This window comes from Oryza brachyantha, chromosome 7, assembly GCF_000231095.2.
Source record: "Oryza brachyantha chromosome 7, ObraRS2, whole genome shotgun sequence".
Classification (NCBI taxonomy): Eukaryota; Viridiplantae; Streptophyta; class Magnoliopsida; order Poales; family Poaceae; genus Oryza; species Oryza brachyantha.
The window spans coordinates 11,806,060-11,949,141 of record NC_023169.2 but is presented as its reverse complement, the minus strand read 5'-3'; the positions used below and the strand labels follow the sequence as shown (position 1 = coordinate 11,949,141).

General features: G+C 42.6%; 10 protein-coding genes and 1 pseudogene across 11 annotated transcripts; 5 read left to right on the top strand and 6 right to left on the bottom strand.

The window, feature by feature from the left end:
• Positions 1 to 16,081: 16,081 nt before the first annotated feature.
• Positions 16,082 to 23,896, bottom strand: LOC102700814 (DNA repair protein RAD16). The gene is made up of 15 exons (XM_040526444.1): positions 23,777 to 23,896; positions 22,534 to 23,696; positions 21,375 to 21,497; positions 21,229 to 21,302; positions 20,850 to 20,910; positions 20,605 to 20,751; positions 20,440 to 20,525; positions 19,944 to 20,013; positions 19,672 to 19,797; positions 19,337 to 19,564; positions 17,288 to 17,392; positions 17,048 to 17,200; positions 16,843 to 16,931; positions 16,640 to 16,720; positions 16,082 to 16,545 (listed from the first exon to the last, which is right to left on the bottom strand). Exons 1-15 carry the CDS (start codon positions 23,799 to 23,801, stop codon positions 16,473 to 16,475), a joined length of 2,604 nt encoding a protein of 867 aa, XP_040382378.1. The 5' UTR covers positions 23,802 to 23,896; the 3' UTR covers positions 16,082 to 16,472.
• Positions 23,897 to 42,629: 18,733 nt separating this feature from the next.
• Positions 42,630 to 46,752, bottom strand: LOC102709757 (rab3 GTPase-activating protein catalytic subunit). Its single transcript, XM_006658540.2, has 13 exons — positions 46,528 to 46,752; positions 46,332 to 46,420; positions 45,667 to 45,788; positions 45,256 to 45,443; positions 44,985 to 45,163; positions 44,459 to 44,800; positions 44,303 to 44,367; positions 44,043 to 44,091; positions 43,819 to 43,963; positions 43,659 to 43,746; positions 43,510 to 43,579; positions 43,243 to 43,383; positions 42,630 to 43,156 (listed from the first exon to the last, which is right to left on the bottom strand). Exons 1-13 carry the CDS (start codon positions 46,649 to 46,651, stop codon positions 42,794 to 42,796), a joined length of 1,965 nt encoding a protein of 654 aa, XP_006658603.1. The 5' UTR covers positions 46,652 to 46,752; the 3' UTR covers positions 42,630 to 42,793.
• A 1,697-nt stretch (positions 46,753 to 48,449) lies between these two features.
• Positions 48,450 to 59,654, bottom strand: LOC102700255 (L-ascorbate oxidase homolog). The gene is made up of 8 exons (XM_006657687.3): positions 59,236 to 59,654; positions 59,025 to 59,134; positions 51,730 to 52,000; positions 51,541 to 51,643; positions 50,598 to 50,943; positions 50,147 to 50,518; positions 49,986 to 50,064; positions 48,450 to 49,017 (listed from the first exon to the last, which is right to left on the bottom strand). The coding sequence occupies exons 1-8, from the start codon at positions 59,395 to 59,397 to the stop codon at positions 48,805 to 48,807; spliced, it is 1,656 nt and encodes a 551-aa protein (XP_006657750.1). The 5' UTR covers positions 59,398 to 59,654; the 3' UTR covers positions 48,450 to 48,804.
• Positions 59,655 to 76,180: 16,526 nt separating this feature from the next.
• On the top strand, positions 76,181 to 77,921 carry LOC102699974 (anthocyanidin 3-O-glucosyltransferase 2-like). The gene has a single exon (XM_006657686.3). It carries the CDS (start codon positions 76,213 to 76,215, stop codon positions 77,731 to 77,733), a length of 1,521 nt encoding a protein of 506 aa, XP_006657749.1. The 5' UTR covers positions 76,181 to 76,212; the 3' UTR covers positions 77,734 to 77,921.
• A 6,308-nt stretch (positions 77,922 to 84,229) lies between these two features.
• LOC107304680 lies at positions 84,230 to 89,046 on the top strand (annotated as a pseudogene).
• Positions 89,047 to 90,677: 1,631 nt separating this feature from the next.
• On the bottom strand, positions 90,678 to 96,879 carry LOC102699700 (glucan endo-1,3-beta-glucosidase 1-like). Its single transcript, XM_006657685.3, has 4 exons — positions 96,409 to 96,879; positions 94,881 to 96,197; positions 91,475 to 91,502; positions 90,678 to 91,034 (listed from the first exon to the last, which is right to left on the bottom strand). The coding sequence occupies exons 1-4, from the start codon at positions 96,479 to 96,481 to the stop codon at positions 90,848 to 90,850; spliced, it is 1,605 nt and encodes a 534-aa protein (XP_006657748.2). The 5' UTR covers positions 96,482 to 96,879; the 3' UTR covers positions 90,678 to 90,847.
• A 2,363-nt stretch (positions 96,880 to 99,242) lies between these two features.
• LOC102699420 (methionine aminopeptidase 1B, chloroplastic) lies at positions 99,243 to 109,030 on the bottom strand. 2 transcript variants are annotated; one of them, XR_005812234.1, is made up of 11 exons: positions 108,915 to 109,030; positions 108,215 to 108,296; positions 107,817 to 108,051; positions 107,552 to 107,713; positions 107,429 to 107,470; positions 107,248 to 107,319; positions 106,900 to 106,979; positions 106,269 to 106,366; positions 105,741 to 105,788; positions 99,675 to 99,930; positions 99,243 to 99,584 (listed from the first exon to the last, which is right to left on the bottom strand). XR_005812234.1 is itself a non-coding variant. In XM_015839162.2 (10 exons), the coding sequence occupies exons 1-10, from the start codon at positions 109,021 to 109,023 to the stop codon at positions 99,785 to 99,787; spliced, it is 1,074 nt and encodes a 357-aa protein (XP_015694648.2). In that variant the 5' UTR covers positions 109,024 to 109,030; the 3' UTR covers positions 99,591 to 99,784. The 2 variants fall into 2 exon arrangements, 1 of the variants encoding a protein (XP_015694648.2); XM_015839162.2 differs by lacking the exon at positions 99,243 to 99,584 and having other exon boundaries at positions 99,591 to 99,930.
• Positions 109,031 to 115,872: 6,842 nt separating this feature from the next.
• Positions 115,873 to 119,433, top strand: LOC102709478 (probable 5'-adenylylsulfate reductase 1, chloroplastic). Its single transcript, XM_040525873.1, has 3 exons — positions 115,873 to 116,037; positions 116,349 to 116,658; positions 118,031 to 119,433. Exons 1-3 carry the CDS (start codon positions 115,980 to 115,982, stop codon positions 119,085 to 119,087), a joined length of 1,425 nt encoding a protein of 474 aa, XP_040381807.1. The 5' UTR covers positions 115,873 to 115,979; the 3' UTR covers positions 119,088 to 119,433.
• A 4,529-nt stretch (positions 119,434 to 123,962) lies between these two features.
• Positions 123,963 to 125,430, top strand: LOC107304608 (lon protease-like). Its single transcript, XM_015839530.2, has one exon. The coding sequence runs from the start codon at positions 124,198 to 124,200 to the stop codon at positions 125,056 to 125,058; it is 861 nt and encodes a 286-aa protein (XP_015695016.2). The 5' UTR covers positions 123,963 to 124,197; the 3' UTR covers positions 125,059 to 125,430.
• A 515-nt stretch (positions 125,431 to 125,945) lies between these two features.
• Positions 125,946 to 127,861, bottom strand: LOC102709192 (ribosomal RNA small subunit methyltransferase, mitochondrial-like). The gene is made up of 2 exons (XM_006658538.3): positions 127,398 to 127,861; positions 125,946 to 127,290 (listed from the first exon to the last, which is right to left on the bottom strand). Exons 1-2 carry the CDS (start codon positions 127,764 to 127,766, stop codon positions 126,559 to 126,561), a joined length of 1,101 nt encoding a protein of 366 aa, XP_006658601.2. The 5' UTR covers positions 127,767 to 127,861; the 3' UTR covers positions 125,946 to 126,558.
• A 2,408-nt stretch (positions 127,862 to 130,269) lies between these two features.
• On the top strand, positions 130,270 to 137,513 carry LOC102708913 (probable potassium transporter 14). Its single transcript, XM_040526210.1, has 10 exons — positions 130,270 to 130,617; positions 132,894 to 133,122; positions 133,228 to 133,476; positions 133,628 to 133,678; positions 133,793 to 134,053; positions 134,254 to 134,306; positions 134,380 to 134,494; positions 134,624 to 134,878; positions 135,128 to 135,650; positions 136,515 to 137,513. Exons 1-10 carry the CDS (start codon positions 130,339 to 130,341, stop codon positions 137,044 to 137,046), a joined length of 2,547 nt encoding a protein of 848 aa, XP_040382144.1. The 5' UTR covers positions 130,270 to 130,338; the 3' UTR covers positions 137,047 to 137,513.
• Positions 137,514 to 143,082: the final 5,569 nt, after the last annotated feature.

Here is a 143,082-nt window from a genome sequence, read left to right as displayed (position 1 = left end):
ATAAGTTTAGTATTTTAAGGCGATGTAACAAAAAGACCCAATTCACTCTGGGTCATCTTTTATTATCGATATTTCATTTCGAACTACCCTTTAACTAATGTTTTTTATTTTAGATCGAGTAATTTTATCTTTATTGCACTTTTAGATCATCCTAGCTCCCTTTGAAGCATATAAGAGCAACACTAATAATATAGCCAACAAGCTGGCTATAAAACTCTTTGGAGCCTTCTCTTAGTCCACTCATATAGTAGTTAGCTCTTTATTATTAATGTAGGACCCACATATCTCTATCACATAATTTTTTGGTTTTTATGTTCAAGCTGACTATAAGATTACATCCCACTACTTCTTTCTCTCCTCCTCTCTCTGCTTCACATAAGCATTTAGTCAGCTTGTAGCCTACTATTATACTTGCTCTAAAGGATCCTACATATGTATTCTACTTATCAATGAACTCCAGATTATTTCTTTGATATACGAAATGTTAGGTGTAGATGGACAAAAGAGCTAAGGATGGTTCAAAGTGACAAAACAGTAAATTTATTCGATCTAAAGCGCAAACATTCATTAAAAGGTCTCCAAAGTGTCATGACGGTAAATTTACCTGGTCTAAACTGAAAACATTGATAAGGTTGACCCAAAACAAAATGTTGGTAATAAAAAGGTAGTTCAATTGAAATTTATTTAATAAAGAAAATAATTAAGAGTAAGGCCCTACATTATTTTGTACGGATAAATGGACCGAATGAGGATGCTTGCTGAGCTCTTAAACAATGTGATATTTTAATAATATAAATATATATATATATATATGCATTTCTTATTATACTGTTTTAGGTCCATATTCGAACTTCGTAATTGTTAATCTATTTATTTGTAACCTCGCACAATTATTTTCGTTAAATTATTCAAGCATTTAGCACAGAAGATCAACATATGTGGTTGCATATATGGTTACGGTTTTTCAACGAAAAAGTCAAATGTCATATTTACAAATAAAAAATAATTTGTAAGTGAACTTTTGTAACGTCAAGATCTAAAAGTTAAGGCCGAAAAATAAACTATTACGAAAAATCTCGAAATCAGCTCAAATTTAAGATAAAAAATTCATATTTTAGCTTATAAATATAAGTACAAACGAAAATACACGTTGTTATTCTTTGCGTTGTAAATGATGTACCTATTGATAATGAGGTATCCATGGTGACTTATCATAAATCATAAGAAATAGCGGCAATGTGCTCCTAAAGTAGAGTGTATGTGCAGTCGTTGCATGCTGACTTTGTTCATCTCAAGATATGCTATCCAGTTTTCGAATGTACTTGGATTTGAATGGATATGCAATCATAACAAGGGTTAGTGTGTGCATGTTATGGGCGCTTGCATTTGTATTGAGCTGAGAAGATGTGTGCAGTGTGGGAGGCTTGGGACGACTTTGACCAAGGTCTGACCGAAAGGAAAGGTGGATGTAGATTAGTAATTGTATAGGAGATATAGAATAGATTTACCATATATAAATATATAGAAAATATCACCCAGGTTGTACCATAGCTAAAACACACCTCTCGACTTTCCCACATTATAAATTGATCTAGAATAATTTGTGTACTAAAAGTACAGAATTAGGGGTACAGTAAATTTTATGTCACATCAATATTTTGTGAGTTATTTATTTACTAATATTACTGAGTAATTTATTTACTAAGAGAATAGAAAACCACGTATGTGGGAGGAACACACGGTGAACAAAATAACCACGAGGACACACTTATGAAACGTGCGCTCTACTAAAACACGTACATTACGTGATTTAGCTTATCCATATATTTTTGGGTTATTTTAACCCAAAAATGTCAAGATTAATTATGATCAATACTTCTGCTTTAGTTGATGTGACGTTGAGTTTCTCGTATAAGAGTAGATACAACAGTAGACTATAAGCCAGTTTTAAACACATCTCGAGTAGATAAATGAGGAGAGAATGGCATCGGGCTACTGATTTTATAGCCAGCTGCAGCACAGACTTTAAGACACTTGTGTGTATGATAGATGAGACCGGATATTAATTGTGTACTCCCTCTGTCCCACAAAAAACCAATTCTTTGGTTTCTGTATCTAGCATTTGACTATTCGTTTTATTTGAAAAAATTTCAAGAAATTATAAAAAAATTAGTCACACGTAAAGTACTATTTAGTATTCACGATTTATCATCTAATAAAAATAAAATATTAATCGTATTTTTCAAATAAGATGAAAAGTCAAATATTATAGATAAAAGGTGAAATATTGATTTATTTTAGAAGAGTAGTATATAGCTAATTATTTATTATATGAATTAACCGTTAAGCTTACTACTGACAATTTGCAACCACCACCCGGCTATACTATCAAACTTGCTCTAGGAAAGCCAGGAACAAGTACGTACATGACACAACCAAGTTTGAGTAAACGTAACTGTGTGCTAAAGTATCTTTCGTGCCAAAACGATTTGACTGCTTGCTTTGTGCCAAGTTTCAATGAAGCCCGGAGAGAGTTGCTTCATCATTAACATCGTTGACCGTAGCCAGATTACACCACATACAGTAATATGTTGGTCTGGTTTGATGTAATAGCAACAACAAATTTAATAAGAGTATAGTATTACTTAGAGCATCTTCAAGAGAATGATCATATCACTTGTCATATTTAATTCGGTAATTTTGCACAAAAAATGCCCTCCAAGAGAGTGGCTATTTGATTTGCCATGTCATTTGAACGGCTAAATTTGAGTACTCAATGGTCAAATCTAGCAACTTATTCCCTACTAGCACAATTGCTATCCATGGGTCTTACGTGGGTGGGATCCTCTTGTCATCCTCCCTTTGCCAAGATTTAGAAAGTGCGGATGAATAGCCTCTTGAAAATGCTATTAGATTTAAGTTACCAAAACTAAAATAAAATGACTAAATTTTGATTTCTCTTCGAGATGCTGTTAGTCCTTAGTCGTAGCTTCAGTAGTCAAGTAGCCTCATTAACTGTTCGCGGTTAGAATCACCGCACTAGCGTTGAATTCCGTTGGGCTGATTTGATGTAATAGCAACAGCAAATTTAAAAGTATTAGCTAGTTTCCAAAATTGACACGTTATGCATAGTTAATGTAATTAGCATATTCATATAATACATCGTTAATTATTAATACATTATCCATTCCTCACACACAGCCATTTTTTTCTCTCGTCTCTTTTCTCCTCTCAATAAGCAAAAATCTGGTGTAGGAATTTTTAAATGTCCTACTTACTGTACTCTTTTCTAATTATCCTATGCAATTCAACACTGGTATATTTGCGTATTTTATCAGCGAGTGTACATATTTTCTGAGGCTCTATTTGGAACATACTAAATTTTTCCACTCACGACGAATTAAACGGTCAAAATTCCAGCGTTCCTAACAGGACTTGGAAAACATGCGTACGAAGACATGTTTTCCATACCGTGTGATAAATAGCATTTTATAATGAATAATGATCCAACGAGATCACCCATTCACTTGAGGAATAGGAAATAGATGGTGATTTTTCTTTCTTAAAAAAGTAACTAATGTGAGTTGCCCCCAACCAACTTTAAGGCTTGGGTTGAGATAGCTGAACTTGATGATCTGATATTTTTTATTCGCTATGTAAGGGTAAAAACGATGAACTCTTAAAAACTTGAAAATTTGTAATATTTTATTTGCACAAAACATGTTATTTAAAACCTTGAAAACCTACAAATAAAAAGATACAAAATTTAGAATCAGAAAAGAATAGAAACTTTTTTTAGAACATATGATAACACAAACGCTCACAACATACGCACACTCCCCCTTAAGAACGCATGCACGCAAACCCTATGCCTATGAGCTAATACGAAGCCAGGTCGGCAGGGTACGACGTCTATCACTGAAAGAACAAAGCCGTTAGAATACTGAAATATTCGTTCCTTTAAGTGCTACTAGGATCCTTGTAACCACTAGGTTATATACCCTTTCACGAAAAGAACAGAAACCTAATACTCGTAGGTGTGCACGCGCGTATGAAGAGAGTGTCAAACCGTCAACAAAATTTCTTCAAATTCACTTCATAGATTGACGAACAAAACGTGCACATCACAGCTGGGAAAAAAAATCTCCCAGTTCCAGTGAACACATGAAGCACAGAGAAGAGAAGGGGGGCAAGCAGGAGGGAACAGAACGGAAGGAACAGTACACTGCTCTTTGAGCCAGCCATTTGCCCATTTGCACACCTGTGCTTAGCAGAGCTGAACCCTGAATGATCCTCTCATTCTTGGCAGCAGGCGAAACGGCCGAACTCACACTCAGTACTTTTTCACCTCCTGTCCTGTTGCAGAACGGAGGGAAATCCGGAAATGGCAAATTTTTCGGCTGCGTTTCTTTCGTGGATAAAAGGTTAACTAGAAAAGATTATCTATTTTTAGCTATAAACGACGAGATTAGCGACTACAAAACTGAAAATCTATATTCGAAAGGTGAGATAATAATTTTCTATAAAATAATATTTTTATAAAAATATAATATTTAATAGTTCAGGAAGTGTGTCCGTAAAAGTTCTAGCAATAGAATTCTTTGTATTTCCTTCGTTCCATGTGTTCAGTCCAGCCCGGACGGGGATTCAGTGACGTTCCATCGTGATATTCTCGGTGACATTCTGTCACTGACATGCGGGCTCCGCGTGGGTCCAGGCACATGCAGGGTCCATATGTTAGTGACAGAATATCACCGAGAATGTCTCGAAACAATGTCACTTAATCTGAATCCATCCAGCCCAGTCACGGGTTGAGGCAGGAGTAGGGCACAGCAGAGTTGGCCAAAATGAAGCTGATGCAGTGTACAAACACCTTCAAATTATGTCACAGGGAAATAGATTTGGGGCCGAATATTAAGCTCAACAGTAAGCAGTATCATCATGGATCTCCAAACCAAATACTCATATTTCTTAGCCTATATACTAGGCCTGAACAATATGGCCCTGTCTGATTCTTACGATATTTTGAGACTTTCTGGATTATTTAATTATATGATAGTTACTAAAGTGTTTAGATGAATGAAATAATTATTATAAAGTTAAATTACTTTATAAATGTATTGCAAGGAACTTTTATATTGAGTTTTTCTTTGAAGAAACAGACCTTTCATGAGCTTAATTAGGTGGTGTATCAGCAATAAACAAAATCTAGGATAAGAAAAAGAACGTGGCCCATGCTATATAAAAACACATCGTTCTGAATATGTTTCATGCCAAGCTTTTAAAACTTTGGGTATTGATATCTCTTTTATATTTAGACCATGCGTATTAAAATTTGCCTCGAAAATAATTTTCACAATATTACAATTTGAGTCATTTTACGATCCTTAAAAAGTACCTTAAGATAAAAAAAACTTAGTATAAAGTTTGGTACCTTGAGATGCTAAATTTTTACATAAAAAATGTTGTAAGTTTTAGGACGCCAAGTACATTTGGCTTCAAAATTTAGATAGTACTAGTACTCCATATAAATATAAATTTATGTGTAGATCATTTGTCCGCACGGTGGTTTTGCAGTGTGATTGATGATTGCCTTGGAGAGAGAGAAGAGCCGAGCAACATGGGAACTGGCATCACTCACAATTGAATGCCAATTATCAACTTGCAACGACTGATGCCGGGGGAGTCATTTAGAGACTGCAGATGCAGTGTATGTAGGGCATGCCTTTTACTGCCCCCAGCTGATTAGAGTGCAAATTAAGTGATGTTTTGGACAGAGATAAAAGTCACCAGGATGTTTTTTCTTTTAAAAAAATTAATTAGTAGTATAAAACCTATAGGAAATATGGCAAAATTTTAGTGTATTGAAACTATTTTTTGAAAAGACAAGCCTAATTATGCCAATTTTGAAAGTTGAATGGAATAGTTTAAACAAAAACTGATGACAAAAAATTCAAACATGTTTGCTGCCCACATTTTAAAGTACTATCATTAAACTTGTGATGAAAGGAGTACTACCGCTTATGGATTGATGAATGTAATGCTAGTAGCACTTCATGTAATTATATGGTTGGCCACTTAGCCAGTTCATTTTTTGCTACTCCATTCAAAGGGCACGTTTTATCCGATGTTAATACCCGATTAATCTCAAGTAAAACGAGAAATATAATACAACTAAGGTTACGTACTTAATTTCTAAATAAATTTATCATCCTTATTAATTTCGAGAAAATGTTAATACGTCTTATATCATACAATAAAATATTCAATTCATACATGGTTCAAACCCTTTTGATCCATAATTATGCAATTTTACACTACCTCCGTCTCTAAATGTTTAACGTCGTTGACTTTTTTATGTATGTTTGACTATTCGTCTTATTAAAAAAATTTACATAATTATTAGTTATTTTTATATCATTTAATTTATTGATAAATATATTATTATGTATTTATATAGCTTTATATGTTTTATAAATTTTTTTAATAAGATGAATAGTCAAACGTATATAAAAAAATCAACGGTGTCAAATATTTAGGGTTGAAGGGAGTAAATAGCAAACATGAAGACCCCGGTATAAGAAAACGATATGGATAACCTCAAACAATGTTCTAAAACTGAATTTTTGTACACACATATGGTTTTTCATGGGAGTGATGCGGCAAAAAAGAACTATTTCTACTTCTAGGCCCCCGAGAAAAATGTCATCTTGTGGGCAGGTTTTTGGTGTAATTTGTCATGACATGCCAACTGTGGGCCTGGTTGTGTATATGACCTGTCAGGTTCCTTACTGTTGGCCCTATTTGGCCTTGCAACTATTGCTTGCGTACTGCACGTGCTAGAGGCCATAGGCCCACAGCCCACGGGATGCTAAATATTTTTTTATGGATTTACTTCATGAGTAAAAAATTCTCCCATTATATATATATATATATATACTCTACAAAATATATGTGACATGTATATTGTCAGCGTGAATACGAAGTTGTATATTTTATGAAGGATAGTTTTGCAGGGCAGTTGTAATTTGATGGATGCATTTCTTGTTTCCATCATACAAACCATCTTTTGTTACAATTCGGCCTCCTCTAATTAATGCAGGCATCTGAATGAACACTTATTAAAAACAATAACCATTTTTTTTGTCTTTCTATATACATATTATCAGTTTTATATTATAAGACATTTTGGCAAAATCTCTAGAAAAAATATAGCAACATTTTCAACGTAAATTAAATATACTCTCGTTGTATATTCACTGGTATTTTGATAAAGCTAATTAGTGTTATAGATGTTGCTATCTTTTTTATAAATTTAACCAAACTTTAACCAATTTGATTTTAGTAACTGTCAAAATGGTAGAATAAAGGAGTGCTAATTCTGAAACATTGATACTCGACAAATCAATCAGTGCTTAGCAGGTACCTAACCTTAGCCATCTCTAAGTAATTAAATTAATCTTGTAACACCATTTAATCACTTCTACTCCCTCCATCCCAAAATAAACCAATCTTTTAGTTTTTACATACAATGTTTGACTCTACGTCTTATTCAAAACAAGTTATGATTAACTTTTTGTTTTTATTAGATGATAAATCATAAATAGTACTTTACGTGTGACTATTTTTTTTAATTTCTTAAAAAAATTTAAATAAAATGGGTGGTCAAAAGTTGAACAACCAAAAGATTGTCTTATTACCACTTGCATTATAGTAGTATTGGAGATGCCCTAGCTAGATTGGTGGGAATAAACTGTGGATGTCATGGTCATACACCAATCCTACAAATTAAACTCCATCCAGTGGCAGCATCTGCTCTGGTGTCTGGAGTATCTGGACCAATCCAGCCAGAAGCCCAGAACCAGCTATGTACCACACACTCCAGTTCAGTTTGGATCATCCATATATAGGTTTCCCTTTCTGCTTTATTATTATTTTTCCTTTGCTGAACACGGTAGAGAAGCCAAAGGAGACGTAAGCACTTTTCAGGAAAGTGCACTACGTAGATTAATTAATCCCCGGTTTAATAATTCTTATTATTTTCGTGAATGAAATGTTTCTCTAAGGCCGCGTTCGATAGGGACATACATAAGTTAACTAACCTGGCATGGAAAACGTAGTAATAGATTAGTATATGATTAATTATTTATTAATTATTAAAAAATATAAAATAGATTAATATGATTTTTTAAAACAACTTTCATATAGAAAATTTTTTAAAAAATACACCGTTTAGCAGTTCGGGAAGCGTGCGCGTGGAAAACGAGAGAGATAAGTTAACTTATCACCCCATTCGAACGCGGCCTAAATGTATGAACAATTATGATTTTGTATTAAAATATATAACAAATAAATGAATATTGACTTTTATTAAAAGCATCTTTATGACTCATCTATATGAGTTTTATTTACCATTCTTGATAAGTATCCTAAGTTACCAAAAAATTTTAGTGTAAAATTCTGGTATCTTAAGATATATTATATCTCAAGGAAATAATTGTTTACACTGAAAAATATGGTACCCTAATGTACTTTACCATTCCTGAGATGTATATTTAAGTTACCAAAAATTTTAATGTAAAACTCAGGTGCTTTAAGGTATATTATTTCTCAATGTACTAATTTTTTTACATCGAATAACATGGTGTCTCTCAAGGTATTTTTTTAAGAATGTAAAAAAAGCTCCATCTATATAAATTGGTGGTAATATTTACAAACTAAATATTTTTAAAGTTATTACAGGTAAAGTTTTAAATATTTTAAAGCACCCTTATTTAAAACGATAAGAAGTATGAAAACGAGGGATTAGCAATCATCATGTTGGGGCCGGTAATTAACGAGCTTAATTTGGAAGAAAATGACGTGCTCTAGTCTCCCCGTCACTCATAATTAATTGGCGAGAGATGATGAGATGATGTGATTGATTAATTAATGGGGTGACAGGAGAACGTACGTTATATTACGGGGTATATTTAGGGCTCCAGAACGTAAAATCAGTACTAATCTTGCACGATTGATCGCTCGATTGCTGCGTATCTTCGTTCCATCGTGGCTACCGGGCTCCTGGGAATGGAAATGTTTAGTGCAAAATTGTCGAACAAAATGATCCTAAAGGATTCTACAATCATGGGACACGACCTTTTCGTAAAACTCGGACTCTGTTTTATCGCTTATAGAACAATGTATCGTCAATAAGTCAAAAACATTTCAAACAATTACACCACTGTCTAAAACTAGCAGAAACATTTTCCTCTCATACGTGAAGCATAAAAAATATATTGGTTGAAACATTAAAATCCATAAAAAATATACATTTCAAACAAATGTAACACCGGTCTAGTATGAGCTCGAACATTTTTCTATCACGTGACACATCGACGTATTGGTTGGAAATCGAAAAAAAAAAAATCACAGAATGTAAATATCTACATCTAGCTTCTTCCTCCTCTCCAGTGGCCAGCACCCCATTCTTTTCGCTTTTGCTTATGTTTATAAGTTAAAATTTAAATTTTTAACTTTTAAAACTGGAGTTGATTTTAATTTTTGACACCAAATTAAACATTTTAAGGCCGTAGTTGGAATCTTTTTCGTGAATTGCTAGTTGGAAATAGATATCCAACACCACTCTCGAGAGAATCTAATTTCTCTTTTGATTTTATTTCAAACATTCGTGTACGTTAAGTACAAAAGCAGGCGACTTTACTTAGATTTTGTTCGATATTGTAGCTATTGGATTTTGCAGGTGTCCTTTTTTCGATGTCAGGACCAGTAATTTGTTGTCACTAATAATGACATGCATAAGCAAAGATATCGTGGTGTCAACCATGCAGGCAGTTTGGCACCAGTGATGAATGTGTTGGGGGTTCATCTACTGCATCCCAATCTTTTTCTGTTAGTCGTGGGAATCCAAAATTTGACCGAGTTACGTTGGTAATTTTTTAAAATCTGGATGTTGACTAGCTTACGAGACTCATACGAGAGGAAAACAAGTTCTAAGACAACTGAAGCACACGAGGTGTGTATTGCACATGGAAAAACCATGTCATATTTTTAGAAAGAGATGTAGAATTGTAGGGCTGGTAGTGGGTATTTGTTATTACCTATACCCATATCCATACCAACACTATTTGGATAGGGTACAGATAAATGATAATTATGCATTTGAATTTTTTGTGTTATCTGTTTTACTCACTTTATCCATACTTATTTATCATGTATAAATTTAGATCTAAAATTTTTGAACTCGCCTTCATATTATAAAAATATTAAATTTGATTGAAAATCTACAAATTTGGAGGGATAATTTATTACGTTGAAGAACAAAATTCTACAAATTTTCGTTCATTTCTATATGTGGAGCCCATGTATATTATTTTCTTACTCGTTGGATTAACTATACCTATCTAGGTTGAGTAGTTTAGACCATTTTGAAAGTTTAAGTGGGTGAGAGTCTAAGTCTTAGTGCTTCAACCATAGTATCATTGGGTTAACCCTTTTACATATGTGGGTCCGCTGTAGAGCAGACTAATATAGATTTTGGAGACAGAGTGTTACATATTATGCGTAAAATACAATTATATATATATATATATATATAATAGTAGAGATATATGAAAACATATATGAAGAGGCTAAGGTTGTGATATGAAGGCATAAGGCGGGCCTATCAATCGGCTTATAAGATTTAGGTGGTTGTTAAAGAGAACATCGTATTTTTAGCCAAGCATGTTGGAAGATCGTCTCCGGTATTATAAAGAATGTCAAGACCGCTAGAAGTTTGGCGCAATACAACGTGCACCAATATCAGCTATGAATCCTGTTATCAAACCTTGTTCGTTTAGGGGATAGGGAATAGACATAATCAGCCAAATTAGTTTACCATCAAGCAACATACACAAATTTATATTAGCTCCAACTTATTATTTCACCGTGGGTGGAAGCTATTCGATTGAGAAATGTCACTTCCCAGGATGCGATCAGCTTCCTAAAAGAACATATAGTTTACCGATTTGGAATACCTCAGACGATCACAATCAATCGAGGATCTATCTTTGTGTCCGATCAGTTCCAGCAGTTCGTGACCAGTATGGATATTAAGTTACTGAATTCGTCACCTTAGTATGCTCAAGCTCATGAATAAATAGAGATATCGAACAAAAATTTGATCAAGCAGAAGGTAGCCGATCAGCTGGGGCCCGGTCCCGATCGACACCTCCAAGTATAGATGACCATAAGGCCCGCCCGACCTATATTGACGTCAAAAATTGACCCGATGACATATCACAGATGAAGGACTGAGAGTCGCTTCTTAGAATGCTTCAGTGAAGTACATAAATTCTTAGAATGCTTCAGTGAAGTACATAAATTCTTAGAATGCTCCAGTGAAGGACATAAATTCTTAGATGTGTGGGTGTGCCAGTCAGTTTGATCCTACAACTAACAAGATAAACAGTGAAACAAGCTGATCGGCTATCGAGCTGATAAGTAACTGAAAATTCAGCCGATCGGACGTTGATGTAGCAGCACTTAGCCGTAGGCTGAACAATCGGATTGTTGAAAGCTTGGATCAGCTAGAAACCCAATACATGTATACTTGAATAGTTAAATAAACAATGAATCTTTTGTTATGATCGACTAAAACTAACTTGCATGTAATACTCATAAGTTGATGCAACATAAATAACTACCAATCTAAATAAATCAAGCCGATTAGTGTAAATACAATGTAGTAAAACAATCGGTTACTCTGTTGATGTAAATATAATGAACATGTAGATCGACAAACATCATCGGCTATAAACGACTAACAGTAGAATAATATTTATAAAATATATAGCACTAGCTTACTAGGAATAAGATCCGCCTAGCAATGTCAGGCGAGATACTAAACAAATCTAGATCGCTATCAAGCCGATGAGCCAATGACTAATGACTTATCGGCTGGTACTACGATAAAACAATGAGCAATATATATCAATATGATATAAACTATTTGATAAACGTAATCTAATAGATCGGATTGAACCGCGACAATACGAGATTGAATATGTCAAATAGCAAATATCAGTTCGACATAAATTACTCAAAGTGGTCGACCAGATCAACTCAAGATACAAAAGTTAACTAAGCTAAAACTGATACGGTAACTAGCAACTGTACAAGTAGATCAGAAGATCAGACCAAACCGAGACAGTTCTGATCTAGCCGATACGATCACCGTGGCCGACGAAACGTAAGACTTACCTCTCCGCCGAAGATCAAGACGATGCAGCCCCGCATCAGGTGCCAAGTTCTGCCGGTGATAAACCTTGGTGAGGAGGGTGGCGATGCGCCGAGAGTAATTGATCTATATTATATGGATATAGATGATTTACAATAACTTTGGGTATACATATTTATATCCATGGGCGGATACGAGTCCATATCGGACACAACACATGATTTCTAATAGATAAAAGGAAATAACAAACTCTATCTCTAATTACTATTGAATACAACATAAGTTTCCTAATAGATAAAAGAAATAACAAGTCCCGATCGGACTCTAACTCTCATAAAGATAAAGAAAAAAATACTAAACTAACTCTAACTAATAGATAAAATTACGCCGCCATGCCTTAGTCTTCATGATTTCTTCTTGAATTCGGAATCTTCCGGATAAAATTTTTATCTGCTGATTGCGTCTTTCCTTAACCAAATCCACTAAGAAATTTTACCAAATTTTGGTGTTAACAGCACGGCCGGGCTCGTGCCTACTCTCGTTAGGCCGGCACAACCCAATAACCACACCGAGCAGTGCCGTGTCGGCCCACGGGCTACACCGACCGCCCATGCACGACCCAATAAGTCTCGAGCCATGTCGGGCCAACCCAAAAGCACGAATAAGTCTATATTTCCTCCCTCACCTCTCTGGGCTACGCAAATAAGTCTATTTTTCCTTCATCTTCTTTGGGTTGTGTCTTTTATGGCTAAAATAAGCCTATTTTACATACATATTATTTTAGGCTAAGCTTTATATAGCTAAATTAAGTCTATTTTAGGTTCTTTAATTTTTTTCATCTACCAGGCCAGCCCACGTGCCAAGGCATCGACCTAGATACGGTCCAACAGTCGGGCTGGGCCGACATGGGCCTGATCCCCGTCGTGCCTGTCTCAGGCCGTCGGGCGTCGAGCCTTATGGTCATCTATGCCTCCAACGCGGGCAAAATCTCTCTCTAGGAAAAGGAATATCGATTTTAGAGGGCGCGTCACATCGGCATCAAGCTGCTTTGCCCATGCACGTACGCTCGCCGCGTCAGAGCAGCCAGCTAGTATTGGCGTATTGGCGCGTGGAGATATCGCTTTGCCCCAAAGCAAGCAAGCACGCAGCCGCGCGAGAGCGATTGGTTGGGAGTAATGCTCCAAAGAATTTGATAAACCCACCCCTAAATGCCATCAGGTATAAATGCCATTGATCGTACTGGCTCTGTCTATGCTTACATGTGCGATTTACTTTAATCACGTGAGTCAGACTGGCGTCCAGTGAGTGCGTCCTTGACGGGGCCCGTCCCTGTCGCGGTCTGATTGATATTAATTAGTGCTCTCTCTCTCCTCTTAATAATATTTATAGGTTAGAATAAAATTTAGTCAAACTTCTAAAATTTTGACAACTAATTATTTTATTAAAGTAAATTTATAAATTAAATAAGTTTATTATATCATGATAATACCTTTTTTTGCTTTAAACAAGTGTTTAAGAAAATTGATAATCAAAACCTTATAAATTTAACAAATATTATCATAAATAAAAAATATTTTTGACCGGAGAGAGTAATTTATTAGGATGTGTTGGTTATCAGTCAAGATGAGATAAAACATGATCATTCATATTTTAGGATACGATGATCCAATTTTACGTTTGGTTGGATGGATAGGATGTTTGATTGGGTGGACGAGGGTGGATGATATTGACTTATTGAAATACTAATAAATAATAATATAAATTAATAATCATAGATCTTATTGGAAGTAGTACAAATTAACACCAAAATATATCTATTATCCCTAATTAATACTAATTTAATTTTTTAATAACTAATAAATGCCAACATATGTTATCACTTAGTAAAGGTGGATGAAATTATCTAGCCAATTTGCCTGGATGTACTCATCCAATATTTTTATGAAATATTTCCTTTCCTGGTTGTCTTATAAGCAAACACATAAAAAATTGGATGACCATATCCCATCTAAAGATATTCACCCAACCAAACACACCATTATTCTCTACTACTTACGGCCCCCCTCTCCCTCATGCGCTCTCTGTCTTTGAGAAATCTGAAATATACCAATCTCTCCTCTCTAAGAGCATGTCCAACAACTTATCTATCTCATACTCTATTTATATAAATAGAGGATATACGGTGAAGAAAATCTGGTTCAACCATTCTTCTAACCTATCCTCCATTTTTACCCATCATCCATATGGGGATGGAGAGAGACTCCAAATTTAGAGTTTCTCCCTCCTTACTCTAGATGAGGATGTAAGACTATTTCTAAAGTAAGTAGTATATGCTTAAAAGAAAATGGGTAGTTGATGTATATTAATAAACTATAGCTAGGCGTGATACGGATGATGTAATATGGATGATCTGCTGAAATTAGGGGGCGAAATCAGGTTGAGTACGGTCAGATCATGATATTCTTATATCCTAACCCATGTTTTCTTTTGAATTCAGAACCAGGTATGGGTAGTGCCAGATAATATATCACTTGTCCCGTGTCCTAACCCATATTTTTTCTCTGAATCAAATTTAAAAATAAGTATTTATTTGTACCTCTACTCCACACACACACACACATATATATATACATATAATCTAGGAAGGTAATTAGAATTTGAAATAATACTTTAAGGAAAATATACAATCCTACTTTGAGCTCATAAAATGGTGATTAACTATTTTTTTGTCATGTTTGTACGTGACTCATAATAAATTTTATTACATATTTGATAATATGTGATATATGGGCGGATATAGCTCTTCATATATCTTAACCCATATTTTTTTAGCGAATTCGGGTTCAAACTTGGATAATATCGGATATCTTTTTTTCTTTCCCATATTCTTCCCATGAGCCTCGGGTTGGACGGACGGACAAGAATACCTATCCCATTTTCACTCATAGCTGAAGCACAAACAGATATAGAATAGGAATCTTTTTTAGATGATCAATCAAATAAAAATATGGATGACCAAATTTGCACATGTTGTTAAGCATGGTCTAAGAAAACTAAAAACTAACCTCTTCTCCCAGCATCACGTTAGAATGAAAAACAAAATAAATACAATTTTTGTTTTCTAGTTTATTTATCTATTGGGTCAATTCCCAATGATAACATAAAATAATTAATACTTTATACTTAATGTCCTTGAACTATATATTGGGCTCAATCCCAACAAGCACATAAAACATTCAATACTATAACTCAATATACCGTTACAAAACATAATTCAATGTACCGTTACAGAACACGAGTAATTACCATGTAGGACATGTAATAATAGGGTAGGGTAGGAGTATTAACAACAAGCATGCATCATGCTTAACAAAAGGTAGCTCTCTCAACTGCTGAACAGGTTTATACGGATTTAACCATATGATTAACACGGTACTTACATTTATGACCAATCACGTCATCTTTGGGACCAATCACTTCATCTATGGTGATTTCATCGATCTCAAAACATGTTAGTCAAATATTAAGAGGTTCTTATGGAGTATGGGCTTGTATGTACTCTAGGCTTATACGCTGGCGTTATGTCATTCAGTCTTAGATTTATTTATTTATGTTTATAGGGTGGTCTAATATGCGTTTGCATGATGTTTCAAAAACAAAGAAACTATTTAACTCCAGGCTAGACGTAATGGGCAGTACGTTTTCCTGTCGTGCGTGCGGGAAAGGCGGACTATTGTTTTTCCGTCCAAGCGATCTGTTCCAGGCTTTGCAGCTCCAGCAACTACTCTAGTAGGCATTTGCGTAGTTAGCAGCTGACGATTTACCCTTCTGCATGAGACATGACGTTCCACGATTAGATTAGGCCTGGACGCTTTGGGTACCTAAACTACCTCGACTTGGTGCGAGTAACCTCGGCTTTGCTCCAAGACAGATCCTGAGATGTGCCCATCAGATATTTACACTGATATAAAGGTAGGAGCTATGGCAAATTGGCAATGCCCTCGAGGCTGGAGTGAAGCAACCAAGCAAGTTGCCAGGGATCGCAGCCCAAGAGACCTATAGAAACGCAAGAACAATTGGACCAGACAGTCACCTGACAGCAATTTTCCTACAAAAATTCGACAAGGATGCCCGGGTTCACCACTTGGCCAGCCATGCGACCACTCGAGCACCTTACAACTGGCGCGCTGTCATGGTCATGGCTCCTAGATGTCAGTCCACTAGAATCCTACGCTCCACCCATTGGGGAGGATCAATTCTGGAACAAGAACTTGAGATCAGCCTCTGTAAGCTTGGACATAGCCTCCGGCGAATCGCCAACGGTGCTGCAAAGAGGACGGGGGGGACGGTATCAGGAGACATCCACCAGAAGACGGTTATCAGACAAGCACTGGAGTAAGGTGGAAAAGAGATTGTTACCCTTCAAACACCAGCCGCTTCTTCTCTTGCAATTGCAGGATGCGCTCTTCAACGGTGTCCTTGATCACAAACCTTGTGCTTCTGCATAACGAAGTTAAAATGTAGGCAATGTCAGACAAAAAGTTGGTCAGGTTCGGGAGAGGGGGGCCATCTACGTCATATGAGCATAGCAAGGTAAGGCAAGTGTCACACTGCTATTGAACCTGATTGGCTTGAACTGCCCAATTCTGTGGATTCGATCCTGCGCTTGATTCTCAACTGCAGGATTCCACCAAGGGTCCATCAAGAAAACCTACACAGCATGTAATCTTATCAGCAGTATACAACAGTTTTATTACTTGTTTTTAATGGTCAGGAAGTTCAGGACTGGTTGCTGTACATTAAAGAGGGATGTTGCACTAAGCTTACATGAGATGCTACAGTGAGGTTGAGAGCTACTCCTCCAGCTTTCAAGCTCATCAGAAAAATCCTGCAGTCTGGATCATTGGTGAAGGTATCTATAGCCTTCCCCTTCTCAGCAATGTTCATTTTCCCATTAAGTTGCACACACTTGATACCAGACTGTCAAAACATCTTGCACTATTACAATTGTCTAAAAATAGGGCTGATAAACCTAATAGCACCAATATATGTTTCCCAGTGCATTACCTTCTGTAGGGAGAATTCAATCAAATCCAAGAATGATGTGAATTGGCTGAACACAATCCCTTTGGCGGAACCATCATGCTCAACCATGTTTCTTATTTCTTCTCTCTGTATAACGCAAAGAAAGTTATGGATGACAAAAAAAAAAAGAACAGGTATTAAATTACTTCTAAATAGGTTCGCTCTTGAGGCAATACACAAAAGCTGTTCCAGTACAGCATTATGGTCTTATGGAGCTTTTGAGCTTTAGTGGTGCATGATCTAGGAAGTTGAAAAAGGGTTTGTAACCTTCAATGACCAGTCTCTACTTGCAAAAGTCTACCCACGAGGTTAACGAAAGTAGTGTATCATTAACATCACTATGTAACTCAATCATCAAAATATGCAGCCAAAAATGTTATAAAAGTGACCAGTAACAGGATCCACCAAAAAACCCCTGCTATAGTTCCTAACCCAAATGCAATGTTTTAGTTCAAAAGGAATGCGTTCCCAGTGAATAGAGAAGGTTGGGCATGGTTTGTTGGTAAGCAGCTTATCCTGGCAGAAGTAGGTCGGAGGTTTGAGCACCTGAAGATGCCCTTTTTTGAATATTCTTTTCTTTTTTTACATAAAAATTAAATTTAATTGAAAGATCACTGGAAATTCTAGTGGGTTTGGAAACTTTTGAAAACAATATATCAAGAAAAAAAAGTCTAGATCACCCCCTGAGGTTTGGCACCCTGGCTAATGCACCCCCTGAGCTTTAAAACCGTCTAAAAAACAAAAACCTAAACTTTACAAAACCGTTTAGAAAAACACATGGCCTGTTTTGGGGGCGGTTTAATTTATCCATGGGTGGTTTTTTGGGGTGGTTTTGTTCAGACGGCTATCGGGTGAGAGGGCGCCCACAAAAATCCTCCATTTGTCAGCCCTCACTAGTGCATAGCTACATAAACTAAACACAAGTCGTGACACAAAAGTGAAAAGAATAGTTCACAAGATGGAAACATAAAAGCAGACAAGAAAAAAAGCCTGAAAATTATGAAGCAACCTAAAATTGAAAACTACTAGAAGAGCCCCTTCCCCTCTTTCTTTAATTTTTAACTCTTACTAGCATAAAAGATACATGATCTTGAAATTGACAACTCTTCTTTAACCAAAATATAGAAAAATGATGATCCCGGTCCTAATAGTGAAAGGCAAGGAAAAAAACCAAACAAAATATCCACAAACACATCACTTCTGTAATTTTTAACGGAGATGAATAAAACACATGCATACTACAGATTTATGGCAGTGGCATGGAACCAAGCACTAAACGAAATTCGTAAAGAACTAATCCCAATACAAAAACTATGACCAAGTTCACCATGTATGTTCTACAACGCATGTTTTGGAAAATTCTTAAGCTACTGCCAACATAATTAAAACTAAGAAAGAGGTGTTTTCACAGTACTCAGAAAGGTCGGCATAGAGTGTGAGATGGAGGGGATTTTTTTGGCTGAGCAAAACCGCCCCAGAACCGCCCAGGGGGTTTTTTAAACGGTTTTGTAAAGTTTAGGGTGTTGTTCAGACGGTTTTAAAGCTCACGGGATGGATAACCAGGGTGCCAAACCTTAGGGGGTGATCTAGACTTTTTCCATATATCAATCCCCAGTATCAACATAAAAACTGTTAAATCACAAAATTATGATATGGATATTGGACAAGCTAAGTGAAAGTGATTTTTTTGGCACTACAATGGTCAATAGGTATATAATTTCCTGGCTAATAGGTGAATTGAAGATTTTATATATATTTCCATGAGCTCTAAGTTTAAACATACGCATATAAGCCTTGTACCATGAGACTTCACTTAACTACCTAGTTCCCTCAATTGATTTACTCTAATAAGCATAAGAATCATGTAAATCCCACGTGGCTACTTTCCATTTGAACTTCATGTGTTGCATGCTTTCCCTAGGTGACTTCCAGAAAATCCTTTTAGCAGAATATATTTTCAATTTTCGGTTTCTTCCTTTAGACACACATAGAAAGCACAGTAACTTATGTTGACTAAGTTGTGCAACTTACCAAGGCATCGATTTTTGTGCTTGTCTTGAAAGCTGCAAGGTTTTGTAGTCTGCCTAATATTCCTGAGCGTTTGCCACCCTTCACATTTGCAGTGACCTTATCTCCAGAATTGTGTGTTGTTAAGTCCACGGTGAGGGGTATTGAACAAGATGGGCATGAAACATTCCCCAAAGTTGCAGCGTAGTCTATCAAACAATTCTTGCAGAATACATGTTCACAAGAGGTAACCTTAACAAGAAATTTAACACATGAAAATCAGATTGTAATAAATGTCAAAGAAAGCACATAGGCTTTGTTTGTTTTTTTATATTGGTTTGGAGTGGCAATCTACTAACCACAGCATCTTCTGCCAAATCATGGCATATACCACACTGGCTTTTCATGTTCTCATTTCCTTCACTTTTACCTCTGTCACCATCTGCTGTCTTAGAAAATGCCACGAGATATGGATGATCAACAGCCTACCAATTGATAGGAAAAGCATATGTTACTTCTGGAAGAACTATAATTGTAATTAAGAGGAAATCAATGCTATGTCATGCATGTGACAAATTCTGAGAACCAAAAAAAATTGGGAACCAACAATTGTTCTTATCAAAGATCCCACCTGTCTCAACCTTGTTAGTAGGTCAAAGATATGAGCATAGTTGTTCATCAGCGTACCAGCAACAACATATCTGGAGAAAACAGTATATGCATAAAAAGCCTTAAATGCTATAACTGTCAAATTTGAAAGGAGTGTTTGGTACCGAACAAATGCAATCCATTGTAGATAACAAAAGTACTTGCTACATTACAAATTGTCTGAGTGAAACTAACATTGGAATTTCTTTATAGCATATCATATCATTATGAAAACATTGGTGGTACTGGTGCAAATTAAATCCAGAATTAATAATTAATAGGTGAAATGCAAACTATAACAACAGTTCTTTTCACTAATGATTCCAAATATTTTTGAGCTGTTAGGAGGTAGTAGAAACTAGAAAGTGTTTGTTGCTAAAAACAAATGGGTTATCCAGCGCTTGCAGCACCATATCACATAGCAAACACACAAGGTATAATGAACAGTTTCTATGCATAAGTAGGAAAGAACAACTCACGAATCAAATTGTGTGCGACTCTGAGTATATAAAGCTTCATAGAATTCCATTTCATTTCTATCAAAAGAGTCCCGCCTCAAGGACACCTATCATGAAAAATTGAATTGAAAAACAGGCATTGCAGATTTTTCATGTATATACATGTTTAAAGATATGCAAACTCACTATCTTTGGCGGGAGGGCAAGATCCGCAGCTCTTCCTTTTTTCGTGCGCCTTAACACTATGCCCTTCAGAACCTTTTCCTTTAGAAGAATCATGGCTCTTCGGCCCTCATCACTTGCTGATCCAAATTGTATTGGTGTTGATATATTCTATTAGAGATATGCATTCTGTCAGAAAGCCAATTGCATTAACCAAACAAAAGGAAAAGAAATGGACTATGGTGGCATAACAAAAAACCTTAACTGACCTTGTTCCACCAGCAAAAGTGCCTGACAGATGAGTGACCGCATTCACATTGTTTCTTCAATCTGTAAGAGGTTTGAGGTAGGGTCAGGTCCTCAATCCAAATGAAAAACCAAAAAACCAATGAGATTCACTGGATCAGTAGCAATTCATAACATCCACCGTGCAACCACAAGAGTGCAATACAAGCTTTGCTTTTACACTCCTATTAATATTAATTGGCTGTTGAAAGTTGCAACCTATTCTCAAATATGCTATCTTAAGATGAAAACCAGCTATTCTTGTAGTGTAACACAATCTTTTCCCAGGTTGTATTGCATTGCATCAAGCAGAAACTAATATGACTGCAGGAAAGAACTATGTCGGTAGTATTGTTGTCTTACAGGGTATCTAGTATCTCACAGTTGCATTCCTTGCAGAAATAGTTTGAGTAGGGGAAGATTTGCAAGAAACGGACCTGAGAAAACAAAGGTCAGCACACATAAGTATAAAGAAAATAGGTAAGGTATTTCAATTGTTTGTTGCAGACCAGCGAGTAGAGTTCTCCAACACGATTCTGCAAAGGTGTACCACTCAGAGCCCACTTGTATTCTGATTCTAATGCAAAAACAGCCCTGGCAGTATTGCAGCGTCTGTCTTTTATGAAGTGTGCCTAGAGGATATGATGGAAAGATCGAATCGTTAGGAAAAAAAAGGATAACCCATAAAAGATAAAGATTATCATCTAAAAAAATTAATATGCTAAGTCATCAAGAAAATATATAAACTAGTTTTAAATATTCAAATATCGCATTAAAACATGAATAACTAAAAGCATTAAACTAATACTCCCTTCGTTTCATAATGTAAGATGTTTGACTTTTTTGCTTACAATGTTTGACCATTCGTTTTATTCAAAAAATTATGAAAATATTATTTATTTTTCTTGTGACTTACTTTATTATCAAAAGAACTTTAAGCACGACTTGTCATTTTTTATATTTGTACTAAATTTTTGAATAGGACGAATGGTCAAACGTTGTAACAAACGGAGGTAGTAGCAATCTAGAAAAAAAAAATATCAGTTTGATGTAACTTACATCTCTCTGATTACCAATGCATGCCGCCAAGTGAAAAACAATGCTTAAAAGATTGTTGGCAAAGCTTTCTTGAGGTTAATAAGAAGCTACCGCACCACTGTCAAGTATTATTGCATCTTGTACCAGAGAAAAGTCCTTATTATATCATAAGGTCAAAACTAAAAGAACTTGTAGTTTATAATCTAAGTAGTAGAATGTGAATTTAACATTGTAGGGACAAGTTATAACACCTTTTTTGTAACATATAATGCTAACTTTGCCGGACTAACAGGGCAGCTATTTCAAATTAGATAGTATATAAGCCTAACCTAATTGTCACATGCCCAACTAATCAATAATCTTTATACAGTAAATTAAAGATAAAACTCTTCATCACAGGGTTCCCGTGATCTGAGTTTATGTTAATTTGGATCATAGAAACTGGGATCCAGGGTTACACCCCTAGCTCAGACAAGTAACTCTTATACAGTGAGTACAAGAGTCAAGAGGACTAATACGCCTTGTTTTTCATTCATAATGGGGCTGCTAAATATCAACAAAGGTTGTCTGAGAATGTAGAACTACATGAACTTATATATGGCAGAAAAAGGTTTCTGGACAAAGAATCACCTCATCCAAAATAATACGCTCCCAACGCACTGAGTGCAGAGGTGACTGACCCCTTGATTGGCTCCCCGACCCACCATCACATTCTACAAAATCTTCACCATCACTACCATTTTTCTTCTTCTGTGCGCTACTCTTCCATGTCCCCTTTTCGTTATCCCATTTCTTGCTCTCCTGTTTGGCCTGATTCTCGGTTCTTTGAGCATCAGGGCCACAGTAATACCTCAAATGCACCTTCAGCTTGTCGGGGTAAAACAATTTATCACAGTACTCGCACCGGACCTTGGCTGGCATGATGTGCTTTCGGTAGTCTGCCTCGATGGTGGAGTAGGTGGTGATCACGAAGTCGTATTCGTTGAAATCACGCTTCTGAGCCGCTCGCCGGCCTCCATGGTACAGCAGCACACGCACGCTGTCTTTGGCCGTGTGTCGGTCAATCTCCTGCGCCCACTGTATGACGGCCACCACGGGGCAGACGACTAGCGTGCATCCCACCCACCGCTTCGACTGGCCCAGCCGCAGAGATGACGAGGAGGCATGTTGGTGGGGCGGAGGCGGGGTAGGGGGCCTGAGGCGGCGCGCGGTGAGGACAAGCGAGATACCCTGGATGGTCTTCCCCATCCCCATCTCGTCGGCGAGGATGCCGCCGCGCGAGACGGAGGCCTCCTGCGCGAGCGCCCAGGCGAGCCACTCCTTCTGGAAGCGCAGCAACGGGAGCAGCACCTCCGGGGCCGGCTCCGCCGCGGGCATCGCCGCCACGGCTGGCTCCGAGGGCTCCCGCTTGTCCGCCATAGCCTCCCACTCGTCGAGCCACTTCTCGTTGGCCTCCTCCCACACCTCCCACGGCAGGGGGGGCTTCCCGTCGTCACCGGCCACCTTCTTCTTACCCCTACCCCTCCTCGCTCGCCGCCGGATCAGCCGCCGCGGGTACCGCGGCGGCGGAGGCGGCGGGGCCACCGCAGGAGCAGCTGCCGCGGCCGCTGGCACCGCGCCATCCCCATCGGACGCGTAGTCGTCGTCGTCGTAGTCCGCCGCCTCTTCCTCCTCCGTGCCGGCCAGGAAGTCGGAGTCGGCCGAGTCATCGGAGGGGACACCCCCCACCACCTCGTCGTCCTCCTCCTCCTCGTCCTCGTTGCGGGGGCGGCGCCGGCCGCGGCTGGTGGAGCCTGCGATGGAGGGTTAGGGTTCCGGAGATCAATCAATAGAGATGGGGAGCGGTGGGGGGAAGGGCTCCGGGATCGCTTACCGGAGGAGGCGTTGCGGCGAGGCATGTCGTCTCGAGGCGGCCGAGGCGGCGGCGGCGCGAAGGGGAGGAAAACAAAGTGGGCGGTTGGGTGTTTTGGGAAACGGAAGGGGTTTTCGGGGAGGGGAGGGAATGGGGAGAGGGAGATGGATTAGTTTGTGATGATCTGATTTATTTATAATAGTAGTGGGGAATCGCTCGAGGGTGTGGGTGGGGGATCGATTGGGACGAAGAAATGGCGGGAACTTGCAGGGGGAAGGGAAGGAAGCGTGCTCCGGAAGGAGCCGCGCCGCCGGAGAGCGCACCGCATGGGCCCGCCTCAGGCCTGAGGGCCCGACCGCCTAGGGGCCCACCCGGGTGGGATCCAGTCAAATTATATTTATATACTCATGCAGTTTAATTTTTGCAGCTAATTTTCCTTAAAAAATAATACTCACTCCGTTTCATAATATAAAAAGTTTTAGTTATACTTAGATTCATCTATTAACCAATGTATATTGTTTATATATATGTCTAGATTCATTGATATCTATATGAATTTAGGATACGCTAGAAAATCTTATATTATAAAACGGAAGTAGTAGATCGTTAGTTAAAATAATTGACGACAGTAACTTATTAGTTAAGTCCAGAAGCTCTATCATTTATACGTTGGTTTTATTTGTCGTAGTGTAAATTTGAATTTTGAAACATAATATAAAAGTCAATTTTGAGGTGTTCTCGCCGTAGTTTGTATTGTCTTTTAAATAGCTAATAATATAAATAAAAAATTATAATTATAATTTTAATTGATTTGGTTCATTTTTATTCATTTCTTTATCTTAGTTTTCAATTTAGTGTCAATATTATTTATAAAAATTGAGAAGTGAGACTATATTTTAAGTTAACTCTTCAGAGTTAATACATGGTTTATCAGGTGAGTGATGTTAATTTATGTCACTTTAGAGAATAAATAATTATATAATACATTACAAGTAAAATATATTTAGCCAAAAGACCATGTGGCGCTGAGTTCGCATAAGGTCCCTCGAAATTATAGAATCTGCCTTGGCACCGCATCTCTCCCTACAGCGGTCTTGTTCTTTTTGCGTGGACATCTTTTTCAAGCTGCTAAACCGAGTGTCATGTACAAAATTAAATTCCTATATAAAACTTTTTTATTTCTAGCATCATATTTTAGCTTTTAGCAAGCATAAGCAAAACGACTTATTAATAATTAAAAAATATTTTATGCATATAACTTTTTGCATATGTGTTCTTAATGATCTAAAAGCAAAGACTAGAAAATAAACTACGATGAAAAAAAACTCAAAATTAACTTCAAATTAAAGTTCTATAATTCAATTTTTGGTTTATGAGCATAAGCACGAAAATATGAGATTTGGTCTATCTAAAGTAAGATTTTTCACTTTTTAGTTAATTCTGTTTTTTATAGCCATATATCCTTGATTAATTGAACTGTTTGTATCCTCAAATTGATATTTTCAAAACATCAGATAATGTTTCAATTCCTCATTCTCGATTGTATACACTACAAGAGAGTAATCGGTCTTAGATGCACCCTAAGCAACACATGGAACAATGAAAACATCAAACCATCCTCTTTTCTCTCAAACAAGACTAGGGCTCTTTTTTAGGAGCTTAAGATTTGACAAACGATTAATGAAAATATGGAAAAGTTGAGTTTTAGATTTTGTCTTCTAGTTCATTTTCTATAGTTTACCAATATAGATTCTCACAATATGAGTGTTGTTTAGTGAGTTTCTAGTTGTTGCAACTTCTGTGAAGGCCTAGGTGTATATATGATCGATCGATGTTTTATCTGTCAAATAGAAGTACTGTTGGGGTAGAATATGATGTGACCATGCCTTGTGTGGAACCAATGCTTATATCATATGTGAACAGGAAGACCGAGAGATCAAGTTCCTGAAGTTTTGAAATATTGTTCGGTCTCTAGAAACCATTTTGACTTCAAATGACTATTGAGTTTACATACGACCTCTTTTTTGGGTCCATGGGTATTTGACGCAAAGCTCTTAGAGTGAACTGATCTAATCTCATATCAAAGTTCTATCCGATCAACCATAATTAGAGAAACAAGGTACTACACCATCTATCTTAGGCATATGGGTTTGTAACTTCAACTGAGACCCTGTCTCAAGTGGTGCCCGTGTGGTGGGCATCTTAACCAGGTGGAGCACGACCCTAGGACCCACTGGGTCAGGATCCCACCTCTATAAATAGGTGCATAGCCATTTATGGTTTCTTGGGTTTTTCATAGATTAAAGCTTATCCTTTGCTACTTTAATAGGTATATGTGTGTGTCAGCTATACCGCTTAGTTACTTGTCTTTGGAACCCCACCTTATCGAGTGTTTCAATATATCATGTGGTTTAATTCTAGTTTGCAAATCAGATTGCTTTTATCTAGTTCGTGCTTGTTTTACTATTTGCTTCCAAGAATAAGGTTGATCTGCTAGCACAACCAACATCTCATATGGTTGAAGTCGGGTCGATAACTTCTCTCCCAAATCATGGTTGTCGAAGGAAAATTACTCGTGTAGGAGGTCGGTGGAACCCCTTTTTTGTGTTCAGCCTAGGGAGCGCAGGAAAGTCGTGGCTGCTGAAGCTATGGCTTGAGAGACGGGGAAGAAGGATGATGCACAAAGAAATCCCATGAACAAGACGACTATATTGGTTCGGGCCGCGTGGAGGCGTAATGCCCTACTCCTATGGTGTTCGTATGAGATTTTGGTGGAACACGTGTAAAAGGAAACTCAAGCTAGAGCTCTCATTTTTCTCTTTTTTTTGGTTTATGGATGTTCCTTTTTGTCTATTCGCGGAGCCCCCTCCTCTGTAAGCATGGTCCTCCTTTCATAATCTCAAAGGGTACCACATTGTCTCGAATGTCATTGCTACATAAGACTAATTTATATGAGTAGGAGCTAGTTGGTGGCTACATACCATAAAGAGGGAGATGTTGTGGACGAGACTAATGGGAATGGGCAATGGTGTCCATTTTTTTATGGAGATGTCAATGGTTTTTATCATTGTCTTTAATGCACAATGTAGTAAAATGGTGTGTCACACACCATCAATGTTTGACCTGATGTGCATGCAATATTTAATGTGGTTAATGTAACATTATTCGATGGGTGGAGCACCTACGAGAGGACCCTCTCTACTAGGACCTGAGAATACACCACACTGGCCTATTGGATGCTTGTTGTCTTTTGGGGGGATGGGGTAGCCCGACTCCTCCTAAAGAGACATATCCCGACAACTTGTTTGCTAGATCCAAAAGTCAAAAGACGTCAAATAAAAAAACATAAAGTCCATTGCAATAATACGACCCTATTACATAAAGCCCAAATGCGGGAGCATGACTGTGTTGGGCTTGACTTCTCTTTGGTTTGTGGAACTAATTTTGGACCCTATCATGTTGCAGCTTTTGATGCTTTCATGGTCATTCTTTCTTTCTCTTTTTAAAAAATAACTATACAACGTTTAACACAATTATATATTGAATATATCATATAACATAAGTGTAACTACATTATAAATATAATTATAAATATGATATAATTACAATATAACTTATGCCTACTATTACTTACCTATACTATTACTATTATCTTTGTCTCTACTACTTTAAAAGGGAATTTCGTTCGTTCGTCATCCCACAGAGAAGAAAACTTCCCATGTCGCCGCACAGGAAAAAAATGGGGGAAAAACCGTAATGCACCCACACAAAAAGAAAACGAAAACAAAAAACACACGCACTAAAAAAGGAAAATGAAACAATGTACGTTGGCCTAACGCACACACGCGACAGAAACAAAAGAAAAGAAGGAGAAATGACACACGCACATGACGCCTGTCACAGCCGCTCGCCCTGGCCACACGCCTGCTTGCCCCCGCCATCGTCGCTTGCCCCCGTGACACACACACACGCATGCCCTCACCGCCATTGATCGTCCCGCTTGCCCTGCTCCGACGCCGCCGGTGCCACTTGCCCATGCTCCAACTCATCCAGGAGCAAGACTAGGGGGAGGACGAAGAGGATTCAACAAGGTAATACCTGAATATTCAATTTGAACATTGGATTTGGCACCGAAATCAAGATGGATTTGAAATCATTTTTTGAGTGCACGCTGATTTCTTGGGGATCTCTTCGCTCTATGGCGATTGTTTGGGAGGACTTGATGGTTGATGTAGTCAGCTCCACACCTCCACCACAGCAACGCACAATGAACTCAACTATCCATCCCATGTTCTTCCTCACCATGGCAGTATGCAAGTATATAAAAGGTGAGCAAACCCCGTGCGTTTCTTCTCTGCTAAAAACAACACAACAAACCTCTGTAAGGCCCTTTATTCCTTCATCCTAATTCTCGATATTTTTTATTTCGTTCTTGCTATTGATTTGCTCTTACTCTTGATTTTTTTTTTTCCTTGGAAACGACTACTGGTTCTTATTTGGAAGCATGTGTTGCTCAAGTTTAGCTCCTTAGAGGAATTTGTTTCACACAGTGCTGAAGTGAGATCCTTGGCTATCAGCAAGAAGTCAAGCCTTGTGTTTATCACTGGCGGCAGTGACCATGAGATCCAACGTCTAGGATGTTTTAGCCATCGTTGGTCTCCTAGACCTACAGGTGCCTCGCTTCCATGCCACACGCTTGCTCAAGGTGCCACCTCTTTGCCACGCTGACTTCATTTATTACTCATCGCAAAGCCGACCTCATTGTGCCATCCTCTGCCCCTTGTCTAGGGTGCACCGCCGGTGCTTTTCACTCGCTGCCACTGGCTTAGTTTGCGGCACAGCTCTTCAGCTCGGTGAGGCGAACAATGACGGATTAGAGAATGGTCAATGGCCATGGTTCGTTGCCTCCTAAGTCATCTTAGCGGGGCCCTTAGTTAAAAAAAAAGTTTGTTCATCGTGTTGGTTAATTATATCGGCTTACCGTCGATACTAAATTGGTGGGGAAATAATTTCCTTGCTATGCTAAAATTAGGGGCTTGATGTGATCAGTAATAAACTGGTAATATTTCTAATTGGATAGGCACCCAAGCCTGACCAACGTGCCCATAAGAGGGAGAGCGACAGGAGGTAACGATACCATGTTTTGCCACAATTCCAAAACCCTAAAATTTCGATCGATTAAGGGTTGCTAGGGTTCGTAATGCCTTTTCTGTCCTGGCCGGTGTTGCCATCGCTTCGGGGCATCAAGAACAGAAGAGAAAAACAAAAGAAGGAAGGTGAAGTCAATGGCTTCACAGAATGGTCAGAACAAGATCCCAGTTCCACAATTAGCAACTAGCAAGCGGTGATCTTAACTAGGTTTAGGTTAAGATTGTAATGATGGAAATTAGACTCCAGCGCTTCAAAACTACTATCTCCTTTTTATCGTAAGTTTCATCAATTGATGAATGTATATAATTTATATATATGTTTAAATTTATTAGTATCTATATGAATTTAGGCAAGACTAGAAAGCCTTACATCGTCGATTGTTCAGATTTCAGAAGGACCCATTCTTCCCATCACGCCATGTCTCTGTACATTTTCTGTTATTCATAAATTTGGTAGGTGACGGTGAACATGGCCTTATTCTTTTTCTGACGAGCAGAAGGGTCTACGCCCTAACGTACAGTGTTGCACAGTTACGCTTGCATGGCAGATCGTCTTCTTGATCTTGGTTACTTGCATGTGCACGCTCCGACCCACACATTCACGAATCTGACCAATCAGTTTGCTCCCAAAGAATATGACAGAGAAGAGCGTAAAAGTAATTGATCTTTAGCTCAAGACAGGGAAGCGTGACTTTGATCTATTTAGGCCGTGTTTTTCCACTGCAATAAAATTAAAAATCTACTTTAAAAAATAAAAGATGATAAATTTTCAATTATTAACTTTTAAAAATTATATCGATTAATAGTTCGGTAAGCGTGTGAATAATAAACGAGGAAAAATATGAAAAAAAATAATGGAACCTAAAGTACGATTTGCACATGAATGTAGGGAGCAGTAATTTTCCACTAAAACACACAGAGATCACCAAGAAATTAAATAGCTTACGAAGCATGTGAGAAATGCAACAGTGACCGGATCATGTTATATATTCAGATAGTACGCATGCAAGCCAGCACTGTACACTTATGCACTTAAATGGCAGTATGGCACGGAGTATATATGTTATTACACAAAGCATATCTTTTACATCGATTATTACATGTAGTTGAAGTTGGATCCAATAAATAGAGATGATGAGCTATTTAGAGCTCGTCCTACGTACACAACATGGAGAGAAATAATCATCGCCAATTAGACATCACTAACAGAGACAAACCACACGAAAGTGTTCAAACTCATGCAAGCAGAGACTACGCGTCCTTGCGTTCCTACGATGGCTTAACGTCGACCTCCGCCACCGGCGCCCGCGCCACCACCGGCACCGGCGCCGCCACCAGCCCCTGCACCAAAGCCGACACCGACACCGACACCAACACCGACGCCGAAGCCGCCACCCCCACCTAGCCCGCCACCGTGTCCGAGCCCACCCCCTAGCCCACCACCATGCCCAAGGCCTCCTCCAGCACCGTTACCGAGGCCACCACCAGCTCCACTGCCACCTCCAAGGCCACCACCTCCGCCTCCGCCTAGACCGCTGCCGCCACCGAGGCTACCGCCTTGACCAGCACCTCCGCCAGCTCCACCACCGAAACCACCGCCAGCACCGCCGCCCATCCCACCACCTCCGCCTCCCCCCATTCCGCCTCCGCCACCACCGCCAAGGCCGCCACCTCCACCAGCTCCACCTCCCATGCCACCGCCGGCTCCAAAGCCTCCACCTTTGCCTCCACCTCCTCCAAGCCCGCCACCTCCACCGCCACCCATTCCGCCACCGCCACCTCCACCAAGACCTCCACCTCCGCCTGATCCACCACCAACGCCACCACCAACTCCAAACCCTCCGCCCTTGCCACCTCCGCCACCAAGCCCACCACCTCCTCCTCCCCCAAAGCCACCACCACCTCCACCACCGAGCCCGCCTCCTGCGCCACCTCCACCGCCAACGCCACCTCCTGCTCCAAAACCACCGCCTTGACCACCTCCGCCACCGACCCCTCCCCCACCTCCTCCGCCAAACCCACCACCGGCTCCACCCCCGAGACCACCTTCTGCACCGCTTCCGCCTCCTACTCCACCACCGAATCCACCACCCTTACCACCGCCGCCACCAAGCCCACCGCCGCCTCCAGCACCACCTCCACCGCCAAACCCGCCACCTCCACCAAGCCCACCACCAGCTCCACCGCCTCCTCCAAATCCTCCTCCGCCTCCGCGACACCGGCCGAAGCGACAGTCGCGGCCGAACGGGCCGCGCCCGAACCCCTTCGGTCCGTGGCCAAACCCACCACCGGGCCCGTACCGGTCGTCGTCGAACTGAGCACGAGCGAAGCAGCTCAGGCAGAGGAAGGCGACGAGGAGAACGCACACGAGCTTGCTGAGCTGAAAATCCATGGCCGCCGGCCCGGCGCCGGGACGGCTACCTAGCTGCTTGCTTCGGCCGGACAGCCGGAATGCCTAGCGAGCAAGCTAGCTCTAACGATCGATCTGCAGCTAGCTAGCTCGCTCGCTCTCGTCTTGTTCGATGGTGAGATGAGATCGTGTAGTGCTGCTGTTTTTTGCTTGCTCTGGTTTGCAGTGGCTGTGAGTTTATATAGCGCGCGAGTGAGCAATACTACATGTACGTGGAAGAAGTGATCAAGAAGAGCGACCAGTGAAGTGAAGTGAAGAAGCCTACTGCTGCTGACTGCTGTGCTAAGGTCCGCTGCCAGCCTGGTTCTTTGCTGCGTTTTGGGGGCAGGTGAGAAGTTAGGACAGCATTTAGTGTTCTATTATATCTACTCCTTTGTGTTCTTTTTTATTTCAGTGTTCTTCACATGGCATTACAGCGCAATGCATTGATGTAGCTAGAGTTGAAGACGACGGATCGATGATCATCATCATCATCACCATCAAAAGTTGGCACCCACAATCCAGCTGATCGACCGGTCAAAAAGAATCGAGATCCATACCGTGGGTCAGCTCACAGCTAGCAAGATAGCTGCTGCCCCATGCATGCGAAGCACGCGGTCGTCGTTGCATCCGTCGGCCGGCCGGTCGTCGCCGCCGTTTGGCCAGGCAGCGGCGGCGGTCGAGCGGGCAGTTATTGCGGCTAACCGGCCGTCCATCCGCCACCCGTCGATGGTCCTCTCGACCGGCGCCATTGATTGTACACGACTACACGTCCGCGTGGTCAGCGGGGGGTTGACTTCAGCCATGAGTGAGCAGATTAGCAGAGGCTAGGAGAGAAGTCGTCGATGCATGGCTCCCTTCCGGGGGCGTACGTCCCATGGGTCAACGTGTACCAGTGGATCAGTTTCTGTGATGTGGGTTTACTGGTGGCCCAAGTATATTACGCTGCTAGCATCATTATAAATTGTAATTATATATGGTCTTATCTTGATAATAATAACTATTTAATTTTTAATTTGAACTTAATTTTTTGCAAATTATATTTTTACATGGAACCCATTTACATGTATTCTAAAGTATACTCGTACATAAACTCTTCTATATAATACTCAATTTTAGATATATCTAAATTATATTTATATATTGATTTTTTCTCTTAATTTTTGCCAATTTTTAACCAAAATTTTAGATTTTTCCAAATTACTTTTGTAGATGGACTCTTTCCTTAATATCAATTATTTTGAAAATTTTAAGTAAGATTTGAATTTTACTAAATTGTATTTACACATGGATCTTTTTTTACTTTTAATTTCTAAATTGTATTTCTAATATGGTTCTTTTAAATCCGATACATATTTCTTATAGGATTTTTTTTTATTACACATGGACTTTATTATTATCATTATTTATTTTATAATTCTGAAATTGTATTTCTAATTAGATTTTTTTTCAATTAATGTGGGTTTTAGTCCGATATTTGGATTTTTAAAAATTGTTTTTACACCTTGACTCTTTATTATTATTTTTTATTTTTAATTCCAAAATTGTATTTATAATCGGATTCTTTTTTATTACACATGGACTCTGAAATTGTATTTCTAATCAGACTTTTTTTGTTTTGATTAACATGGGAATTTTAAAAAATACCGATAATTTCTTTATGTTGTAATACACGCTTGATCTTTTCCTTTTTTGCTCTTGTCCGACTCAAAAGGCTAATACTTCCTTTTTTTTCACTGTTGAATACACGGTTGATCACTTAATCTTTTCCTTTTTTTTTTGCTATTGTCCGACTCAAAAGGTGATGTTTTCTTTTTTTTCTCATGTAATACACGGTCTCCAACTAAAAAAACCGATCTTTTTCTTTTTTCTTTTTCTTATTTTCTCTTGATTAATGTGGAATTTTCTAGTCCACGAGGAGCAACGTGAGGCTCCTTTTCCTGTTACTATTGGATGATTTCTCATGCATATGGGCCTTGGCATTTCTGTGATGCACCGCAGCTTATTAGCACCTCTAATTCCATAACACTTATCATTTTGAAAAAAAAAACAAGTTTTATAATTTCACTATGAATAACTTTTACTTTAGAATTTTACTTTAGAAGTATAGAGACTATATGTATATATTAGTTTCAAAATACAATTCAATAAAATTATATATTTTTCTATATTTCTATGTATATATTAATATAAAAGAGTGGTCAATATTAAAGCTGTGTTTTTATTCAAAAATCCGAGGGGTAACTTATATTCTTTTTTCATCATATTTATAATATTGGTGTCTTAAGCTATACTTAGTATCTATTAGTATCTAGATGTATCAAATTTTACAATAAAAGTATACGACAACTTGTGGTATCATCTTCTCTTCCGTCTTGAAGATACACGCGTCTTCATAGTAATTTTGATTTGAATTTGTGTTCATATATGGATCGAGTGACTTCTATTCCCTTTCTCATGGATCGTCCGTCGGGTAAAATTATGAACTTAAGGGCCGGCTAACATGGTAACAAATTATATATTTACTAACCAGTACTTATTATTTTCCTGTCATATATTTTATTTGCTCCATTCCAATATTTTTTTTGAACGACCCATGTTGGAAGATTCATGCAAAAAAAGGGCCATGCGTTCACCTTTTTTTATTAGAATTTCAATTCACCCTCGGTTATCGTGCCATCTTTTTTTATTATTATTTTTCTATTTCTCCAAATGAGACAAATTTCAATTCACCCACAATTATCGTGCCATATCTTTTTCGGTTTTTTATATTTCTCGAGATGAGATAACTCAGATAAGAGAGAAGGCTGGGGAGTTGCAACAGATATGCGATGTGAGGGCGATTACGTTGACACCATCGCTGGCAAATTTCTAAATCCTAAGACGTGAGCTTCCTGTATCAGCGATACCTATGCATGGTGGTGAAGGCCAAGGCCGGCCACAACCCACAAGCTCAACATCTCGTAACTCGCCTGAGCTGCTCGCCATGGCAGCCAAATAACAACGACCTCTCGTCGCCAAAACAACCCTCTTGACTGTGTCATCTTTTTTCGTAAAAAAAAGTCTACCAATTATATTTCAATAAGAAGGAGTATAAGAAGGAGTAAAAACCCTAGACAGGTTACAGAGAAAAGAACAAAACTCATGGCCGGAACATCTCACAGGCCACGAGCATCACACCAAATTACACCACCAACTGAAAACAAAGACAAAGCCTGAAGCGAGACAATGCAATTGAGTTCGTCTGAAGACGACATCAAGGTTCTGACTTGCAATAATCATGGTATCGTTGTCGAGCTTGCCGTCTAGCGACACAGTAGCTTTGACTACATGACTATCGCATCATTATTGCCAAAGAAGTTGCCTAGAGAACCAACACCAACAATAACGTCCCACAATGGACATCATCCCAAACTATCAAACACCATGACCTAAACCCAGCAAGCAAGAAAACTCCTAGAAGAAGACTACAGCGTGTTATCGTTGCCAAGCTTCACCGCACCCACGATGAGGCAGCTCTAACTTCACCTAGCTGCCACAAAACAAGAGTTGGCCGCCACTAAATGTAGGAAGGGGCTAGGACAGTGAGAGTCTCGTCAAAAAACAACCTAGGCTACCCGGACGACGCAAGAGAAGGCAAAGACAGTAGTGCAAAGGCAAATTTCTCCAAAAATTGTGCCCCTAAAGGACGCGACGTGAACACCGCCACCGCTCGTCCAACAATGCACAAGGTTTTCACTTGGAGAAAGAGCTAGGGGAAGAACGCTATAACGACCCCTCCAAGGAGGGCAACGGTGCCTAAGGCGTCGCCGTCGTCTGATCGGTCTAAGTCGACCATAGCTTTCGCCAGCGAGTTCCACCCAGCCCTACACATTTACCGGCATGCACCCTGGCCGTTGCCAAACTACTCATGAAATCCCGACAGTGCCAACATGGGTCCGGACCTCGCCATCGAGAGCACCGCCAACGCTGCCTCATCGCGCACGCCTCTAACCCACGTCGACGCGTGCACCGCCAACACATCCTCCCGCAGTGCGCCTCTGGCCCCAGCCGCCGCTCGATTCCCCTATCCAATCCGCCCATGGGAGCCTTTGAGAGCTCTACCGTCGTTGTCGTTGCAGAAGAGGGCAACGAGAGGCGGAGGGAGCAAGCCCAGTGCACAACGACGACACAAGCGTGAATGTCGGCGCGAGGTGGCAGCATGGGGATGCCCCTTCTAGCTGAGCCCCCATCCAGTCCTCCAGCTCATTGTCGCCCGAGTGCCCTGGTCAATGGATCTGCATGTTGGAGCGACAAATCCAGCTGTCCTTGTCTTCGCGTCATCGGCTGCCATCCCCTTCCGTCGCCTCCCGGTCCGGTGCTGTTCCACTCCGATGTGACGATGTCGGTGCAAGCGAGGCGGTGTGGGAAGGCCATAGATGATCGATCCCATTCGCCGTCCAGATCTGGCCCGGCAGTGTCCACCGGTCACCACCGTCCCTCCATCCAGATCTCTGTCTCGCCGCCGCCCGGGTGTCGTCGGTCGATGGAGCTGCGCGTTGGAGCGTCGGATACAGCCGTCCTCATCTTCACGCCATGGCTGACATCCCCTTCTGCCACCGCCTGGTCTAGTGCCCTTCTGCGCCACCCTGGACGACGACCACCACGAGGGGAACCCTCGCCGCCTCGGTCCTTGCAACTGCTCAGCTTGCCGGCAACGCTCGGGCAGCGGCGAGGCAGGGAGGCAAGCCTAGGTGTGGCGGCGGCTGCTGGCCTAGACGCCCGCCCGGGTCACCCTAGGGCTCGGGCGACACGGGGGTCCAATATTGACAGTTATATGAAACCAATAATTGATCTGTAGATCCTCTTAACTGTGCCATCACCATGTAAGTGGCGCCATTGCGACATGGGCGGTGTCAGCCTCGGCATCTTATTCATACGTGGTTGTGTGCGTAGATATTCATCGGCTTTTATGTGCACGTTTTCTAAATTATTAGATGATATATTTTTTGCAAAATGTTTTTATATATGAATTTATCATCTCATCTTTATAGATTATATTTTTAATTTTTATGCTAGTTAATTTTATCGCTTATACCATTATAAACTACTATAAAAAATAAGTGATTTTTTATTTTTCATCAACCAAGAGAACGTGGCATCATCAACGCACCGAACAACCAGAGGTCTCGGAGGTCGGAGCTCAGCTGCTCAGGTGCAGTGTGCGGTATATATGCTCACAAGCCTCTGCCGCTCTAGCGCCAACACAGCCGTGTTCAGCATAATAGTCTTCCTAGAATGTTGCAACATGTGCAGGTGGCCACTAGACAAATTAATCTCTCAGCAACATCATCTTTTCATTGAATTTTCAACATTAAATTTAAAGTTTTTTATTGTAGTTTATTTTTCATCATTTGCTTTTAGATCGCTAAGAACATGCGTATAATTATTTTATTCACAAATTATTTTTTGTTTGTAAATATGTCGTGTGGTTTTTTTTGAAAGAAAATCAAACAATCGCTCCCAAGATCTCGTATGCACTGTAGTACTATAAACTTGGGATTCATTTCATAAATCAAGCCACCATATTACATAATGGAGAGGTACATTACGAACAAGCAAACTAGATGAACACTATGAGCCAGCAACCTATATTTTAGTTATGAATGCAAGTTTATTCTCATGTGTCATTGTTACAAGAACTCGATAAAAACATAATAGACAAAAAAAAGACAATTCACCAAATTAAGACATGATATTTTTTCACTTTCTAAATATTATGATTCACTAATCAGGTGGAGGTGATCAGAAACCCCCACCCCCACCTCCTCCGAAGCCACCACCTCCACCAACACCTCCACCGGCACCTCCGCCAACGCCGGCGCCAGCTCCAAACCCACCACCATGCCCACCACCGCCACCGCCACCGCCAAATCCTCCTCCACCCCCAACACCTCCACCGGCGCCTCCACCAACACCAGCACCAGCTCCAAATCCACCACCATGTCCACCACCAAGGCCTCCGCCACCGCCGCCACCAAATCCTCCTCCACCACCGACACTTCCCCCTGCGCCACCACCAACACCGGCTCCACCACCAAAGCCACCACCATGCCCGCCACCGAGGCCTCCACCACCCCCGCCGCCAAAACCACCACCTCCACCAAGACCACCACTAGCTCCTCCTCCTGCACCAGCACCAGCACCAGCACCAGCACCAAACCCTCCACCGTGGCCACCACCAAGCCCACCACCTCCGCCGCCTCCAAAACCACCACCTCCGCCAACACCACCACCAGCTCCACTGCCTACGCCAGCACCGCCACCAAAGCCACCTCCATGCCCGTCACCGAGCCCGCCTCCTCCTCCACCACCAAAGCCACCTCCACCACCAATTCCACCACCTGCCCCGCCGCCTACACCGCCTCCTGCTCCAAACCCACCACCATGGCCACCGCCGCCGCCTAGTCCTCCCCCGCCTCCTCCTCCAAAGCCACCTCCACCTCCGAGACCACCACCAGCACCACCTCCAGCGCCAGCTCCTCCCCCAAACCCACCACCATGTCCACCAATCCCACCTCCTCCTCCTCCACCGAAACCTCCTCCACCTCCAACGCCGCTACCATCACCTCCACCCAACCCACCTCCTCCTCCAAAGCCACCACCATGTCCACCACCAAGCCCGCCTCCTTCACCACCCCCGAACCCGCCACCCCCGCCAAAGCCGCCGCCGCCGCCATCACCGAACCCGCCCCCATGGCAGCCGCCAAACTTGCAGCCGTGGCCAAACGGCCCACGCCCAAATCCGGCGAGAGCCACGGAGCTAAGCTCCGCGGCGACGCCGAGCAGCAGGAGCAGCAAGACGGTGTGCCTGCTAGTAGCCATGGTCGCTCGCTAGCTAGGCCAGCTAGCTCTCTCGCAGTTGCTCCTTGCGATCGATCGATGGCTCTTGCAGTGGCGCAATGCCTTGGCATTTATAGAAACGGGGGAGAGGAGCAAGAGAGAGACTACGCCTGCATGGGGGTCAATCCAGTGGAGACCGATCGAAATCGGCCATGGTTTCATGGGGCCGTTGGTTGGCTAGCTGGTCGATCGATCGTGCTTGCAGGCACGCATGGCGAACGGCCGCATTGAAGAGGCGTCGCCGCGTGCGTCGTACGTCGAGCGGTTGAGGAGATAGACGCACGCCAACTTTGAGACAGTCGTGAGGGAAGTCAAACTGCATCCATGCCTCCATGCCCCCAGAGGACAGCGGTGCTGGCTTAGATAGCAGTATCACTCTCTGTATCCCCAAGCAACTTGCAATCTGCAAGCCCACAGTGGCAACAGTGCTGTGCTGTGCTGTGCTTGCATGCATGCAATGCATGGGAGAGGGAGTTGCTGGAACGTACGTACGTACATTAAATCTGGTTAGCTCGGTAGCTAGTGCCAACTTTGGAGTGTCAACGGCGTATCGTCGAGTGTGAATTAATGGGGACGGAGCCCAGCGGGAAAACAAAAATAATGGGGACGGATGAATTTTGCCACCTTCGGTTATGTCCCTCCGTGTTTTTCATGCAACACATCGCTATCAAATTGGTTATTTATGTGCTCACTGATTAAATGCCAGTCACATGGGCCATGTTCATTTGGTGATTAAAATAAAAAATTATCTGATTTTTTAATAGCTATTTAAAGTATAAAGGATGATATTAACTTTACCATGTTAAAAATCTACCCTATAAAGATAAAATGATAGACTTCTATATTAATTTTTTACATAAATACACTATATAACAGTTCAAAAAAAATACACGCAAAGAAAAATATGGAAATAAGTTGTCTAAAAGAACACAACCATCTTCATAGTTGTTCGATTGAAATCTGATGGTTATCTTCTTCCTTCAGCCTCAAGATGTTGACTATTATGTACTGATTCATATTATTTTAATCATTCCAATGATATTAGAGCTAATGAGGTCTTGGAAAGAAAATCTAATCAACTCAACATTTAAAAGTAGCAACCGAAATGAGTAAAAAATCTCGTAACCTTACCATAACCTTCACTAAATAAGTTAGAGATGCTTATATCCTCTTCCGTCGACAAATCTCCATGGCGAGCAAGCTTCTTTAGACTGGCAAGCCTCCACTGTTGTACTCTCTTTCATCCATAAGGACCCTAACAACGGCATGTACCCAAATTAGCCAATTATGTCACTGGTTTTTGTAGAAGGTCACCTTCAATAGTTATCTATAAGCTATCTATAAGGTATATTATATATTTTTTAATAGAAGAGAGATAAAAATTATCTCTTAATCAAGAGATAGTCTCTTGCACATATTTTAATGTCAAGTGTGAATAAATTACAAGGATCATTTGTACTATGAGTTATGTGAATGCTAAGAGCTAGACCATTGAAGAAGTTGTCTTTTAGAATGCTTAGAGATAGTATGTTATCTCTATTGTTGGAGGTGGCCTCAAGGAGGAGGAGGCAACATATTGTGCTGAAGTAGCTACTACGTTTTTTTCCCCCTTCAAAACACTCCTACGGTTCATATTTGTGATCCTTTGGGCTCGCATGGATTTCTGAGCTGACAGCCATAGTTGATTCACCATTGCTGGTTATTATGAACCAAGCTAATACCAATCAGCAGTGGTACATGACAACTCTGGCCATGGTCTCTAACATGTCCTGTCCATTGGAAAACAGACCGACTGTGATGCTCAACAAATCTTTTCTGATACTCAAAACAAATAGAGAGAAACTTTTATACGAGATTAGAGACACTTAAAATTAAAATTGTAGAACCAAAGAAGGTCTACAACTTCATACTCGTTGATACAATTTTCCTGTGAGATCATTTACATACCCTAAAGTATATAACGAAAGCTAGGATATATTTGAAAAAAGAAAGAGTGAAATGCACCAGCGGTCGCTAAACTTCTGTGCATGTGTCATCTAAGTACCTGAACTCTCAAAATGCATTTTTGGGTCTCTGAACTTATTCGGGGGTATCATATAGGTCCAAACGGACTCTGACCCGCTCCATTCGCTGACGTGCCATGCTACGGTGGCACCTACGAGAAGGGAAAAAAAGAATAAGGAGGAGAGAGATCGACATGTGGGACCCACATGGCTCCACCAACACGTAGCCGCCGCCGTGTCATGCCACGTCAGCGGATGGAGCGGGTCGGAGCCCATTTGGACCTATATGACATCCCCGGACAAGTTCGGGGGACCCAAAAATGCATTTTAAGAGTTCAGATACCTAGACGACACATGCACACCAGTTTAGGGATCGCTGGTGCACTTCACTTTAAAAAAATAAAACTGAACCTTTTCAATTATTCAAATGACTCCGCACACTGTCAAACCTATAAACTATAATTTTTCAGTATTTGCTTTTAGATTACTAAAAACATGTATATAAAAATTTTATTCATAAATTATTTTTCATTTACAAATATGTTATTTCACATGTTTTTCCTCAAAAAGCTAAAAGGTGACCACATATATCAAAATTATAGGTCTTAACTCTCAACGAGTTCTACAACTTAATAATCAGTGACTTTCTCATTTGGAACCATTTATAATATAGAATACATATTACAAGTTCCAGTTTAACAGAGTCAAAAGAACAGGTGAATCCTATATTTTTATTTCTATATAGTTTTTCCTGCTACGTGTTCTACTATTTGCCTGGGATCCCCAATTCTCTTGTCCCTTAAATATAAACAAAAGATGAGGTGGCTTTTCTGGTTTATTCCGATGTAGACAACCTGTTGTGATAATTTTTATGACACATGGAAGCATCTGGTAAAATAATTATCTATATGCTTTTAAAAAAGAGGCAGCGTACAGTGATTTGCAGAACAGGGGTGAAATAGCTGCAATTTTGATATTTTGGTCCTTTTGAAAAACTTATTTTATAAATAAACTTTTTAAAAAACTTATTACACAAATGGACTTTTTGACATTGGTGCCGTCTTATACAATGACGGCGCCAATAACGTTGTGGTCAAAAAGATTTATTTGTGGAATAATTTTTTTAGAGATCTATTTATAAAATAAGTTTTTTAAATGACTAAAATGTCAAAATTGCAGAGTGAAATAAGCTTGACAGTGCCAGATGTGCGATTTTAGCCCTTTTAACATGGCCTCCTATAAAAAGAATCTTTGAGGGCCTTCTCGATATAGTTGAGAGTCCAGACTTCTTTCTCACTGGTAAAGAAATAACCCCCTATCTTTTGGTTACCCGAAAATACTGGTGAATTCAAAATACCCTGTATTTGTTACTGCCTGGAAGGAAAAAGTGTTAAGTTTATGATTTGCACATCAATTTAGGACTAAAAAACTGTAAAAATCGACCAGAATTCAGATCAAATAATCAAAACAAATCTCCGTGTTCATCAAAATAACTTCAACCATTACATAATTCATCAACCGTCGGAACATTACTTTCAAGCCTGGAACCGATATTTTACTTGCTTCTCGACGTGCTTGATGCTAGCTCAACAAGCCTTATTTTTTTCACTTCTACTTATACAAGTCAAAATTTAAATTTTTAATTTTTAATTTATAGTTAACTTAGGGGTTTTTACTGAAGTTTTTTTCCCAGTTTTATCTTCTAGATCGCTAAAAATACATATGTAAAAGTTTTATTTATAAAATATTTTTTGTTTGCAAATACATTATTTGATTTTATTTTTCCAACAAAAAGCCCCATGTCTTGGCGGGATGACAAGGCACGAGACTGTCGCCAGAAGGCAGCGGAGCGGATCGAGCTTACCGTGGATGTAGCGACCCTGATAGACACCTCACTATGGGGATGGTTAGGATATGGATCGATCTAAATTCATGAAATGTACTGTTTAATAGGGTCAATGGAATCCATGCCGAGGTCACCATATGGATAACTAAATGGATAACCCAATTAATAAGAAAAAAGATAAATGTTGGTCTCACATGTAGAAATATATTAAAATTTGTACAAAGTTACTCTTGTATGTAATAAAGAATCCCACTAAATTTTAGTCAAATTTATGATTATTTGTCATCAATAACTCAGAAGAACATACCGCAAGAAAAAAAATCAACCCAATATGGTCAAAACTACCAAAGAGGTGATTGTCTGGCTTTTCTTTGAAAAAAAACCAAATAGCATATTTTGTAAACAAAAAAATCATTTGTAAATAAAACCTCTATATACATATTTTTAGCAATCTAAAAGTCAAGGGTGAAAAAATAAATTTCACTGAAAAACCTCAAAATTAACTCTAATATAAGATTGAAAATTCAAATTTTGACTTATGTTTATAAGCAAAAAACGAAAGATGGACGAAAGTTAATCAGTTGAATGGGGTGTTGACACTATATTAGATTGAAACCTTCATCTCTTTTTTTTTCTTTCTTTCTTTTTTTGCTTTATTTCAGAAGGGTTAATGAATTGGATCGAGTATTTACAGCTTGAGCTTATTCCCGACATCTTGGGGGGCAATTCTCTACAAGTTGGTACAAAGGGAACACCCATAATTTGCATCTACAAAATCATCCACTCACTATCATCGAATGGTCCAGGAGCAGATGGAGGGGGAGGCGGTGGCGGTACCTCTGGTGATTTTGAATTCCTTTTTGAGAATATGGAAACCTTCTTGTCAAGAAGGTTTGAGAAGATTTTCGTGCTCCTTTCCTCTGGCGATTTTCTCTCGTCATTCGGTGATGATTTTTTCTCGTCCTTCAGGTCCTTTGGTGCACGCTTCCATAGTGGCTGGCGATCTTTGCCAATAAAGTTGAGCTTCAGCTTGAAGCGGTTTTTATTCTCAAGAGATTTTTCATCAGGTGCCTCCATGATCTGAAGAGTTTCTTCTGGGTGAGTTACTATGGCTTCCATCGTCTCGTAGATCTGGGATGGTGTCCATATGTTCGCACTATATTATCACACAGAACTCCGCTACAGAAATTTAGGTTAGATAAACAAAATCAAAGTACCTTGCATATCTCGTCTAGCTTCTCTTTTGACATGTCATCTTGGTAAATGCTAATTATGTAGTCTTTAGAGTCGTAGAATAATTTCGACAGTTTGCTACCTGCCGGAAGCACCAATTCTGCTGCTGCAAAGCATACAGAAAGCTGATATCCACAGATAGCATGCAGTAAGGCATTGCATTTCTCTTGGTATAAATAAGACGTAACTTATAAACTAATTAGCCAGCTAATAGTTTTCTGCAACAAAAAATAAGGCAAATTTGAACTTACAACGACAGCTAGTAGCTGCTCAAAAAGTTTTGACGGTTCAATAACTTCCAAGGCATCAAAGATGCTCTCCCTGCAACAATAGATTGCTCCATTTTAATTATGTGACGTACCACCCTGACAAAAAATCATCAGTAAATTTTCCTACTTACACAGCTAAATCTTCATCATATATAGGTGCCTGTTCAACAGCAGGTATTGGTTTTGCAGCCGCCCACAATTCCTTCCACAAGTTCCCTTCTAGATATCCAAAGCACATCAAATGAATAAGACATTTAAGTTACATGAGAGAGAGAGAGAGAGAGTTCTCACCTTTTGTTTGCATTCTCTCACTTAAACGGCCCCGTGTAGACAAGCCCTCCCCAGCTTCCGTGCTACTTGCTGCACAATCTTCAGACCAATCAGGTGGGGAGTGCCATCTAATGAAGTCTTCCAGGACACACCCTGGATTTGCAGCCTGTTAAGAAGAAATAACTTCTTGTTTAGGATGTTATAACAGCCACATGGTCTACGGGGAAAAACAGCTTTAAACTTGCCTTGAAGGCTTGCATATCTGATAGAAGTTGAGAGCACCCAGCACCAACACTGAGAATATAAATACAAACAGCATTACAACCATTGCTCTAGTATCACTTAATTTAAAAATATATTAATAGCAGATTGAAATGAAGGTATATTATTGTATCACACTTTTCAAGAAGGATCAGTATCAAATGATTGCCAAAGCAAGTATTATAAGAAAGATTGACATCATACATGCTAGCAGTACACTGGTACATAAGAAAGGTTGACATACCTTCCAGTTCTTAAGACAAGTTCTTCTGTTTCTTTTATAAGCTCTGCTGTCATAATGGGGCCTTCCTGAATATAGATTGTGACAGGTACTCAGAACAAAGAAACATCATAAAAGAAAGATTACCTGAAAAAACTAACAGAGAAAGCAACAGCTTACCTGCAGAGTTGGAGAATATACAGGCTCACCAGTTTCCAACAATGTTAAGTTATCAGACGGATGATCAGCACCAAGCCGGAGAACGTTATCACCAGCGGTACCTTTTACATACATCTCGTTGTCAGGAGACTCCCCATTTGAATACAAGTGATTTGAGTTATCGATACTTGAGCGTTTTAACAATGAATCCAGTGATTCTTTAGCAGCTTTTCTTCGTTTTTTCCTGGCAATGCAGCAATTGATGACTTGTATCTCCTGATGCAGTAAACAACAATTCAAGTCCGGAGCAGCATCCAGTGGCATCCGAGGCACCGGTTGCCCATCGGACCATAGTTTCTTCAACTGCATGAATTACAGAAGATTAGATCCAGTGTTCATATTAGCAATGAATATTTAATACTATTATCTAGCCACTCAGCTCAAGTTCATTTCATGTCTTCCTGTAATGATCTTATTTGACATCTTTGTAATGCAAATACATCATTTCCAAGAAACAAACAAGAGGATTTTATCAACAAACTCTCACCTCAAGAACTAGGGATTGCCAAAAGAACGCCATTTTGTATACAGAACTAATATTGCCAATAGTCTCTGCTATTTGATGAGTAAAACTTCCAGGTGGTGCACCATGTAGATCCTTGGGCAAAGATATCGAATGTTGCAACTCTGAGTTGCATTGACTTTTGTCATGGGGAAAATGTTGCTCTGAAAAGACAAGTATATATCATAAGTCAAGAAATATGCCAGGATAGCCACAATGTAAGCAAACATCATCAAAACATAAACCAAAAACATACCTAATTTGAACAACGAGTACATCAAAGATTGTGTTTCATCATCACCAACAAATTCAGAGCTCGATCTTTCATCCTTTTCACGGCGAACAAGTGATTTAACAACAGATAAGCTCAAGCCCCCTTTCTCTTTCAGTAGTTGGTCTCCATTAGACCTCATATCATTCATTGACTTGAAATTTTTACCGTTGCTACAAGAGAACAAAATATATTGTTTGTATGTATATCATACATATAGTCCAAAAATAATAATAGAAAGAAAACCACATAAATAAAAAAATGTTCATAAGTGCAAAATGCAATATGTGCAGCCTTTAGTGATGCCGTGCAGTTTGTGCCATGCTAACATTAAATATTGATAATATCTCAGGAAAATCGAAATGCTGGATAGCATATGGTAAAGAGGAAACTTACTCAATGGCAGCAACCAGCTGCTTAACGACTGAAACTGAAGGAAAGGCCGTCTTTGTCGAAGAAGTTGAGTCAGATTCAATATTTGCGCTATCCCCATCCGGTGAGTGGGTTATATCTGGAATCTGAAGAAATATTTTTTTTATATCATAAGCAAGTAAGAAGGTTTTTTTTTTCCATAGCTTATGCATGTAATAGCTGTTTCGAACTTTTAGCATCTAACTTGCATTTATAGGGTAAAGTTCACAAGATGGGTTGATGAGACTTAAATAAAGAGGCTTTCTAGGTCGGTCGAAAACCTTGGTGCTAATTATAGAACCATAACGCAATCGTCACTTATTGCTCACAGAAACTCAATTTTGAAGCCGACAGATCCACTACAAGGTCTAGAAAGTAAAAACACAGTCATGTGGAACGTGATGGTTCGTTCATTCGAAAAGGCCATCAAACCAAGCTACTGCTGCTGACTGAATTATCCGAACATTTCTACCCGCCAAAGCTGCCCAATTCAGAACAGCGACACTGTTTACTGCAGGGCGGCGACAGTATCAACGCCACAGTCAAAACTAACTCTTCATCCACGAATTTGCAGACACCACCATCCGATTTCACCAAGCGACGACCGACCCGACACGACCCGACGGCGATAGCTGACGAGACCCACGTACCTCGTCGCGTGGCGACCCCGCGTCGGCGGCCGGCCGATCCGCCGACGCCCTGGACGACGGCGCCCTGAGCCCCCCGGATCCGTCCGCATCTGCACGCAACGGCGGCCGATCCCGACCCCGGATGCCATCAGATTCCCACACCAACGGAACCGGACACACACACACACACACAGAGGGAGGGAGAGGCGTGACGTACCTCGGAGGTCGGCCTTGATGTCGGTGAGCACGCGGGCGGCGGCGGAGTGGATCGCGGTGCGGGCGCGCGACACGAGCGACGACGAGGAGGAGGAGGAGGAGGCGGGGGGAAGGAGCTGGTGCATGGTGGGGCCTACTTGGCAGTGAGGTGGGTGCGAGGGGACAGAGGAGGCGGAGGCAGCAGCAGCAGCAGCGGCGGCGGCATGGGGGACTTTTTTGATGTGCGGGGAGGGAGGGAGGGAGGGAGGGAGGAAGGGGGAAGCCAAGCGAAGGGAGGATGCGACGCGATTTGGATTCCTTTTTTAAAAAACATAAAAATGTGAAACGGGATGTGGATCGCGGTGAGGTGGTGGCGCGGGGGGCCAAAAACACAGGGGCCGTTGGATACAATGGTTGGCGAATATTAGAGCGGTGAAGGCATGTTAGAGCATTCATCCGCTTTTCTATCTATCATCTATTCTAAAATAAAGCATAAAGAGTAAAAGTATAGTTTGAACAGAACAACTATCACATCATTTATCTGTATCAGAAAAGAGAAGGTATATATTTAGATATTAGATATGGAGGATGTCATATATGGATGATCTGCTAAAGTACAAATAGATATAAAAAATGAAATTGTTTTAGATGATCATCCAAATGAAGATATGGATGACTAAATTTAGATGAGTTGTTGGGGATGCTCTTAACCCACATCGCTCGTTTCCCAAATCTTCTCTTGTATTCCAAAAACCTACTTGTACATGGGTCCTCTTCGACCACCATTTCGTTATGTTCGGTAAGTCTTATCAGACCGAAAACCGTTCGATTCACCTGCTTCTCATAGGTTTTCTTAAAGAATTGTTCCAGTGTAGCGAGGAAAATGCTTGGATGGTCTTTTGAGGGAACTGAGCCAGCATGGAACATAGTTTTAATAATGAAACTAGAGTCGAACCTAAATTCCAGTAGAAGAATGTGTCTTGACAATGAAACGAGTCACACCTAAGTTGCCCACAATCTGACCTACCGTCGTCCCATATGCTAGCTTAGGATATTAGCATCTTACGCTAAATTAAAATAAGGAGTCGATTTAAAACTTTGTATAGGTATGTTATCTAATACCAACTATATGTACGTCGTTATTGATAAGTCACATGCTATCTTATTGGTTTATGTTGTCATTGATGAGGCCAAGATGACATCATAATTCTAGCAGTCAAGTATTTTCTCTACTTTTTATTTCGATGTTGTTGTTTTTAGTATATGTTTAATCATTCGTTTTATTTAAAAAAATTACATGATTATTTATTATTTTATTGTGATTTGATTTATTACAAAGACTATTTAAATATGAATTGTAATTTTATATATTTAAAAGATAAATAAGTTAAACGGTTAATCGTGGATTAAAAAGTTAACGACGTTAAATAAAGGATAATGAAGAGCATTATTCTTGCCAGATGTGAGGAGACGAGGAAGGAATGGAGGTATTGCCAGTGTGTAGCTCCATGCCGCTAGAGGTATCTTGTTGTTTGGATCTACATACCCACGTTGTATGAGGACAGGCTGCCGGCTGCCGGCGCGGCAGCTAGAGGCTATCCATTTCTTCACTTCTGCGAGTTCTATGTTTTATTAAGAAAGAAACATCCACTTGTGCTAGTACACGGTTTCTTCACTCCTCAGGACGGTTACTTGGTCCTCTTCTCTGCACACGCAGTTCTAGGAAAAACACTTAGTCAGCCATCTGTTGTTAGGTGTAGACGTGTGGTCAGTAATCAGTTCTTTCTAGATACTAATTATTAGCTTATTATTAATCAGTTGACGATTGCATTTTCTGACAGTAAGGCCATTCCTAATCCTAAGATCAACAATCCAAGATACCCACCCCATAGCTAAAAAAAATACATAAGCCAAGGTATAAACCGAAGAGGAAGCAAAGGTGAGAGAACAAGAAACAATGCCATTGATGTAAACATGACAGTAACATATACTCGGTTTATTGAGGGTGCCTTTTTCCAAAGGGAAAAAAAAAACCAACATAACAATGTAAGACGCTAGTCACGCTACAATGATATATCGACTATACCCACCACCAAAACAATTACACGAAACAATCAAGAGCAAATTCAGGCCACCAGCTCTGATGATGTTTCTCCAGTTAATTCATTCTGCAGTTCAGATGTCTGAGCCATATATCTTTCAATCTTCAGGAAGGTATGAAATTTGAGTGCTCATGCACATGTCATCCTCTCATGACACAGAGCCTCCCTGGTGCATCCCTTCCTTCGTCTTCCTTGTGTCAGAGCGGCCTTGTCCGGCGACCGGCGGCGCGGCCGCAGAGGAGGGCGTTCTTGGGGATGGGGTACTCGTCGCGCCACGACGTCGACGGCGTCCACACGCGGAGGTAGAACTGCTGCCCCAGGTACTGCCTCGCCCAGCTCTCCGACCGGACGTTCCACATGCCCACGTTGTCCAGGGGCATGTAGATCGCAGTCCATGAGTTAGGGTACACCTGATGGAGTAAACACAGAGTATGCTCATTGTTCCCAAACTATTCTCAAGTTTTGTTTGTTTGAGACTCTGATAAAATTGCAGTGAAATGTTGAAAGGTAGATGATACTACACAAGGATGGGAAGAAAAAACATTTCAGGTAAGCATGTACAGGGGAAGAATTTCTTGTTTTGCAATTTTGCAAGATCTATTTTTAAGGAAAAAAATAATAAGGGATAAAAAAGTAGTAGTAAAAAAAGGTTCAAGATTGTGAAATGCGATGACAAGACTCCCCGAAGCTTGTGAGTGCGGCACTATGGCTTCCCTGATGGAGATTGATCACTAACACATCGTTTTTAGAATGGCACAGGGGAGAACTTATCCGGCACGCCGGGCCAAATGCGCAACTTGGAATACTCAATGCAATGCTAAAATGGCGAACCACATCTCAAGATTTTAGAACAGGGTTAAAACTGAAACGCCACGTTGTTTCAGCTTTATTTTCCAGGTGGTGGATTTAAACAGCCCAGACGAGCACGGCAACAAAGAGGAACATTTCACTTGGACGGCCTAGCTTCAGTATGTTCTCTGATTCAAGCTAGCCTGACTTGACTGAACCATAAACCATCTCAACCACACTTGACTACTTGGAGAAATACCCATGGGTCTTCTGGCTAGCTCCACTAGGTGATGGGCTAACAAGTATGGGTTTGAAGTCTCACTCCAACCTATTTATTGATATATTAGGTCCTTTCCTAATCCCTAGTATCCAAGTTTTTTTACACTTGACTACTTGAGTGTAATTCAACTCAAAATATCACTATCGTTTCTACTCAATTCCTCCGTTAGGTGAAGGAAAATGGCAGGAGCTCTGCCTATTCAAATTCAAGTTAGTCCAAAAGTTGCGAAAACAAGTAAAGTTCCATGACCATGAGTAGATAGATATTCAGAAGGAATCAAAACCACGGAAGAATGCACACATGACATACCTGTACAGTGTACCGGGAGACGGCATCCCTCAGGTTGTAGCTCTGCCTGCTTGCTGCCGACCATTCCCCTCCATCCATTCTGCACATGAATTTCAACAAATTCAAATCAGCTGAAGCAAAAACTCTTCAAATTCTTGAAGCGAACAAGACAATGCACGTACCCGACGACCCAGAAGGCGTAGCCGTCGATGTGCCACGACTGCACCTCGCTCTCGGGGTTCTCGAACACGACCTCGACATAGTCCCTGTAGCTGGCCCCCATGACCGCCGTCTGGAGGTAGGCGCCGCCGCCGCCGCCGGAGGGGCTGTCGGAGATGGTCCCCACCGAGAACACGCCGGCGATCTTGTAGTAGTCGGCGATCTTGAGCGGCGTGTCCGGGTTCACGTGCGACACCCCGTTCACCGCGTACCTCTGCTTCCCGTTGATGGTCGCCGCCGAGCTGGCCAGCCTGATGGTCCTCGTCGCCGTCACCATCCCGTAGTGGTACGACCCCTGCGGGTTCGGCCGCGGCCCGCTCGCCGTCAAGTTCCACCTGCGGCCAGCACCACCGCCGTGTCAGCCATGGCACTAAACTGAGCTGATCGAGCTGAAGCGAGCCAAAGGTGACCGACCTGATGGAGCGGGCCTGGTTGAGGGACCAGTCGATCTGGATGGTGGGGCCACCGGGGAGGGGGACGGGGGCCTTGCCGGCGGAGCCGGAGTAGCGGAGGACGGCGGTGGTGGAGATGATCCTGGAGGTGAAGCGCGTGGAGACGACGACGGCGTAGTCGTAGGCGGGCTGGTCGGCGGTGAGCAGCACGGAGTAGGACTGGCCGAGGTGCACGTCGAGCGACGAGTAGGCGGTCTGCATGGTGTGCGACCCCTCCACCTCCACCAGCTTCATCGTGTGCCCCTGGAACCGCACGTTCAGCGACGTGGACAATCCCACGTTCGATATCCGGAACCTGTACGTCCTCCCTGCCATTTTTCCGTGCGCGCGCCAAGGTCACGTTTGATTTTTTTTTCGGCAACGAAAATCAGCTAAAATGTAAATTTTTAATCTTAATTTTAAAATAGATTTTAGGATTTGTTCATCAAAGCTTTTTTCCAGGCTTACCTTTTAGATGGCTAAAAACACGTATATATAAATTTTTATTCACAAAATTAGTTTTTATTTATAAATATGTTGTTTGTTTTTTTCCCGAATAGGGTAAACAATCAACGCCTTATACTCCAGTATGACCTTTAATGGGCTGACTGATTGTGCGAGGGCAATATTACGGTAGCTAGGGTAGAAAGGGTAGGAGTGTAGTAAAATTTAAATATAACTATATATTTTTTTCATATGTATATTAAATATTCTATTTAAAACTTTGGTAAGATATACTTAGGAATTTTTTTTATTTTAATATGAAATATTATACATAAATTTTTAGTTCTAATTTTATACTTATAAAACTTTTACTGCATTATTATCAACATATAGTATGAGAAATTAGATCCGTTGGATTAAAGTAACGGACGACTTAGAAAAAATCGTTTTGTGAAGGTGAGAGATTTCGATCACTTTCTTACCCTGTTGGACGTCGAAGGTGTAGCCGTCCCAGCTGCGGCCATTGATGAGCAGGCCGTCGGGGAAGCCAAGGGCCTTGCCGCTGTCGAGCATGTACTTCAAGTCCTGCACAATCTCAAGATGGTCTATCAGTCACCACGCGCCGATGAATGAATAGAAACCGGGTTCGCGTCGATCGAGCTGGAGCTTACGGTGTGGTTGGCCTTGTACCAGTCGCCGGCGAGGAGGGTGTAGTCGGCGGCGGGGGGAGGGAAGGGGACGGGGATCATGGGGCGGCTGAGGACGCGGATGCCGCCGAAGCCGCCGGCGGCCTTGTGGAAGGCGAGGGAGGGGAAGTAGAAGTAGGTGCCGATCTGGTCCTTCACCTGCAGGATGTAGGTGAAGTTGCCGCCGGGAGGGATCGGGCACGTCGTCCCCGCCACGCCGTCCTCGAACGAGTTCCGCCGCTGCTGTATCCCGTTCCTTTCATTCCATTCCATTAATCCACACGTACTCATCAGTTCATGGATTCAAATCATGCATGCAGGGGATTCCAGACCAGAGAAATGCCAATGCCGGCATCATGAAGATGTGTTTTTGACGAAAAAGAAAGTTTAAATCAAAATTAATTATGGTCCAACTCGAGATGTCTTGCGAATTGAAATTGAACAGGTTCTCGCAGGACAGTAATTTTGCTAGGAAAGTCGGTTCAACTCGAGTTTGAGTTAAATTGACCTCCTAGCAAACGTTGTCTCGGAATAGGCAGAAGTAGAACCACAAATGAAATCCAAATGCACCCTGTGGTTTTACGTCCCATCTTTTCATATTTGTTTATGCTTATGAGCTAAAAATTAAATTTTTAACCTTAAATTTGAAATAGATTTACATGTTTTTTACATCATAGTTTATTTTGTAGACTTGATTTTTAGATTGTCAAAGACAATGTATATAGAATTTTATGGACCATCTATTAGTCAATCGTTTGAAAAAACTAAGTCTATTCATCAATTTTGGGATACGTTAGATTAAAATCGAATGGTGATAAAGGAATCCGAACAAATTAGCATGTGGACAATAAACATATATCTTTGAGCAGATGTAATTGATAAAAGAATTCGACTGATAGATTAATCTCAAACGAATTGACAAATAACAAATCTGAATTTTATTTATAAATTATTTTTCATTTACAGCTCGTTTGTCCATCGGATTTGATTTACTACTTAATTAATAAATTAATTAATGCATTGCATGCAAGCTATGGGCTAGCCCGTTGGTCATTAATTAACGGACTGTTTGAATACAAGAGTCCATCGCACTATCAACTGGGACTGCGACCTCGTAGTCGTCGTGGTCACGAGGACATACACACACATGCCGCCGTCCATGCAAGGAGTTGGCACGTTCTCTTGTCTGCGCCACTGTCGTATACACGTACACTAGTGCTGCATACTATATTTACCCACACAGGTTGAGGTTGCAGCAGCCAAACTACAGTGTGCACGTTCGCAAGGCAGCCACGTGTACTACCTCCAAAGAGAAATCGGCATTTTCAAGTTCCAACTTGAGCGCCTCAGTAGGATTAGGATATGTAGGGTTGGCTGAACTTGCTTGGATGGAAGATGGCCGCCTAGCTTTTTGTTGTGTTTGTTTTACGGGCGGAACTGGATAGGGTGGTCAAGGAGAGGAATGTTTTATGAAGATGCTAAATGGGTGTATCCGGCCAAATTGGCTGGATAAGCTCATCCACCTTCACTAACGATATTCATTAGTGATTGTTTAGTGATAATTAATATGTTTTGTTATTAATTAGTAATTAACAAGTTTAAATTAGTGTTAATTAGTGATGATAGATATATTTTATTATTAATTTGTACTAATTAGGATAATATTTATGTTAATTAATTAATAATATTATTTATCAGTAATTAAATATGGTCATCCCATCCATCCTCGTCCATCCAACCAAATAAAACATTGGATCGTCCTATCCATCTAACCAAACATAAATCCGGATCACCATATCTCTAAAAATATGGATGGTCACATCCCATCTCAACTTGACCACCAACCAAACACATCCATAACCTCTCATTTCAACCGTGATTTAGCGCCCGACAACGGATGGGTCATCTACAAATAGCAAAACACAAGGAATCCATGGGTTGCGCTGCTCAGTTTTGCAACCAGCGAACGCTCCATGAATGGACGAGCGGCTGTCGGTTCACGTTTCCCCGTCGCCTATATGAATAGACGCCGGGCCGAGCGGATCATTCCGTGCCGATCGATCGATGTAGGAGTAGTAGGGTAGTAGTAGCTAGAGTTTGTGCGGCGCCGTGTGTCACGACGCGTCACGCGCGGCCAAAGCAATGAAAACTGCAGGTAGGAGGCGCGAACGTATTTACGAGCTGTTTAGTTTCCAAAAATTTTCACGTCGACATCTAAATAGAGTATTAAATATAGAAAAAATAAAAAATTAATTACACAGTTATGTGAGATCGTGAGACAAATCTTTTGAGCCTAATTAGTATGTGATTAATCATAAGTGCTACAGTAACCCACATTCGCAAATGGCAGACTAATTATGCTCAAAGATTCGTCTCGTGGTTTCCACGCCAGTCGTGAAATTCGCTTTTTTATTCGCGTGTTTTTTCATTCATGTCTAAAAACCCTTTTCGACATTCAGTCATACGTCTGATATGACTTAAATTTTCATTTCAGCAACTAAACACCGCGAGCCCAACGTATAAGTTAAAGTGCACCATAAGAAGGGACCCATCTACATGCAGCCATAGTTAAAGTGGATCCCGCTGGGTCCCACGGAGAAAAGAACAGTAAAGTTTGCGCGAGTGAAAAGCCGACGGCTAGAACTACTACTAACTGACATGCCTATTTTATTTTGTGAATAGGAAAACAGTAAAAAAATTGTATTTTATAGTCGCCATACCTTAAGCTTAAGGTTTTTATTTTTTCCAAAAAGCTTGTGTCTGAGTGCACAATGTTAAAGGCCATGTACTGTAGAAACATTTATTGCTTAAGGCCTTTTTTAGTTCTAAATTTTTTTCCAAAAACATCACATCAAATTTTTAGACACCTAAATAAAGCATTAAACATAGATGAACCAAAAAACTAATTGTACAGTTATGGAAAAAATCTTGAGACGAATCTTTTGATCCTAATTAGCCCATAATTAGCCATAACTGCTACAATAATCAACATATGCTAATGACGGATTAATTAGACTCAAAAGATTCGTCTCGCGGTTTCTAGGCTAGCCGTGAAATTCGTTTTTTCATTCATGTCCGAAAACCCTTTCCGACATCCGGTCAAACATTTGACATGATGCTTCTTCTGAAAATTTTCTCAATCTAAACAACACCTAAGGTTGTTTTTAAGGCCTTGTTTAGTTCCCAATTTTTTTTCAAAAACATCACATCGAATTTTTGGACACCTAAATAAAACATTAAATATAGATGAACCAAAAAACTAATTGCACAGTTACAGAAGAAATTTTCATACGAATCTTTTGAGCCTAATTAGTCCATGATTAACCATAAATACTACAGTAACCAACATGTGCTAATGATGGATTAATTAGGCTCAAAAGATTCGTCGCACGGTTTACAGGCTAGCCGTAAAATTCATTTTTTTTATTCGTGTCCGAAAACCATCTAATTAAAAATTTGATGTTACACTCGCGGTGGCCCTTAACGCACCTCACGTAGCACGTCGCCATCACGCACGCAACGACGCGCTAGTGCTCTGTGTGGCTTCTATCTAGCTCTCGCCTTTCCACCGACAACGCCGGAACGACAGCTAGCTCGCTACCACACCACACCACTCCCCCTCGCCTCTTGCTTGCTGCCACTAGCAGACAGCGCTAGCAGTACAGCATTCATTTCTCTTTGTGCGAATTTTTACGGGTCGTTTCACAGCAGGAGGGCCCGTGACCGAGGTGTCACCACTTTCCCGAAGAATCGCAGAAGCGGACGCGGTCACAGCACGGCCGCGCCGATCCGCGGGCTAATCTATCCTATTCTCTATCATAAAGATTACAAAATTAACCTCCAGATCCTATCATCTATTTTTAGATGTTATTCAGATTAGGAGAGAACCTTCATATTTAGATGATCTCTCTCCATCCTCTAAAAAGATACAGAGGATATTATATATGAATGATCTAGTATAGTACATAAAGATACGAAGGATAAAACAGATGATCATCCAAATAAAGATATAGATATAGATGACTAAAATTTAGATAAGTTGTTGGATGCTCTTACCTACCAGCTGGCCGGCCACACGTAAACCCGCCGCGCGGAAGCGCACATGACCGACGCGCTGGGCCCCGGGGGGAGGGGAAGCACTCCCTCCCTTCTATATTACGATTTTGGCTATTCAATTATAATTTTTAACCTTTCGTCTCATTTAAAAATTTAAGGTAAATATAAAAATTTATAAGTAATACTTAAACTATTTTTAATAGTAAATAAAATAAATAATGTTTTCAAAGTTTTTTTTAATATGATGATTGATTAAATATTACACACAGAATGTCAAAATAGGGAGTAGTTTGTAGTAGAGCGCACGCGAATTGATATTAATGCGGTCGTGCGTGTCATCCGTGTGGATCTGGTCCCTGGCTGCTTGGTGGGTCACGGGACGCGGCGTCCTTGAGCTTTTGCCAGCCCCTTGCTCTCTCATCTCCAGGGTTTCCTTACCCTTTTTACCGAAAACCGTGGTACTGCGCTCTCGCGGATCCCGTAAGATAACCATAAAAACCGTAATGAATTTGAAAACAAAAAATTTAAATTCAAAATCGCGCGGTTTTATACGGTTTTATCTGAAAAAACGCATGAGAACGGCGGAAACCGTGATTTCCCGCGTGGTTTTTTAGCCGAAACCGCGGTTACCGCGAGGAATCCGCGGGTGTTGATGTCAAATAAAAAAACAATAAAAAATCTTGAAAAATACATGAAAAATAGGAAAATATTTTGTGACTATATTTGTAAGTTGTGACATAGAAAAAAATAGGAAAATAGAACATGTTTTAGGAAAAACAAGAAAATTTTCACATGACTTTTTCTAAATTCTTAATATTGCAACATACAAACATACACCGTCGTATGACTCATATCGCCATTCACCAAATAACTCACACCAATAACAAGTAACAACTTCATTTTGATTGATACATCATAACTATACCTACTACCAATTATTACTAAAGTGCACGTATAATTTTTCTCCATACATATTTTTCATATATCTATCGTTGTATATTTATATTTTAATATTACGTACCCTAGTGTCAAATTAATAATGACTTAATAACAAAATATTTTTAACCATCTTCCTATGAAATATTATTGCAATAGGCTATTTTTTAATTTTGTTTCCCGAAATTCTCGTTTATGATTTTTAATTACGCCAGAAATATATTTTTTTATGAATTTCTTTGATGAAACTACATTGTATATCCACATATACAACACATATGTTTTTATTAAATTTTCTTAATTTTTTTAAATTCCCCTCAAATTTAAACTCGGTTAACACAGCTTACCGATCCCGTCTCCCCGCGGACCCTGCAAAAACTACGGTTACCCCCGTGGTTTTGCGAACCCTGCTCATCTCAACCTCATTATTCCCCCAGCTGGATGAGAAGGGGGAAAAATAACTCAAAAAAGGGCCCGGAAAAAAAAAACAAAGGATACGACGCACGCAGGGGAGGAGAAATGGGCAACCGCATATTTTTCGTTTATACTTATAAGTATAAGCCTATAAGCCAAAATTTTTATCCTTAAATGTAGACTTGAGTTTGGAAATTTCTCACCAAATTTATTATTCAGTATTTGATTTTAAATCAATAAAAAATATATAAAAGTTTTATTTATAAATTATTTTTTGTTTGCAATTATATCGTTTGTCCTTTTCTATAAAAAAAACCCAAACCGTCGTCCCTGTATGTCTAATGGATGAACACCCACGTGGCCGCTAACTCGTGAACGGTCCTAGTATCCTAAAAAAAACTTATATACAAATTTGTATTATTTGTATTTGTATGTATAAATTTTATTTAAGTTTTTTAAATAAAACTTGCACATAGAAACAAAAGTAACGTATAAAGTATTTAGCATAAAATAATATCTGTATTGAAAATACCATCTTGAAAAGATATATCATTATACACTAAAAATTATATATAAAGTTTATATGCATAAAGTCTGTATATTGAAAATTTGTACTAGAAATGTGCAGCTAGATCTGATCCGAGAGCGCCGAAATCTTGGAGCTATCTGTGGCTACTCCGGCTGCATCTCACTGCCTTCTGTTGTCTCATGTGCGCTCTTTACCTGCCTCACTTGGAGATGCGTTTATTCGCTCGGGAATATTTCGCTTCGTGTCCCTCACCGGCGTCATTTTTGTAGCAGAGGATCCTAAGGCTCCTAATTTTTTTTCCAAAAACATCATATCAAATTTTTAAACATCTAAATAAAGTATTAAATATAGATTAACCAAAAAACTAATTACATAAGTAACGGAAGAAATCTGGGACGAATCTTTTGAGCCTAATTGTCTATGATTAGCCATAAGTGCTACAATAACCAACATGTGCTAATCATAGATTAATTAGGCTCAAAAGATTCGTCCCGCGGTTTCCAGGCTAGCCGTGAAACTCGTTTTTTCATTCGTGTCCAAAAACCCCTCCCGTCATCCGATCAAACATTTGACGTGACACTTCTCACAAAAATTTTACAATCTAAGCACCACAGGCAGATCAACGTTTTTTTCAAGGCAGAAGCTCTCGTTGACAAACGAACGGCCAGAAGACCGACCCACGGCACAGTTCATCCGCGCGGGCCCGTCTGTCAACGAGAGACCAGAGAGGTTTTGGTCCAGTAGACCAGCCGGATCACAGTACACTTGCGAGTACAGGGAATCGGTCATTCATTCTCAGCCTGGCCCTGCACGATCCGGAATGGATGGTCTAATGACATGAGCTGTCACGAAAATGTAAGGCTAAACCGACGATCTAATATCTGCTCTGGTATGTAGGGCATGTGGGTTATCCCTGTCTGATAATGCTAATTTAAGCCCGGTTTTTAAAAAGCAGGCGGTAGGTACAGTGTGTGGCAAGCTCACTGGGAACAGATCACACACTGCACTGCACTCACGAGGTTGCAGTCTGAAGACTTAACTGTGCTGGAAAACAGGGGCAATTAAAACACATGAACACAATGCAGCACCGACAGCAAAAGTTTAGTTGCGACGAGAGAGTTTGCTACGTGGTCGTTAGAGATCGTTTATTTATCTTATTACTCCATAAACATAAACAAATTAAAAGGAGATTTAGGTTGCTGTTAGGATGGATGCTGTTGGGGGTGCTGTAAGATACTGTGCGCATGCATTTCGTTGAACTGGTGGTGTCACGGACTCGTACTGAATGCAAGTAATGATCGAATCAAGTACTCGGGTTCATGATGTGGTGTGTGTACGTACGTACCAGGAGAGGAGGAATGGCTCGGTGAGATTGTTGAAGACGTTGATGATGAGGTTGTCGTTGGTGACGGCCTCTATCTGCGGCCCCGGGAACTGCCCGTTGATCAGGATGCCCTGCATTTTTTTTTTCACCGCAACGCCGCTCGCCGCTGGTAAATCACAGCATGCAGAGAGAGCATCAATGGAGCCGGCCGGCGAGAAGGCAACGCGCGCACCTGCTGCTTGACGCCGAGCGGGGCGATGTCGCCGTAGGTGACCGTCCACGTGAAGAACCGGTATGGGTCGTCGCCGGCGACGAGGAGGAGGGCGGACGGCACGGCGAGGACGAGGAAGAGGACGGCAGCGGCGCCGCCGCCGGCGGCATTGCCTGCTGCCATTGCGTTCTGTGCGCGCGCCGCTCGAGCTCACGTCTCTCGCCAATGGAGGTGGCCGACCAGCGAGGTCGACGGCGGTGGAGAGAGCGAGCGAGCTAATTGCTAATCAACGGGAAGCTAGCTGAGCTTGCTGGCTCAGCATGGGAGGGGGCGTTGATGGCGAAAGGAATGGCTCGTCGTGGGAGAGATGGGGACGAGATAGAGCGACGACGACGGAGAAGCGGGGGGCGCGCGCGCGGTGAGTGGGGAGATTGTGGGCAGTGGGTCTCTGGCGCTCGGTCCGTGGCGTGTCGGGTGCTCTTTTTTGTAAGCGAGCCGTGGAGCGAGGCGAGGGAAGGGGGGAAACGAGGGAATTGGTACGCACACCAGCATGGATCCCGTAGTGGTAGTACGGTGGTAGACCAGATTTGGGTGACAAGTGCTATAGGAGGTGGATTATTTATTTAACCTTTTTTTTTATAAATTGGTCATTTTCATAAACTTATTTCAAAACTGATCACAGCCAAAAACTTCATCTAAAAATAGACCGTCATGTCAGCGCCAAACTAATTGGCACTGGGTCCTATCCTTCGATGAAGCACCACAGCCATTGGTGCTGAGCCCCTGCCAATGAAGCGATGCGAATTATGGAAGCGGTGTGAATTAGGGAATCAGCGCCAATCGCAGTGGCGCTTTATTAAAGGACCTCAGTGCCAAACTAACCGGCACTGATACGACGTTCTATTTTTGGATGAAGTTGAGACTAGTTTCGAAAAAAAATTGTGAAAATGACCAATTTGTAAAAAAAGGGGTTTATTTTAACTATGGACCCTAGGAATTGCTAGGTATTATCTTCATCCTAAAATGTAAGTATTTATAAGATTTAAATTTTATCTTCCAATATAAGAATTTCATGCACTATTCACAAAACGTTGTACACGCTTCACTTCGCTCTTCTTTTAGGGTTGTATTTTTTCGAGATTATTTCTAGGTTTTTACATGCACACTTTATGAATTGTTCAATAGTATTTTTCAAAAAAATAAGTTTTTATATATAAGTTGATCATCTCATATTTATAAAATATAATTTTAGCCCTGTAGTAATTAATTTTATTGTTTATATTGTGAAAGAGCTATGAAAAAACACATAATCTTTTTTTTTTATTTTCATTCAACAAAAGAACCTAGGCTAGGACACTCAATTATCGTTGCCACCCTCTGCTATGTTTACAGCATGTTTAATAGTATAGCCAACTACTAGCTCTAATAGCTCTAATTTATTTATAGTCAACACATACAATAGTTACCTCCAAAATATTAACACATGATCCCACATGTCATATACACACTTTGTCTTGGAGTCCATGTACAGGGCTATAAATTAGTAGTATACCTCTCTTCTTTCTTCACTCTTCTTTTTAAAATATGCTTATAGCTGGTTTATAATCTGTTATTTTATCTGCTCTTAGTTGATGTTTATATCCGTCGTCCCGTGCCAGTTGATGTTTATATCCGTAGTCCCGTGCCATTTAAGTTGCAATCCCTAGACTATAGTCTAGGCTGTCAAAGAGGATTCCAACTGGCTGAAGCTCATGCAAACGGTGTTTTGTTTTGTCAAACAAAGACTGCGTTCAGTTCAAAAAATTTTTTTGAAGAAAAGTCACATTGGCGTGTACGGTCACATATTTGAAATATTAAATATAGTCTAATTACGAAACAAATTTCAGATCCTGCCTAAAAACTGCGAGACGAATCTTTTAAGTCTAATTAATTCGTCATTAGCACATGTTGGTTATTGTAGCACTCATGACTAACCATGTACTAATTAGGCTCAAAAGATTCGTCTCACGATTTTTCCTATAGCTGTATAATTAGTTTTAATGTTCATGTATATTTAATGCTATATTTAGATATATAAAGATTTGATGCGATGTTTTTAAGAAAAATTTTTGATAACTAAACGGAGCCAAAACCTAAGCAACCTTGGCACCATCCATCATATCATATAGGCAGGCCCATCGCCCATCATGGCATGCGATCGAATACTGAGATGTATGTAAGGCTATTTACAAAGCCCACGCTTGGTGTGGACGATGCAAATATGACCTGGGTCGGGTTCGTGTGTATGTTGGATTCAGCTGTCACGGGATGACGATACGATACCACAGGATGGATGGGGGGCTGCGTATGTGTCCACTACTCCCGGCCTGCCTGCTGCATGCTCGCGTCGCGAGGAGGGGCCGGCGGGCGTAATACGGCAATCCAGCTTCTGCTATGCGCCATCACCCATTCAATTCACCCGCACCGGCATGCCCGCATCTCACCTCACCACGTTGTGTGGCGACTGACCTATATAGGATATATAGGATTTAGGATATGGGTGATCCAGCTAATTTTTTTTCCAACACGGTAAATATAACGATGTTAATATATATAATGCAAGTATAGAAAATAGATATATTAATAAAGCATCTTAAAACATATAAAATTAGTAGTTAAGTAAAATTTTGACTCAAAAACGTTTATATGTCGTAAAAGTTCAAAGAAGATTATCATACTAATTTTTTTCTTATAGAATAAACACCTTATAATGGCTATAAACATGTTCATTATATCTTTTTCATCCACTTTAAATAAAGTATTTCACTCAATGAAAATAAGATCACGTTCCATCGCTTGTCGATTGGTGTTCACGCGTCTGTCCCTCTGCCTCTGGCCTCGTCAGGACTCGATCGGACGGCATTGGCGTATGTTGTCATGGCTACAGATTACAGCAGGGGTCTGGACTCTGGAGGCCTCGATCGACAGTATACGATGCTGCTGCTGGAATAGTTCTTCGCACGCGCTTTGCGCGGCTCCGGCCGATTGTGTGAACTGTTCGCCGCAGCCTCCTCTCACTAGGGTTCGCAGTAATCGTACGTATCGACGAGATAAGTAGTGGTTTCTGGGATACGGTTCCGCAAATATCGCTACAATTCAAAATTTTTGAAAAAACCAGTAGAAAGATCCAAAAAATCATGGTGACAATTATGTTTATCCTAAACTTAGTGGTAAAGAAAATTATCAAAAATAAGATATGAATAAATTTAAAAATGTTAAAAGGTGAGAAAAAAAACTAAAGACCTCACTGTTCCTGAGGCCCAATATGGCCTAATGCGAATGAATTTAACATCATCGCGATAATCGCAGTAAACCACACGATAATCATACCAAACCGCATAATTATCGTGATCGAAACCATAATTATCGTTGTATTCAAAATCGCCATGATAATCGTACCATACTGCCGGATAATCATGTCAAACTATATGTTTGACGTCCAAACCCGTGAAGATATTTATTTTTGAATTTTTAAGTTTTAAATTCACATGGTTTTTAATGATAATCGATGATTATTGTCGGCCCGCCCAGGACCGGTTTCGGTCCCTACGCGCTAAATGAAACCCTGCCTCTCACTGGTAGTGCCGCTGCGCTTCGTTGGGTTTGATGGAATGGAAGTATGTAGACTGGTTGGACAGAGTAAACAAGAAAGGGCTAATTCGTAAACAGCTAGCGAACTCCAGCCAATGCCCACACTTTTCTTTTTGGCACTCGCGATGTACCGTCGTGTCAAATGAGGTTATCTTGTCTATTCATTTTTGTTCCTGAACAAGTATATTTTTTTATCAATTATTATATTAGAGTTTTTGAAACTAACTAACAAATGTATTAAAAGTAGATACAACTAGGACGATTGTATTGATATTTGATAGAGAAAATGTCACAATCAAATTTGAAATCCGGCTCTAGTTTGAATTCAAATGTTTTTATGCACAAAGGTTTCTATATAATTTTTTTAGAGAAGTACAACATCTTGGAGGTGATCGATTGACATTTCTAAAGAAAAAAAACCAAACGACATATTTACAAATAAATAAATAATATATAAATCAAACTTTTTTATGTGTCTTTAGCTATAGAAAAGTAAATGCTAAAAATAAACTATATCAAAGACATTTTAGCTATCTAAAGATAAGCCATGTTGTAATTCAATTACTTCATAAATCGCCCAATGCATTCACCCCTAACATTGGCCAAGTTTTAAAACTGGTTTATTTTCTTGTGAATTTCAAAAATTCACATGTCGAGTTTTTTGTTTCGTCCGATTTTTAAAAGTCGGCGGTGGGGCGGAGGGTGGCAACGGGGAGGTGCGGCCGCAGGCGGGCAAGGGAGGGGCGTGGTGGCGTCCGCAACAGCGCCGACGCCCGGCGACGGAGCGGTGGGGCGGCGCCAGGCGAGGGAGAGGCGCGGCGTCAGCTAGCAAGGGAGCAGCACGCATCCACGGGCGAGGGAGAGAGCTACGGGACAAGGTGGCGTTGGGCAACTAGGCAAGGGATGGGGCGAGGCATCGGTGGCGGCGTCCCGCAAGGGAGCAGCACAGTGAAGGCACAAGACGTGGCATAGGTGAGATGTCGTAGTGGGTAACGGTACAAGACGTAGGGTACAGAGCGTGAGGTGGCCTATTAATTGTTGGGTTAATTGGACTGCTGATCCATCTTACAACGTGGAGCGTTAGATGGATAAATCCGACGGCTAGAAAACTCTTGGGTACACTTCTCTGGATGGACATAGAAAAAATAACTGGTACTTTTAATATTAGTTTAGAGAAAAGGAGGATTGAGTTGATCTCCCATGCACGCAACAAATAATACGGTTCATTCTAACATCTACACCAAGTTTTGCTTATGTGTTGCAACCTTTTTGTTTCTGGTTCTGATACTTGCACGTATAGGTACTCGGAACGACCAGGTCTCCAAAACTTTGCTCGCTTGAGTAAATGCACGGGTACGTGGACAATTAAGTTTTTGGGGAGCGTTTCCCGCGACTGCTCTCGGCTTTCTCGTTGTCAAGCATGACACTTGTTTTCTCTGTGACAACTCTCTACTTTTCCTACATCAACATATCGACCACTTGAGGCGGCAACGGAGGAAATGAGGACGGCAGTAGAGGAAGCGGCAGCGACAACAACACTACCTGGAGTGAACGGCGACAACACCAACACTTCTTGTTTTGGAGCGTTTGGTGGGTATGCTTGCCTATATCTAGCGTTAAACGTGTTTCTCGATGCTATTTTGCGTGTTAGCATGATCTTGTTTAGCACTACTTTAGAATCACTTAATGTCACTCTTGCAATGATTATTTCAATACATTTCTGAATTAAAATAGGCCAGAAAAATGACCAAATTTACCACGAGAGCTGCACGACGACAATCGGCGGTTGGACGCATGAACCGGTGGCGAACCAGGCGACGAGGGGTGGCGCAAGCTAATGGATTTGAAACTGGACAAAACATTGAGATGGTGTCCGTGGCGCAGTGCGACGACAACAGGAACATGCTGCCGGTTCTCTCCAGCCACCATTACTTCGGCTCAGTGCTCACCATGGCCCGCAACCAAACATTCCAGATCGGTAAGCAGTTTATTAGTATACGGGTGTATATACAACCGTTACTTGCATGTCATCTAAATAGTCATAAAAAATATAGAAAAATTTAACAAGATAGTTTAATATGAGTTATATCACTCCACCAACATGCAAGCTTAAATTCATCCTCTACAAGTTGTAACAAAAATAATAAAAACAATTATGAATATGCGTATAGTTAGTCTCAGAAAATAACAAAAAGTAAAGTACAGAAAAAACTTTAAGTAAATAATGCATGTTTGAATTAAATAAGCAAGAATTTGATAATAAATAGGATTAATATGGTCAAAAGGAGTTCCACTTGTCTTGCTCAGCTTCGGGAGGGATTTCCGTGACGATCTCGAAGCAAACGGGAGCTTCGGCGGGGTCCGAATCTTAGCGACAAAACATGAGAATAAATTAACAGGCATAAACCCTACTGAAACAGTAAAAGAAACTATTTTTAATGGATTCTTGATATTTTTCTGGATTTAATAAAATTTGAATGGACTAAAACGGAGACTAGATGAATTAGTTATGAATTTTAGAAGTTTTTTGGATTTTTTAAATTAACAGGAAAAACCTTAATTTGATTTATAGCACAATAAAGAGGCTCGCTGACATTAGCCAGAGGGGAGGCTGGCGCCGACAGGTGACCCCACCTGTCGATGAGAGGGGGCGGCCGAGAGAGGCTGACGGGTGGGTCCCAGGGAGAGAGAGAGGGGAGGAGATGGTGGGGGCTGACCATGGGCCCAGAAGGAGGGGGAGAGAGAGGCGATGGGGTGACTGGCTAGTGGGCCCGACCGGAGGGAGGAAGGGGGCTGACTGGCCGTTGGACCCGGCCGGTCAGTGAGGAAAAACAGGGGAAGAGAGGAAGGGGTGACCGCCGGCCGGCCGGCGACTGGGCGGCAACGCGGAGGTTGGCCGGCCACGTCCGATGGGCGGTAACGACGGCAACACGGCGGGCGCGAGAACGACGACGTCACCGGCGACAGCAAAGGAGTCAGCGGCGCGAGGGCGCCGCCAGAGATGGCGGTGACGGCGTGCAATGAGCGCGGGCGGCGACGGTTTGGCGACGGCGTCGCGAGGGTGACGGCGATGACGAGGGTCGGCGGCGGTGACGAGTGGCGCACACGGCCGACGTGCGGTTTAGTGGCGGCCGGTTTGGAGGGGAAAAGGAGGAGGGAGGTGAGGGAGGTACTCACCGGTGACGGGGAGACAACGGTGAGGTCGGCGTGAGTGCGGCACATGGGGTGACAGAGGCCAGCGTGAGGGACGGATGCTAGTGCGGGAGTTCGTCGGCGAGGTCTCGGGCGGCGGCGTTCGGAGTGGTGTGGGAAAATCCGACGGCGGTGGTGGCTAGGGGGTTTAAATAGCAGGGGCGATGCGCCGATAAGGAAAGGGGCACGGGGATGGAAAGGGGGCGCAAAAAGAGAAGGCAGCGGTGCTACTCACGGCGGTGGGCGACGGAGATGGCGGCGGTGACGGCGCAGCCGTGTCGGACGCGGGGACGGGGCGGCTGACAGGCGGGCCCCACCTATCGGTTGCTCGCAGGCGGAGGGGGAGTTGGGCTGCGACCCAAATCCGGAAAAGAAAGAAAAGGAGAAAAAGATAAAAAGAGAGGGAGCCTCAGCTTGCCAATTTTGAAATTAAATTTTTGGGGCAAATTTTATAATGTGAAATTCAACTTTACCTCCGGTTAATGATTTCGCAACTTTAATTGATTTGATTTAACTTAATCCTTTAGAGGGCTATTTCTCGTGAGCTTTAATCCAGTCATTTATTAATTAACAATTTCTTTATTGAATTTTTGGATTGGGATAGAAACTTGGGGCGTGACAGCTAAATTGGAAACTAAACGACTCTAACGTAGAATAAATCTACACGTACGAAATTAAACTCGGCACTATAGATAAATCTTACGCTAGCTAATTAGATTAGAAAACCTAAACAATTACACGGTAGGTCAAAAATAGATTGATTCGCATGAGTAAAACATACGCGAACCTGGGATTTGGTGGAGAGATCAGCGACAGATTGCTGTTGTTCCTCGCTGTTCGGCTAGGAAACCTAAACAATTAAACAGTAGATGAATTTAGATTGATTCGCACGAGGAGAAGACATGCAAACCTGAGATTCGGGGGAAGGAAACCGGCGGACAGCTGCACTGCTGCTCGCTGCTGGACAGGAGGCGGCGTTGGCGAAGCAGAGCGACGGTGCGGGCGTAGCGCGACTGAAGAAAGGCGGGGAAAAGGGGGGCTTTGGGGTCTATTTATAGGAGAAAAGCTAGAGATAAATCTAAGAATTCATCTCCTATTAAAAATGAATAGATAAAGTTTCAAAGGGATAAGAAATAGTCCTAATTGAGAATTGATTTTACCGCGAGGGATGGAGTTGGAGGTGTGCACGACTGTGGAGGGGGAGAGGAGATCTTACAAGGAGGGAGAGGCATAGGGGAGTTCGGCCAGGAGAAGGGAGAGGGAGAGATGGGTTGTGGCCTTTTGGGCCCAAAACGCGAGCAAAACTCGGATTTTGGCATGAAAACGAAATCCTACGACTAAACAAAGAACGGACGGACGACGGGGAAGGGAAAGAAAAAGGAAAGGAGAAGGAGGGAAGGGAAATAAGGGAAAAAGAAAAAGGAAGGAGGGAAAAAAAGAAATTGCCTCTAATTTTGTTGATTTTTATTAAGTTTATTAGAGCAAATTTTATTGACTACAATTCAAATATAAATCCTGTTAATCATTTAAAATGCTTTTGGGACATTTTAGAACATCAAAAAAGCTTCTAAATAATTAAATTAACTTACACTGAGCTTTCTCTTGGACTTTAATTAAACAAATAATTTTTAATGTATTATTTAAATACCTTTTAGGATAGGGTAAAACTCTGGACGTGACAGTGATTTGAGCCTGTTGCAACATGGTGTAACGTTGAAGGTTATTCTCAAGTACTTTACTTTACTTTTATTTCGTCCTTTTATTTACTGTTTTGCTAAATTACCACCGCTTTGTGCAAGTTAACCTTAGCCTATCCTTATATCCAATTGCATTTATTATTTTTCCTCTCTTGGTTGTTTACTTGTTGAGTACGATGGTTTGTACTCGGCCCTGCTTAATTTTTCTCCCACCAAAACAAGTGATAGAGCCTGAGTCGGAAGGTGCTAGTTTCAAGGTTGAAGTGAGGTTCAGTCCGCCGTCGAGAATACATGTGGTCTGGAGCCGTCATCGCCAGCTGAAGCTGAAGATTAGATGGTTTAGTTTGCTTTCTTTTTCCGCTGCATTTCTATAGATGATTGTTTTTATTTGTTTTTAAGTCATGGAACTGTGTATTAATTTGTTATAGTATGTACTCGGGTTGATTCCTGGACCGAAATTTAATACATGCTATTGTTCAGAAATTTGGTGTAAATTTCTGAGGCGTGACATCCATGCTACTTGGTGAGTACGGTGATTTGTACTTAGTATTGCGTAATTTCCCCTTCCGAGTTAGAAGTTAAATCCGATGGAGGTGACTCTCAGGAGTAAGCTATCCGTCGTCGAAGTGTTGCCTGTAGACTGGAGCCTCGCCTCGCTGGAGCTAGTTTTCGTTATCTTTCCGCTGTATTTTTGTTAGTTTAAATGCTATTTTCAGTTATTTCTAAGAACGACGGTTATATAATCAACATTGTCTTTTGTGTACCCTGACTGGTCCTGAACAGAGAATTTTAATACACAACTAAGTTTAGAAATTTATGTGAGAAATTTCTGAGCATGACATATAAGCCAGTTGTAAACATATTTTAATGAAATGAGAGAGGAGAGAAGAGCAGTGGGCTACAGATTTATAGTCAGTTGCAGCACGGACTCCAAGACACAATGTGTGTATGACAGGTGGGACATAGTCGTATATGTTTTGTAGGTAACTATTATATGAATTAATTATTAGATTGGCTATAGATGATTTAGGGCTAGTAGTTGGCTATAATATTGAACTTGCCCTTAGCTCGAATGTATTACATAGGAATCAGTGCAGAAATTGTTATATTTTATATTCTCGATTTGGTTATATTAGGTAGGCCGCGTTCTTCTGTTGACGTCAAAATGTGAATGTTGACGTTTCTCACATGAAGGTCTGGGAGTTAATCTTAGACAGCTCCAGTGCAGGACCTAAATCTTAGAATATGCGGGCGTGCGAGTCAGCTTGATCCTGCAACTGACAAGATAAGCAGTAAAACAAGCCGATCGACTATCAAGCGATAGGTGAATAAATATCCAGCCGATCAGATGTTGATGCTGTAACAGTTAGCCGATAGAATAAACGATCGGCTATAAAAAAACTTGGATCGGCTGGAAACTTGATACAAATAGAATTAAATTAAATATTAGAGCAACGTAATCCGCCAAGTTACTTGTTAATTTTTTTCGATCGGACGAACCCCTATAACCAGATCGAACCAGACGTACAAAGATTGTACTTAACTTACATAGTATGTGGTCGAGCACGATATGATTATAGGAAACATGAAGATCGATAAGGCTAATACATAAACCGATGAATTACTTGGAATAAACAATGAATCATATGTTACGATCGGTTAAACTCAATTTGCGTATGATTCTCACAAGCCGATGCAACATAAATAACTGCCGATTGTGGGGATGTGCCTGAAATAAACAGGGATCCCACACGCACAACTGTCTAGGATTCAGTTGCGCATAGAAAAAGTATAAAAGCACAAACTCAGCGAGGAAAACTTACTTAGTAGCGGAAATATGGCACGTCGACCTAGCTTTTGAAAAGACCACCCAAGCAGCAAGCAGAAGACCCAACAACACCACAGGCAAGCCTGAGCGAAGGAAGCGACCCTAACACGAGCAATCTTGACGAAGACCTGCTCTTTTGAACCACATTTTATGCAAAGGGTGAGTACGAACGTACCCAGCAAACCACGATTCAAGAATACAAGTAGAATACATGCAAGTAGTACAAGGATATAGGGTTCATCAAGATGGTTTATAACAAGCCTATTGTAAATAGTTTTTCCCTATTTTGATAAACATTTTATTTGCAAACATTTATAAATCATCAGTTTAAAACGTAGCAATATTATCACTATCATTCTCATCTTATTCCAATCCAAATTTTAATTATAAAAATCTACTCATACCATAAGAGATAGTAATCACCCAATGACACATCTCCATTAACCGGGAGGACGGCGTATTTGAATACAATACGACTCTGCAGCGTCTGCCTAGCTTTACCCACACGATACCACGACTGGATCAGAGTCGAGATAACAAAATCGTTCATTAGCCCCACTTACTACTAGCACTGCCCAGTGGGATATCGTCCGTCCTAGCAGTCGGGCACTCGCTCGGCCACAAGCAAGGCATAGTAGGGTCGCTGCTTTCACGGGTGCCACTGTTGTGAGATCATGTCAACTTGGCCAGCGGCCTCTTACACATGTCCACTCCTATATGCTCCTCGAGCCTCTAGCAGTTGTTCATATAGTGGGACCATGTACTAGGTTAAGTCCGATTACTCGGTCCTATGGATGGGCGCGAACTATATCACTTTCCATGGCATAAGAGGGTTTTTATCCTTATATCCAGGGAAGCAATTAAATTAACACAGCATATACATATAGTAATACATGTCATAATATCCACAACATCAACCTTCACCCGGAGTCACCTTCCATATCACTCAAGGCGAGATATCAAAACAATATTTTATGCAGCCCGATAGCATCATCAGGTGACGACGGGTAAAACAGATGTATGTGTGTAGAAGTTTGGTGGTATTATCAACAATATTAATCTGATGAAGTGCTCATCCTATACCTAGGTTATCAGGGAACTGGGTATGGTGGTTTATGGTATCGGCAATAATAGTAAATTAAGTACAGGGTGATAACTAATGTAACATGATTATTTGAAAGTAAGAATACGCCAAAATAACTTTGCAAGTAAATAATGCGTAAAATAACTAAGTGGTTCTCTACTTAGGTTCTCAAGATGATCAAGGATGATTTTGTGGCTTGCCTTGCAATATGTGGTTTTTTGGGAGCTTTAACGTAGCCGTCTGGGTCCACTCCAGCTCCTATAATGGCTTGATAGACTTTTCTTCTATACGATTTAGCACACGCACACAAGAACAAGCAATAAAAAACCATAAAACTAAAAGCTATAAATAAACAATAAAATAACAACAAAAGGTTGGAGCTAGGTAAAGAGATAACAGCTGCATAGGTGATTGGAGAGATTCAGAAGGCTTTTAGACTGATCTCGGATTAAGATCATGATTGTATAGCCAGATGGTTATGATCTAGAATTAGAGTGATGCATGATAGATATCGGAAGTAAGAGAGATCATGGATCTATGATATGATTTTATGTGGCTTCGCATAATGCGAGATTGATTTATGTACCACATAAATAAAGATTGAGTATAACTCGGAACAAACGTCGATTATAATAGAAAGGGAACACAGATAGACAATAGCGGGTTGAAGACTAGGGTTTGCTAAGTGGTAGACACGGATAGGAATAAGAGTTTAAACTATAAATGGGAGAGAATACATGATAGTGTGTGGAAAGAGAAAACGATAAGTCTAAGGAGGTTATTTAGTGATAAACAATGTAGGCTTGGAGTCAGAAGACTGTCGATAACTGAATCAATGTGTGAGTCGTGATGGCATGGTTGTATGATAGCTTGAAGCGGTGGTTCTAAACGATATCACAACAAATTGACAGATGGGTGAATTTAAATAGGCTCTGGTTGTTTCGAAGAACATGATTAGGGTTAAAAGTCCGGATAGATATGGTTTAGGGCTTATAAATGCAAATGACAATAACGGAGGCTAGGGTTATAGGCTGGCAGGATTGTACTATGATCATATGTGGATTTATAAGATGAGTGGGGGATCTCATGTGTTAAACACCGGACAAACTTGGTGTTTAACCCAAAATATTGTCATGGACAGACACAGATAAAGGAATATAAATGAGTTTATAGTCGGTGAGGGTTATAGATGATTAAATTGGAAACAAGATTAACCGTGTGAATTGCATACGCATTTAAAATTAAAATATGTATTGGAAGAGAATAAATGGATCAGGTATGGATGGCTCAAATCAAAGGAATGGTTAGCCGTAGACTGCTGAGCTATTGAATTAAATCAATAGTTCAAAATATATGTGATTTGGTGTATAAGAACAAAACAATTTAGGAATCAAATGATGTCGGGTCAGAATGGATGATATGAACTCGACGCTCTGAATGGCATCGATATTTTAGGGTGAGCTCTAGATTCAGGTAATATAATTTAGATAGATAAGGACAGTTAGCCACAAGAGTATCGAATCAAGGGTTGGATGAAAATTTAAACAGATTCAAGATACTAAAAAAAGATACTTAAAGAATAGTAAAACATAGGATCAAAATTAGGTTTTGACTTCGGAGTTTTGGATGGCGAAGAAAATATCGCCGTTGAATTGAGAATAACTCAAGGAGTCAGACGATGGTTTCGGATTTTAAATCCGGGATTTGAAGGTCAAAGAATTATTTGAATCGGAGAAAAAATAGTTTTTGAATTTATTTTAAATAGAAAAATAGATTGGGATGGACTCCAATTATTTTATTTTCTCCTTCTCCTTTTATTATTATGTTTCTCTTTTTCCTATTTTCTTTTCTTTCTTTTCTTTTCTTTTTCTTTTCTTTTTTTTTCTTCTCCTTCTTTCTCTCTCCTCCTTTCTTCTTCCTTCGATCGTTCTCCTTCCTTCACGTTCTTTCTCTCTCTTTCACAGTATGGTGCCCGACCATGGAGGGCAGCCGGGCGGCCAGGGAAGCACGGCTACGGGACCAGGAGGCCGAGGGGGTTCCATTCCCCTCGGTGGCGGCGCCCAGGACGGCGCCGGGAGAGCCGGCGGCGCTGGCCGATTCAGGGGAGCTCCGGTGAGGGAAGAGGCTGGGGAAGGTTCAGGGGAGTTGTGCGGAGGCTGTTGCACGCCCAGGTGAGGCCGAGACATCCGGAGGTGGCGGCGCGACGTGCAGCCGATGTAGGACGAACAGAGGAGCAACGGCGGCAGCGACACCGGTGGGTTCCGGCGGCGATTTGGCTCGGGAAAGTGAGGGGAAAGAGGCACACGAGCATGGCGAAGGTGATTGCTACCTTGATCTTGGAGGATGGCGATGGCAGCGACGGATTTCGTGAAGAACGGCGTCGACGGCCGGTTGAGTCCGGCGGCGTCCTTGCGCTGGCTGCGACGAAATTGATAAAGATGGTACTCACCGCCCCGAGGGAAGGATCGGAATGGACGGCTTTGTTTTCTCTGGGTCGTCGGCAGCGGGAGAGAAAGGATTGGAGAGGGAGGGCAGAAACGGTGGAGAGAGGCGGCAACCGAGTAGACGACGACGAGCTCGCCTCGAGTTGGTTCGGCCTACGTCGGTGCTGGACGCACTTCGAACGACCACGCGTGGCAACGGAGCAGCTACGTGTCCGCTGCCTTGGCAAGGCATCGACAGCACCGCGCATACGGAGAAGAAAACGGAGCGAGAGACTGTGCGCGCAAGAGGAAAACAGAGAAGATAGATGGCTGGGTGGATGGATGAATGGATAGATTTAGTCTAAAATAAATTAGACAATGTTTTAGAAATTTAAAAGGAATTTAGACGGCGATTGGATTGACGGTTCGCGCAATATTGACGGAGATTCTGAAATGGACGACCTCGGAATTTTAGTTTGATATGGGTTGGAATATTTAAGATATTTAGATAGTGAGGAATATACGAGATTTAAAGTTGGGCTATTTTGGCAGAGGGTGTACAGTTCGAGATTTTGGTGGTGAGTAGAATGAGAGCAGTGATCAACTTTCTCTCTTCCGTGCGAGGTGGTGGCTGGGTGATACGGCGGCTGGCGCGCGCGTGTGACGACGACACGTCGACGAGGACGTGGCTCCGAGCAGCCGCGTGCTTGCCAAACGGTGGGTGGCGAAGTCGGCTACGCGCTCGCGCGGAGACAGCCGGCGAAATAGAAAAGAAAGAGATGGCAAATGGATGGCTCCTTGGATAGATGGTTCGGGTGGATAGATAAACGAATCAAACAATGATTCACGCGAGATCGATGGTATCTTAGTAAACGAATTTATGGGTTTTTTGACGTTGGAGATAGATTTGATAGATTTGAGATATTAGGATAAAATATGAATATGAGGGATTTTGGTTTGGGCTATTTTGAGTAGATATGTATGGCTCAAGATTTTGATGGTAGCGATTTGATATTGAAAATTTATAAGGGAAATTGAATTTGATGTTTGATATTTCAGAAGATGGTGACGGACAAAAAGATAAAAGAAAAAGGTTACGAGAGTTAGAAGCTCCAACTTGACAAAACAAAGGACAAAACTTTAAAACATTTTCGCAAAAAATTTACCCTAAAATTTCTAGTATGTTACACCGATCTAACTAAATCAAGCCGATTGATATAAAAATAACACAGTAAGGCAATCAACTACTATATTGATGTAAATATGATAAACATATAAATCGGCAAAGATCATCGGCTATAAACTACTGACAAACAACCAAGATCTATAAAATATATAACCCAGATTGCTAAGAATAATCATAGAAGATGAGACCCAACCGAGACAGTTCAAGATTACGCCTAGCAATGACAGGTTAGATACTAAACAGATCTAACTTGCTATTAAGCTAGTGAGCCGATGACCGATAATTTATCGGATGGTACTCCAATAAAACAATGAACAAAATACACGGATCTGATATAAACCATCTAACAAACACAATCTACTAGATCAAACCTTACCGAGACGGTACTAGATTGAATATGTCAAACAGCAAATATCAAACCCACGTAGATCGTCCAAAGTGGTCGACCAGATCAACTCAAAACACGAAAGTGATCTAAGTTAAAACTGATATGATAACTAGCAATCGCACAACTAGATTAGAGGATCAGACCGAACCGAGACAGTTCTAATCCAGTCGAACGATTACCGGGGTCCGGCGGAACGATGGACTTACCCCTCCGCCGGAGATCGAAGCGATGCAGCCCCGCGTCAGGTGCCAAGTTCCGCCGGAGTTGAAAACTCGAAAGAGGGTGGCGATGCGCCGAAAGTAGTTAATCTAATTGGTGTGTAGATAGTTTACAATGATCCCGGGCATATATAATTATACCCTCGGGTGGAGGCTAAGTCGTGTTAGACACGACATATAACTCCTAATAGATAAAAAGATAACAAACTTTTATTTAAACTCTATCTCTAACACACATATCTCGATCGGACTCTAACTCCTTTAGAGATAAAAGAAAAATCTAAACCAACTCTAATTAATAAAATTAAATTACACGGACTCTGATTATTCCCGAATCTATCTGTAACATTCTAGGCCTAATTGGATTCTATTTCTTATCCGATCCGTACTCCATCGGCTGAATCCAAGTCGTATTCCGCCCGATCTTCTATCCGATTGTCCTGTTTCCTCTTCGATTTGGTCTTTAATTACAGTTTAATCTCCCGCGGCAATTATCCAAATTCTAGCATTAACATCTTCTCCCCGTCCTACTAACCCGATTTTCTCGTTTTTCACGTGCATATTTTCCATAGTGTTGAACGGTATAGTTTTTTACGAAAATTTTCTATTAAAAATTGCTTTTAAAAACTATATTAATATATTCAATATTTTTATAACTAATAATTAATTAATCATGTATTAATTTATTACTGTATTTTCCGCGCTACTTGTCTAACCTACCTTGGAACGCAGCCGTAGTATTATTCGCCGGGTTTCCTGTCGCGGGCTCACGGCCAGATATGGTTGCAGGTTTGCAGCCACGTTCACATTAATTCTGTGCGGTAGCGACGGCATCGCTGCGTCGATCGGCCCTGATAATATATGTGCTACAGTGCTAGAGGACACGATGATACGATCAAAAATTGAACGGGCGGTTGATGAGTCCAAAATCAGGCTAGCTACGTCAGTGTGGTCCCTTCCTCCCTTCACGGGACAGCAGCAGCAAACGCTAACTCATTGCTCACCATGTATTCCACCTACTCACCTCAGCTGCACGTGACGTTTACGTTGATTTGTTTGGTTTTTCTTAAACGGTATATTTGTAAACGAGAAATAACTTCTGAATAAAATTTTTATATATGTATTTTTAGTGATTTAAACGTCAATGTCAGAAAATAGACTATGAAAAAATTTTAAAATCAACTCACAATTTAAGATGAAGAATTTATATTTTAGCTTATAAATATTAAACAGAAGCGAAAATACAACAAGACGGTATGCCATGGTTTCTTATATAAATATGGATCCCATCCCACATAGAATGGAGAATCAGTTCGTCGATCAGTCCCTGCGTGCCCAAACCTCCACCATTCATGGCGAAGCCGACCGTGGTGCTGCTGCCCGTGTGGGGTGATGGCCACTTCATGCCCATGATCGAGTTCGGCAAGCGGCTGGTCCGCGCCAGCGGCGGCGCCATGTCGGTCACCGTGCTCCTCATGCCGGCTCCGACGCCGCAGGCGGGGTCCGACATTGCCGACCACGTGCGCCGGGAGGAGGCCGAGGCCGCCGCCGCCGCCGACGGCGGCGGTGGCATAAGCTTCAAGCGGCTCCCCGCCGTCGAGATCCCCACGGACCACACGGGCATCGACGAGTTCATCTCCCGCGTGGTGCGGAGCCACGTGCCCCACGTGAAGGCGGCCATCGAGGGCCTCGCGTGCCCGGCGAAGGCGCTCGTCTTCGACATCTTCTGCACGCCGGCGCTCGACGCGTCGCGTGACCTCGCCGTGCCAGCGTACGTGTATTTCGCCAGCGCCGGGGCGACGCTGGCGCTCTTCCTGCGCTCGCCGGCGATCGATGAGGAGGTGGCCGGCGAGTTCGAGGAGATGGACGGCATGCTGGACGTTCCCGGCCTGCTGCCGTTGCCGGCGACGTCACTTCCGGACACGCTGCTGGACAGGAAAATGTCAACCTACGAATGGTTCGTGTACACCGGAAGGCGGTACATGGATGCCACGGGCTTCATCGTCAACACGGCGGCGGACCTCGAGCCGAGCGTTCTTGCCGCCATCGCCGACGGCCGGTGCACCGGCGGCATCCCTGCCCCGACGGTCTACCCTATCGGCCCAGTGCTCGCGCTCCCCTCGCCGCCGGAGCAGCCGCACGAGTGCGTGCGGTGGCTCGACTCACACCCACGGGCCTCGGTGCTGCTCCTCTGCTTCGGGAGCAAAGGGGTCCTGACCCCAACCATGGTGACCGCGATCGCCGACGGCCTGGAGCGCAGCGGGCACCGCTTCCTTTGGGTGCTGCGCGGGCCGCCGGTGGACAACCGCGACGGCGCGCGCCACCCCACCGACGCCGCGCTCGACGAGATGCTCCCCGAAGGGTTCCTGGAGAGGACGAAGGGCAGGGGCCTCGTGTGGCCGACGAGGGCGCCGCAGAAGGAGATCCTCGCCCACGCCGCCACGGGAGGCTTCGTGACGCACTGCGGCTGGAACTCGATCCTGGAGAGCCTGTGGTTCGGCGTGCCCATGCTGCCGTGGCCGCTCGCCGCCGAGCAGCACCTGAACGCGTTCGCGCTGGTCGCCGGCATGGGCGTCGCCGTGCCGCTGAAGGTGCACAGGAAGCGGGGCAACTTCGTGGAGGCGGCGGACCTGGAGCAGGCGGTGCGGGCGCTGATGGGCGGCGGCGAGGAGGGGAGGAAGGCGAGGGAGAAGACCCTGGAGCTCAAGGCCGTGTGCCGCAAGGCCGTGGAGGAGGGCGGCTCCTCGCGGTCGGCGTTCCAACGTCTCTACGAGGAGATCCATGGCGGTGGCGCAGAGCTCTCGAGCAAGAACGAATCGGTCAAGGCAGACAAGGCTGAAGGGCATGTGAAAAGAGCTACGTATGCTCACTGAACCGGGAGTCCATCGCTTCTCTGTTCGTAGTTCCATTTGTTCGATTTCGTTTCGCGGTATTCACTCTACTGGAGCACGGTGTGTGGGAAAGTATTTTCATGACTCGGTTACCTATCAAGTTCTTTTTTATATGTTATTTAAATAATTGTTAAAGAATCTTAAAAAAAACAATTTACATGTTTATGCAACGATATATCTCATTTTGTTCCTTATCTATCATATTCATTTTTGTTTGCTATGTCTATTCTAAAATACAAGCATTTCAACCAAAAGATAAGTGCTTCTAACATCTCCTAGTGATACTTGACACGTCAATGACTTTTTATTAAAAATTCTTCAAATTTTATCCCCATCTACCAGCCCACTGTATGAAAAATATTAAATAGGAAGAAACACTAGGATCCGTTATGTATTTCATTAACCCTCATGTGGGGGTGTGTATACCATACACAGTAGATAGAGACTTAGAGTATAATGCAAGCAAGAGATTATTTAAATTTATTCTATCTCTAATATTCTATTGTATCTCTCTATGATTCTACCTTTATCTCTAGAGTTTTATCCATTATCTCTAATTATATCTCACTACTAATGTTGTCCCTCAGTCGTAACAGTACCGAAGCCAATGATTATGACTAGATTTGTAAATATTGTATTTCTACTATTTTCTCTTTTTACCATCATCAGTTGCATCTCTCATAAATGATCCTCCATGCAGATCGGTGATTGCGTCTTCTTTTAATGTTGTCTTTTATCTCTCTCCTTTATTCCCATCCGTAGTCGTAGCGTGAATGTTATACATGATAGCAAGGACAAGAAGGTTTTTACTAGAGTTGTCAATGATGATTATCTTTCTCCTTTATTCGCTTCCACAGTCGTAGCGAAAGTGTTATAGATGATCGCAAAGACATGGATGCTTTTACTGGAGTTGTAACATATAGTAGTTGTGGTCATTGTAGTCTTGGTAGTTGATGTAGCCGCATAAAGTCAAACTTGAAAAAAATTGAGATGGAGCTGCAATTGTAGATGAGGCACATTTTAAATGTCAGAGGATGTTGTTGGATGTGTCTTGTATATGTCAAAAGATGTCATTGGTAATCTTGTAAATATCAGAGAACACAGTTGACATTAGGTCATCAATTTTAGTTGAATTTTTACATCATATAGAAGGTCATCACAGTTGTGGTGATAGATTGATGCAATCTTTGTTATCGTAGATGGCACGATCAATGTCGTTATCGATGAAGCGGTCATGTCTTGATGAAGCTTCTTGCAGAGATTCATGTCAGATGATGCAAGATGTCCATCATTGTGGATGAAGTAGTGGTGATGTTGTTACCATATCGACGAAGACCATTTGTTGTGTTGTTGAAGCAGCATGGTGGTTGTGGATTCATAATCGTTGAATACCCAACGCTGATGCCAATCAGGTTGAGCTTCCTAGAAAGGAGGTATGGATGTTGTAAGAAGTAGATGATGTTGTCAAGTGTTTGCGGATAGCAGTGCCTATTTGCATCAATGTAGAATATATACATTGATGTATGTATGTATATCACTCCTTGTCGAGGTGATGAGGTTGAATATCCTATATAGCGTTGACTTGTGCGTGTTACTTCTTATGTTGGTTCTATTGTCGATGATGTTGAGTGAATGAAACCAGCCCTTGATCTCGCTTATGTAAGTGAAGTCGAGAAGGCGCCAGTGTTCAACGAGTCTCTTGGCAAACATTTAGTATTGTTGAAGACGACCCTAAAAGATCGGACTGAATCGAGGCAGTATAGAATTGAAGTCAATAGATCACAGTTTAAACCAAAGACTTGTGCCACTTTAGACATCCAACCAATAGATCACTTAAGTAAGTCATTGGCTAAAACTCCAAAAAAAAAAGTTCATATATGCATATGGTCTGATCAATCTAATAATTAACAAGTGTAATTGATCTGGCTAAACCGAGACAGAATTAAACCTATTGTAATTAAGGAGTAAAACCAAGCCGATAGTATATATGATATGTGATTGGTGCTCTGCAACTATTCTAAACACACATCACAATTTAGATAATCACATAGCACCGGGTAAACCATCGAATAGATTAAATAGATTATTGAACTTAACTGACAAAGTCGCATCTAATCTACCTGATAATGTGGCGAAAGCTAACTTATATGAGAGTTTGAACTTCATCAGTGCATGCTTGCTCCGACAGCTAGCTCCGTCGAAAGTGTGTGATGATGCGTCGAAGATTGTTCTATTGATCCAAAACTGCCATACAGGGACCGAGGGTGCACATATTTATAGCTCCAGTGTCGAGCTATCCTTATTAGACACTCCCTATGTTTCATAATGTAAAATGTTTGACTTTTTTACTTGTAATGTTTAACTATTTGTCTTATTCAAAAAATTATGGAAATATCATTTATTTTGCTTGTGACTTACTTTATTATAAAAAAAAAGAACTTTAAGCACGACTTGTCATTTGTTTATATTTATACTAAATTTTTAAATAAAACGAGCGGTCAAACGTTATATCCAAAAAAAATCAAACATCTTATATTATAAAACAGAGATACTATGTCCTAAGATTTATCCTGAACAAGCATATACGGACTCGACTTTCTTTTTACGTACACGGAGCAACTTACCCTATTAGACAATATCTGTTTTAGCAAACGGACTCTCGCAGTCGATTCGTCTTAGACCCCATACTCGGCACGGCTTTTAATCCCTATTTCTGGTCCGATTCGTAACTCCATCAGCTACTCTTTTTATGCACTATCCGATTGTCTTTTTTGTCTCCTTAGCTCTACGTGATTTTGCCTTCTCTTACATCTGGGTTGTACGTATTTCACATAGATGGCTTGTGGGAGCAAACATGGTCATGTGGAGCAGGAGCACACATGGTTAAGCTCGGCGATAAAATGGACAGCAAGTCGTTGTGGGCCTTGTGGCCGTGATCTCCTCTGCGATCTTGTAGGCATCCTAGTGTAATCTTCTAAGACCGCGTACGTTTACGGACAGGTAACTTATCAGGCACATAAAACATTATAATAGATTAATATATAATTAATTAATTAATTAATTAAATAATATAAAATAGATTAATATGATTTTTTAAAACAACTTTCTCACAGAATTTTTTTAAAAAATATACAGTTTAGCAGTTTGAAAAACATACTTGCGAAAAATGAGGAGATAAGTTTTAACTTATCCACCCAGCGATATGTCAGTGACTCAGGTGTCATACTAGAGACTGCATACCAACATACATCCATTTTTTGTTACGTGTCCTCTATTGTTTTATATGTCCTTTCGTCAATCTGGTGTATGCATTTTGGAATCACTTCAGTTATTTTTCACTTCTATTCTTACAGATCATGTAACAAAAGCTCCCCTATAAAGGACAAAGAAAAACTAAAATATTAGGGCTCATCGTCAAACATCATATTTAAAAAAATAAAAAAAGTTATATACATGTTTTTTACGATCTAAAAGTAAATATTAAAAAATAAACTACAATAAGAAAATTTTAAAATCAACTATAAATTTAGTTTAGGATTAAATATATAAATTTTGACTTGTATGCCTAAACAGAGGGCAAAAGATTGTATTGTTCTACGGCTTAAAAGATGAAGCCACATCCTTTGAAGTTTGAACCCTCTGTCCCCTACTTCCGTGAAAAAATATATATTTTTCTTCCATTAAAAATCTTCCGGCCTAAAAGCCGACCCTCTTTAAGAAAAAAAAATGTCTAGTACGTTTAAATCCTTAAAAAAACCTAAGTGGTCGTTTGAATCCAGCGATTTTTTTCCTTATCACATCGGATGTTTGGACGTTAATTAGTAGTATTAAATATAGACTGGTAACAAAACTAATTGCATAAATAAAAGCTATTTTATTAAATAAATTTTTAAGCCTAATTAATCCATGATTACCAAATGTTTACCGTAGCATCGTATTCGCTAATCGTGCACTAATTATGCTCAGTAGATTCGTCTTGTGAAATAGTCCAGAGTATGAGATAGGTTTTATTAATAATATATATTCAATACTTCTAAATTCGATAGGACAGAAAAGCACTTAGAGGAAAACCAGGATAGTCTAAATATTTAAAGATGACCTGTAACCTACACAATCAGCTACCGATCGATTATTAGAACGAAGAGCATGCGTGGCAGGGAGCAATAAAGAGCAAAAAAAACAGGGCAACCCAACCCATACCCAAGACCCCGTCCGGATGAACGATCCTAGCCTCACATCCTACCTAACAGAAGAGCACCAATTTATTTCTTTTTCCAACTCACTCTGTAGAAAACAGAGACAGAGTTCCGAAGAACAGCCCCATCTTTCTGCTTAAAACAACTTTTATATATATATATATATATATATATATATATATATATATATATATATATATATATATATATATATATGTGTGTGTGTGTTTTGGTGATCTAAAAGTAAATGTAAAAAATAAATTATAACTAAAAACCCTAAAATTAACTTTAAATTCAAGTTATAAAATTGAAATTTTTGGCTTATAAGCGTACTCGTAAGAGAAAAGGTGGGGAAAATTATTCGATGTCACAAAAATATGTGTTTGGTTCACGGATGAGGTTAAATGTGATGTTATTATTAATATTTTGGTTGGTTCGGTAGATGGAATGAACCAATTTCTTATTTGGTTCGATGGACTAGATGAAATGAAAATAATAAATTATTAATCAATAACAAAGTGTATTAATTAGTACTAATCTTACCATAATTAATGCTCATTAACTATAAAATATATTATAATCACCCGTTAGTAACAAACCATGTTAATTGTCGCCAACTGGTTGTTGGTGATCGTTGTTACTTGTTAGCTAGGGGATGGTTACATCTGATTAAATTGATCGGATTTATCCATATCGACAAATATTTTCCACGTAGCCGCCATATCCATTCACTCGCCCTCAAACCAAACCGAGTAGAAAAAGGGATAATCTCTTATATACCCCTAAAAGTTTAGCCAATTCTTTCTATACCCTTGAATTTTACTCTTGTATATCCAAAATTTGATTTTTATCTCTTACATGCCATTTTACCCTATGGATAAATATAGAAATAACCATTTTACCCTATGGATAAATATAGAAATTTATCAATTACATTATTGAAAATTTAAAATTTTATTACATGAAACTATTAATAGTTATGAGTTTGTTGTTCAATATATTATTTATGACAAAATTTATTTTTAAATAATTAAATAAAAATGTGTATTTATTTTATTTTTAAAAATTCATAAAAATGATGAGCATTCATACAAAGTTAAGACTGCCAATGTTCATGATATTTTCTAACAATGCTCCCGATCAAAAACTCTATTATTCTATTAAATTTCAAATTAAAAAACTTTTATTTATTACATTCTATATTTTTAAAAATTATGTCAAAATTTTCCGTACTAATTATTCAGTATCATTAGTTATATAGAATGCATATATTGTAAACTCAAACAAAATTTTCAATCATTCAAACCTAAATTATCGAGAGCATTAAAGACATTTAGCACAAAATTAATAGTGAAATAAAGTAAAATGTAACAGCAAGGGCATGAAAGGGACCAAATTAAAATTTCAGGGATATAGAAGGGATCAGATAAATTTTAGGGGTAATAACATCTTTTAGATTTTCTCTTTTATTTAATAAAATCTCGTTGCGACGCATCGATAATATGCTATATGTATGGACTGTCCTAAGTTTGTATTAGTACAATAGACACGATCGCAAAATGGGGAAGTGAGATGGCCTATGGCAACTACACGATCGTGCTGCTGCCAGTCTGCCACTCCCACACATACACATACCCAAAAAGAAAAAAAAATAAATACTAAAATGTTACAGTACATTCCCAATCAAGCAGTAAATTGACCCTTCGTCTCCATAAACCATAATTCCCCGGCTAGAAATCAATGGAGTAGATTACACGGTAAATAGATGCCTCTTCGGTAACCTGCTACAGTTATGAACAAGACTTTGATTTTTTTTTTTAACGAACGACCTAGAAGACCTGCCGGAATTTGATAGAAGAAGCGAGTTGGTCCTGTTTATAAGGAAAACCGGATCCAATACAGAGCATGGCTAATTAAGGAGAACCAACATAACATTAACTGCACGGTCAAAAGAGAACCGGCAACACCTAGGACTAAGAGACGAGAGGCGGCAACACAACTAGAAAGAAACCACCATGCCTAAGTCATCGTTGCCGAGCTTGACTATAAGCAACTCCGACTTTCTAGGAGGAGAAAATAAAGATAGACTAGTCACAAGGTAGGACCTTCAAAGCGAAGCCTCCAACAAGGAAATAACGCAAAGACGTTGACATCGCTCGTCCAAAACACTGGATGGGTTTTTACCCGAAGGATCAAGGGAAACCTAGAATACAACGCCTCCAAAAAGAAAAAGGGCACCCACAGACGTTATCGTTGTAAGCACTAAGTAAACTGGGCAAGGTTTCGCTATAGATTCTCCTTAACTACCACAAACGAAAGTCACCAAGGTTTACAGTGACATGAGTGTTATCATTGCCTAGCTAGCCAACTGGCAGCAGCTCCGACTCCATCGTAATCAAGAAATCGCAACAAAGGACGCTAGCCTAAGAAACTACCTTCGTCAAGCACGTAGCTACCGCAAACACGATGAAAACACAGCCCACACCTGCAGCTACCCAACCAACAACAAACCACCACCTTCGTGCCACGCCCCCATCCCAACTCCTCTTGCAGCGCCCACAGTCGGAGAAGACCGACCAACAGAAGGGAGGGGCTTGGCGACAATTAGGTTAGGAGATGTCGTCAGCCAAACAGACACATGCAAGGGGGAGTCTTTGAGTCCATGCCGCTGGAGTCACTATGCAAACAGGAGGATACACAACGTCCAACACGAAGAGAAGCAACTGAATCGGCGGCGGGCAGCCACTGGAGAGGTCCCTGCGGGACGACGACCTAGATCTGGCCCAAGGCAACCAAATCCTCACCACCAGCACCGGCCGGACACTGTGCAGAAGCTGGCCACGCAGGGCGTGAAACCCCCCGCGCCTTGCCAAGCCGCGCCACCGAGGATGAAGCCTCGTGCCTTGCCAGGGCCCCGAGGCCCCGAAGCCGCCGCCGCCGTCGAGGACGACCTGTCGCAGCCGGCGCCGCAGCCTGTCGTAGCCGTTGTGCACGCCCGTCACGCTGCTCGCCGCCGGATCTGGTCGCCGGGGGGCTAGATCCGGTTGTCGGGGCCACGCTGTAGCCTGCCGCGACTTGCCGCAGCCGCGCACGGCCGTCACGCTCCTCACCGCCGGGGGGGCGGATCCGGCTGCCAGGGCTAGGCTGCAGCCAGCCGCGATTTTCCGCAGCCGCCGCCGCCGCCAAGCATGACCGTCACACTCCTTGCCGTCGGATCTGATCGTCGGGGGGCCGGATCCGGCTGCCGGGGCCGCAGCCTGCCATAGCCGCCGCCGGTGGCCTCACCGACGGCCGCGACTTGAGGGGAAAGCACCGCCACCACCGTCCTCGGGTCCACCGGACTTTGCCGGCGAGCCCTCTGGCAGCGGCGAGGTGGAGGGGTCAGGGGAGGAGGGTGGTGGTCGGCGTCGTGTGGGGTTGCCTCCCGTGTCGCCTCCCGTAGACTTTGATTCTTTTGAACCAAACTTAACTAGTAGTCTATGTATATGGTCTCTGGCTAAGGACTTCAGCTGGTTCAATGTGGGATCACCATCAGACGAGGGGAAAAGATCAAATATTCACGTTACCACGTACATTCGTCCGGTTTGCTGCAAGAAGATGTGGTAATTCGATTAACTCTCACCATATTATCAGCATTCTGTACTGCAGTTAATCTTATTGCATAAAGAATGCTAACTGTTATGGCCGCTGAGATGTTGATTACGGTAAGTAATTAGTCTTCATCTTCCTCCCCGGGTAATTAGCTAGCTTTTCAAAGAACTTGCATTGAGGTGCTGATCTTATGATGAGATTTCTGATTATTTTTATTTCTTATTTTTGACGAGAAGGACCCCAAGAAGCAGAGACGTACAACGTTTGGTCCCGCGAGGACGCTGCGGTGTACACGAGGATGAAGGCCATCGGCCGCCACGTGAAGATTCACAAGCCGGACGTGATTTTCTTCCGGTAAACTAAAAACTTACCAAATCATTACTATCTGAGGATATTAACTAAAGGGTAAAGTAAATAGCTGGTACTTAAACTTATAGCGCGGTACCACTTAATTATATAAACTTAGAAAATACACGTTTAGATTCATGAACTTGTTTTAATGTATCATCCAGATCTATGAGTTTGTTTTAATGTACCATCCGGTTCATGGACTCGTTGTAATGTATCATCCAAGTTCATGATTTTAGACCTTAAAACGAGTTCATGAACCTAAACGTACATTTTCTAAGTTTATGGACCTAAGTGATATCGCGTCACAAGTCTAAGAACGAGCTAATTAAATGGTGTTAATGGGATGCGCAGGAAATTACCCCATACATTCTCAGGATCTTTCAGAGCTTTGAATGGTGGAAGGACTACCACTGCTCAGAGGTGACACCTGAAGAACAGGCAACCAAACTGCACTTCTGCTTGATGGTAGGTACCCTTATATGTAAACAGTAAACTGTACTGCAGTTTTTCGGCCTGTCGCTGGTGTTTTTATGTTAAAAAGGTACTTTTAAGATCACTTCCGCCGGTGCTTATAGCATTGTTTAGATGAAAAGGGTATTCAACGGGAATTTTTTTGAGAATTAGCATTATTTTAATGAAAAATCGTAAAATTAAAGGGTATCTGTGAAAACTCGCAAATTTAGAGTCCTGTCGAACTGCCGTAGACCCCTATCAAACGGCCAACAGTCGACTGGGGAGTAGATCAGACTAGATCGTCAGCGTTACCGTTCGACGGGGCCAAGAATTTAGATTAATTACCATCAAATCCGCGCGCCTCAACTTTTTTACCATCTAATCCGTACGTACTCTATGATATGTCATTAGGATTGCTAATTAGTCTATTTGGTACCATTTTTTCAGTTTTTCATGTATTTCTTATTTCTTATTTTCATTTATACTTTTTTTCTAGTCATGTGGAACAATTATGCCCTTAGGCCCACCTACAAGAACCAAGATCGTCCTGCCCTTCCGCCGCCGCGAGAGATCGCCCTGCCGCAGCCTCCGAGAAGATCGCCCTGCTGCCGCCGCCGAGAAGATCGCCCTGCGCAGCCACCGAGCGTCGTCCCGCCGCCGAGCGCCGTGCCGCAGCCGTCGACCGTTGTGCCGCCGCCGAGCGCCGCGAGGAACGGCTCACGATGCATACATATGGACGTCTACAAACAGTATGGTCAATTATTAAGGCTGTCATCATCACGATGCTGCACAGAGGCTGCATGCTTTGGCCTTCTCTATGTTCTGAAACTTGCTGCTTAATGCTGATAGCCTAATACCATTAATTACAAGAACATATACATGAACAACTAATAGTGCAGTGATCGATATTGGTGATAGCCTAACAACATGACCCAGTTTACCCGTGAGCAGCAGTGATTAACAAGTAACAATGTAGAGGAACCAGTGAGCGCCGTGCTGTTCCTCGCGGCGCTCGGCGGCGGCACAACGGTCGACGGCTGCGGCACGGCGCTCGGTGGCTGCGCAGGGCGATCTTCTCGGCGGCGGCAGCAGGGCGATCTTCTCGGAGGCTGCGGCAGGGCGATCTCTCGCGGCGGCGGCAGGACGATCTTGGTTTTGGGTCTGGTAGATGGCCTAAGGGCATAATTGTGAAAAAAGTACAAACAAAAATAAAAAATAGGAAATATATGAAAAACTGAAAAAGTGGTACCAAATAGACTAATTAGCAATCCTAATGACATATCATAGAGTACGCGTGGATTAGATGATAAAAACGTTGAAGCACACGAATTTGATGGTAATTAATCTAAATTCTCCCCTGTTAGATAGGGGAAGTTAGATAGACCCCCTATTGAACTGCGGCAGTTCGATAGTCTCGGCAGGCTCAGCGGTCGAACGGGTGGTGGGTCTTGTCGAACTTCCTTCGTTTGATACGCCACAGTCAAACACCCACCGTTCGATAGATCCTTAAATTTGTGATTTTTCCTGAATGGCCTCTACTTTGCGATTTTTCACTAAAATAATATTAATTCTCAAAAAATCCTATTTAATGGTATGAGATGAATAGAACCATAATGATAGTGGTATTTCTAGAATAAATTTGTCTATGCAATAGCATTTTATAAAATATTTATTTAGAATTGATTGTTTGTCAGTGACATCTCTCTAAATTTACTTTAAAATTAATAGGATCAAGTAGTTACAAATAACACATGGATCGACCCATTACAAGCCTCTCTTGAAAATCTTGCGTGCAGCTGAGCAAGATTCCCATGGAGAACCCCAACCCCGCGCGATGGAAGTTCACCAACACGGCGGGCGGCAGGGGCTACATGGAGGCCGGCATCAACCCGGGGCTCGCCAATGCCATGACGGCGGCTCCGACCATCCACATCGCCACGACCCAGCTGGAGAGCCCCGACACGCCGGCGGCGAGGACACGCTCCATGGAGCGGTACGCGCGCAGGCCGAGCGCACCGTCGCCGCGCTGAGCGAGCTGTGCGAGGAACGTCGTGCTCGGCGGCGACATGTGCTAGCCGGGACGGCCACACCGACATGCCGTTCCCTCTCCCGGCCGCCGCCGGCGGCTGGCCTAGTCGACGCCTGGACTGCGCTGAGGCCGCACGACGGCCGCTCCAGTACGTACGACGGCATCTGGAACGAAGATGTACAGGTCCAAAGGCCCCGTGGCCAAAGCCGCATCGCTGCGTAAGCGGACGGACCGGTTCGTGTGCAAGCTGCAGGATTACAAGCTGCAGGCCATCAGGTTGATCGGGACGGAGCGAACGGCCGGCGGCGTCCTACTGCCGCGGAGCTGTCACCTCGGCATGGTCCTGACCGTCGCCGTCCCGGACGAGCACCCAGTCCACCATCACCACAGCACGATCAGCCGGCCGCGGTGCACGGCGGTGCGTCGCAGGCTGCGGGTCAGAACACGCAACCGCATGGAGCTGTGGGAGGAGGATGACGACAACAACGGGCCGTCTCCAGGAATTAGAGGCCCAACAGTACAAATAGAGGTGAAATAAATATCGACACGACATACGGGCGGACGATGGAGTGTCTTTACGTTAGAGCAATCATCGAGACACGATGATGTTTCAGCTGTCACTGGTTGGTACTGCCTCCCATAATAATTTTATTTTTCGTTTTTACTTGTCTAACATTTGACCATTCGTCTTATTTAAAAAATTTATATAAAAACTTAAAAAATTAGTCAAGGATAAAGCATTATTCATGTTTTATCATCTACTAAGAATAAAAATATTAATCGTAAAAAAATTTCAAATAAGACGAAGAGTCAAACATTGTATCTAAAAAATGATCTTATTTTAGGACGAAGGTAGTAATTATTGAGAAATGATGTTTCTGCTGTCCCTGGTTGGTATATACTGAATCTTATATAAATCTGAGCATTTGTCATTTGGCTTTTTCCCACAACATAGTTGCAAATACAAAATAATTTGAGTAAAAGTTTTATACATATGTTCTTAATATTGAAAATTTAATTTTTGTTTATAAATACGAATGAAACGAAAAAGTGAGACTAACTAAGCATCCGTGATACACTTTGGGGCCCTCCAGTTTTGGGGGGCCTTGGGCGGACACTCAGACCGCTCATCCCCCTCAACGGGCCCTGTTCTTAAGCAGGTTAAGGCCGGTTCTTAACTCCCTCCGGCAACGGAAACATACTCATAGATTACTATATAATTAATTAATTATTAAAAATATTAAAATAGATTAATATGGTTTTTTAAAAACAACTTTTCTTAAAAAAATTTTGCAAAATATATACCATTTAGCTATTCGGAAAACATGTGCGCAAAAAGCGAGATAGATTAGTTAACTTAGGCCAATCTCAATGTATAGTTTCATGGCATAGTTATTAAGACTGGTAACCGAGTCAGATGAGTTTCATGGGATGAAACTCCTCTCTCATCTCACGAAACTCCCTGACCCTGACAAGTGAAATTACGGATGTAGCATCTCATTTAATGTGCATAACATCCCATAAAACATACATTGAGACTAGTCTTACTGGGCAGCCGAAAGCGGCCTAAGTAGCTGATGTGGAAAACATAGCAGCAGATTAATATATGATTAATTAATTATTAGCTATAAAATTACAAAATGAATTGATATGATTTTTAAAATTAACTTTTTTTGTAAAATTTTCAAAAAAATATTTAGCAGTTTAGCAGTTAGAAAGTGGTGCACGCAGAAAACATTGAAATATGGTTTAGTTATTTAGAGGAAAGAAGATGAAGTAGTTTGTGATGACCGAACGAACTTGATGTGCTCGTGCAGCCAGCCACGCTCGCTTGCTTGGATTTAAAAACCCATTTTGCTTCCCCTCTTTGATGCGTTTCGTTTTGCCGGGCATCCTGCTTATCATGAAACCACCCAACCCGTGTTGCCGGGTCAGAGCCTGGTTTCTGTAACAGAAAATGAAAATTTCCTGTGCTCCAGCCTACTTCCAGGAGAGCGAGATATCTTGGATTCAGTTTTTGTATGAGCTGAATGGAGCTTGCCTGGAGCTAACCCCATCCATGTTCTTTCCCAATTAATGGATTAACAGACACGCTTACCGCGCTCCAAACTGGAGCGATTTTTCGCCGAAAGATAGAAACATTTTACATACAAATTTCTTAGAACTTTTTAAGCGGTTTTTCAACTTTATAGATATAGATAGATAATTATTTGTTTGTACCGTTGATCCATTCAACCATTTTAGGGTGGTGGCCGAGCAAGGCACTCTAGATACGTTCGCAATTCATTCGTCAGAATATTGGGAAATTTTAGCAGATCATGCACATTTCTTTAGCTATAAATTAAGAAGAATGATTTATTGATACTTATCTAACAATAAAGAATCACTAAAACATACCGCCAGTCCGCCACTGCATGCTCCTGATCTAAAGTGTCCTCCCAAAATTTCCATATTTGTTACAGTTAACATGCTCTTGTCATGTCCAAAAGTTTGAATTCGTGATGATAAACACCACCATCAAGCTCAACAACCAACGGAGGAGAAACAAGAAACCTGTCTCCCTTCCAGTTCTTAGCCTCCATATCGCAGAGCCCTCTGCGTCACTTGTCTGCGAGGTGGTTGTGTTTGCCCCGTCAGATTTGGTGACGTTGCTCAACAGCTTACTGCATGATAATAGTTTCCATTAGCACAAATCCAATTCACAGTTCACAATGTTTTTGAATCAAGAGAACAGTGCTAGCATATTTAATTTGTTCTTCAATTCAGAAGTTCAGAACGGTCCATACAAATTATGATGACTGTTGCATTTTCTAGTAACACATGGAAGCAAATATAAACTGTCAGCAGTCCTCCTTTAGCAAAGTTCCCTCACATTTATCAAGGCCTACTTGTAAGTATATTGATCACTTCTTTTTAAAAGTAAACAAAAGGTTCATGGAACTTTTACAATTTTACTGTTTAATCAGATCCCAACATTACCGTGTCCCTACTCTGTGGCAGTCAGGTGTAGTTGTTCTTTACCCTAAGATGCTTTGCTATGAAATAGATAATCAGATAGACTATAATATCAGGAACAATATGGAGAAGATATTCAGCTATTTACCTTCCTGGAAAGATGCAGCTGTCATGACCTGCACAACAAAAAGTATAGTTTTGTTAGGAAATGAAAATAACCTCAATAGAAATGTTAAAACTGGTGCTCATAGATGGTTACAAGAAAACAAACAAGAATATGTATAAAGAATGTTTTCTATTCCTTGTGTTATTTTTAAAATACTACACCATGTGATCTGAAGAATGGTGTGAAAAGATGAAGCAAAACAAATTTCTGTTTCGCCATTGTACTATCACCTGTAGATAGTTATCTAAACGAGTAAAGCAAAAGAAAAATATCCAGATTAGTATGCAGTGATGTAACGCCATGAAACTATGCTAGCACATGCTTTCGGAAGAATTGAACTCTCATCGCAGAAAAGCCATGTTGTTGACTTGCAGTAGATCTAGAACATTGCCAATAGGTCTGATACAATAGAACAGCAAATAGCAGTTCTAAGCTAAATTTAATTCGTAGTTCAGTATGAATGAACGATGACTAGCATCTCTAGTACACATTATGAGTTTGCAAAAGAGAGCACAATACACAGTACTACGGACGACAAAAGTATCATTACCTCCGGTAGTCTGTGACAGTATCCTATCGATCGGCTAGGCTAAAAGATATCCTAACGTACTTGTCAACTGCACAAACGGGTAAGCAAATCAAACACAGACTCACTAGATGCTGACAGCCAGACTTCATATGTGTTAGCAATGTTTGCAAAATAATTTTATATGACAGAAGCATAGGTCAAGAAAAATTTGGACAAACTCATACAGATACGTACTGTACTCATGTGTCCATGTAATAGTTAGTGGTATTCCCATACCAGACAACAATACATGCTCCCAGCATACTTTGTCTTGACTCTTGATTCAATATTGAATTTTTGAAAGGTACAGATGACATCCAGATCCGGAAGATTCCAGCATGCACTTTTGCTTTTCACTTGTCCCCTTTCATTTTCTCCAGTACAGGCAAGGCCACTGTCCAAAGCAGTGACTGGCTAGTTGGACGCAACAAGAGTTCAGTACTTCAGTTCTGCCTGTTACCCAATTCTCATGAAATGGCACGATGGTAAGGCTATTGCCTCAACATATGGCACTAATGCCGCATCGGCCCTCGCTATATGCTATATACTGGACACAGACAGTACAGGAGCAATAGATCCACACCATTCAAATAATGACTTCAGTGGCCATATGCATTATTGTAACTATCTGTATTCCCCGTCGATACCACCAAACCATGGTTTTAATATGGTACATTGAGATTTACAGTTTATTGAAAACACAGTTGAGCTGTTGGCGATGGGGCAGGACTTCCACCAAATAAACAGCTAAACAGTGGTTACTCCATAAAACATACTTTTGGTACTTGCAGCTAATAATAATGCTGATGAAATTGCATGGCAACAAGGCATCAATCCCTCTATGAGATTCAGTAATACCACAAAAAAGGCAACATTCCAAAGATTCCCGCACGCTACTCAACAGTTCCCAGACCCCACAACCACAGTGGGAACAAGGTTGCACATGAAAATGCAGCTCGTAACAATACCAGAACAATAGGGCCGCGTTCGGCACTACAAGTAAATATCTAACTCCTCTCTTTTTCCGCGCGCACGCTTCCCGAACTGCTAAACGGTGTATTTTTTGTAAAAGTTTTCTATAGGAAAGTTGTTTTAAAAAATCAGATTAATATATTTTATATTTTTTTAATAATTAATAATTAATTAATCACGTTTTCCGCGCCGGATAACTAACTCACAGCCACAACTATCGAACGCGGCCTAGGTAATCATGGGCAACGAAAAAGATCACAGATCTCAACTTTAGCTTTTGAAGCATGCCACAGACCACTATGAAAAACTAAATGGGTATAAGATCTTTAAATTATATTACTACATTGGCCATGATTTAGCTTTATCAGAACTATTAATTTTGTTCTGAAACATCATACAAAATGTAATTGGCCATGAATGCAGTCGTACTAATACAATCCAAAAATTTTTTCTTCTATTCAGAAGGCATAGCTAGGTTGACCATTCTTAATTGTTTTATGTCATGTTAAATATTACAAGATTGCTTGAAAATTAGATTATCAGATATATTGTGATATTGTGCTGGATCCACCACCGATTCAAATGACATAGGAAAGTAGATATATGGATAATAAGTAGGTGAAACGTGAAAGACCGAAAGGGATGGAGGGCAGGTGAGGTGGAGTATTGGTAATTTGGTACCCTTCGCATGTGACCTGGACATATGTTTGCTCCTACTCACATGCCTAAAGGGAATTCTTTTTTGCAGTCTTGTGGTACCTTTTTTCTTTGATGAAATGGTATTGTGGGCTTGTGTTACCAATCAAACCGTCACACTCCACTCCACGCCCTGAGCACTCCCATATAGTCCCATCCGACTTGCAGAGTACCAAACAAATCTACAACCAGATCCAGCTCAGCTTGTGTCTGCTATATGCTACCTTTCTCATCCTATTCGATGTGGTGATGGACTCATTGTCGTATTAAAAAGAGCTCCGCTATGCGTACAAAAAAAAATCTCATCACTCGGTCACTAATTAGTAGGCCCCACTGATGAGTTCTGGGATCCATTTGTCGGCCACAAGCAGCTCAGTCTATTCACACTGCAGTATTTCAGTTTTGAAAATAAGAATGGACATCATGAGCTTGATAGAATCATAAAAACTTTCTCCTAAGGTAGGAGTAGAAATGCTTCCAAACGAGTGAGCTATTTTTTTTCTTCCATGAATCTGACGGTTCCTCCCAGATAAATCAGAAAATCACACATGGTTGCCTGCACTTCTCCTACCCTCACCTAGAAGGAAAAGCAACCTTTCTCCTAACTATCAACCGAATAAATACCTGTGCGCTTGTGTTCTCCAATTAAAAGACAAACCGCACAACTTTCCTGAATGGTCGTCTTCCATGGATGGCCATCTACTTTTAGGGCGAGACAATGGCGTCTCTCCTACTTGAAATCGAAACCCCGGATCTTCAGAGAAACGTTTCCAGTGTGGCCTAGCACTAGCAGGCTTGGACTGACCATTTGCAAATTCTTTAAAGATCTAAATGGGATCACGAGAAACTACTGTGCAAGTGCGCACCATACCCAGTCACTCCTAAGGTACTCGAACTGTCACTTGTCAACTGATTAACAAGTGTATTTTTTCTTCACCACAATCCTCACTCGACTGTCACTAACTCACTGCTCTTTAGCATGACAAGAATTATCACCCAGCTCAAGCATTTCTACTAAATCCTTACAATTCCAAACAAGCATAAATGAACAAATGAATGAAAACCAAGTGAAAGTAGGGAAATTTGATTTGCGAAGTAAATGCAACATAACAGCATCAGCAATTAGGAATTGGCAGTGCTGTAGGTACTCACTGGGATCGGTGGTGGTGACCATGCCGACGCCCTGGAAGTAGCAGGAGCCGGCGGCCTTGCCCTGCAACTGGTAGTAGCTGTCGAAGGCGTAGGAGGCGTGGCTCCGCACGTCGTTGGGCTCGTAGCACCCTTGGCCGGGCTGAATCGCCGTGCAGTCGGTGCGCCCGGGGCCGCACGCCCAGTCCATGGCCGCCTGCACCGCCTTCTCATCGGCGTCGTCGGACGCGATGCAGAACGTCCGGTCCGTCGTGTCGTTGGCCAGGAACCCGCCGGTGCCGGACACGTGGAGGAGGTACACCGGCGTGCCGTTGCCGTGGAAGAGCCCCCAGTTCGCCTCCGACACGGGGCCCGGGCGGAGGTCCTCGTTGAAGAGCTCGTAGATGTAGACGCTGGCCTGCGCGCCGGGGCGCATCGGCGTGCCGGGCTTGTCGGAGACGTGCTTGATCAGGTTGGAGTTGTAGGCGTCGGCGTTGTCCCGCGTGGCGTACGGCTCCGCCTTGCGGTCCCCGTACGACGGCCACCCGGTCTCCGTGACCAACACCGGCACGCCGCCGCCGGTCACGTTGAGGTTCTTCACGGCGACTTGCACCGCGTCGAGCATCGCGTCGAACACGTTGGTGTAGTGGAGCAGCGTGTTGGGGTCGACCATCTCTAGCGACGGCGGCAGCGGCTTGAACAGCGCGTTGTCGAGCGGGATCACGCCGTTGCTCTGCATCATCGAGTAGTAGGGGTAGAGGTTGAGCATGAGCGGCGCGGAGGTGTTGGCGAGGTGAGAGAGGAGCGGGAGGAGGAACGACTTGGCGAGCGACTGGTTGAAGAAGGCCTGTGAGGGTGGGAAGGGGTCGAGGACGACGGAGAAGGGGAGCGGGGTGGAGACCGGGATGGACGAGAGGTTCGCAGCGGCGAGCGCGGCGGCGAGGGACTGGATGGCCGGGAGCAGCACGGGGAGCGCGGAGGGTAGCGCGGTCGGGACCTCGTCGCCGACGGCGATGGCGGTGATGAGCCCCGGGCTGCTCGAGTTGGCACCGGCGTAGGGGAGCACGCGGCGGGCGACCCAGGCGGAGGCGGTGGCCGGGGAGGACCCCAGCGCGAGGAGCTCGTCGTTGGGGACGCCGACGACGGCGCGGGCGCCCGAGGACGCCAGCGCCGACAGGAGGCGTGGGTCGGCGTCGTACAGGCGCACGTGGGTGATGCGCTGCGCCCGGAGGAACTCCGCCAGGTCCGACGGCGACAGCAGGTTCGTCACCGCCGTGCCGATCGTCACTCCGACGTACGGTTCCCCGGAACCACCCCCACCCGCCGCCGACACCACCGACCCTGCTCTCACCCACCACCATCGTCATCATCCACGAAACAGAGCATCAACAAACAGAGCACAAAAAATTCAAAGCTAAAAAAACAAACAAACCCCAAAAGCTGCACGCCGAGAAGACGACATCTCAGCCAACCACAAAAATGGCACAAACAAATCAAACAACCCAGGGAAAAAAAAACCAACCAAACGCCATGGAATCGGCTGCTAGCTTACATTGCAGCAGAAGCAGGGAGAGGAGGAAGAGGAGCAGCAACCTGCCTCCCCCTCCTCTGCTCCTACTCCCCATTGGGAGGAGAGACTGCGCTTTCCTCCAATCTCCTCGCAACTTCCGGGGGCAGCAAAGCAGCTGCCTCCGGGGGGCAGGGCAGAACAGGAAGGATTGCTGCTTTTGATGAGCTCCACCCCGGCGGCGGCTGCTTTCTCCGGCAATTTCCTCGTCAGATTTCTGATGTGTGCGTGTGCTGGTGCTTGGGGGATTGAGCAAAATGGAGGTTGGTGGTGTGGGGGGGAGGAGAGAAAAGAGCTTGGGATTTGGGGGTTTCTGGAGTTGGGTGGATGGGTGATTTGGACCCTGGGTGATGGAATGAATCTGGAGTGAGCTGTTTGTTTCTTGATTAGTGCTTGGTTCTTGTGTGGTTGATTGGGTGATTAGTACAGGAGTGTCTAATCTTTGCTTGGTTTAGCTATGCTCCCAGATGGGACAATACAGTAGGAAGAGCGATGAGTCACCGAGAGTCAGTGAGGGTGGGTCACATGGGGAAAATGTTTACTACAGCGGTCTCAAAATACTTCCTCCTATTTATTTTAAATTGGTGCCCGTTAACGAGCTCGACTGGCCAATAGGATGGCCAAGCCGGCCAAACACGCTCCCTCGCTGGCCAAATTTAGCTAGCATTTGCCTAGCCTAAATGACTTGTCAAACAGTAGACCCCACGTACTACTACTACTCCTGACGTCGTCTCTCCCGGACAGTCGTCCTTTGCCGACCACCGCGTCCTTCCGCGCCGACGACCGCCGCTGCACACAGCCACGACGGCACCCGCCGCTGCACACAGCCACGACTGCCGTCGTCGTCCGCACCGTTCGCGCCAACCGCCGCATGCGGCCGCAACCATCGTCATCGTCGCTCCAACTGCCGGTGCCGTCCTCGCTGATCGCCGGCGCCATCTCCAGCCAGCTGCCGCTGCCATCTTCGGCCGCGCACGGATGCCACCACCTTCCCGTGCTCCCGCACGGCGCCGCGCCGCGCCACCCTCTCCGCCACTACATGCCTGTGTCGCCGCCTGAGAAAGGGTGAGGAAGAAAAGGAGAGAGAAAGAGATTGAGGGAGAGGGAGAGAAAAAAAAGAAGAGAATGATATATGGATATGGGGTTTAGATGTCATAGACTCGGAACAGAGAGGATAAATAAAGAGACCGTTAGAGTAAAAAACGAATTTGAGTGGCTAAATAAAATGAAAAATGATCAAATAGATATTTGAAGAGTCTAATTTGAGTTGTCTGTTGTAGATGTTGTAAGCCTTACCAATCCCTATTTCCGTCCCAGGCTGCGGCTATATCTTTAACTATGTCCGGATTTAAAGTTTGAATAACGCAGGACATGATGGATGCTGCATTCGGTTTTATGTACAGCGGCAAATTCAGGTGGCAACAACTGACGTGCAGTGCAACGAGAGCAGTACTCCACAAATTTCATACCGGGAGCTTGCAAGTTGGAACTTGGATGACCGAGGGTCCAATCAAAAGTACAAAAACACAATAAATTTGCCAAATCACGGCCTCGACTTCTGATGCTCCATGTTTTACTATGTTCCCAACAATAAATAACAAAGTCCCCATGGAGAAGATGTTAGATTTACTGAAACTGTTGTACTGTCATCACTGCTGTTGTAGCCAGTACATTACTAAGGCCGCATTTAAAGCATTAAACGTAATTTAATTATAAAATAAATTTTAGAATCCATCTGAAAACCGTAAGACGAAATTTTTAAGTCTAATTAATCTGTCATTAGCACATGTTGGTTAATGTAGCAACTTATGACTAATCATGTACTAATTAGGCTTAAAAGATTCGTCTCACGATTTCCCCCATAATTATATAATTTGTTTTAATGTTCTTGTATATTTAATACTCCCTCCATACTGGTATTAGATGATGTTTAGGACAAGATTGTGCATGCCAAGGACTCATTAAATAGAGTGTATTTTTCTCGGTTTGCCTTTTTCTGTGTATTAAATAGGGAGTATTTTATATTTAGATGTCCAAAGATTCGACATGATGTTTTAGGAAAAGTTTTTAGGAACTAAACAGAGCCTAAATGAACCAAGAGATTTGCTACCCCCAGGTTACCTGAATGCAGCCAGGTTCCCTGCAGGTTCCAAATTTAAACGATTTTTTGCACTGAAACTGAAACCTGCAGCTGAATGCACAGAGTGTCACATGACCCAAAATTTGATTGCAGCGCATGTAAAAAATCATGTGCTGGTTGGTAGTCCAGCAAGGCAGCAGCAGATCTGTCATCCGTGTGCTGCACATTTACGATGATGGTCCATGGCATGGATGGCCGGTTTTTTGTCCATTCTCTTGCGATGAAGATCCAGAGAGATGACGCAGAGCAGTAACAGACACTTGTGCACTGTGCTGCTGCACGCTTTGCTTTGCCTGCCAAATTCCGAAATTTCTGTGGGCCAGATTGTGGCTTCACCTGCCGTCTCGGCCATCCAAACTATATTGGGCCGTGACTCCGTGAGTAGTAAATCTAACGGCATTTACATGGCAGATACTGACGTGGCACTATCTGGGCCTCCGAATAATTCTGCAGGCCAAATTTGGTGGGCCAATGTGGGAAAGACCCAAGATTGGGCCGTTGTTTTGCGCTAGTTGACCCATGCATCATGGCCTGGGTGGTTCTTGCAGATTCAGCATCGTAACTAGGCATAAGCAAGACCACGTATTAACCGTTAAAAAACATTTTATGGTTAAAATGCTTTGTATACGTGTTTTTATAGAGATCAGAAAAGGCTGAGAAGGAGAAAATATCCCAAAAATTATCTCTAAATTTAAGTTTTAAATTTCAAATTTTGGCTTATAAGCATCAACATGAGTGAAAAAACATGGACTGCAGTACAGGTGAGTAGGACAAAAGCAGCGCAAGCGACTGCATTTTTCGGCGTTATGTTCAAGGAAACAAAACGAATTCAGGCTATTTACACGCTTTACATGCCTAACAATATCAGTAGCCGATCCCGTGGAACACAAAATTTAACAGCCACACAGCTACTGTAGGAGGGAAAGATGATCAAAGGATCCGCAAACCCTTCGCACAAGTGCCACTCGTCAGGTCGATCAGCTCTTCAGCTTGTGATATGTAATCCTGCTAAATGTGGGACCTGCAGTGGATCAGAAGTATCGAATGAGCATTGTACACACGAATACCCAATGTTTTGGGGGGCAGAAATCATGGTTGGCAATGTTGAGACATTTTGGTAGGATTTATGCTTAGCTGGTGGGCTGGGGCTTTAACAGTATGGACAAAAACATGCTCAAGGTAGATGGTCCAACAACTTCTGATCATAAACAACAAGTGATGTCAAACTTTTGTCAGTATTTCTGCCCCTGTCCGAGTGACTAGTACAGTATGCTTAAACTGTGCAGCCCAACTGCCGTCGGCGGTAACTGTAGTCCATCCATCTTCCCAAGTAACCGTCTCGGTTTTTTCCATTGTAAGTATAGGTTCTGCACCCAAAAAAAAATCTCATCAATATTATCGAGTTGATTTTGATTTTTATTAAAGAAAAGATGGAATTATCGACTTCCAATTTACTCCTTCCGTCCACAAATAATCTGAGTATAAGCTTTTTTGGTTTGTTTAGAAGATCTATGTTTTATCGTGGTTTTAATTGCATGTCGAGGAACAAGTTATGGCTTCTGCAGGCCTGTTACAAAAATGCAGTACTATCTTTCGTTTTGTTATTCAATAGGCAAGGACAAGAAGAGTAGTATGACTAATGCAGTTGCCTAGTGCCATGAACTCCTCGGTTCCTTCCTACCCTGCAGTTCTTGATTGATGGGAAAACACAGCTTTGGGGGTGAGAGGCTATAAGGAGTAAATGATGGCACTACTTTCGCAGCAATGGTACTAAGATTAAATGGTAGTTGATCCATTTATTTGTTTTCCCTGGTCTTTGTGATAGCTCTTAGACGTAAATCGTTTAGTGCAAGCATCATAGGGACATCAATGATAAATCCCAGTACATGGTACTCTAAAGATAATACATATTGTTTTCAAAGATCGAAACTGTCACGCCCTGAATTTCACCCAAGCCAAGAATTAAATAAATAATGCATTAAAAATAATTTGTTAATTAAAGTTCAGGAGAAAACCCAGTGTAATAAATTAATTTAATTAATTGGAAGCTTTTCGGATATTCTAAAATGTCCCGAAAGCATTTTAAATTATTAACAGGATTTATATTTGAATTGCAGTCAGTAAAATTTGCTCTAATAAACTTAATAAAAATCGGCAAAATTGAAGGCAATTTCCTTTTTTTCCCTCCTTCCTTTTTCTTTTCTTTTTCCCTTCTCCCTTTTCCCCTTTTCCTTTTTCTTTTCTCTTTTCTTTTTTTTCTCTCCTGGTCGCACCTCCTCTTCCTCTCCTCCCTGTACGATCCTCTCCTCCTCCTCTCCAAGCCATGCAGCCTCATCTCTATCTCCACCAAAAAAATCAATTCCAATTAATTCTAAATCTTATCCCCTTGAAACATTATCTATTCCTTGTTAATAGGAGATGGATAACAAGATTTATCTCTAGCTTTCCCCTATAAATACCCCCTACACCCTTGCCTCTTTTCCCCGTCTCCCTCTCCGTGCATCTCCAGTCGCCCCTTCCGCCTCCGCTACAGCTGTGCTGCCCCTATCCCAGCAGCTGCGCAGCAAGCCGCTAGCAGCCCTGCTGCATCCTGGTTCGCAGCACGTCGCCGGCTGGTCTCTCTCCACCAAATTTCAGGTTCGCATATATTTTATTTTTGCGAATCAATCTAAATTAATCTACCGTTTAATTGTTCAGGTTTTCTAGCCTAACAACGAGGAACAACCGCAATCCGTCGCTGATCTCTCCACCAAATCTCAGGTTCGCATACGTTTCACTCATGCGAATCAATCTATTATCGAACTATCGTGTAATTGCTTAGGTTTTCCAATCTATTAGCTAGCGTGAGATTGATCTACAGTATGAAATTCAATTTCGTACACGTAGATTGGTTTAACGTTAAAGTCGTCTAATTCTAGTTTAGCGAGTCGTTAAATCTCAATTTAACGGGTCGTTAAGTCCTGCCGTTGTTCCGCTAACAGTTCACGGTTTCACGTATCGGATCTAATTTGTCGTACGAATCTTTAATTCGTGCATGATTTAGTTCTGTCGTGTGAATGCGTGCACTGTCTGCAATTGACCGAGTCGTGTCCCAACCGGCGCTCAAAGTCTGCATCACCTCCCTCGGCCCACTCCTCATTTTTCCCTCTTCTCTCGGCCCAACAGCGTCGGCCCACTTCTCCCTTCCAGCCTGCTCTCCCTCCTCTCCTCCCTTCCCTCCCGCTGGGCCAGCCTAGTCCTTCTCCCGGCCCAAGCCGCTTGCGCCCAAGTCCTCCACGCCTCCTCCCTTCCCGAGACACCGACAGGTGAGGCCCACCTGTCGGGCACGTCGTCCACCTCTCTGCCCACGTCCCTGCCGTGCCACGCGGTGCGTGCGCCTCGCGCCCGTGCTTGGCCGCTGCTCCGCGTCGCCGTCACCGTCGCTCGGTCGCCGTGACCGCTAGCGCGCCGTCGCCGCTTGGCCGCTGCCGCGTCTCCCCGGCCACCGCCGGTCCCTCTTCGCCTTTGCTCGCCTCTGCACGCGCAGGTCGCCACCGCTGTCGGAGTGCGCCGCCTCTTCCCGAGCCCCTCCCCTTCCTCTCCTTGCCGCCGTCGCCCCGCTCTCGGGCCGGCGTCACCTGCTGCGCCGTCCGCGTTGCGCCACTCCTCTGTCGCACGCCACCGCTCTCCGTCGTCTCGCCGTGGCTCCCATCGCGTCCCACCTCGCCTTGTCGTCGCGTCGCCGCTTCCCCTCCTTCCTCAACCCGGTGAGCCTATTCTCTCCTTCCTCCTCCCTCAACTCTCCCCGGCCATCGCCGGCCGTTGCTCGCGCAGCCGGCCTAGCGACGCCTCCCTCGCGTCGTTGCGCCGCCGTCGTGCGCGCGCACGCCATCGGTTCTCGCCTCCGCGTCGGTCGTCGTTCGCCACCCTCTGCCGAATGTCGCCACCGTCGGTCGGCATCACCACCTCCCCGCGCCGAGCTGTCTTGGCTGCTGCCTCGCCCGCGCTGGCTACGCTCATGCCCGAGCTGTGCAGCCGCGCCGCCCGCAATCCGCGCACCTCGCCGTCGCGCTGAGCTGCATTGCCCCTCGCCTCACCGGTTGTGCCTCGCCCGTGCCGCCGCATCGTCGGTCGAGCCGCCGCTCGCCCGCGCCGGCCCAACGGCTGCGCCGCAACTACCGGGTGCCACCACCAGCCGCAATCCGCGCTGCCGCTAACCACCTCCCGCTTTCGCCGCGCCGCGTCCACCCTGGCCGCGCCAACGACCTCCCCGCCCTACGCGCGGTAGCCGCCACCTATAAATCCCCCTCTCCTCGAGCCGCCGCCACCTTTATTCGCACGTCCCCGAGCCGTCGCTGCGCCATTGCCTCGCCGCCGCCAGTCGAGCTCGCGCCTCACCTCCGGTCGCCGTCGCGGAGCTGCATTATCACCCATTCCCGCTCCACGCCGACTCGCTGCCGCCCTTCGCGCCGCCGGTGAGCATCCTCTTCCCCTCTCCCTCCTTTTTCTTCCCCTTCGGTAGCCGCCGCCGGCCCATGTGCCACCGCCATGCGCGTGCGCCACTGTTCGCGTCGACACCGCCGCTAGTGCCCGGCCGCCATCGCCACGGTTTCCCCTCCCACCATAGTCCTCTGCCTCCCCGCGCACACGCCAAGACGCCAAGCCGTCGTCGCGCACCGCTCCTCCCTCCTCTCCCCGTCGGATTCCTTTTCTATTCTCGGCCGTTGCCGTCGCTGGCCGTTGTCCGTCGTGCCACCGCGCTAGCGCCACCGAGCGATCTCCATCGCCGCCGCCGATCTACCTCGTGCCGGCCGTCACCACCTGTCCTCGGCCCTCGCCGACTTGCCGCCGCCGTCCTCGTCGCCGGTAAGCCCTTGCTGTCCTCTCTATCCCTCTCTTTTCCTCTCCGCCCGTGGCCGCCGGAGCCGCCGCCGCCGCCGCATTCTTGCGTGCTTCGGCCGTCTCCGTCGCCCGTCCGCCAGCCGCCACCCTCGCCTTGCTGTCGCCAACGCGATCCCGCCACCGTCGGAGCGCCACCGCGCTCGTCGCGTCACTGCCGTCGCTCTCCCCGAGCTGCCACCATCCTCCTTTGGCGTCGCCGCTCTTAGCGCCGCCGCCGGCTCTCGCATCGCCGTCCGACGGATCACCGCCTCCTGTCGCCGCCCGCTTGTCCGCGCCGCCGTCCGCCGGTCACCGCCCTTCGCCGCCTGCCCGGCCGGCGCCGCCCCTCCCCCCTGTTGGCCAAGGCCGCCCCGTCCTCCTCTGTTCTGGGCCACTGATGAGCGAGCCCCACTCGTCAGCCGGTCAGCCTCCCCTCCCCCTCTCTCTCTCACCGCCATGTGGGTCCCAGCCGTCAGCCTCCTCTCACTCCTGTGCTGACGTCATGCCTCCGATTAATTGCGCAATAATTGATTTAGGACTTTTCTGTTTAGCTAAAAAACACAGATAATCTTCTAAAATTCATAAGTAATTCATCTAGTCTCCGTTTAGGTCCATTCAAGTTTCATTAAATCCAGAAAAATGCCAAGAATTCATTAAAAATAGTTTCTTTCCTTGTTTCAGTAGTTTTATAGCCTGTTTTGTTGGTTTTGCCTTGTTTGTCGTAGGTTTTGACCCCGTCGCAGCGCCGTTCGTTCTCGAAGTCGTCGCCGAAGTTCCTCGTGGGTCTAAGCAAGGCAAGTGGCACCCTTCTTTGATCATATTGAACCTATGTTTATAAAATCCCCCGCTTTTACATTCAAACATGCATTGTTTTATGCAAATCTATTTACTTTATTTATCTATTGGGCAATTACCTCTATACCCGTTGATTCCCACTCTCTATTATTGTCATCCCAGGGTTAATTTGACTAGAATTAGGGTTAGTCAATGCTTAGTTCAACTAGCTCACCAATTCTTATTTTGATTATTGATTAAACTTTGATAGACCTTTAATGGGTGTTATCATTATTCATTTCCCGATATGGATTAATACAACTAAAATATTGCTTATGGTGGGCTGTGGGTGCATGGTTTTGAGAGTCGTACCCATGGCAATTAAGGACCGGTTCTCAGGAAACCCTGAAGGTCTTACACGTACTAACCACAAGCCAGAATGGGAACGGTGAGACTCGTAATCTAGCTTGTCCCTATTCGACGTACCCAGGCAAGGGTAGGCGTGATGGAGTATGGACGGGCAATCGTGGTGTAACGAAAGCTTCTCCCGCTTCCGGATCTACCAAGGCATAAGAGGGGACTGCCCGACTTGGTGTAAAGGAGGGGGTGAAACCTGAAGTGTGGTGCGATTGTCTAGGGAGGGCTGGGTGAAAGGTCTTATCATGGTTTCCGTACTGAGGTATCGTGGTGATACGTTGGGGCATGGTACCATGCTTGGGAGCCATGTCTTGTGGGTAAAGTTGTACACCTCTGCAGAGTAAAACTATTCGAATAGCCGTGCCCGCGGTTATTGGGCGAACTGACAGATTCACTGGGATTAGTTGAACCTCTTTAATAATTTTATTAATCTTGGAATTGGTTTGACCCTGCGCAATGTGGTGTAACGTTGGCAGTGGTTTGGGTCTGTCGCAACGTGGTTTAACGTTGGACAGAGGGTTGACCCTGTCGCTACGTGGTGTAACGTTCGACAGCGGTCTGGGCCTGTTGCAACGTGGGGTAACGTTGGACAGTGGATGATTATTTTAAATGTTACTTTGCTTTTATTTCAGTCTATTTTATCTACTGTTTTGGTAAATTACTGCAGCTTTGTGCAATTTAACCTTAGCCTATCCTTGATACCCTGTTGCATTCATTATTCTTCCTCTCTTGGGTGTTACTTGTTGAGTACGGTGGTTTGTACTCAGCCTTGCTTAATTTTTCCCCCCACCAGAGCAAGTGCCAGAGCCTGAGTCAGAAGGTTGTTCCGAAGGTTGAAGTAAGATTCAGTCTGCCGTCGAGAATGCCTGTGGTGTGGAGCCGTCTTCGCTAGCTGAAGCTGAAGATTAGATGGTTTAGTTTGTTTTCCTTTTCCGCTGCATTTCGATAGATAATTGTTTTTACTTGTTTTTAAGTCGTGGAACTGTGTATTGATTTGTCATAGTGTTTACTCGGGCTGATGCCTAGACCGAGATTTAATACATGCTATTGTTCAGAAATTTGGTGTAAATTTCTGGGCGTGACAGAAACCCAAACATATTGCAGTAAGGATATGGTGAGCACCTACCAATAGTAAATGTCTGACCTTCAACCATTCGCCCAGAGTTGTCGTTAGCTACAAAAATGATAGTTCATAAGTGTAATATATGATTTACCATCATGCATTAATAGACATAACTGCAGTGGTAATAGTAATACTTTAACACGATTCATCTTAAGATAAATTGGAGCTGTTAAGCCCAAAACTGTATCAATCATAAGCAAGAACTACAGTAAGAACAGACCTAATAACAAATAAACACTCTGGTCCTATGAAACCTAAATAGATCGTTCCCATCTTAAGATAACAAATACAGAATGGGAGCTTAGCTGTAACACAATTGCATTTCTTTATATAACATATTTTCAGGTTAGCAAACGAACTACTAGGCCTTACCAAAGTATTACAGAACCAACAGCCTTTACGATGTTGGAGCAGAAATCAATGTACTCGTAATATTTCAAGGTAAATTCCCAAAGTTGTTTCCCAATAGTAAGGGCAAATAATAAGTTGGGTCGCAAAATCAGCCAAATAGGGAAGTATCAAAGCACTCACCATGATGTAGGATTAGTGGTTCAGAATGCCAAATAGGTCCGATCCCATGTCCAACAAAGCGCTCCACCACATAATAGCCATAAAAATAAGCAAGCTTGCTGAAATGATTATAAGAAAAATTAAATATATGCACCATGGTAAATATTCTTCTGATAAGCTTGGAATAGGAAAACACCAGTAAAAAAATGAATGATTTGTTGTTACGAGTATAAGTACTAGTTAAGGTTTAGATGTTTGTTGTTAGATCTATATGTTTGCCCCATTGCATACAACAGGAATCAATTTATTTGCATGTTAGGAGTGCATAAGTTTCACCGACTTTTATAGGAAATATTCACCATCGCTAAATTTATGATATTTATGAGTACCACATGGAACACACAAATGCAGCCAACTTCAAGAATGAAAAACTGCTAATGTTATAACATCTAGAATGCTGGGTTTCTAAAAACAGAACAACGAAACTCAAACTACAGAATTGAACAAAGATTCATGTGTAGGTCCCAGTGTTAGTAGCAATTTTCTTCGTTGTTTATGGACTAGCATGTAAGTCCATCCAGATGCATCAGTTCTCAAGGCTTTCACGAAGGATTATCTAATATCTTATATGCCATAGTAAAAAGACAAATACCTTATTTTCTTGCCAATCTTTTTGTAATTCACACCATCCCTGCAGACTGCAATACCCTTCTCCAAGCATTCTTCAGCTGCCTGATCCAACAAATATCATTTATGCATGTTCTGATGTAAGAAAGAATTATTAAATCAATAAAACAAACAAGAATTGTGGTATGACCCGAATGAGAAACCCTTGACAACACATTTTGCATGGAAATCAATAGATTTATAAAGTACCAACATTAAAAAGGAAATCAGACACATAATGACGCATGAATCATAAATGCAGTCATCCTAAATTTGCATTGCTGCAAATCACCATGGAGCATACTGATGAACCATCTGCCATAATATAGATTACCTTCAGAAAATGTTTGATAGATTCATCCGCTTCTCCACATACGAATGTTCTAGAAGCACCCCCATGGTATCCCTGGAAAGGAAGATGCGGATTTTATTACAAACTAGAATATGCCATTCAAATCCAACTATGTAAAATGTACCAAAACATCAACTGAACATAAACAAAACAGATAACTTACGTTCAGGAACACGTTTACATCAATATTTATGATGTCTCCAGTCTGCGATAGGAGGACTGTCAGCCCACATTGCATAGGTGCCAACATACTGATAGGGAGGGGGCAAGTTTCACTCTATAGAACCTGTAGTTGTATTGAATCAGGCACTCCATGGCAGACACACTCGTTTACTGATGTGCAGATACTTTTAGGAAATCCACCAAAGCCAAGTTGAGAAGGATAAGCACCTGCCTGAATAATCATTTTGTGCACTTCCCTGTCAATTTCATTTGTAGTAACTGATGGCTGGGACACCATTGAAACAAGTGTTATATTATGAACTACATGAAATGCAAAACAATATAGAAAAAGAGAGAAGTTCCGTAATTTACCAAGGAAAAGTATTTACCTTGACCAAAGTTCCAGCAAAGTCAAGAGCACGAGCAGCAAGTTTGCAAGCAGCTCTCATACCAACGATACCTTCAGCACTGTGTACTTGACGCAAACTAGATAGTTCTTGTGGTATATTTGAACCTACATAAGATGGTCTCGGAATGTGTTCTGGCACCACAAGTTGTGGAGAGATTTTACCACGCCTCAAAGGTGGCCTTTTCTTTAAACTTGTAGAGCTTTGCTCTTGTGACCTTCAAACATGTCATAGTATTTGCAGAACAATTAAGACCATTTTAACCAAAAAATTTCAAAAACATATTAGACATCTAGAATTTAGTCTCCAGACCAAGCAATGTTGCAATAAAAAAAAGTGGCAGAAGCTTAAAAGCAAAGTGATAGTAACAAGAACTGTACTCTCTTATCTCCATTAACTCATCTTCAACCCAAGCAAGTCTATTGGACACAATGAATCTTCGGCTCGGTGCCACTGCTTTCCCTACAGCAAGACAACCAAGAAGAATCAGCTGTACTGAAACATTATCTCCTTTGACAAGATCACTAGTAAAATTTCAGAACCCTGTACTGAAATATGCGCACATATACATAAACCACAAGAAGAAGGCACAAATTTTCCCTATTGGAAGAATTTCAAGCACAGCAGGCAAACAAACAAATAATTAGAGGAAACGAATGCAAAACAAAATAAATGCGCGGAGACGCTTAGTATAGCCAATTACTAGCTCCAATTCATCTATAGTCAATCTAATAGTCAATTAATATAATAGTTACCTACAAAACATTAATTCATGACTCCACGTGTTATATACACATTGTGTCTTAGAGTCTGTGTTACAGCTGGCTACAAATTAGTAGCTCGCTTCTCTTATCTCTTTAAAATATATCTCTTTAAAATATGCTTATAGCTAGCTTATATAGGCTGCTATTGTCCCTACTCTCATAGTACACGCAACCCCAAAAGCGATCTGCAGGCACATCGCAACCAAAAACTAACTACAAAATTGGCAGGTGCAGAGAACTAAACATACAAGGGGATTATCCAAATAGCAGGCAGGGGGGGGGGGAGAACCGGAAAAGGCTGGGAAGTCGCACGTACCGGAGCGGGCGGGCATGGGGAAGACGGCGACAGGCCGACCCGCCAGGAGCCCGCCGGCGTAGAAGGCGAGGGGCGAGCTCGACTCCATGCATGTGCCCAGCCCTGCCATGGAAGCCCGGGAGGGGGGGGGGCGCGGGGGGGGGTGTGGGGGCGAGGTCGAGGGGAGCAACCTAGGGCCTGGGGGTTTAAGCGAGAAGACGAGAGGACAGAAGAAGCGGAGGTGGTGGTGTCAGGCAGGGGATAAGCACAGCAGCGCTTTGGTAGCCTGTACACAGGCTTGGGCCGAATCTGTGCGGCCTTCTTGGACTGGCCTGGCCTGGCCCGTTGCCACAATACTTACGAATTTTATGGATTTATTATGGAGTTACGGTGCATCGTTTTGTAATGTTTTCCATGTATATGTTTTAATACGGGCAACGTTGATTTATTGTGTTCGTTCTGTGACTTCTGTCGCTTATATGAAAGCATGGAATGATTGAATGGCTTTTTGTCTATGTGATATGTGTGGTTGTTGCTTTTGATATTCGCATAAGTATTTGTAACCGGAAGTGCACGTATCCGTCTTAGCATGTATTTCTTCCGTATTTGTTGTCAATATTATTCGTGGTTGTATTTGTATTCAACACTATCCGTGTCCAAACCTAATTTCAGTTACAAAATATGGGCTAGGATATCGGTATGATAAAATTTCCAACCATTCACATCGTGTGGGTAAAGCTATACACACTCCGCGGAGTTAGAACTAGTCAACTAGCCATGTTCACGGTTATGAGCGACATGGTTGTGTTCATTGAGTATAATTTTATGTCTTCTATTTTGAGAACTTGGGTGAAAATGATGTGGTTTTGATGATTTATGATATCCATGGTGATGAGATGATTGCATGAGAATGTTGCATTACTGATTCTTTACCAGGGAGGCAGTGATTCTACTATGAAATTTCTATTAGTCATTACAATGACACGTTACTTTACTAGTTGTACATGTTTATAAATGAGTTAGAAATACCATTGCAAAACCCTTGTGAAATAAAATTGGCTTTATGCAAACTACCCTCTACATATGGTCATACTTGTATAATAACTTCATATATTCTAGGTTTGACATTTCCAGTACATTAACTCATTTAATGTACTGACCTATTACTATAAATTTGGTTGTTGCAAGTAATATATTGTTTTGTTTTAAGGATGACTAAGAACCCAAGAACAGGTCTGGACGGAGGGTTTGCCCCTAATCTGATGCTTGTGGGATGTGGTTAGCCAAGCTTTTAAAAGGTTGCGTTTCTATATTATGTAAGCAACTATATGTGTATTGTATACAATATGTAGTTAAGTTATCCTTTATGGTTTTGAATATTGCTCTTTAAAATGAACATTGGTTGTTACTTCTTACTGGACTAACCATTCACAAGTATGAATAGTGTATAAATAAAAGGAAATGAGCATGTGTGATTCGAGTCATTAGGTGTTTGACATGTGTATGATAGGGCTGACTGGCAATTCTGCTCATGTTTGTCTCATTTATTCTCTTCTCGATTGCCTAATAGCTATATTGAAAGGTGGCAACTCATGTACAATGCAATAAGGGTGGCAAATGATTATTATGCTTGTATGGACCCCATTTTGTCTGAACCTATATATATGGTGTATATGAGGGTCACTTTAGCAATATAATACTAGGTAGCCTATAATATGGTTGATTCTCGATCGATTGAGCATCATTTCCGCAAGCATGTTACCAACTCCGATCGTTTTCACCCCTACATGTACACATCGTCGTTACAATGATCCAATCAACAAAGATCAAGCCATAGGCTTTTACCCTATAAAGCAATTCTTTGAACTCTAGACAATATATTAAACAAAGAAGGAAAAACCATCATTACTAGGTACGAATATCTAAGACAAGATTTTGGAACTTAACACCAGGGTTGAGAAACGAGTACTCAACAAACACCACCTAATGAAGTCCCTAGAGTTGAGGAGGCATAGACGTAGCCCTTTGTTGTAGTCTAGAGATTGCACTTAGCTCTTTGTTGTAGTTGAGAGACTGAACTAAAATACATATATGGTCATTTCTTATATTAAAAAAGTTGATGGATTATACCTTTTTATAGTCCATATTGTATTTATTTGTGTCTTGTTGACATAATTTGGCACTAAAACATATACTACACTCCTAACTTTATTATACCAAATTTGATTGCACCACATCTTAGGCGTGGTTGAAATTTTGGTAGAACAACAAACACATGACTTCTATTGAAGCATCGTTGTGCATAAATGTACTCCATTTCCATAAATACATATATAGTATTTTGAGTAAATTGCGTTCATGGTACATGAATTTGTATGGTGGGTGCAAATAGATATAATAACTTGCAAATTATTTATTCCGGTACAATAACTTGGCTAATTCGTGCAAACTTGAGCCAAAATGATCTACGCAAGCAAAACTGATCTATTATGATACATAATGATATGTAATTATGGTTACACATCAAAATTTTATACTAACAATGAATTATTATAATTACTACTACTATTATTATTATCTTTGTGGTATTTTCAAGATATAGACCAACTGAAGAAAATAATTAATTATTTTTTAAGATATATATTAGAAACGCCCGATCATAATACACTTTCAATGATATAGAGTGTCTAAATATGAACACGAAAATTAAAATGATTTGCCTAAAAAAATTAAAATGCTTTTTTCCAGGAGTTAATCGTAGTGATAAAAATTATAACATATAAATAGATAATAAACGAGTCATATAGAGATTATGTATCCCAAGAAATGAAATAAATTCTCTATATTAGACATGAAAAATAAACTTTTGCACATCTAATTTATCTTTTTATTTGAATTCAAATTAAGATCTCCAAATCACAATCATACGTGTATGCTGCTATGTCATTAGTGTGCGCTAATTTAAAGCAATTTTTCTTGTGTGGATCATTTTGCTCTGTTTTACACCAACTAACCAAGTTATTGTATCAAAGTGAGCAATTACAAGTTGTTATATCTATTTGCACTCACCACGCAAGGTTATGTACCATGAGTGTAATTTACTCTAGTATTTTTATTTTGTTATGGCAAAGTATTTGATCACCAACCGCTTTACTAATATATTACTTAAGTGATGATATGACATAAAAGTATATATGAGTCTAATAGTCAACATCAATTTTGTGTCAGAAAATATATTATAGGATATTAATTATTGATCAAAGTTTTGTCCTAAAGAAATAAAATATGTCATATTTTGAAATGGTGAGGGTATCAAAACTAGGATTATTCCATGGGATTGCAGCCTCATGAAAGGACAATAATAGGCAATACAGTAATACTGTACAAGTATATACCCTTGGAATACATGCGCATCTTTATGTTTGCAAAGAAAGTTATGTGTGCATTTTTCCATACCATCAATAATAGGCAAGTCATTACGAAAAGGAAAAATCACCTGCGAGTTTTTGCAGAAAAATGGACAGACCACAATATCTAGGTGTTCTCGAGGTCCACACAACAGCAGAGAAAAGGATTTGGGGAATCTGTCCCATGTGGTGTGTGTTCAATACCTCAATGTTCATGTGTTGTCCACACTCCCCTTGGCTTTGAGCCCTAGCTGGAATTGTTCTATACAAATGGTCCACACGAGAACTCAAGCTGTCTAACCACCCAAACAAAGTTAGTATTAGTTTGCTTGTGATATTGACACACAAAGATGTACCTCCGAAATGACATGTTTTTTGTTTCTCCATATAAAGAATGGATCATCGTAAATACTTTCTCTATTTTTTTATATGATGTTATTGATTTTTTATGTTCACATTTGATCGTTCATTTTATTAAAAAATATATAATTATTAATTATTTTATTACAATTTGTTTTTATTATTATATAAACTTTAAGTATGACTTATAATTTTGTATATTAGGATAAAAAATTTAATAAGACGAACGATCAAACGTAGACTCAAAAATCAACTGTGTCATACAAAAAATAGAGGGAGTATTTCTTTTATTCTTTTTGTCCTTAATTTATGTGATGTAAGACTGCTTTCATATCGGTAGGGGTGGGAATGGGACAAGACCCGTGGGTTCTTTCACAACTCTATTTAATTCTTTAAAAAATTTAGCTCAAAACTCTATACAGTTTTATTTTTAACCCGTTTTAAACCCGACCCATAAATCTTATAGGCAAAATGGTTGGGCCATTACCACCCCTTACATATCATTACATATCAGTTTAGTTGTGTAAGTTGTAACAGCCTAATTAGGCAAACGGTGAAGAGATAAAAAAAATGTAGAACTAAATTCTTCGAGGTATATCACCCACAACTTCCAATTCTCGGAAGTCTCACTTTACTATCAAAGTTGTCGGTTTCTCATGTCCAATAAAACTGTGAAGATTCTTTTTTTATCAAAAAAATAACAAAATTAGAGTCTATGATACCAACCACATGAGAATTATATTGCAATTAGGAGCTCGAGTTACAGTTTCTCAATATCCATACAAGAAAACGACCCTGAACGCCAGATGTGCCACATATGTTTACCTTTGTGATCCCTTAATTTGGCCATGTTCTTTTGTCTCTGTCGTCGACTCTTCATGCATCACACAAGCGATCCTTCTTCCAAGTGAGAGTGATGCCAGTGTAAACAAGAACGAGAAATAATAATAATTGCACCCTACCACAAGCTAAAATGTGGACATTGACACATTGTTTACCCCAAAATTCTATGCCCCCAGTGACCAACCAAGAGCCATCCAGGGCAAAAAGCATTCGAATCCCTGGCCCTGAGCCGTCCCTACCAACTGGCAAACCGTGCTAGGGTTATTTTTACGGTTTTCAAAGTAAAAAATTAAACGATATATTTATAAATAAAAAATAATTTATAAATAAAACTTTATATCTGTGCTTTTAGCGATCTAAAAACTAAGTTAAAAAATAAAATTAAACGATATATTTATAAATAAAAAATAATTTATTAATAAAACTTTATGTGTGTTTTTAGTGATCTAGAAGCTAAGTTAAAAAATAAATTAGGATGAAAAACTTTAAAATAAACTTTAAATTTAAGATTAAAAATTTATAAGGAGAAGAAAAAAAAGTGTGTGACGCACGCAAGAACCTACGCTTTTTGGGGCGCCTGTCAGTGAGCGATCGGAAGATGCGTCACACTGCAACCACACGGAAATGAAATGAAATGAAATCTATCCATGGATTCTTTTTTTTTTTCTCTGGCTGCTGAATTTTGACGATCCAAGTCCAAAAGTCTCGCAACAATCTACAACGACGGCGGCTCCATCCCCTTGGCCACAGGGAATCTTCGCATCAGCTTACAATTAAACTAACGAATGGCGTGACCGTGATAGGAAACCATTAATAATGTGTGCAGCAATTGATTGGTACGTGGTGGAGTCATACTCTCGTAATCGACATGATTAGTGACTTCAGTGTCGTCACCCTGTACGTGGTGATCTCCCAGGGTCATCGCTTGGTTCTTTTTTTTAAAAAAAAAGTTAAACGATATTTTTGTAAATAAAAAATTATTTGTTTGTAAAAATTTTATATACGTGTTTTTAGCGATCTAAAAGATATAGATTGAAAATAAGTCACGATAAAAAAAATCTTAAAATCAACATTAAATTTAAGGTTAAAAATTTAAATTTAGCTTATAAGTATAATAATAGAAGCAAAACATGCTGCTGCTAATGTCTTCGCGGTGTTTGTAGGTGACACTGAAACGTCTACCTGAATTTAGAAGTGAGATATTGTTACAAAGAATAAAAATAGAAACAAATAAAGTAAGCCATCGGTGGGTGTGCGGAATAGTTAACTCTTAGACATTATAATTTGTCCTATAAATAGGATATTTTCTATGTGTCGGCCAATCAAGTATAAGAGTAACTAAATTATGCTTAGGATAATGAGAAGTTACAATTCATGGGCTTAACAGAGGATACTAACCAATTTTTGTGGGAAAGGGGAGTAATATATGGTTCTCGCTCGCAATCCCACCATAGTAATTTTTTGTGTTTCTTTAGAGCATGTACGATGGTAGAGCCTATTGTGTGCTCTATCTCAAGTCACGTCATCAATAAGAGTTTATTTTATAATGATACATATAAAGATAGAATTAAATATGGTTTTTCATTAATGTAATAAAATATTTTTTATTAAGTTAGTTTTCTTTTTATACATTGCCATGCAAGAAAATTTTCTTTAATAAATGCTAAGAGTCGATTCTAGGCCGTTGCCATACATGGCAATAGTTTTTCTCTCTCCTTCTCTCTTTCCTTCACGTCACCAAATTTGTATACGTGACGACTAAGAAAGTTAGCTAATAGACATCTTTGTACGTGTCCTTAAGTACTTTACACTATTGTTTATATCTAACTTGAACAATAGTTTTTGTTTTTTGCGCTCGCCTTACAACTTTCTATAGTTGGGCATGTTTTCTGTTTACGTTTCTGAGCTAGTCATGCCGTTAGCATGCATTAGGTGCCTTCCTGCGTTCTTCAACCTTTATATCTGTCCAACACTCTAAACCAATCCAATTTTCATCCTGTCACCATTTATTGTCATAAAGATTATCCTAAGTTCGTCACCATTAGCATATTTGCTCCGTTTCTTATAAAAGTAAACCTTTTTAGACGGATGGAGCCAGGGATTACCAAAATGACAGGCGTGGCGTGTGAGGTGGCACCACCGTGGCGCCGACGCCACTGCCGCGTGGCCCCCACCCCCTTCCTGTGGCTCCGTGTGACGCCACTGCTTCGATCGGCCAGGGAGCCCCCTCCCGTGTGGCCAGCCAATGGTTACATGACACGTGTCCAGCCATCCCGCCGCTCCCGAATCCGTCCAGGTGCATTGAACACAGCCTCCCGCGCGAGGCTATATGTGGCCGCCATCCCTCTTGACCATACGCCACAGAAACCACACAGAAGTGAAGGCAAAAAAGAGAGAGAGAGAGAGAGCATTTCGTGCTGCTCGGAGATCTTGTCCGAATTTTTGAAGGGAGAAGAAGAGGAGGGATTCGGTGGTGATGGCTTCCGCTACCGCTTCCATCTCGTCCCACTCCGTCGCCCTCCGCGACCTCAAAGGTGAGGATTCCGTTACGATTCTCTGATCTCCGCTTCATCGCATTCAAGTAAGATCGCCGTTCGTAGAAATTTGAGATGGATTTGAGGGTTTAGTGCGGAAATTGAAGTCTGGGAAGCTTGAGGATTACCTCCCATAAGCTCCAATTTTTGGTCCAAAAACTCGAGAAATTAAGTGCTGGTTTGGGTTGCTCGACAACGTGCGCGAAGCATCGAGATTTCTCCCAGCGAAAATGCGTAGCATCCGCATTTGTGGCGAGATTTTATTGGTTTTTTTTTTGCCTAAATTTTGCGTCTGTTTTGGGCTCGTGCAGCCGCGAGGATTGGAGCCGTGAAGCAGCAGCAGCAGGTGGCCGCGGCCTCCCCGGCCGCGGGCACGGCGGCGAGGGCCCAGCGCGCGAGGGCGGTGCGCCCGCTGCGCGCGGCGGAGCCGGCGAGGCATCCCGTCTCCGCCTCGGCCGCCGCGGCGCCGGCCCCCGCGCCCGCGGCGGAGGAGGCCCCCGCCGTCGAGGCCGCCCCCGTGGACTTCGAGGCCCTGGCCCAGGAGCTGCAGGGCGCGTCGCCGCTGGAGATCATGGATCGGGCGCTCGCCCTGTTCGGATCCGACATCGCCATCGCCTTCAGGTGAGCGCCCGCCCTCCCCTTCCACCCCGTCCCGGGGTTTTCCCATTCCGTGGCGGATCATCATCCGCACCCGTTAGGCTCACGGTGCACCGGGCGTAGGCGCGTACGAGCCCGATCGCCCGCCTAATCCCAGATGATGCGAGCAGCATAGCATCATCACGGTATCTTCCGAAACCCAAACGGGTGGTCCTGAAGATTCCTGCAGTTTCCTAGGAGTATTCCGTATCGCTACGGCTGTCAGGTGGGACCACAAGTGTGTCAACGACGTTGCTGTTCATGTAGTGTTATTGTCACCCAGCAGCTATTTCCCTATTTAGGAAAATTTCATCACATGGGGACGATTATTATACGGATCTTGGCGTACAAATCCATTTCGGCAAAACATTTCCTGACTTTAGAATATGTCCAAATTCGTAGCATGGACTTGATAATATTAAGAAACGAGGAGTAAATATGAGCAAATATAATTTGAACCGTAGTTAGTGTATCACACCATAGTCACTTTCTGCGTACAATTTAGTTTGCCATTGATTTTGTGTTTCCAAGTATAAGCGGGTTGTAATTACTGAAACGGGTCAGGCTGGGGTACGGGCGATGGTAACGGAAGAGCATATAACCCGTTTAGCTGCCCGGTTCAATGTATTTGGACGTAGTACCACCCCCACAACGTTTGAGCAAAACTTATGAGCATGTCCAGGATCAATGTATCTATGGCATCCCCGCCGTGCTAGAATCATGGCCCACCAGCCACGCACAAGCAGACAAAATAGTTGCTCCACTACGGCACTGCACGAATAGTATACCCTATCTCGTCCATGATCTAACTTTAGCAAAGTCAAAAGGGCGAATGGCACGAGGCCAAGTTGAACTTGTGTACCCGTGTGGGCGTGTGGCCGTGTAGGCAACACCGGGTGATTAACCGCATCACGGTATATTTACAATAATTTATCATGGTATATTTAAACGAGCAATAATTTATGAATTAAATTTTTATATAAATATTCTTAATAATTTAAAACCAATGTTAGGTAAAAAAACCTTTAAAATTAACTCTAAATTTAAGATTAAAATTTTAAATTTTAAACTTATAAGCAGGAGCGGATCCACTCCTATGATAACTAGGGCTCAAACCCTAGGCATATGATCCAAACTCCACATAAATTCTTGATAAATTTAAGAAAATAGTTAAATTTGTACATAGTCAGGACAAAATAATTGATTTGAGGCCAAGCTTAGCTACGGCTGGTTTTGCTCTTTATAAGCATAAGCAGATACCAAAAGATGAGATGACCACCTGATCAGATCAAATTCGAGTTAAATTTGCACAAAATTTGGTGCGAATTACCAATCAATTGCCATATTGAATTTGCAGTGGCGCGGAGGACGTGGCGCTGATCGAGTACGCGAAGCTGACGGGGCGGCCGTTCCGGGTGTTCAGCCTGGACACGGGGAGGCTGAACCCGGAGACGTACCAGCTGTTCGACAAGGTGGAGAAGCACTACGGCATCCACATCGAGTACATGTTCCCGGACGCCGGCGAGGTGCAGGAGCTGGTGCGCGCCAAGGGCCTCTTCTCCTTCTACGAGGACGGCCACCAGGAGTGCTGCCGGGTGCGCAAGGTGCGGCCGCTCCGCCGCGCGCTGCGCGGGCTCAGGGCGTGGATCACCGGCCAGCGGAAGGACCAGTCGCCCGGGACGCGCGCCAGCATCCCCGTCGTCCAGGTCGACCCGTCGTTCGAGGGCCTGGCGGGCGGCGCCGGCAGCCTGGTCAAGTGGAACCCCGTGGCCAACGTCGACGGCAAGGACGTGTGGACGTTCCTCCGCACCATGGACGTCCCCGTGAACGCCCTGCACGCGCAGGGGTACGTGTCGATCGGGTGCGAGCCGTGCACGAGGCCCGTGCTGCCGGGGCAGCACGAGAGGGAAGGGAGGTGGTGGTGGGAGGACGCCACGGCGAAGGAGTGCGGCCTGCACAAGGGGAACATCGACAAGGAAGGCCAGCCCGCGGCGGCGGCGGCGCACAAGGCCGGCGGCGGCGGCGCCAACGGCAACGGCTCGGCGGGCGCGCCGGACATCTTCGAGAGCAGCGGCGTGGTGAGCCTCACCCGCGGCGGCGTCGAGAACCTCCTGCGGCTGGAGAACCGCGCGGAGCCGTGGCTGGTCGTGCTGTACGCGCCGTGGTGCCCCTTCTGCCAGGCCATGGAGGCGTCCTACCTGGAGCTCGCCGAGAAGCTCGGCGCGGGCTCCGGCGTGAAGGTGGCCAAGTTCCGCGCCGACGGCGAGCAGAAGGCGTTCGCGCAGAAGGAGCTGCAGCTGCAGAGCTTCCCGACCATCCTCCTCTTCCCGAGCCGCACCGCGAGGCCGATCAAGTACCCGTCGGAGAAGAGGGACGTCGACTCGCTGCTCGCCTTCGTCAACAGCCTCCGATGAGAGAAACCATCGTTCTCGCGTCGATCGATGCCGTTTTGCCCGGCTGCCACACGCTCGTCCTACGCGTGCATTACTCGCTGGGAAATTCGAAGAGTTTTAGAGGTTCTGATGCAGTGGCCGCGTCTATAGCTTTCGCTGCTACTTCACAGGTTAATCCTGGAAGCTCTCTGCTCAGTGAGAGGGCGACTTGTACTAGCTAGTAATAACAAGAGTATTGTAATGGTAATTAATTAAAATAAGAATTTTGGGCTATGGAGCTTTTTTGTCATGGTAAGTGCAAAACTTCGTCGCTTGCAACTGGGCAACCACACGGATCAGCAAATGCAATAGACGCGATATACATCACTGATATCCAATGATGCACATGGAAAAATTTCTCAAGATACCAATACATGGTTATTCACAAATCATCCATGCTACATCACTCCAACACAAAACCTGCTACATCACTCCAACACAAAACCAGAGTAGCGAATGGGTCTGTAGCATAATGGTTATAAAGGTCTTAGTAGTCGTTAGCGAGGTGCGTTCTCAGGGGGAGCGTGCGTGCGTTGCAATCATCAAAAGATTCAAAACCTGAAAATTTGACTCCCCCGGTTTTGGACAACAATTTCGTCCTGTACGGTATATTAATCTTTTGATGCAGCACTTACACGGTAATAACGGTTGGCAGTGGCGTAGCCAGGAATATTTCACTAGGAATAACAGGTAAACTCTAATGTCGCTAGTCAACATAACATGCACATTTTTCACTAGGAATAGTAGGTAAACTCTAACGTCGCTAGTCAACATAACATGCACATTTTTTTTACTACCGCAATCACATATATGAGTACAAATGCAGTTAAAATGTGGTAAAAATATATGAATAGCACTAACAATATTGATAATCAACTAATTTAGCACGCACGTGTTCAAATATTATGCAAAAAAAACTAGTTCAAATAAGAATTCGACCATTCACAAATCATTGGAGCAGTAACTATGAGGCATTTAGCCATTCACTTTGAGGCATTCAGAAAATGATCAAGGATTTTAGATTTTTAGATTTGAGTCACCTTGGACTGGAGCCGGCCATTTGGCCAGTATGGAGTTGACTGAGAAAATGAGGTAGGGGCATCCGGGCAGGGGCGAAGGAAGGAGGCCTAAGAACGGATGCAGAGGGTAGGGTTGAAAACGGATCGGATTTTTTCCGGATTTCGGACATGTTTTCAGGAACGAAAACAACCAGTCGGAAGTTTTTTAGAAATCTTTAGAAATGGTATTGGAATCGAATTTTTTCCGAAATCAGAATCGGATACTATAAGAGGACTATGCCAGAATGCAAAATCGGTCGAGAACTTTCCAGAAAATTTTCTGGAATTACGTAGCACATGGTAGATAATACACTCCTTTCCGGCATTCGGACGCCGTTCCAGCGCCTGACACCGTGTGCCACCACGCCAGCCCTGTCTCGCCGTTCGCCGGCCGGACGCCCCTGACGCCGCCAGCCTACCCCTTCCTCGCTGTCGGGGATGCCTCCAGCCCGCCCCTGCCTTACCGCCCCTGACGCCGCTCCCGATGTTCCCCTGCCTCGCCACCACCCTCGACGCAGCCCCTGTCTCGCTGGTAGCTGTTCCCAATAGTGCGACGCTGCTGCTGTAGCCTCACTGCCGGACCGGAGACCGCACGTTAGTGCAGTTTTGATGCCTAGTCTGTATTTTGATTACCCAACAAGTTCTTGCTCACGTTCTGAACTCCACGTTGATTTTCAGCAGGATCAAGTCACCTCCACTTTGATTTGTTTATTGTTATGGAGCTCCAACTGATATGTTGTTCTATATTTTACTTTGAGAATTTGATATGTTATTTTAGAAAAAAACATCTCGATACTCATTTTGACGTGTTTTTATAGTTCGATAATTTTTCGATACCGTATTTGCTCCATTTTCGTTTTCGATATTGTCCGATTCCGTTTTTGTATCCGAGGTTTCCGATTCCGGTTCCAGTTAAAAAAAATGAAAATAGAAACGTTAGAGATGGTTTCCGTCTGTTTTCGAGACGTTTTCATCCTAGGGTAGGGAGACAAAGCCCTAGCAAGGTAGTGCAGCGTGACATACCAGTGGCGACCATGCCGATGACACTAGGGGGCCACTCAACTGCTTTCTAGTGGTATGTACCGCGTTTAAGCTGCTGTGGGTGCCTAAATTTAGATTGAGTGGACACATATATGATGAAAATAGATGAATTCTAGTTAAAAAAATTTTTAAAACGGGTTTCATGTAACCCTCCTCGCTTCAAGCAGCTCCGCCCCTATATGTGACTGACATAAAGCTCCCATGGATTCTTTTATTTTTATGATACAATTACTATTTACATATGGTCCATTATATATCTTTTTTCTCTGACTATAGTAACACACACATGTAAGTAATATGTCAGACGTAGACTAGGTCAACATTCATGTATGATGAAACTACCCTCAAAATAGCTAAGAAACTCGATTTAAACTGGTTTTTGATAGTTAGTGATGCTCTATATCTGATTTTACGGTTGAGGGACACAAATCAAACTCGGATTTTACAGTCGAGAGATGCAAATTAAACTTGACCGATAGTTGAGATCGGCTTGTTCCGACCTAGCTATCCAAGCAACAAAAGGAAAAAGTCCACTAAAGGTCCCTCAACTAATCGGCAAGTTCGTTTTTCATCCCTTAATTGGAATACCATAAATGTATACCCTTCAACTAAAAAATACCGTGCAAATTCGGTCCCATAACATGATTGACTCAGTCATTGCGTGGTTGCAGATGAAGTGGCATAAGATGACCCCACATATCAATTATTTCTCATTTTCTTTCTCTTTCTTCTGTCCCATGCTCTCCTCTCTCTCTTGTTCCTTACTTTGCATGGAGCGGCGGCGGTTAGGCACGTGCAGGCGCAGGAGGGGCGGGGGGCTGGCCGAGCTACGCGGGAGCGGTGGCGCTGGCTGGAGTCGGCGCGGGCGGCAGCGGCGCTGGTTGGATTACTCGTCGCTCGGCGGATGCAGTAGCCGACGAGGGGAGGTGGTGCCGTGGCGGTAGTGGACGCGGCTGATCATGTCCTGGAACTCGTGCTCGCCCTGCCCGTTCCCAGAGCTGAGCTGCTTCACCGCCACCTCCTCCCCGTCGGGGAGCACGCCGCGGTACACGTAACCGAACCCGCCCTGCCCCAGCAGGTTCTCCTCGGAGAAGTCGCCCGTCACCGCCGTGAGCTCCTCGTAACTGAACGCATTCTTGTCGAGTCTAGCCGGCACCGGAGGAGGCGGCGGCTGCCGGCCGTGCGGGCCCGTCGAGTGCATGTCCAGCACCGGCCGTCCGGGCGCCGCATGCCAGTTGATCGACAACGGGGCGATCTTGTTCTGTGGCGCCGGCTTCGTGCCGCCGGTGTTGTGGTGGCCGGTAGTACGCCGTGCTGTCACCTGCGCCGCGCGCCATTGCCGTCGTGATGGTCAAGAACACAGCAAGCACGACAGGTCACAGCTGTTGGTGTCTAACCTGTTAGACTATATGAAATATTATGTAAATGCATTGTGTATACTGGCTCGGCTGTGATCTAGGAGTTATGTAGTAGTTAGTTAAGATAAGATGTTTGTTATAGCCTCTAGATAATCACGGCTGATGGTAACACATGCATATATATCCCTGTACTCCCTACGCCGTTTAGTGTGCCACAATTAACATGTATCGTCGAATCTGAGAAGGTTGACGCTCCACATAACCTAGAAGCAATTCTCACGCACACACACGCTGTCACCTGGAATTTAGAGCAGAACTCACAATCGAACACCTAGCGAGAGTACTGTAGGCGAAACGGCAACAGAACAAGCGAACAGAACAACAGAACAAGCGAACAACTGAAACGTGAGCTCGTGCATTCTCTACATGCAAACTGATAAACATGCAAAATAATTCAATGCTCAAAATGCAACAAAGTATGTTCTACCAGCAAGATGCAGCGGGATTAACTAACAACAGCAACGGCGTGCGCGCCTCACCTTGGTACCCGGAGGCGTCGTGATGGTTCTGCCACCGCTGCCTGGCCTTCTTCCTCCTGCTGCGCTCCGGGAGCAGCAGGCGCAGGCGGTGAGCAGGAGGACGAGGAGCAGCGCCGCGCCGACGGTGGCGACGACAACCTCCGACGTCGCATTGAGCCCACCGGCCCCTTTAGGGGGGCTGTCACTGAGGCGTCTTGCATCGTGCGACGGCAAGTAGACATGCGCCATCAAGGCGGTGGCGGCAGCCAGTGACGACGTCGACGCCGCAGCCATACAATCGGTGGTTGTCGCTCCAGGCAGCGCCGCCGCCGCTCGCGCCTAGCTCGGTCAGCCCTCCGCCCCAGCTGTGCCTGCACGTGCCTAGCCGTCGCCGCCCCATGCGAAGTGAGGAAAAGAGAGAGACAAGAGCATGAAAGAGAAGAAAGAAAGAAAATGAGAAAAAAATTTGAAGCTACTGACATGTGGGGCCATCTTATGCCACCTCATTCAAAACCACTCAAAAACGAAGTGAATCCGGCTATGGGACCAAGTTTACACGGTTTTACTTAGTTGAAGGGTATATATTTCTGATATTTCGGTTAAGCGATGAAAAACAAGCTAGCCTATTAGTTGAGGGACCTTTGGTGGACTTTCTTCGCAACAAAATGTACATAAAAGGCCGTCAGCCCGTCCACACAACTCGTCCCTCTTTGTGGTTAGTACGGCCCAATAACCTTACAGCCAGGTCCAGGTTCACCCGTAGGCCACGCCACCTCACTCCAGCTCCAGGTGGATAAGCCCCCACGTGGACTCCTCCACGCCATCGCCCCGCCCACCGGCCACCGCATTACCAACGTTTCCAGCTTCCCACGTGGGCCCCACAATAACAAAATCAATCCTCCCAAGAAAGAAGAACAAGAAATCGAAGAGAGAAGGGAAGAAAAAAAGAAATCCCATGGCTCCCCTCCCCCTCCCCCTCCCCCTCCTCCCGCAAAACCCCCGGTGAGAAATCACCCCGCAAAATCCACCCCGCAACCATTCCCCTCCCCCCCTCGCGTCGCGTCGGCCGCCGCGGGGGAAAAAAAGATCCTCCGCCTCCGCCTCCGCCCCCAATCCAATGGCGCTCCTCCCCCAAATCCTCCCCTCCCCTCGCCTCGCCTCCCCCAGCGACGCATTCCGCCGGGCGCCTCGCGTGCACTCCGCCGTTGCCTCCTCCCCGGGCCGTCGAGGAGGCCGAGGCCGAGGCCGCCTCGCCACCGCGGCGGGGTCGGGGCCGTCGGCGTCGGAGCCGGAGCCGTACCAGCCGCCCGAGTCGGACGACGGGCTGGTGGAGCTGCCGCTGTTCCCGCTGCCGCTCGTGCTGTTCCCGGACGCGACCCACGCGCTGCACATCTTCGAGTTCCGGTACCGCGTCATGATGCACACCGTGCTGCAGACGGACCTCCGCTTCGGCGTCGTCTTCTCCGGCTCCGGGGGCGGGGCGGCCGACGTCGGGTGCGTCGGGGAGGTCGTCAAGCACGAGCGCCTCGCCGACGACCGCTTCTTCCTCATCTGCAAGGGCCAGGAGCGGTTCCGCGTCGCGCGGGTCGTCCGCACCAAGCCCTACCTCGTCGCCGCCGTGCAGTGGCTCGAGGACCGCCCGCCCGCCGAGACCCCCGCGCCGGGGGAGGACGCCGAGGCGCTCGCCTCCGACGTCGAGGCCCTCATGCGCGACGTCATACGCATCGCCAACCGCCTCAACGGCAAGCCGGAGAAGGACGTCGGGGACCTGCGCCGGGGCCTCTTCCCGACCCCTTTCTCCTTCTACGTCGGCAACACCTTCGAGGGCGCGCCGCGGGAGCAGCAGGCGCTGCTCGAGCTCGAGGACACCGCCGCCCGGCTGCGCCGCGAGCGGGACACGCTCCGCAACACGCTCAACTACCTCACCGCCGCGTCCGCCGTCAAGGACGCCTTCCCCTCGTCGCCGTCGTCGGGATGAGGTGAAGCCTTCCTCCTCTCCTCTCCTCTCGCCTTTGCCGCCACGATGATAAGGAGTTTGTGGAGGGTATAGGACTAAACTTTCTTATCACTTTTTTTTTCGCCTTTTAGTTTTTCCTCTTTTTTGTCACAATTCTACGGCTAGGTTTTACTTCGATGCAGCTAGCATTTTAGCGTGTAAAATTGTACTATAATTCGGTGTGTATTAACTCAAGAAAAATGTGGGGCTGTGATGATGATCCATGATAATGATAAGAATTTTGCTTTCTCAATTTGATGCTTCCACCTTCAGGTGTGGAATAGAATGTAGTACACTATTGTGAATTTTGATTCGCAATTCGAATGGAATATTTGATAGGATTCTAATCATCAGTTGGCTATTGTGAATTTTATTTGCAGTCCAATACTCCAATGGAATGTTGGATGGAATTCTGATTTATGTGGCAAAGACCAGCTTAGTTAAATTCTAGGGGGTGATTGTTTTATAGTTGTGTTGTTAGCGATCTAAACGCCAAGGCTGAAAAATAAACTACGATAAAAAAATACCAAAATTAACTTAAAATTTAAAATTGAAAATTCAAATTTTGGCTTATGAACATAAGCCGCGAAAAGACGAGGGTGTATCTTCACTTTACCCACTTTATATGTAGTACCACCGGCCTAAGGAATGTACTAAATGATGCGATGATGATGATGATTATGATGGATACGTCGTGATGGAAGCATTTAGAGCTAATTTGAAAGCCGCTGCAGGGATTTGAAATCGATTGATTAACCTATTTCTTGCATCTCCATCTTTTGCAGAAGTTCTCTCTTTTTGTTAGGTTAAACTAGTTAGTATTTTCACTCACCAATCATTTGATGACATGACAGTAAGATAGCGAGGTATGAGAATTTAATGAAGTTATATAAACTGTGCATATATATGCAAATGATCTGCTCAAATGGTCATTTATCATGGACATATTGCTTGATTTCAATCAATGAACAGTGCTGATTTACTAACCGAGTACCAGGTAGAAAATGAATAAATGATTGTGACTAATGCCAAGTGCGGTAGATGAAAAAGAAAAAGTTAATTCCAACTTCACCTCAGCAAATAGTGATCCAGGATGTAGAAGTGCCATGGATAATGCTCCAGCCTCCAAGATATGTCTCTCTCAGTAGCACTGCGTTTACAGTTGCATGCGGCATGCCTGACTACATAATTTTCTCCACACCTCCGAACACATTCAGCCTACACCTACTAGCAGAAGTTGCTGTTTCAGCCAAACGGCGTCGGTTGATCATTTCATGATCGAAGCACCGGTCATTGGCCATCATAGTTGCTGTAATTTTTGACATGCTGCGATGCGAATTGACGAGGTGGCTGCCAGTGACGGCTGACCTGCTGTGAGGCGCGGGCAGCCGGCCGCCATGGATGGCCGGGACGTGACCTCAGCTGCAAGCATGCAGCCTCACTTCATCCTCTTGGAGTCTTGGGTCGAGAGAAAGCCATGGTCTACTGAAACCGGACCCCTTGTTCGTTGAGCAACCTGAGCAAGTGCAGGAGCTCGTCGTTCGACAGCTTAGACGGCCTCTTGCCGGCGAGCTCGGAGGACTCCAATGCACCGGCGATCTTCGCCTTGAACGCGGTGACCTCCTCCTCCTCACTGAAGCTGGCTGCTCCGTCGTAGCTGCCATTGCAGTCGCTGTCGCCGATGTCTCCGTCGTCACCGCCGCCAAGCGCGACGAGGCAGCTGCTGCCGCCGCCGCCACCGGCATTGGAGTGGCGGCGTTCATCGGCGCCATGGGACCTCGTGAACAGCTCCAAGACCTTCCTCTTCTGCTTGAAGATCGCGCCGAGGGTCTTGTTCTTCTGGCCGAAGCACGCCCGCGTGAAGGCCAGCCACTCGGCGAGGTCGACGTCGGGCGCGGCCGCCCTCGGCCGGATCTCGACGAGGGAGGAGTCCACCTTGGGCACGGGCACGAAGTCCCTCTTGCTCACGTCCATGAGCAGCCTCGCGTCGGCGACCATCCGCACGTTGGCCGCCAGGCGGTTGTACTCCGAGTCGCCCGGCGCGGCCACCAGCCGCCGCGCGAACTCCTTCTGCAGCAGCAGCGTCGCCGCCCGGAACCGGTAGGGCCCGAACAGCAGCTTCGCGATGAGCGGCGAAGAGATCCCGTAGGGAATGTTGGCCACGCACACGTCGAACTCCGGGAACTCGGTCTCCACGGCGTCCCCGGCGATCAGCTGCCAACCGAGCCGAGGGGCAAAAGACGAGAGCACGTTTATTTATCCAGCTTTTCGTTTTTCGTGGAGACATTCGATCGAGCAGCTGGTGGGCGGCGGACACGAACCGTGAGCTTGTGCGCGAGGCCGAGAGCGTCGACGCGGGCGGTGACGGCGTCGACCATGCGCGGGTCGATCTCGACGGCGGACACGCGGGCGGCGGCGGAGGCGAGGAGGCGGACGGTGAGGTTGCCGGTGCCGGGGCCGACCTCGAGGACGGCGTCGCCCTGGCGCAGCGCGGCGCGCCGGACGATGGCGTCGAGGACGCGCGGGTTGGTGAGCAGGTGCTGCCCCCGCGGCTTGTGCAGCCGGAACCGCCCGTCCCACGCCTCCGCAGCCTCTGGCGAGGAGGAGGAGGAAAAGGAGGCGGCGGCGGTGCGGGAGGCGCCGAGGCGAGCGACGTGGTGGCTCCGGATGCTGGAGACGGCACGGTTCATGTCGGCTTTGGTTCGGCTCAAGCCACAGCTGGGCTTCGGCTCGGTTCAACCATCAATGTCGGATTTGGGAGCGTAGAGGAGTTCATTTGCGAGTAGAAATTCCACAATCCACAAAACTGTTGCAGATGTAGTGCAGTAATTTTTATGAACTTTCTACTTATAAACATGTCGGAAAAACAAATATACTTATCTGTTTAGGGGTTGATTGTTTGTTTTATTTAGGAAAAAACTAAATGAGATATTTGTAAATAAAAAATAATTTATAAATAAATTTTTTATACATGTGTTCTTAGCGATATAAAAGTCAAAGCTGAAAGATAAACTACGATGAAAAATCTTAAATTTCAGTCTAAATTTAAAGTTAAAGATTTAAATTTTAGCTTATAAGGATAATTAGAAGGTAAGGATGGGGATGTTATCTGTACTAGCAAAATACCCATGCTTTGCAATGGATAAAGATATTACAAAATATTATAGTATTTTTTTCTCAACTATCCTAATATCACTTGTTTGAATCAAATATAGACTATTTCATAATATTAAGAAATAATATGGACTAATTTAAAAAAAAACTAGTGGGTGATAGATTTATTATCACCACCACCAGAGACATTTAAAATAGTATATAAAATGAGATATTTATAGGATTTGAGTATAGTAATTTTATCTAGTAGTAACTATTACTACCACTGTTTCCTATTATAAACTTTGGTTTTATCTCAAGTCAAAAATTCTTTAAGTACTACCATGTTATAAAAAATATATAACGATATTATTAACATAAAACAAATATATAATAAAATATTTAATAGTAGATTTAATTAAACTAATTTGATGTCATAGATAAATTTATATTATTCTATAAACTTAGACACACTAAAAAATGTTTGACTTATGGTATATTTGAAGCGACTTGTAAAATAAAATGGAGGAGGTATGATACTTGAGTTACTAAAACCAATATTTAAGGATTTCATCATCTCTTTATCTATCACTTTGTTCATATTTAACACAATTGGTATTCTTACTACTCATTGATAAATAGAAAAAAAATGAGTGAATCCATGTTGAACTGTACGATTAGGTGTGAAACCACAAAATTTAAAAGAGTAGGGCTAAACTAATGTAGTATTAACTATTTTTAAAATTTGTATGGTAATTTTACATAATTTTAAAAGAGATAATGGACGTAGACCTAGGGCTCCAGCCATAGCTACCCTAGGTCTGAGTCCGTCCCTACGTATGATATACTTAAACGTTAATACAAGAACTTAGACAAAATGTTTGGATGGAAGAACTCAGGGCTAAAGAGGCAGTATGGTTTCTAGTAAGGTGAAAAGGTCATCAACTCACCAACAAGTAATCTTTTTTAATGTTTTTGTAATTTTTTTTAATCTTGCCATGAAGATGGCAAACCACGATGGCTTAATGCTATGAGTTGATATAGCAAGAAGTACATAATAAAGAGACCATTTTTGTGCTTAGGTTTGGGTCTCTTGGGCCACCAAGGCAATTGATCAATTGATCAAGGTTAGTTCATAATGAGATTTTCGTTGTTGTCTGGTCGCTCCTGGTCACATGAAACTATGTTATAGTTTGATCAACTCTCTGACAACTACATTTGTAATTGATTCATAAGATAAAACCATAATATTATTGGTTTCTTGAAACTATATGTGGATTCTCCTACATAACAATGCAATAAAAAAATTAATGTTGGGTTATTTAAGGAATTAATCAAGGCCCAATTCTTTAAAAGCAAAAGGGGTTACAGTTCAAAGGTCACTAGGGACCGGACGCTAGCTTTTCATCAAGCCACATGTCTATGTAGCCAGGTTCCAAAAACAGGGGAAAAAACCTAGCTAGTGGATGTCCATGGTAAAACTCATAACACTGGAAATCTAAAACATGATGTGAAAACTAAGGATGCACCCAACGCCAACTTTTGGCTCCATCTTTTGCACATTGTCGATAAGAGTAGCTTCATTATTTCTTTGAGGTTTATCATCGATTGATTTCAATTACATCTTCTGTCACATTTTATAATTACGTAATAGAAAAATAGGCTTCGCTCAAATCAAGTAATTCATATTGAGTGCGTGAGATTATAATTTGGCGCTTGCTATTCTTTACCATAGATCAAAGTGCTATCTTTTATACAAGTTCATTTAGTCAACAATTTCATATTATTGAGTACACTAGTATAAACAACTATGCTCCGGTGAGTGACACATGACATCTATATAAATAACCGTTGCTATTACACTTTAATTAAACACTTTGTTGACTAGAGATTTCAGCACGTTGGAATTTAATCCAACTTTATCGCTTCACTTAGAAAACTAAAATTAGATACAGAAAAAAATCAAAAAAAAAAACAGGTGAAAAAAGGGCGAAGGGTACTGCAGAATAGCTGTATCCTACTCCACTAGACTGCAGTTCCGTTTCGTCTCCAGTCATCCTCTCTCTCTGCCCTCCGACCCCTCCTCCCCTTCTCCCGTTCTCCGTTTTGCCAGAGCCCGTGTAAACCCTCCGCCGCGCGCCGGCGCCCCGCTCTCCCGCCCGGATCCGAATGGAGACCGGCAGCGGCGGCGGCGCCAGGACAAGGCTGCCGAAGACGGAGTCGGCGGAGATGCGGTGGGTGGCCCAGGGCGGCGCCTACGAAGAGGACGAGATCGAGAGCTCCGACGACGGGGCGTACGACGGCCCGGGCTCCCGCGGCGGCTTCTCGGACTCCGACGACAACTACGAGGAGGCCGAGCTGCTCCGCCAGCGGCTCGTGCGCACGGGCCCGCGCGCCGACTCCCTGGACGTCGAGGCGCAGGACGTCGCCGGCATGTACCGCCACCAGGTGCGTACGCGCACCTCCTCCTCGAGTCCTCCCCACAGCCTTGGTTAAGATTGGCTGCCTCTATTTGTTTGTGCCCGCAAGTTGTTCGATGTATTGCCTAGGCGAGGATGTGCCCCAGCTGTTTGCTTGTATTGCTTCCGTGTCCTAGGTTTGATTGTGCGATTTATGAACTGCTGTTTATACGAGCTTGAGACCTGAAAGCTGATAGAGTCTTAATTGATTTTAGAATGGGGGTGTTTTGTGTGGTGGGGCTGTTGAATTTCATCTGGTTGGTCTGACCAGTCTATTTAGCAGCTCATAGTATGTATAGTATAGCTATCCATGTGAATGCATGAAGATGTTTGCATGCCTTTCTGAGGAACCTATTAAATTGATCGTTCCACTCCACAAGCTACATGCAAGCTATTGATTCTTGATTATTGCTTAGATGAATGAAATTTTTGGTTTGGTGTTTGGCGAAAGTTTGTTGTATGTAGGTGACACATCCTCAGATGCAAGTGTTATATACAGATTGTGGGCAGTTCTAAGAATTGTAATAACTTCCCTACACTCTGTTTTGTTGGTACCTGTAACATCACATCTAAGTCGCATTACCCCCAGGATGTACTTATGGTGTTTGGATATTGCAACGGCCTTGTAGATGTGATACAGTGACCACAACAATATAGATTTGTTCGGTCATGGATTTTAGTTTTGCTGTGAATGCTTATTGGATCACATAGACAGTTTATTATGATCTTCTATTTCTGTCGCAAACATTCTTTTATTCAGCCATTTCCTGTAGCCTAAGTCAACCTAATACACGAAATGTATATGGCAAAATTGTGAAAAACACCATATACAACATGCATAATTAATGTGACACAATTTTGAGCCTTTTCCATGTATGGAAGTATACCTCGCCAGGCGCTGGAGCATGATTTCTATTTTAATTTATTGTTAGTCTTCTACTTCAGGCTAGAAGTTTCTCCTTCCATTCCAAAATATAAACATTTCTTTCCCTAAAGAAAGCACTTCTAGGATTCAAACTTCTTACACAATATAAGTATTTCTTGGGCACTGATTCCAATCTATGGAAATCCATACATTTTCAGCCAATGAGATGCTTCGGAAGGGAATCTAAGTTACTCAATTCAAATTTTGACCACTGAAGTGACTAAAAGATAACATCTTCCCTCTGCCTTAGTTTTTGCTAAAGAACATAGAAACCCTTATATTTCAGAATGGAGGTAGTAGAACCTCGGGGATGTGAATAAGGAGCTGTAGCATATGGGAAGTTTTGTTTCATCTCCTGTTTTGGTTTTTGAGAGTAAAATTGGTTTGTGAAACTGAACTGCAGTAGCATGGGGTGCATTCAGACGCCTAAGTGGAACTACTGGTGATGAATGAGCGAGACAAACTCGTTTATTACTCTTTGTTTCTTCACCTTTAATGGAGTCAAATTGAACCAATCACATGGGTTACCAGTACATTTATGATTTATCCTGAAAATTGTCTACCATAAATTTACAGTATAATAGTGTTAATAGATTTGATGAATTTATACTCTAGAAATTATCGGCCAAAGTTGTGTTTTAGATACCATGTCAATTTTGATTGCTACCCCCTCCATTTCTTTCCCTTGTCATTTAGGGCATCGATGCAGTCTTCAATGCACTTGTTTTATCATTCCCCATACTTGTATATATATGAAAGTCTGTAGTACTATAAAATACAGTCAAGTGAGTCATTATATCAGCACAACATGTGTGAATGCTCTAATTGCTCTTTGTACTTGCTTAGCTCTACAACTCAATTTTTTAAGCATATTATTTTTTTCTCAGATGATAGGTTTTTTTTTGTGTATTTTTTACACAGTATAACAGACATGCGATTTTGTTTCAACCAATTAAAAATATTTTTTCAACAAGACTTAATTTTGCTATTTTCATAACCTGTTGCAATGCACATGCATTTAGCTAGTTATTAAAGTGTTTTTCGTGACAAATCTACTAATGTTATTTTCATTTATTAAATATTAATGAGTTAGAGAGTTAAGATTGTGAGGTTTGTCTACACTTATTTTAAAACGGTATCTAAAAAATAATAGATGCAGTATATTGGAATCTAAGGTGTCATTGTAACTTGTTTGATAAGCATCTTTCATTAGACATTGGTACTGCACATCCAAACATTGTCTCTAGATATATAATGCCTGGAAAATGTGGTGCCATCTTCATTCGAGATGCATGAGTATCTGCACTCTGCTGATTTCTCAATCCTTCATTTTCTTTCAGGAAATTACCTTAGGCAGGGGTATTGTGCTGGCTCTTCAGACACTAGGTGTCGTCTTTGGGGATGTTGGTACTAGTCCATTGTACACTTTTGATATTATGTTCAACAAGTACCCTATTACTTCAAAGGAGGATGTACTTGGAGCACTCTCTCTTGTAATATACACTCTGATTCTAATACCATTGCTGAAGTATACTTTCATTGTTTTATGGGGAAACGATGATGGAGAAGGTATATCTCATTGTGTACTACTAGTAGGTCACTGTAAGTAGACTTTACATGCTACTTTTGTTTAACTTTTATATTTAATAAAACTACGTTCTTTATGTTTGGCAGGAGGGACATTTGCCTTATACTCACTAATATGCAGGAATGCAAGGGCTAGTCTGCTTCCTAATCAACTACGCTCTGATACTCGTATATCAAGCTTCCAACTCCAGGTGCCTTCGGTAGAACTGGAGAGGTCTTTGAAGATCAAGGAGCGTCTTGAGACTTCATCTATGCTAAAGAAGCTACTTTTGATGCTTGTTCTTTTTGGTACTTCTATGGTCATAGCGGATGGTGTTGTCACACCAGCAATCTCAGGTTCACATATTTCTGATGTGTTGTTCGTTGAATTTCTCTTTACTGTGTTTGATAATCTTCATATTTTCTTTTACGAGTAATATTGTGCCACATCAGGTTTTATCATTCTCCTAGAATTAATTTTGTTCCTTTCTATTGGTAAAATCTGCAGTGATGTCTGCTGTCAATGGCTTGAAGGTCGGAATATCTAGTGTTAATGAAGGTGACCATGGAATCTCTGTTTATTGACACATGGCACTAATTGATTCATGAAAAGAATTGAGTTTGTACTGTATATGGGTTCATCATGCTTAGTTTTATTGTGAAACTTTTTCAGGTGAAGTTGTGATGATCACTGTTGCAGTTCTTATTGTTCTGTTCAGTCTGCAACGATTTGGGACAAGCAAAGTGGGGCTTGCTGTTGGTCCTGCCTTGTTCATATGGTTTTGCTGCCTAGCTGGAATAGGAATTTATAACATCAAGACATATGGTTCAGCTGTATTATGGGCATTTAATCCTATGTACATCTACTATTATTTTGAAAGAAACCCAACCCAAGCTTGGATGTCTCTTGGAGGATGTGTTCTATGTGCTGCTGGTGTGTGTTTTATCCATGCTGTTAATGCTATTTGTGTGTATTCTTGAATATTAAATTTTCTAAGAATGTGTTTACTTCAGGGACATGTTTTTCTGTAGTAGGTCATAAGTAACCTTTTGCAGCTTCAGTATTTTTATTCTTATAGTTTGTGTTATTTGAACTTGAATTATAAAGATGTTAACGAGTTTGTCTTTTTACAGGATCTGAGGCAATGTTTGCTGATTTGTGCTACTTCTCTGTCAAATCTGTTCAGGTAGACTTCGTATTGTTTTAGGAATAATGTTGCACCTCACATCCTTATACTTAATATGTCTAATATGTTGCAGCTTACCTTTGTGTTTCTTGTTCTTCCGTGCCTGCTACTGGGTTACCTAGGGCAAGCTGCATATCTTATGGAAAATTTAACAGACAATCAGCAGGTCTTCTTTTTATCAATTCCAAGTAAGATAATCCTGTTTATCCATGTACCTCTTTCAAATCTGATTAGTTGATTGCTACGTATTGTTTTTGTAAAAGCGGAAATGAAATTATATTGGCACCCTTTATAGATATTTCCGCTTGGTGTTGCAGATCAGGCATTTTGGCCAGTGGTATTCATAGCTATTCTGGCAGCCATAATTGCTAGTCGCACAATGACAACTGCTATATTCTCAACAATAAAGCAGGCCACATCTCTTGGCTGTTTTCCCCGCCTCAAGATTATTCACACATCTAGAAAGTTCATGGGTCAAATATACATCCCAGTGATGAACTGGTTTTTGTTGATTTCTTGTCTTGCATTTGTTACAGCATTTGGGAGCATCAATGAGATTGGAAATGCATATGGTATGTGACTTGTTCCATATAAAAGTAAAATAAATGTATTGTTTTTTATTTTCCAAATAGACATTGATGCCCTATATAATTAAGCACTGGATTGTTATTTTTACATTTTTCCTTTTATGCTAACAACACTAAAGATTATTAACACATATGACTTAAAATGGAGAGCGAACTTCTGAATAACCTCTTCGCTACTGAAACCACTGCCACAGTGCCACTGCAAATCCTTCTAATGCCTGGTAACAATTGCAGGCATAGCTGAACTTGGGGTCATGATGATGACTACAGTGTTGGTGACCATCATAATGCTTCTGATATGGCAGATAAACATCATTGTAGTTCTGTGCTTTCTCACCCTCTCCCTGGGTCTGGAATTAATTTTCTTTTCTTCAGTATTGAGCAGTGTAGCAGATGGGAGTTGGGTTCTTTTGGTATTTGCGGCTGTCCTGTACTTGATAATGTACATATGGAACTATGGAACCAAGTTGAAGTATGAAACTGAGGTTAAGCAAAAACTTTCAATGGATTTGTTGATGGAGCTAGGTTGTAATCTGGGCACAGTCAGAGCTCCTGGAATTGGATTACTTTACAACGAACTTGTGAGGGGAGTTCCTGCAATCTTTGGTCAATTCCTCGCCACATTGCCAGCCATACATTCAATGATCATATTTGTCTGCATCAAGTGGGTTCCAGTTCCTGTTGTACCTCAGAATGAGAGATTTCTCTTTCGTCGGGTCTGTCCAAAGAGCTATCATATGTTTCGCTGCATTGCTAGGTATGTACACCATTTTTTTGGGATTTGGTAGTAAACTAAAATTTTTTCTATCTCCTACAACGAAGTAATATTTGCCTTGAATTATGCTCCTTTGATGGTTGGATATATAATAAACGCAGCTACTTGTGTTTTATGCTGTGACCATCTGTTTGTGTTTCACGTAATGCCTGAATCTGCTAAAAACAACTTTGCTTTGTTGGCATCTCTGACAGTTTTGTGAATGTGTAGCTGGGGCTGGTGTCCCCTTAAAGCTGTAATATGCTTGATATAGTATCATACTGTTGTCACAGTGGGGGGCCAGAGATGGACTATACCTCCCTCTATATCTTTGACACTCCTTTAAATTCTTGTCAGGGCTTCTATCAAGCTTTGGTTATAGTCCCTGACATGAAATGATTTCTTTGGGCCATTGGGTCTAATCTCTGCCACTAACTTCAGTGAATGAAAATGGATTTCTTTTTTTTCTTTAAAAAAAATCCACTTGACTGCAGCTATTGAAGTCCATTTAAGCATTTCTGTACCAAAGCGTGGTGCTAATATTTACTAGTAGTGATTCTGTGTCTGTGTTCATTAACATTTGTTTTATTCGTCCTGGCCAATATTGCTGTCACAGCTTTCTATCCGTGCATATCTACCCCAGTAGTTCATATCAGTAGCTATATGTGAAGCAGCTGGCCTGATCTCTAGATTCTATCTTTATAGGTGGATATTGATATATTGAAAAGGTAATCTGTAGTCTTAAAAAAATTATGCAATGTGTGATGATTGAGTCGGTAGTCTAGCTGTACATCCAATTTTAAGCACCAATGGAGTCATTTCCAGTGTAAATTTTCTTGCATGTTAATTATTCATGGATGACTGCAGGTATGGGTACAAGGATGTACGCAAGGAGAATGACAACAAAGCATTTGAGCAGCTTCTGGTGGAGAGTCTTGAGAAGTTCATACGGCGAGAGGCCCAAGAGCGCTCCCTAGAGAGTGACCAATATGATGTTACAGATTCTGAAGAAGAGGTTGCATCAGCTTCATCAAGAGTGTTCGTTGGTCCCAATGGTAGCATCTATTCTGCTGGCGTTCCACTCCCCGCCGATTTGGCTGGTACTGAGAACCCAACCATTGGGTCAAGCATGTCATTTGATGGGTCTCTGGATGAGGCAATCGATGGGATGGGAAGCCTAGACAACGAGCTCTCCTTCATCAACAGGGCCAGAGAGTCGGGCGTGGTGTACCTTCTGGGCCACGGCGACATCAGAGCTCGGAAGGACTCCTTCTTTGTCAAGAAGCTTGTGATCAACTATTTCTATGCCTTCTTGAGGAGGAACTGCAGGAGAGGCATTGCGACGCTGGGTATACAGGAAGCCCAGATGATGCGGGTCGCGATGCAGTACATGGTTTAGGGGTTGTCAGCTTGTGCTGTTCTGCATCCATTTTGATCTTTGGTGGTAAGGAAACTAAACTCATTAGATCTAGAGGGGTGAGAGTTTTTCCTTTTTTTCGAGAAGCTGCTTTCCTCCCAACAGAATGAAACACTAACAAAAGGTACTGCTTAACTGAAGGCGATCGAAAAACTAGTCCATTCAGGAATATTAACAAAAGGTCACTTTTACCTCCATCATTTATGTCTGAACGTTTCCCTGTTGTAAACGATACCAAACGCCGTCCTGGTGAAGCACTGGAGCCTCTGAATGTAAGCCTTGTCATGTCCCAGCGGTGCCACCCCCAATCCATGCATGTAGCAGGGAATGGCGGAATGCTACTGCCAACACAAAACCTGCTCTGGCGGCATTTGCTTGTCTGCTTGTGTTTAGAAGAATCGACGACAGGCAGAGCTATCAATTGTCACAGCTGCACGGCTGCACCAATCACTCAATCACAGATGCAGGGCAGTGGTGAGTATCCTTGTACACGCCGTACTTGGGCTCACATCAGATCGGTCTCCTTCAATACTGGCTCTGTAATCTTCTAAAAAAAATTCAAGTATTTTTGACTATATAAAAACTGGACAGACGGTCCGACGGAGATGCAATGCCCAATCTCTGTCTATACCTATATAAACCAAAATGCTTATATTTTTGGAGCGGATGGGGCCGAGTACGTGCTAACCGAGCGTTGGTGAGATTAAACGCAAGCCTGAAGCATATATCCTGCATAGGGGAGCCTGCTCTGTCACCACCACCACGATGTGTTCCTGTCGATGTCTATTTGCATTTTGCGTTTCCGCGTGTCGATTGTACGCGCACGAACGTGCTGGGGGTTGTCAGTTTTTGGGCTCGGTGGTGCGCGTCGCGATCAGCGTGAGAGATTTGATTGATAGGATGCGATGGATGGAACCGAGAATCTCCCAAATGCGAGATACGGACACAGAGCGAGTGACCGGCGTCCATCCAGGGCCATACGTGAGCCACGGTGCCTCGTCCGTGCTTTTACCAGACTCTTTTCAGGAATTTCACAGCGACTGAACTTTTTTTTTTCCCACAAAATCTATAAAACTTACATGTTCTCGAAGTAATTCCTAGAGCGAGTAAATCGACTCTAAAATTTATTACGTTATATTTATGCTTACCATCATTCTTATTGTGGCAGCAGTGGTGACTAGGGATGTCAATCGGGTACAACAGGCATAAGTATTGTCTACACATACCCATACCCATACCCACAAGAGTATTAATTTTATGTCTACGGTTAAACCCGTTACTACGTTCTAAGCAAAAAATATGCCTAAACCCGTTACTACGTTCTAAGCAAAAAATATGCCTAAACCCGCTACGCGCGGGCTCTGTATACAATAGAGGAGAGGACTAGGATGGGGGCTAACCAGAGAGGATGTAGTTTCAGCACGGTTGGTGGTGGGAACGGGGACGCTAGGTGCTAGCATCATGGGCGGCAGATTGAGGCGCGGGCTTTGGTGTCGGGGACAGTGACTGGAGCACCGATATCGAGGGGAGGTGGATAGGGGCATTGGTGGGCCAACAACCAGGGAAGGGGTGTGAGACTGTGAATGCAGGAGGCAGACGACAATGTAGGTGCCTATGAGGCGGTGAGGATGGAGGAGGGAAGCAGTGATGTGCTCGCGTCAGGTGGGGGAGGGAATGGGAGAGGTGGCGGCAAGTGTGGAGGCAGGAGGAGTGCAATCGGGTGGAGGCATGAGGAGTGTGACAAGGTGGTCTAGCTATAGAAACCCTAGAATCAATGTTTTATATCCTATTATTTGGCCCCACATGTCAGTCTCTGTTAACGGGCAAACAAGTGAAACGGGTATGGGTAGTAACTACCCGTTCCCATGCTCGTTTTTCCATTGGGCAGTGGTTTTGACCCAATAAAAAACCTGTGGAGTACTAAATAGAGAATAAACCTGACCCTAATAGATTTTTATCCAGGGTAAACAGGCATAATTGCCATCCCTAGCGGTGATTCCCATGCTAGTGACAAATTTGCCTCCGGTGGTGGCTGCTTAGACAATCAAGGCTCCTGTGAAGGTTCTCATGACTCCTAAGGCGGTGGTCGTTGGGTGCTAATAGGCATCGATGATAGTCATGGTTGCCATGCTTTATGTGTCGGTCATCATGGCCCTCGTTAAGGTCGTGGCGACCATGGCTATCCTCTTGCCTCTAGTATTGTTAGCGGGAGTGATGACCACATCTCTAGTAGCGTCGGTGGAAGTTTACAGGTCTTCTCTTTCCTTGCCTCCCTTGTGCCCCGGTTGATCAAAAGTAAGTTTTCATTACCACCATCCTACTCCTTCCTTGGTTAAGGTTATCTATATTTTAGGAGTGTCTTCTTCTAGTACTTTCAGTAGTAGTTATGTCGAGATTTTTGTTTATGTTGAGCGGAAACCGCCTGTTTCACCTTAATTTGGTAGGACAGTATGCAATTAACACTCTTTAGATTTGATGATGAACTTTATAACGATCCTTTATTGAGTCTAGTGAATCTCGCACAAAATTGACGACTCAACAACAAACCTCGATGGTACCATTTCCATGAAGGGAGTTGAATTACATAAGATTTGAAGTCGGTTTGCTTAGTTTGGTTAGTTTTACCCTTCGATAGGTTGGTTTCGGATGGCTCTATGCTTATTTATTTTTGTGCCGATGATATAACAAAAATCGACTTTCGTAAACTCTCATGCTTATCGTTTGACTTATTCGTAGAAAAGGTCAAACTGTATGCTGCAAACAACAAATAATATGTGAATAAAACTTTTATATATGGGTTGATATAAAAGCAAGGACTGAAAACTAAATTATAATAAAAAACCTCATGAACTTCAAGTTTAAAGATGAAAATTCAAATTTTGTTTTATAAGCATAAACAAAGACGAAAAAGACAGAGACCATCTCTACTTAATATTATCTAATATACTATATCTTTAAAAGAACACAGGCACGTACATATGCGTACGGATGCACATTTTCTCCCGTCCTTCACATCTCTAGAGTGAATACATCCGTGTGCTCGTGTACGTGATGTGTACGCACGTACGTTTCTGCAACCTCTGAGTCTGAGGTGAGTGATTAAGAAAGGACAGTCTCTTCATCGTCTCCTCGTGATTAGCGATTCATTACGGTTAGTTATAATGGTGATCCATACCAATGATTCGGATGCTTTTCAACTTTTTGCCGCTCTTAACTAACTAACTAAAAGAAGTGTTTAATCAATCTCATAACACCTATGAGAATAAAATAGCGACAAATCTATTGCCACTGACCCGAGGAGTAACAAAATGTTAAAATTTTGGATGATCCGTGTTGCCACTGTTACTACTATCGAACAACGTACGGAACGGTCGCCACAAAGTGTGGTTGATTACTTGATCGATCGATGGTGGATGATCGACATGCACGAACGTGAGTGACAAACTGACAATTAATCCATAGCTAAGAGCATCCCCAACCGTTCATTTAAATTTGATCATTCATATCTTCATTTGGATGATTATCTAAACTAGTTTCATCCTTTATATCTTTACGTACTCCACTAGATCATCCATATATGACATCCTCTACATCTCTTTAAAGGATGGAGAGAGATCATCCAAATATAAAGATTCTCTTCTAATATGGATGACATCTAAAAATAAATAATAGGATAGTCGTTCTATTGAAGCTTAATTTGTAATCTGTATCCTCTATTTTCAGAATAGAGAATGAGATAAATAAGCTGTTAGGATGCTCTAAAACGGTATTATTGGTGAAGCCATATTGTGTAGTTAGTGGTGCCATGCATCATGCAAGCGATCGAGAGGAAGAGGGGAGAGAGACGGCACGTGTGATGGATTCGACCGACCGTGTGTGGCCCCACCGTTGAGTGGAGAGGAACATGCGTGTTGCTAGCCAAGCTTTAGGGCGCGTTATGGAGTCCAAGGAATCAACCAAAGAAGAATTAATTAATTAATCAAATCAAGGAGTGTTACTTACGCTAATCATTCATAATTAGCTAGCCTCTCAAACCGTGCCGCAGTGAGTGAACGTCTCCTCTCATGGATGACAGGATGAGAGAGTTTTGACCGTGCTTTACAAATTCGGATCTTACGGATACCATGTGTTTCCGTCTACAAAATTTATTTTTTTAATATTAAATTTTGTTTTTATCGTACTTTATTTTCAACCATAGCTTTTATATTCATATAAAACACGTATATGAAAGTTTTATTTAAAAAATATATTATTGTTTGTAAATATGTTTAGCCTTTTACAGCCGGACGCCCACCCCCTAAGTCTCGACTTCCTTGAATGATCGATAACATAAATCACTCAATTGTTACGATCAAAATTAAATAAAAATAAACCGAATCTCCAAATTTTGATAAAATCTCCCTTGATTTTAAGGTTCTTGTTGGCTTATCGACTGATTCACGAAATGGAACGAAGATACCTACACTACACTACAAGTGGTTTTTGATTCGAGTATCGGAACTGTGAACCCTGGTTGGTTTTCACCACGTTGCTAGGGTGGGTGCAGTAAACTTGTGCTTTTTACCGCGCGCAGCCACTGCCAGCCGGCCCTGTGCGGCGCCGCTCATCTGCAGCCTAGCACGGCCTGATCAGAGCCTAACAAATTCAGTTGGGCGCAGTGGCAGTGGCTTTGCTGGTGTGGCCACGCTGCCTCTCACCTCCTCTCCGGTTAACACAGTACTGAGAACACGTACCTTGTCCCGTGTATCGATTGGCAGTAAACCTCTTTGCCAATTTGCGTAGAGATATAAGACATATATATTTGTCTCGCTTGTCATCAACATTAGGTTCCATCTGGGTAATAAATTGAGCTGCTGATGTAGTAGAAATGATCTTTTTTTTCTAGGCGTCTTGTCTTATGTAGTTTTCGGTCACTCAAATCGTCTGTGATTACGACCGTGGGAGATCGTTTTGAGGACTACAATAACTTGCTGTCACTTTTACTTTGGCTAGCGGGTCATTTACTTCACGTCAGGAGAAGTAAATACTTTAACTCTCCCGGCGTTTTTATACGATCGATATTAATGTTGTCGGAGGCACTTGTTTCTAGGTTTCTTCTGAACTGAATCATCACTTGTGCAATAGAACTTGATTTTGTTTTTTTTACAGGCTAACCAATAAAACTCGTTCACTCGAGAATCCCACGTACGTGCCAGTAGCACATATAAATCAAGCGAGGACAATAAGTACTATAAACGGACTCAAAATTTATCGCATCATACTTATGCTTATGTGAAGAAGAGAGAAAGAAAAAAAAAAGAAAAACAAGTTACAAATTTACAACCAACTATACCACACAATGGTCTCCAACACAAAGTGTGTATATATATATATATATATATAACATGTGTTATAAATTAATGATGCGGTATATGTTTATACGTAACTATTATATTGTATAGGTTATTATATTGTATAGGTTGATTTTACGTCAAATCTAAATGATATGAGAAAAAATTGGGACGAGTAGATAGCTCAACTTATTCTAACAGGGAAATGGATGAAATCCTGAAGCTACAGTTTGTGACGGCGAAAACGAAGGGAAGACCGACGCTTTTTGTCTGACGAACTTGGTGCCGTGCCGTACGTACGTGTCTGGCTCGATCCTCCCCGATATCCAACGTGAGATCATCAGCTCGGATGAAATTAGGGCGGCCGGCTCATCATTCGGGACACGAAAAAACCAACCTATTTCGATCGATTGCCACTCGCGCTTGTCGACCGAGCGATCGAGCTAGAGAGAGCGCATGTGCATGTGCGTGCGTGCAGCAAGCAACGACGTACGCACGCGCGTGCGCCAACCCTGGGGCGGCCGGCGATGGAGTCAACCGGCAATCGACGATCGGAGAGAACGTAAGAGATCACGTACAGCACGCATATGCGTGCGCGCAGCATGCAGCGTGCGTCAGTGGCGTAGGCAGGAATTTTTTCTTAGGTAGTTCTGCCATATAAGTTAGTATCACATATAAAACAGAGGGC

Excerpts from the sequence above, each read along its gene's own strand:
- LOC102700814 (XM_040526444.1), bottom strand. The coding sequence starts at position 23,801 with ATGCCTCGCCGCAACGCCTCCTCCG. Across the intron at positions 17,201-17,287 it reads TTGAATTCTCCCTACAGAAG|TCTGGTATCAAGTGTGTGCA; the intron begins GTAATGCACTGG and ends ATGTTTTGACAG. Across the intron at positions 16,932-17,047 it reads ACCTCACTGTAGCATCTCAT|GTTTTCTTGATGGACCCTTG; the intron begins GTAAGCTTAGTG and ends CATGCTGTGTAG.
- LOC102709757 (XM_006658540.2), bottom strand. The coding sequence starts at position 46,651 with ATGCACCAGCTCCTTCCCCCCGCCTCCTCCTCCTCCTCCTCGTCGTCG. Across the intron at positions 45,164-45,255 it reads GTACTCGTTGTTCAAATTAG|AGCAACATTTTCCCCATGAC; the intron begins GTATGTTTTTGG and ends TTGTCTTTTCAG. Across the intron at positions 43,964-44,042 it reads CAGATATGCAAGCCTTCAAG|GCTGCAAATCCAGGGTGTGT; the intron begins GCAAGTTTAAAG and ends TCTTCTTAACAG.
- LOC102700255 (XM_006657687.3), bottom strand. The coding sequence starts at position 59,397 with ATGGCAGCAGGCAATGCCGCCGGCGGCGGCGCCGCTGCCGTCCTCTTC. Across the intron at positions 50,519-50,597 it reads AACCAGGCCCGCTCCATCAG|GTGGAACTTGACGGCGAGCG; the intron begins GTCGGTCACCTT and ends TGCTGGCCGCAG. Across the intron at positions 49,018-49,985 it reads TCTCCCGGTACACTGTACAG|GTGTACCCTAACTCATGGAC; the intron begins GTATGTCATGTG and ends TTACTCCATCAG.
- LOC102699974 (XM_006657686.3), top strand. The coding sequence starts at position 76,213 with ATGGCGAAGCCGACCGTGGTGCTGCTGCCCGTGTGGGGTGATGGCCAC.
- LOC102699700 (XM_006657685.3), bottom strand. The coding sequence starts at position 96,481 with ATGGGGAGTAGGAGCAGAGGAGGGGGAGGCAGGTTGCTGCTCCTCTTC. Across the intron at positions 96,198-96,408 it reads CTCCCTGCTTCTGCTGCAAT|GGTCGGTGGTGTCGGCGGCG; the intron begins GTAAGCTAGCAG and ends GGGTGAGAGCAG. Across the intron at positions 91,035-91,474 it reads AGCTGCATCTTTCCAGGAAG|TAAGCTGTTGAGCAACGTCA; the intron begins GTAAATAGCTGA and ends ATTATCATGCAG.
- LOC102699420 (XM_015839162.2), bottom strand. The coding sequence starts at position 109,023 with ATGGCAGGGCTGGGCACATGCATGGAGTCGAGCTCGCCCCTCGCCTTC. Across the intron at positions 107,320-107,428 it reads ATGTAAACGTGTTCCTGAAC|GGATACCATGGGGGTGCTTC; the intron begins GTAAGTTATCTG and ends CTTCCTTTCCAG. Across the intron at positions 105,789-106,268 it reads ACCACTAATCCTACATCATG|CTAACGACAACTCTGGGCGA; the intron begins GTGAGTGCTTTG and ends TCATTTTTGTAG.
- LOC102709478 (XM_040525873.1), top strand. The coding sequence starts at position 115,980 with ATGGCTTCCGCTACCGCTTCCATCTCGTCCCACTCCGTCGCCCTCCGC. Across the intron at positions 116,038-116,348 it reads CGCCCTCCGCGACCTCAAAG|CCGCGAGGATTGGAGCCGTG; the intron begins GTGAGGATTCCG and ends GGGCTCGTGCAG. Across the intron at positions 116,659-118,030 it reads GACATCGCCATCGCCTTCAG|TGGCGCGGAGGACGTGGCGC; the intron begins GTGAGCGCCCGC and ends TTGAATTTGCAG.
- LOC107304608 (XM_015839530.2), top strand. The coding sequence starts at position 124,198 with ATGGCGCTCCTCCCCCAAATCCTCCCCTCCCCTCGCCTCGCCTCCCCC.
- LOC102709192 (XM_006658538.3), bottom strand. The coding sequence starts at position 127,766 with ATGAACCGTGCCGTCTCCAGCATCCGGAGCCACCACGTCGCTCGCCTC. Across the intron at positions 127,291-127,397 it reads GCCTCGCGCACAAGCTCACG|CTGATCGCCGGGGACGCCGT; the intron begins GTTCGTGTCCGC and ends CTCGGTTGGCAG.
- LOC102708913 (XM_040526210.1), top strand. The coding sequence starts at position 130,339 with ATGGAGACCGGCAGCGGCGGCGGCGCCAGGACAAGGCTGCCGAAGACG. Across the intron at positions 134,879-135,127 it reads TGAGATTGGAAATGCATATG|GCATAGCTGAACTTGGGGTC; the intron begins GTATGTGACTTG and ends TAACAATTGCAG. Across the intron at positions 135,651-136,514 it reads ATGTTTCGCTGCATTGCTAG|GTATGGGTACAAGGATGTAC; the intron begins GTATGTACACCA and ends GGATGACTGCAG.